Source organism: Rhizophagus irregularis, chromosome 11, assembly GCF_026210795.1.
Source record: "Rhizophagus irregularis chromosome 11, complete sequence".
NCBI classification, from domain to species: domain Eukaryota; kingdom Fungi; phylum Glomeromycota; class Glomeromycetes; order Glomerales; family Glomeraceae; genus Rhizophagus; species Rhizophagus irregularis.
Genome location: NC_089439.1, coordinates 4,277,074 through 4,399,118, shown reverse-complemented (window position 1 = coordinate 4,399,118; position 122,045 = coordinate 4,277,074). Strand labels below are relative to the sequence as shown.

Sequence of the window (122,045 nt, the reverse complement as noted above, 5' to 3'; positions counted from 1 at the left end):
GCTCTAGAATGGTGTTTGCACTATCTTAAAAACACGTCACAACAACATAAATACTTCAAAAATTTGCTAGAAAAAGGTATTACATTACCTGGGTGTGTTTTCCAAAACCGGTAGGATCAAGGTGTGCCAAAAAAAAACTAAAAAAGAAAAATAAAAAAATATATTTTTTTTTTGTTATTTTGTTAATTTGGTAAAAAAATAATATATATTTTTCAATAGTGTAAAAAAAAACCTCGTAAAATTTGCAAAATTCGTGTATAAAAAATCTTATCTTAGCTAAAATATAAGGTGGAATGGTGACTTCCTCCAAGGTAAACTTGTTAAATTCTATATCGAACGATAAAAAAATTTTTTTTGTGGCTTATTCACGTTTAATGTTATTGATTGGTGAGTCATCGTTACATTTAAACGTGACCTTGTGGGACAAAATCGACATCAAAATATGCCAATTAACGTAATTCATATAAAATCTGCGCCGGATCTACAAATTAATTTTGTACCGTTGAGTGACGGACCGGCAATTAAATGAATAACTTACGAACTATTTATATTAAATAATTTTTTAAATAAAGAAATAAAGAAATTTAGTTAATTTAAATTATTTATAAATGTTATATAAATATTTAATAATAGAATTAAATAAATAACTTACGAGCTATATTATTAATTAAAGAATTTAGTTAGTTTAAATTATATATGAATATGATATGTAATAATAGAATCAATTAAATAGCTTATAACTTACCAGCTACAAAATAATTTTTTAATAAATAGATAGGTTATAAGCAAATATTATATAAATATGTAATAGAATTAATTAAAGGAAATAATAATTTTACGCAAGCCGTTGCACCAATAATTAAAGATCACGTGATATCATAAATTCCGTTTTTTTTGAATAAATGCAGCGCAAACCTTATGTACTTATTATAAAACTTTTAAAGTACACATCCCCATATGTATTTTTGCCTGCTCTACAATTTTACTTATAAGACTAAAAAGGGTTAGAATACAAATTTTGACTTTTACATATAATATAAGGAGGTGCGTTGCTACGCACCTGCGTATAAATTTCAAACCCTTAATTAAATAACTTACACTCTATATTGTTTAATTAAAGAATTTAGTTAGTATAAATTACATGTAAATATTATATAAGATGTAATAATAATAGAATTAAATAAATAACTTACTATCTATATTATTAACCAATTTTTTAAATAAAGAATTTAGTTAGTTTAAATTATACTTAAATATTATTATATAAATATGTTATACTTGTAATAGAATGAAATAGCTTACTCCCTATATTATTAAATAATTTTAATAAAAGTTAGTTTAAATTATAAGTAAATATTACATAAATAAGCAATAATAGAATTAAATAAATAATTTACATGCTATATTATTAAAAAATAAAAAATTTAGTTAGTTTAATTATATGTAAATATTATATAAATATGTAATAATAGAATGAATTAAATAACTTACTCTCTATTATTATATCATTTTTTTAATAAAGAATTAGTTAGTTCAAATTATATGTAAATATTATATAACCATATAATAATAGAATTAAATAAATAACTTACTCCCTATTTTAATAAGAATAAAGAATTAGTTAGCTTAAATATTATATAAATATGTAATAATAGAATTAAATAAATAACTTACGAACTATATTATTTAATTATTTTTAAATAAAGGATTTAGTTAGTTTAAATTATAAGTAAATATTATATAAATAATAATAGAATTAAATAAATAACTTACTATCTATAATATTATATATTTTGTTAAATAAAGAATTTAATTAGTTTAAATTATTATAAATATTAAATAAATAAGTAATAATAGGATTAAATACTTACTCTCTATATTATTAAATAATTTTAAATGAAGAATTTAATTAGTTTAAATCATATGTAAATAATATCAGAACTAAATGAATAACTTACGAACTATATTTTTTAAATAAAGAATTTAATTAGTTTATATTATATGTAAAGATTATACAAATACATAATAATAGAATTAAATAAAAAACTTACACTCTATATATTAAAATAAAGAATTTAGTTAGTTTAAATTATAAGTAAATGTTATATAAAATATGTAATAGAATTAAATAAACAACTTACTCTCTATTATTAAGTAATTTTTTTAAGAGAATTTAGTTAGCTTAATTATATGTGAATATTATATAAATATGTAACAATAGAATAAATAATGACGTACTCTCTATATTATTATTAAATAAAGAATTTAGTTAGTTTAAATTACAAGTAAGTATTATATAAACGTGGATCAAATAACTCATAACTTACCAGCTAAAAGAAATTACATAATAATTTTTTAAATAAAGAAGTTAGTTAGTTTAAGTTATATGTAAATATTATATAAATATGTATAATAGAATAATAAATAACTCACTTCCTATATTATAAATAATTTTTTAATTAATAATTTAGTTAGTTTAAATTATATGTAGAGTTAAATAATTAACTTACGCTCTACATTATTAAATACATAGAATTAGTTAGTTTAAATTATGCAAATATCATATAAATAAGTATAGAAGAATCAATAAATAACTTATAACTTACTAACTAAAAGAGATTACCAATAATTTTGTAAATATAGTTTAGTTAGCTTATATAAATAATAGAAATATAAATTCATGCATATAACTTACACCCTGTATTAATTATTAATTGGTTAGATATAAATATAATACAAAAGTATTTACTGTTAATTAAATAAAACACTTACAATCTAATTATTTAAATTAAGAATATAATTAGCTGAGTTATTATAAATTATTAAACAAATAAATATAATTTTTAAATATTGAAACTTACTGTCTGTAATATAATTAATTATTAAATAGTTATTTAAACAAAGAATTTAGTCAGTTATTTGAATATTAAGTAAAATAATTAAGTAAAGAACTATTTAACTTACAAACTATAGTATTAATAACGAATTATTTAGTTATATGGGTATAACAAAAATAAGTAACTCCATTGTTATTCAATTATATATCTATTAATAAACTTACGAGCTAAATTATTTACACAATATAGTTAGTTTAAATTGTATATGTATATTACTATTTAAATTATTTACAAATAATTTTTATTTAATAATTAAATAAAAATTTTTGATGTCTCAGCTCGTTTAATATATTATATTTACCTTCAGATTCCTTGGTGCTACTTGAAACTTATTGCAAGTTGTTTATAAGTTTAAGAATACTAATTATATTAAATGTTCATGCTATATATGATTTTTACCTTTATAGGACATTATTATCCAATTAGGTCAAAATTCTCTCTAACTGAAAAGATAATGCAAATATCTTTTTTTTTCTTTTTTTTTCATTAACGGATATATATGTCATGCATTGCATGAATATATGCCGATCTGCACATAATTTTGGCTGCATGTCCGGAATTTATGTCGATCATCAAGCCTCATTGTTGCACAGCAAAATTACAAATCAGAATATATAATAGGTATATGAACTTCTAAAAATCATTAGGCGGAAAATGAATATTCAATAATTTTTTCTTTAAATTAGTAATAAAGATGACTACTGTCTAGTATTCAATTTAGATCAAAGAAAAAAATTTTTTTTTTTTAAGCAAGAGAATAAATTTGATATAAAAAAGAAGAATTAAAATTCATTAAAAAATTTAGAAAGGGAGCCATTAAAACAACTTTTTATTTCTGCAAAGTAGACAAATCTTGATAAATTTATTAATATATCATAATTTTATTAGTTTATAATTTCTGACTTATGAATATACTTTAAACACTATATTATTTTTAGTTATTTAGTCTATGCTTGATTATTTAATGAATTTCAATAAAATATTCAATATAAAATATTCCGAATGAGATATCCACCAATATTAAAATCAGTATTAGTAGCATTAATCCTATTGGATATTGCAGTACTCCTAATGATCTTACTTATTAGTTGGGGATATCCATCGGTCTTTGACTGATATCTCTATTTCCCATCAAATAAATTATAAATATATTATATCCTTAAATATAAGAAATCAATTTCTTGGTTTAATTTCAACTAATAAATCGACACATAGAACCATAGTACCACTGTTTGTAGTTTTGATAGGAGTATTCATATCTACTAAATCGATTTCATATTTTCTAAACAATAAAGCTATCAAACAAACTAATTCAATTGTTGCCAACTTTCTTCCTGGACATAATCTTAATCCTCCACCAAACATAAGAAAAGAACCCTTCTTTGGCTCAAAATTTTTAACTATCCATCTATCAGGGTTAAATTTATTAGGCTCTTCCCAATAATCATCATTATTATGAACAGATTTAACATTAATTAGAAACAATGAATCAGCTGGCCAATGATATTCTGCTACTTTGTTAGGTTTATCAATATATCTTGTAAGTAAGTGTATTACTGGATGAATGCGAGCTACTTCCTTTACAATTGCTTCACAGTAACTTAAACTATAAAAATCATCTTTAGTAATTGGTCGCATTTTATCGTCTTGAAATATACTATCAATTTCTTTTAGCATTTTCTTTTTTACATCTGGATTATGTGCAATATAATAGACAATGAATGAAAGCATATTCCCAATCTATATTTGAAATTAATTTCAAGTTAAGGCACATTGCATTTAATGATTAAAATTAAACCTAAACATAAAATTTCTCTAAAGGTTTACTTACTTTATAAGTTCCAGTAAAAATTCCATCAAGTATATTAACACGAATTTCGGTATCAGTCATAGGTCTCGTCGCTTCACCAGTTTCAATATAATTATCATCACGAAGTGTATTTTTGATAATCATTGATGTCAACATATCATGCGGTAAGTGTTCATCCAATGGTTTCTCTTCAATTTCTTGTCTACGACTCTTAATAATTGCATTCAGTTTTTGATTAATAAATTCCATGCCTTGAAGTACATCATTTGCTTTCTTTTTAACAAATGGAACATAATGTTGTATGATAGGAGAAGTTACGAAAAATATTGAATATTACATAAGAAAGCTTACGAAGTGCTTGAAATAATTTCACAGAATTTATGACTCTTGCAGATTGATGATCAGATTTTTCATTACTGAGAGTATCAAAATAAGCTGCCATTGAATAAGATCTTTTGCCTGTTAACAAGTTAATAACAATATCATTTGTGTAATGATAAAACCATTCAGAAAAATTTAACTTATTTCTATTTTCTTTAATAATTTCTTCTTTAAGAAATAACTTACTCCAATAAATTTCTAATTCATTGAAAAGTTTGTTTGTATGATCAATAGCTTCATCAGTAAATTTCGGTGACAAAATAGCTTGATTAAAAAGATGATGGTTAAACGTCCATGATTTATAATCACTATTTAACATTAATCCTTTTCCTGCAAATCCCAATTCTTCTGCTCCTTTGCAATTGCGAAATCTTATCTCATGTGTATTTTTTGATAAAAAATCATTAAGATATTCCCCTCGACATAAAACTATAGGTCGCATACTACCATAAATCTCATATAAGTCACCATATTTCTTGTTACAATAACTGTAAAACTTATTGTAATCTCTATTAAACCAATAAATGTAAGGAAAATATCCAATGAATGGGAATGGAAATGGATCAGGTAAAGGATTGACACGGGTAAAGTATTTGTAATAATAATGTGCCACACACGTTATTAATATCGTAATTAACAATAAACCAAAATCAAAATTTTCAAGTAGTTTAAAAATCATCATATTGTTTCTAATTATACAAAGTTATATTTAGCTTAGGCTTAGATTAGTGTTTGTTTTTTGTAGACGCTGCCGCGTTACGGTATGTATACTTTTTTTTATTGTTCAGCTCCATTTTTTTTTTCGGGTATATTTATATTTTTTAGTAACCTGCAAATCTTTATGATCAGAACTAATTTGATTCAAGATGTGCGATCGTCAATTGCATGTGGTAATTAATTTTTTTATTACCTTTGCTGATCTTTATACAATCATGGTATCCTCATGATTTGATTGATCATCAATTAGATAATAATAGCAATGAATGGCATTTTCCCGAATATACCTTTTCCCGAGGTTAATTAATTCGTGATCCGTCTCCGAACCACTAATAAATTTCGGGGAATTGGTTTTACAAATTAATTATCCCTTAAACGGCTTTTGATTTTTAAGTGTTATATAATAATGATCCGTGATAAATTTGCATCGTCAAATATCAATATCACAAGTTTGATCAACATATACTTGCCAATTAAGGTTACGTTGTTATACAAATAGGCCTAAAAAGTAACCAGCCAAATTTGTATTACAACCCGGCTGAAATTCTCAATCCAATTTAACAATAAATGTACAATAAAATTTATTAAAATAATACAATAAAAAATATTAATATACACTGTGTACATAAAAAAAATAAAATAAAATAAGAAATTAAGCAACAATAACCAAATCTATAAAAAATCGATGAAAAATCACGTCGCCGGTTATTACTGTATTTTGCGGTATATAAGCACACCTTTTTTGCACTTGATTCCGGCCAAGATCCTCATAATTTTGGCCAGGGGTGCTTGCTTACCGCAAAATACAGTAACAATCAACTATGATATTTGACAATTGGTTCTGTATTTTGAAACCCATAAATAACTACTATAATGTTAATACAGTAATTACAAAAATAGAATCATGTTCCTTGTCAATACAAAATTCTCTTTCAATAAAAATAAAATTCATTTGTTAAAGTATATTCTAACTAATGTCAAATTTATATATTACTTTCAATTATTATTTTATAATTTTCATGTACTACTACATTTTATTGAATTCTTGGACTTTTTATATTATATTTTACTTTCGTTTCTTAAAGAATTCAATTATTTAATTATTTAAAAAGGATTTACTACGAAATCCTGAATATCAGAATTTTAATCATTATTAACTTTTAAATAAAACAACGGATCTTGCTCATTTCACCGACAATCATTTCACCGACAATTATCTCACCGACAGACGTTTCACCGACAACCATTTCACCGACAGTAATTTCACCGACAGTTTTGAAATCCTCTAACCTTATCCTAACCCACTCTAAATCCGAAATTCCTTGTCGGTGAGATAATTTGTCGGTGAAATGATTGTCGGTAACATTAGTTCTCCATTGCATATCAATAAAAATATTACAGTAATAATTACAAAGTATTACAAATTATTACATCTAAAAAATAAGTGTCGGAAACTCGGAATTATAATTGTGAACATCGGGTTTGTAGTATAACGGGATTAAAAATATTTTTTTTATTTTTGCTTGAAAGTTTTTAATTTACAGTAATACAATAAAGTATCCCATCACTTTAAAAATTTGGGTATATCTTCATTCTAAAAAAGAAAAATTTTAATTTTCGCGGCATCATTTTTTTATAAATTACAGTTAATATTTTTTTAAATTTCAACGTAAAAGTATCAGCACAAATGCAAATATCACATGCTTTAAATCATGTGATTTTAAATGTAACTTACGGGCTCTATTAAAAAGACTTTATCTTAAGTACATACGTCACGAAAATTATTACTTTTTTACAAAGTGCTAATCCTTTTTTTGTAATTATTATCAAGCTCCACCTTCTTTTGTTTAAATAATTTTGAGTAAATGTAATTCAACTTGAGGATCAAATTTAATATAAAGGCAAAGTATGTTTGCGTAACATATCATTGGTTTACGGGTGATCGGATACTTTTTACCGGGAGTATAAGCTAACAAATCATTTAATAATGATGATTATTGAGAAGAATCTGATAAATTTAATCCTGTTATATGAAGGATTATCGAATAATTATCAAAAACGCTGACAAACAAAGGATCCCAAATAAATTATTTTATGGTTAAATTTATTTTTGACTTTATTTATAATTTGTTATACTGAAGTTTCGCAATACAGCTAACGTTATTTATAAGATCAGAGTTATAATAGAATATTAAAAAACATGTGCTGCTTAACTACATTTACTTCAACCTCTATTATTAAATGATTTATTTTTACCGGTAATAAATAAATCAATTATTTCATTTTTATTAATTTTTTCACATTACTTAATTTGAAATCCTTTAATATTGAGTAATAAAAATTACATGCAGTTATTATTATCTAACCGACGATCTCACATCTTGAATCATCCTGTTTTTTTAGCCCTTTTTTTTGGCTTTGTTTTTAAAACAAAAAAAATTATTTTCTTTTTTTTCATACATTCCTTTTTCAGTTTGGTTTTTTAAAACCAAACCCCTTTATAATTGGTTTGAGTTTTTTTTCACTCATCTTTTATCAGTTTGGCTTTTTTTTTAAACCGAAATTTTTTTTCAAAATTTTTTCTAACCCAGTTCCGGTAATCCGGTTAAATAATTTTTTTTTGCTAATTGATGAAAAAGTTTAATATGTCTTATTAATCATATTTTATTTTCAGCCATTGCCAAAGTCTATCTGGCTAAATTTTTTAATTTATTTTTGGTTCTTATAGATTGAAACTTTTTCATCAATCTCGTAGCAAAAGAGTTATATTCTTATAATCCAAAATGATGAAACTTTGATCAACATTCTAGCAATCATTGTAGAGACCCCGTATCACTAAAAATATGGTTTGGATACGGAATTTGCACGGGATTCATATGGAATTTACATGATTTGATCACTGATTTTATCACGAAATTTATACGATTTGGTCACTGAATTTACAACTTGTACTACAGTTTACTATAATTGTATTTACATAAATCTAATTTTACTTTATTAAATTAAATAAAAAATAAACAAAATACAAATACATTATGAAAAATCCCTCCTTATTAAAACCACCTATTGCAACCAAAATTATCTATAAGTTCAGGTTCATTTGGAGTCAAACAACCTAAAAAAACAAAAAAAAAGAAACATAAGAACGTCTAACTTAATTGGAAACAAAACCCCCCTTCATATAATATCTGCAATCGTCCAAGTCACCAAAGGTCAGCATTCCTACAAAAAAAGAAAGAGAACTCCAGAATGTCTGACCTACATAAATGAAAAGAATTATGAAGCGTCTGATGAAAAAGAAACCAGAACAACAAAATAAATCCAAAACTGACCTACAAAAAAAGAAGACTCTGAAGCAACAAAACTGAAACAACCTACAAAAAGAAAAGAATCTAAACCCAACTTACAAAAAAAAAGAAACAAAAAGGAAAGACTCCCAAACTGATCTACAAAAAAGAAAAAAGAAACTGAATCTTCTCATAAAAAAAATCGGCTGGCCTATGAAATAAAAAAAGGGATAAATACAAATAAAAAAGAAAGGGGAATAAAGAATAAATCAAAAAAAAAATTTTTTTAAAAAGAGGGGAACGAAGTTAGGAAAGTTAAAAAAATTTTTTTTTTTAAAGGGAGGACGTCAAAGTTAGAAAAATAAAAAATTTTTTATGAAAAGGAAATAGAAATAGAAAGAAGAAAATTTTTTTTAAAAAAAAGAAGAGTGGGAATAAAAGAATAAATCAAAAAAATTTTTTTTTTAAAGGAGTGACGAAAAAAAAATTTTTTTAAAGTGAGGTACAAGAAAAAATTTTTTTTTAAAAGGGGGGTGACGAAGAAAGAAGATTAGAAAAAATAACAAAAATAAGACAAGAGAAAAGAGAAAGGAAAGAAAAGACAGAAAGGAAGATCGGAAGATCAAACTCATCAAAGTAAGGGTTTGTATAAAAAACGTATCATAAGTTCATAACAAAACAATAACAATCACGTAATCTCGTGTTATGATACGGGATTTTTGTAAAATTATCTTCTAAAATATTAAGTTTCAAAAATGAATTGTATACGGAATCTATAGAAACGTACACAAAATGTATCCTTTCCGTATACATATTTCTTATAGGGTGGAATTATTAAAACATTTCTTTATTGTACTTTTTGTAAATTAATTGATTTAATATTAAATAAATCGATGCATTTGATTGTACTTTGTCGCTTTTGTTTATCGTTTCGTTAAAAATTTTTTATTTAATTATAAACGATCGTGGAATATATAAAAATTATTTATATTATCACATGACTTACAAATTACGATGATAACGTTGATGAACAATTCGACAATTATGAACAAGAAACAATATCTTGTATTAATAGGCTGTTTAAAAATTACTTGAATTTAAATAATTTATTAAACAACTCGTTTCCAACCTTCTTTGTTTTATCTTGGCAAATCTTTCATATCATTTTTTTTCACGCTTGATTCCTTCATAATTTTTATCATTAATCGTTTTCATACGTTATCTTTTATTTTCTTTTTAATTTCCTCACCAAATTCCCTTTTAACTTTAATTTCTTTTTCTTCAGTCTTAATATCTTCAAATTCATTCTCTACAAATTCCCTTTTAACTTTAATTTCTTTCTCCTCAGTCTTAATAACTTAAAAATTCCCCTTCTTTTCCTATCCTTAATGGAGTATCATGCATAAGAAGAATATTTCTTGTACGTAGCCAACATGCTTGAATAATGTTAGGACACATTTATACTAAAAAAAAATAAATATAAAAAATGAATGATATACTGTATGTCAAGTTTATTATAAATTTCATAAAGTTATAAAATTTAATTATGCGATGATTTAAAAATGACATTTATATAAGACGTCACACTTTTGTATATCCATGAATAAATTGAAAAATTAAGGACAAGCCGACAAGGGTATACTGTCCAGTCACCAAGGTGACCATGAGAGTGTCAACAGATATCCTGAGTATTATCAAATGATCCGCGTCATTTATCTTAAAAAACGAGGTAAAAAGTAAGGTAAAAAGTTGTTATATTTTTATCATCAGGTAAATTCAAAGAGAAGCCCCGATGAGCACTTGTTCCATTCCAATCAAAATAACCTTCGTCGCATTCACTCCAGTTAAATTGCTATGGCTCGTATAATTGAGTCCATTCCAATTGTACCTCTGTCCAATTTGTTTTGCATCCATACTGTTTTACCTATATATACAATATATTACATCTAATCAATACATAATAATATTGAGAGAATTATAAGCGATATAAGAGCTATTAGGCTAAAGATGATTGAAATGATTAATATGAAAAGAGGATTAGATTTCATGATAACAGATAACCATATAAAAATGATATAGTATATTTTATTATCCGATAACAATTTTTTACTTCTCCTAGTAAATGATTATATTTCTAATTATTTTTCGATTCTATTCAAGATTTATTCTTGAAGGTACTTATTAAAAACTTGCAGATGTTATCCTACACCGTATCTTAATGAAAGTTTTAACCAATTAAAAAAAAAAAAATCCTTTGAACTCTATTAGGCCATTCTTTTTATTACTCTCGTAAAATTTAATTAAAATACACTTCTTACTCTCAATAAGTCAATCAAAGGAGCCTTTCATTTAATTGCTTTGAAAGGATTAATTATTTATCTATAACCAGGAATTCAGGAAATTCTAGTTCAATGAGCATTTTCAAAATGTTTGCATTACAGCAAAAGCGCATAAAATTTTATTTTAATACAACTCCTATTTGATCATAAAGTGATACGTTTCTGGGGATTATCCATTTATTTCAAGAAGGGCTTTTTCTAAAGTGGAAATCCTAGATTTGTATTGCCTCTCCAAGTCAGCAGAGCGAGAATTATGCTGGTCTTCTAGTTGATGCTTAAATGAATATGTCGTTTGTTTCATATCTACAAAGCATTTAATATATTCACTCTCTAGGCGAACCTTAAGAGCATCCTATTCATCTTTTAGACGTTTGCATTCCTCACCAACCTGGGCCTCAATAGTATTCTTAATATTATTTTCCTTCTGTTTAAGTAAAGCTTCACGTTCCTCTAACTGCTTCTCAAATCCATCTAGCCGAGACAAGGTATTAGTTCCTTCGGAGATGGTATTTGCTTCGATCTTTTTTCTTATAGTATCTATTGCCTCTACATGATCTTCATAGCTGGCATCAATAGCGGAGAGTGGATTGCGCTTTCGGTTGTTAAACATTTCCATGTCTCATTTATTATTGATTGGGCAGTTGTTTAAGAAGACCTGAATATTTCTCATGAGAAGGGATTTCCACATATAAATTAATGATCTCTTCAATGTCTGCCATTTAGTACACTTAATCTCAATATAATGTTCAATTTGTTCAATTGCAACATCCCTGAAATGCAATCAGTTATCGATCTGTGGGTTAGTATACATTAATGTTTGTAAGTGCAAAGAAATGTATGCAGATTACGGTTTATAAAGTTTATTTTCATAAATATATTTTTAAAATAAAGTCCTTATATCAGGCAGAACTTTATTAAATGAATATACAGCTATAAATTTTATTATTAGAGAATGTGCGTCACAATGTCATGTGAGTGGCGCAGTAAAATATTTACAGTATACATCTTGGCTTAATTTTGATATCATCGCGGAAAAGGATTTAATCCTCTGAATCATACGGTAATCATTTCAGCACGAATAATGAACCGAACATTAATTTCAGATCAGTTGCACTGCATACAGTAAAAAATCACAATAAACTATAAGCGTCTATTTAGCGTCTAGAAAACTTTATTTAATACAACAGCAATACATATCTTCATAATTTTACTTCATATGAGCGCATCAAATGCAACATAACCAATAGCCGAAATTTATTAATTACATTGTTTGCTATACCTTCATAGATGCTAATATAAATAAAAACTTTCAATAGATTGATTTTTTTTCCTAATTATAAATTTAGATCATGCTTTAACACCTGAAGCCAATTACCATCATGCACTTGCATGAGTAAAGCACCAGGATTTGCACCTTGGGGCCAAGATATTTCAGTACTCATTGTAACAGGGTAACGATCAATATCATATCTTTCGCACAATTCAAAATCTACAAGAATCGCTCCTTTTGGGGTGACTATAATATTCGGGCGATGAAGATCACCAAACACAATATTTTGTTCATGCAAGGCCGTGTTGTCCCACATTCTTCATGATGGTTTTGCGAGCGTTATATGACATACTGGTGATTTTTTGTTTTGCTAACGGGTCTTCATCAATATAATCCATAACAATCATAGTGAATCCGTTTAGAAGGTCAACATCATATGACATCTATTATTACTCGATATAGATACCTCCGAAAAGGCAAATCCAAATATCCAAGGCCCTGCAACGACCAACATATATGAGGGACAACAGCACTGGTCTCCGATCTTTTTGGACTGTTTATTAGCAAGCATTAAAGAAAATGCCACAAAAAAAAAAGATGTAAGTTTAACGGAATAATAAGATAATAAGTAATAACAAACCATTGAAAAATCACATACATCGATCTGGGACCAATAACCGTGATAATATAAGCTAGTCTGCTCAGTATTAGTCGCACACAGTTCCTTTTTTCCCTTCAAATATTAACCGACAGCAAATTTGAACCCCGTCATAAGTTACCAAGACGCCATCACTAGATTTTTTATTTTTATCTATGCCATATGTCAGACACTAAGGGTTCTCCAAAGAGACTTCCCAGCTCCGTTTTCATAGTTTGATTACGAGCATTTTCATCGTTGAAAAATTGTGATGCAGTGGCCATTAGTTTCTGAGCGATTGAAAACACATTATGTTGGATTATTAAATTGCAAAATCGTTAATAAATTGGCCAAAGTCATCATGGAAGAGAACAATAGGAGGACCGGTTTGATCAATGGGTCTGCCCATAAATATTGTGGAGTTTATTCTTTGATTTTCCGCAAAGACAGAAGGAACGCCTCCAGTCGATGGACCACATGCCTTTTCACATATATTAACCATCTTAGCATAACCTTATTTAAAAGAAATAAGTAAATAAAAGATCAAAAATAATAACCTTGTAGATAGTTGAAATGACAACCTTCTTGAATCTTTCGCGAATCTGGTCAAAAATTCCGGGTGACTCAACTATGACGTGAATATGCCTCTTAGACGGTTTCTCAATCCAGTAGTCTCCTATTTCTCTTGTTGCAAGGAGTTTTGTAGTGAGAGATTACTTAAAAGATCGTCCTGATCGTCACGAATTTCCTTTTTCCATAGCTTGAGCTTGTCTGCGTCACAAGCAAAGTCATTTTGTTTTCTGCCTTAATAATATATCAACAGGAAAGGCGTTCGCGAGTGTATTTCCTTTGACGAGACAGAGTAAAGTGATAGACATATTTCTTATATAGTACTTTTGCGAAATTTTATTGGTGCAAACTGGTGAAACTGGTGTAAGTGAGGACAAGAGCAAAAACCAAAGCCTTATTTGGGAAAAAAATACCAAAGCCTAGTATACCTAGTACATGTGAGAAAATCCCCATCACATCACACAGACCTGCCGTGTGATCAGCTATTACATAATTGTATGATCGATTTGATCAGTGGCATATAATGACGATATAGGTACTTCGAAAAAATAGAATTATTAGTAAAAAATTTATGCAAAAGAAATGATTAATATGATGAGTATTCATCATATCGTGAATTACTGTTAAACAATTTTTCGGTCGTACAGGTTGACCATATTTGACTAAGTGTGGGAAGGGAGAATTTAGGTCTAAAACAATTTTGGCATTTAAACACGGTTTAAACCATTATGTGATAAAAGGACCTGAAGACTGCGGTCCTACACTGATATCCAGTGAGACCGGAGTCTTTACAGCTGATTTCATAATGTACAGAGCGCAGCATAATTCGTTCCAAGTTCTTTAACAGCTGCGTAATAAATTTTATCGCTGTACCAATTACCAAAGTTTCAAAAGTAATTATTATTATGCCGAAAGTATATGAAATATTTTATTTGTATCCTTTTAAATCGCAAAATACTGTACTGTATATACCTGTTTTATATCGAGTATATACGAATGTTCTGTAGTCACCTATAATCATTATTTAAATAAATTTTAAAACTAAGCGATAAAAAGTTCATATATATGTAACATACGATTCTTTTTAAAATGTTAAATCTTCAATTAAAGAAAGCAACTATTCATAAGAATTTCATATAATGTCAAAATACAGACGGTTTAAGTACGGCAATTTTTTCTTCTATAGTTACTTTCTAACTTTTTTAAATTCTTTTATACCCAAATCTTTCTTTCGTTAATGTATCAAAAATTTTGAATTGATCATATCATGCGAAACTCGTATATTTATTTGTTTGATAGATGACAGAAATTATTGACCACATATCTCATGGATCAGCAGTTATATACAGTATATTATATAATTTCAAAATACAAAATAAATAAAATAAATACAAATTTCGTTATAACTGCATAAGCTATAATTATAATAGAGTTTATTTAAATCATATTTTTTAAAATTGTCATAAACTCCGGCTTGATTTCGTGACCATGATCATATTACTTAACTATCTACTCGAGCTATTTTTACAGTATTTAAATTTTTTTAAGGAAATAAAAAGAAATAATTTATCTAAATTTGTTCATATTGACCATTTTTAATATTTTCTTTTAATAAAAATATTTTAAAAATATTTATTTTTATTTTAAAACGCCAACATGCATTAAAATGGAATATTTTTTAATAAATCACATCTACTCATTTAATTAAATAACATATTTTTTAACAATAACAACAATAACGAAAGAAAAAAAAAAGAATATTTGTTTTTTTAACGTTCTTTTTACAGAATTTCATATCTTAAAAAAGTCTCATTAAATAAGCCCCCAATAGTCATATTGTTTCACTGCATTTTTTTGTTGCGTAATTGTTTAGATGTTTGGAACAAACTTATGGAACCTTTTTTTCCATCAAGTTTGTTAAAAACGCGAAAAAGGAAATGTCAAGTGATTGGTCTCAACCAAAGATCATGTTACGCAGGATCTGCAGAGCTTATCAATTGTTTTTGAAATTTGAATGTATATCAACAATTAGGAAAGGTATCTCATAAATCTCTAATATTATAGGGTGATTTTATGAAAGGATTCAATATTCACAAATGAGGTGAGGACATTTTATGAATGCATCATGCAATAACAACAGCTACGTTAAATAAATCTAGAATTGTAACTTTTAAAAAAGTATTTTCTATATTTCTTTAGGATCGGCAACAAAAGAATTTTTTGTTTTTGGAATGAATAACCATTTTTGGTTACTGTTTAAAGTTTATAATCATGCAATTTTTCATCTAATCAAAATCAGCCAAATCATAATACACGTAGACGGAGTTATAAATCCTACAAATCATTTAATGTAAAAAAAAACATATATAAGCGCTTAAATTTATTTCATGTTTTGCAAAAAAAAAGAAATATTACCTCTTTTTTTTTTATCCAAAAAAGAAAAAAAATTAAAATTTCAAAAACATTTTCTCTAATTTTAATAAACATGTCAAAAGGTGTAATTCCGGTGGAAAATTTGGCCGTTACATTAATGAACAAATTGAACAGAAGAAACATTTTCCCGCCATTATTTAATAATCCAGAGTCATTCGTTCCTCCAATTGATTCCAAAAAAAAGCCTTTTAATTCATTTCTGATATGCAGAAGGAATGTATACAAAGAATCAAATTGTAAAGGAAACCATAATATGCGTGTAATTTGCAAAGCAGCAAGTATATTATGGAACAATGCAACACTTGAGGAAAAGAATGTATATAAAGAGATAGCTGATCGCGTTTATGAAATTTATTTATTGAGAAGTGGTACATTTAACTTTAAATTGAACATCCCCTTTCCAAAAGAACCGCCTCCACGTCCTCCATCTGCAACAAATCATAAAAAGGATTTAAATAGGAGCAAAATTTACTTTTTATTAAATTAATATAATGATTTATTTTTTTTTTATAATTGATTTTTTATTTTATTTTATTTTTATTAAAATATGTTGGTTAAATTCTTTTTTTTATAAATAAGAGAGCAGAATAAATGTACATTTTATTTAAAACAGTTAATAAATGAAATACAATTTTTTTATATACCTATTATATACAAATCTAACAATGAAAATCAACCAATAAAAAGTAAGCCTTCAAAAATTAATTAGTTTATTTTCTAAGGTTTTACCGTTCGAATATTATGGATAGTATTTATGCATTAATTTAATTAATTTATTAATTTGCAATATATTAAATATATTGAATTTTTTTTTAAAAAAAATAGTATGCGCTCGATTAATGATTTTTTAACATTATATAAACATCTACTGCATAAGATAACAAAAAAATTTTGAAAATAAAATTTTGTTCTAGTAATTAGGCGATATATACAGTAAGTAAATAATAAATCAATTTATTCACTAATCTTCATATTCTACGATACACAACCAATGAATCAAATGGAAATTTAACTAAGTACATCTTATATCTATTCATCCTTAATATTCAAACTTTGACTCTTAAATCTTTTATAGATTGGACAATAAACATTTAATTTCTCCCACATCCATCTGTACTTCTAAAGATTTGTGTGTGTTAGTTCTATTATTGCTTTATGATCCCCAATATATCTCGTTTGAGAACGTGTATATCGTGATCTTAAGATTTTGCTTTATCCTTTTCTTTTTTTCCATTACAATTATTTTTTTTGCAATTCATGTAGTGTTGGGAGTAATTTTGATAACGAAGGACTACTCTCCAAAATACTTTTTAAAAGTAGTAATTAGAATATTCTATAATAATATCAAATAAAAATATTTAAATGCAATTCGTACCGACTTTACTTTGATTTCAAAGGATTGGTAATTTGTTTCTAACAGCCTTCTACATAAAATTCTCAAATGTCCACTCGACACATCTCCCAAACTCACAAGTTTTTCAACCTCAGTCCTAAGAATTATAATATATCCTCAAAGTACAAAAATTGTTTTAAGTGATATTAATGTACACAAGTCTATGTCGAAAATTACATCACGTATCAAAATTTTTTTTTCTAGTAAGCCGAAATAGAAACTAGGAAAATGGGAAACCATCAAAGTCCATCGATATGCATGTTCGTTATAAAAAAAAAAGGAAATAACATGATTTGAGGATTTAAAAAAAAGGAAATAGTGATGATTTTTGTGAAAGGACGCATTGCAGGGGATAAACAAACTTGTCTCCAGAGATAGCCCTTCTCTTCGCTCCAGAAAATAAGGATTTACACATCGGCAATTAAAAAAACCAAACTGGATCTTATTCCATTGTAAGATAAATGAAACTTTCAAATTGCACACACTACACCGAAATTTGATGGTTGACAATTCACCAGTAGATATCAAATATCAACAATCTTTCCTAAATGGCCTATTGAAATGTGCCCAATGATCCGAAATTTAACTAAAATATAACAGCAGTTGTCGCTGTAGCAGACATCAGTCATGTCAAGATAGTCTGTAATAAAATTTAAAAGATTATATTAATAAATAATTTTTTATAATAATATTTTCAGTATACATGATTTGAATGCTATTGAGTATTGACAACATACGGTATTTGAAAAAACATGAGCCATCAGCTCCAAACTTATATCCGAATAAAAAATTTTCGTTTAACAAAACTCTCCGTGGAGGCATATTGATCAAGAAAGCGCCATACAATATTGCAAATGATATTTGGATACATAAATTGTGTATAAATATAAGGAAATATAAAGGAATGTAAAAAGGAATGAAATGGCTAATTCCAAAATCCATCATCGAGAACCAAAAATCCAAGTGGTAATAATACAAGTTGAATATAATCATTTTAAATGCTTGCTTGACAATTAATATCATATAAATTGTAATAATAAAAAAATTCAAATAATGTACAACCAAATATTTTTCAATAAGGTAAGAACGCACCACATATTTGACTAAAATTTTACGATAATTTTGAATTACCATAATTTGTATAAGGTTATAGTATAGATTAATTAATTCCAATTGAATATCATTTGAAATAAATTTTTGCGTAATTTGAAACACGTTAAATTATCGATACACATTGTTATTACCAGATGAAGTCGTAAACCCCTCTATATTTATGTCTTTCTCCTCATCACTATTTATCCCAGATCTTCAAAATTAGTCTAAACTCGACTTCAATTTCTTCCTTCTCATTTAGTATTTCAGAACTTGGTACTTTTTCAGGTGTCTCACTTTCATCTGATATTTGATTTTTTTCCGATGTGTTTTTAATACTTGATCCTCTTCTTAAAATTTCTACTTTATTTTCTTCAATTTCTACTTGTTTTAGAAATTGTTAGAGGCGTCAAATATTAAAAAGGAGTGAAAAAGTTTTATAGGAATATAAAAATATATGTAATAAAATTTAAAAAAGTATAAAAGGATTACAAGAAATGTGTGTGATATGAGTTGTAGTTGGTATGACGATAAAGAAGTTAGTATTGAGGTAGAAGATTAAGGATTAATAGAAGGTGGAATGAGAAAGGAGGATCCACCAATTCGTTTCTGACTATAATCGTAGTTACCTAATAATATAAATATAATAATATTAATAAATCAAATTCTATTTAGTTCTAATAAAAATAAATTGCTCACTAAAAAGATAAATCAAGAGTTCGTTTCGATACCTGATTGAATTTCTTTATTATTATTTAAACATTGTTTTCAGTGTGATGGGAATACAGACAGAGGGTACATTCTATCTTTTAGCTAATAGTTTAAAATAGAGGGAGCTAGGGAAGGATGGTGAGACATCTTTGATAACACTTATTATTGTGCTCTAGTTTGGGAGGGCTGGTGATTAACTTGCTACAAATCTTTATTGATTCTCTCTTGAAGAAAAGTTCTATATGCTGCAATATCATCCATCATTCTTAAACGGTGATTAATTAGTTAAAGAAAACTAATATCGAACTGATGTTGCGCTAAATAAGGATCAGTCTTAACAGCAATTTCCTAGCATGATTAGGATCCTGAACACGTATTACTGAATCAATTGTCCAAAGGTTTAGCATAAAATAAATATTTAAATTATCTTCATGAAGATACATGGTAAAATGCTTGATCAAGATCTGTAGAAGTGAGTTTTAGACCATCATATCTTAGAGCTTATGAAATCATATGGTCATTACGTCTTATTATTGATTTCACTAAGTTCATGCTTTCCATTTTGAAATGGCTGTAAGACACGTAGCGGTTGAGTTTTCACAAATTGGTAACCGGTCATTGAAAGTTGTTCTACTTAAACGTATTTGTTGCTGTAATTGATATTCAACAATGTTACTATCCGATCCAAATGAATAAAGTGTGATTTGTCAATGAGAGAAATTACTACTAACGCAGAGGAATTTTGTACAATAATCCAGCAAGTATCAATTAAAAATTTGACTTACTTGTAAATACTCAACGAGGCCTCAAATTATAAATATTCATCATTGATCTACTTTATGTCATCACCATTATTTGTTTCATCATATTTTCGTCCAATTTAATAATAAGGCTTAATAAGGAATATGTGACAACGTAAAGAAAAACTCTATTTTTATACAACTAGTAATAAGTCAGGTAAAAAAAAAATCTTCATAGCAAGGAGGCCGACTTAGAGGCGTTTAAGTAATGGTATCTTCACGTCATTATCCTTTCGTGATAGCAATAAAAGGCTAAAAAGTAACTTTTCTCGCAGATATATTCTTTATTTCCTGGTCTAAATATGGATAGAACATAATTCTATATAAAAAATAGCATGCTGTCTTTGCGAATGTTCCATCAGATTTTCGCTCACAGCCTAGTAGCTCGTTACCAAATACCAAATACCTTTCCCTCAAAATTATATATTGTTTTGGATTGAAATCACACTATCGGTAAGTTGACTATTTCATTCTCTTGTCATGATATGAGCGAACATATTAATGGTTGAGAAAAAAGTTTCAATTGAATTTCTTTACATTTTGATCAATAAAAAATATGTGATTACATATTAATTACATTAATTATGTCATTGTTAAAAGGGACTAAGTTTTTCTATTATGAATAGAGATAATGTCAAATAGTCGGTCAAAAGTTATATTATTGGAACTTGTGAATGCAGATATTGCTGGTATCATTATAGCAAAGAGAAATCAGAGAACTATTTTTGCTAAATCAAAGCTTAAAAGAATTTCACTAAAAAAAATCACTAAAGGTTAGAAAATGCTAAATACATATAAAAATTTCTTTTAAAATAGACCTAAAAAAAACTTACTCCATGTTAATTGTGTGAATTTTTTAAGAGTTGCAGTTAAAAAAGTGTGAAAGCTATGATTTTTGCATACATCGTATTATGTAAGTTCTTGTGTTAATTTGGCTAGCACCTGATTGTAGGCACGGTTTATATGATCACGTGAAATTTATCTATACAGTTTAGGCATCGTGCATGAATAGAAATTCACGTAGTCGCGTACTTAATTTGATAACTTTCTTCACGTTGTTTTCACCTTCTAATGAACAAAAAAAATTTCTATAATTTCGTAGTTGACGCTCTTATTCTAACTAGGTTGATTGTTCAGCAGTGTGAAAACTTAAGTGATTAATAACAGAATCCCAATTATTCCCAATTATTAAAATTAAGTGCTTATAAGGAGGCGTTCTTATATAGAGTGATTATGTGGAGGTTTGACTGTATTCATGCTTTTGGATTTAATAAATCTAACACAATAAATTGTATTGAACGATGCACGCTCTGTGTGGTCTTTGATATATGGAGGTCTGACTGTACTATTACTGAAATACTTTCAGATTTAATAAATTTGACTTGACGAAATATGTCGAACAACATATTTTCGTATTTGATGATGTCTATTTTTTCCAAATCTTTCAAGAGATTTTAATTACACGAAATCTCTGAGATCTTTGTGATATGTTCTGTCAATTATTGTGCGGTCTTTGATGAGGCAGGGGATTGCATTAGAAAGTTTCTTAATAGAAGTTTTAGATTTAGAGGCTTTTGATTATTGAGTCTTGGGAGTTTAACCAGTTCTAACTGGTTCTAACTAGTTCTAACGAACTTTCAGTTCGGAATATCTCAAATGAACAAGCCAGATCAAGAATTATGACAATTGCAAGAAGGGAGAATTTATAAATTCAATTAACAAGCGTGAATGAACTCATTGGAGAAGCCAATTGTGAAACTCATCGTCTTGAACTCGCTAGTCGTTACCAAAAAGTTATTTTAAGGAAATTTGCAACTGTAGGTTCTTTTATAAAAGCTGCTGATGCAATATCTTCCGTGCCTTCATTGTTATAGTAATGAAGGTTTAATACCTTATTGTGATCAAGAGTGTTTTGTGTGTAATGAGAAATATAATCTGATGTATTTTTTCTTTCTTATATTGCGTAGTTAGGGTAGTTGATAGTAGCGTATAATTGAATGTGTAGTATTTATGTCTTAGCTTGGAAGGAATGTTAAATTTTCTATGAAATTGTTATCAAGTGTTTAGTGTAGGACGAGGATCACCATTTGATGTATTTGTAGTTAAAAGTGATGGGAAAGTGTACGAGTTGATGAGTAACATATAATAGAGTATGTTCTATTTATTCCTTGGTTATATGATGTGGAGAAACGAGATCAGGAGTGTTTGATGTGTAACATGGATTATTATTCGATGTATTTTTCTTTTTTATCTTGTATAGTTAGGGAAAATGAGGAAAAATATGAGTTGATGGATAAATGTATAATTGAATGTGTTCTATTATTTCTCTGCCTTGTGGTGTAGAAGGAACGTTAAATTCCTTATTGATGAAGTTGAGTTTGATGTGCAACGAGATTTATTATTTGATGTATTTGTGGTTAAAGATGGGGAAGGTTATAGTTGACGGATAGCGTTATAATTAGTATTAGTGTCTTGGCTTGGAAGGAACGTTAAATTCTTATGAAGTTGAGATCAAAGGTGTTTGGTGTGCAACGAGGATTTTTATTTGGTGTATTTGCAGTTAAAGGAGATGGGAAGGTGTATGAGTTGGTAGATAGCGTATAATTGAGAAGTGTGTAGTCTTATGTCTCAGCTTGAAAGGAACGCTACTTCTTATGAAGTCGAGATCAAGTTTTTACCATTCTTATAAGTTCTTGTAATTTGTTTGTGTGTCTTTCTGTTTTTGTAATGAAAGTTTTCGTAACTTCTGGTGTTTGAGGATTATTTGATCGGTTGATCACGTGATCAATTTGATATTTGAGTAGTATCGCATTTTCTGAAGATAACGGGTGCGAAGGAAGAATATGTTCCGTAAGCTCTGTAGTGTCTTCTGTTTTACGTTGCTTAATTTGAGGGTGATCTGAATTTTCATCAGAGGCGTAAGTGTCTTTAGCTATTTGTTCGTTTGTGTATTGTTGAAGTGTCCGAAGCTGTGGACGCGATTTTGACTGGGGTTTCTTTTTGTGTTTCCTCTTCTTGTAGTCATGACGAAAGTGCTATGTAAGTATATAGTAGAATATGTACTTGAATGCCGGGGAGTCTATTTTTTTTAATAAAATTTATGATATAGTTAAGCAAAATGTTGAGAAAAAAGTATATTTTGTTCTGTTGAATTTATGGACAAGTGATCGGCATTAAAAAGTACGCTGTTTTAATTTAATTTTATTTTACTGTATTATTTATCCCAAATAAGGGTCCAGCAAAATTTTTCGAATGTAGCGATCAATAACATATTCTTGTGCTCAAACTTGTTGCTGAACCATACGTGAGAAGTGAAGAAATTTCCATCGTAAATCATAGGCCTCTTTTGGTATGCAAGAAGTAATATGATTGTTAAAAGAATGATTCTTTCTATTACGATCTTAGCAAAGATTATCCTAAAAAAGAGGTAGCCAAGAGAGCAGCGATACGATAAATGGTGGGAAACCAATCTTGTAACTTCAGATTTCATTTGGGAAGGATCAATTAAAGATTTCTGACTGCATCAGACAAAGTACAATGAAGTTGTCTTATCTTTAAACCAAATCAAGTTCGGTGCAAGGGTCAGTTATTACTACTGATTCTTAAACTTCAGCTACTTCATGGCTTGCTTTGGAATTGTAAATTCATCCATCATTCATGTCAGTGAAATGAAAATGAAATTTTAAAAGCTAAGATACGATGAAATGTTGAATTGGAGATGTGTTTCATTTATGGCGTTATGGATTTATGGGCTGGAATGAGAAAAGAATAATTTAAACACGCTTCATGCTGGAAAATGGGTTCTTGGTGCTGAATAATTTGGACACTAAAAACGTACCACCGGTTATTATGACTGATGAACTCGTTCAGGTTTGACGAATTTTATTTTTTTTTTATGTAATTATATTACTTTATTTGTTGAATTCGTCCAGAGTAAAACATCAATTGTGGCAATTAATATTTTCAACTTGTATAGGTTCACCTGCCTCTTTCTGTTAGAATTTTAGGCATTAATGATTTTACTAGAAGATTATAAATATGTTTACGAGTTTCTTCAGGAATGTGAGCAAACCTGTAATCTAGCGTATTTATCAGGATTTTATTCTACAAACATTTTGCAAACCCATCTTGTACGATTATCAGTGGTGATAATTTAGATAAACTTTCTTTAGTTGTCTTAAAGTAAGAAAGTATTCAGAAATCACGATCATCACAAATTTAATCGCGACATGGTGAATCAATAAGTGAGGGAAATTGCTGTGGGTATGGAAATTTATTAGGGCAGTGACATATATTAGCTAATATTTTTTTATTATAGACACTTACCCTATTTTGATCACGTGCAACCAATTATATTCTTTAAAATATGTGTAACCTAAGATTTTTACATACCCCCACATAACCGAATATACTGCGTATAATGTTTTATTATTAAATAATTAATAAAAAAATAAGGAGTTTTATTGTTAAATTGAACAAATTACGAGATTTTATTAATGGCTTAATGAATAAATTCATATGTTTAAAAATTTAAGGAATGTTTACTGTAATAATGTCTTATTTCGAAAATTCTCGTAGTTAGAAATAGTGATAGGAGCAAGTTAGCTATAAATATTTTAGTGAGCAAAGAAACTCTCTTTATGACTGAGAAGTAAAAATGCCATCTTTATACTGCAAAATATGTATTTTTGACAAACTGAGATTTCTGATTTTTTATTACGATTATTTTAGCAAAAGAGAGAGATACATAAATTTTATAAGAATGAAACTACGATCCTATTTCATTATCATTATTATTTTATTTAAATTTTCTTTATGTTGCTGGTACAAAATATTTCTTATTTTTAATCACATTTGTTTTTTATTAAAACATGCGGAAATGGGAGTAGGTGGTGTTCTTTTTTTATTTTTCTTTATCACCTTTATCGCTGATCTTGTTATAATCGGTTTTGAGGAACCCTTTAATGTAGTTAACTTCGTTTTTGACTTTGTTAACCTCGTTTTTGACTTCGTTAACCTCCTTGCTGAGACCATCGATTTTCTAGATTTAAATGAAAATATTTAAATTTAGTGACTTTGCATTTATGAGATTTATTGAGATAATAATCGCTAAAACTTTTTCACCTTCTCAATAGGAGCAACTGAGTGGTTTATCATCGCACTATTAACGAAAATAACACCAGCAGTAAACGTTGCAACTCCAGTAACGCGGGTAAAAGCCTTAAAATCTTCAGATTTGATAAAATCTCGAATAGGTTTAACCTCTTCAATTTTTATATATCATAGTAAAAAATAAGTTATATACCCTTAATAAACTTACTAACTAAAACATCATTATCCCTTACCAGCTACATTAGTCGTGGAGTTACTGGAGAATTTTCTGATACATTCGGTCTTGGGTATCTTAGATGCAAGTTGAGCAATTCTGTACATGTTGTAGAGGTTGTAAAATTATTTCCTTAAAAAGTTGTAAAAATATTTCCGTAAACTGAAAAATGTAAATTTTGAAAAATTTTGTAAAATATTTCCGTAAAAAATGTAAAATATTTCCGTAAAAAAAAGGTTATATATATACCTTTTTAAATAGACTCTTGATCATAGACTCTTAACTGGATGACGGAATACAATATATACTTCGATAAAATTAATATGATCAGTACAGGGGAATTACTCATTACTCGCACTTATTATTTACAATTATTAAATTCTATAATAATAACACCATCATTATTAATAATATCCGCCGAATGTGATACCTTATAAAAAAATTTCATTAATATGCATTACATCATTTTAACTGATTTAGCAATATTTCCGAAAAAAAAACAATTGTATTATTTGAATTATTTCATTTATTTGATTTGATCAAATAAAAAACATTAGTTATTATTTTAAGAATATTTAAAATTACTTTCTTATAAGAAAATATTTTTTAGTTTCTATTCCTTATACAGCATTTCTGGGCCAACGAAAAAATTTTTTATTGAAACCAATTCTCACGAACGAATAATTTTAATACAATCAAAAAATATGATTTCGGAAAAGGTCGTTACGTCAATTTTTTCTTTATTTTGATGATGTAAATAATATATCTATAAAAAAAATTTGCTTTTTTTTTATTGTATATGCAGCAATTACAGCATGGCGTAAAAAAAATTCAATTCATAGATAATTTGGATAAAATCTATATTATTATGTTACAGATATGGTTGATTTATTTGATTTGATAAAGCTCTCGTAATTATGTATTATTTTCAAAGGCGTCAAGTTTGATCAACTTAAACATATTCACAGTTTTACTTCTCAGGAAATGTATCTGTGAAATGAGAGGTTTTAATAATTTCAATACTCTCTAATTCGTCTACAGTGAGGAACAAGCGGACTAGGCGTATAACGAGATAAAAGAAACCAAAGATTCTCAATATAATAGGCATTTGACCCTTTTTCGATATTTTTTAGTAATTATATCTTAACTATCATACTATTAGAGTATGTGGTCTGGGGTGGTCGAGAAGTCCCTATGATAATGAGATTGTAACAAAAAATAAATTCGGGTGAGAATACATCACTTATTGAGATCATTGAATGTTTCTAAAAAACGAACCTGAAATTTTTAGGATTATTGGATGCACTAACATAAAGCGCAGGTGAACTCTGTTAATATTTCGTCATTTCACTATAAACTAACTATTTGGTCACGTTAATTAACACCACCTGTTAATTTCTTTTAGTAGATTTCGATAGCAAAAAGTGAATAACGGATCGCCTCTTGATTGTCGACCCTGTTATGCCTCTGATTAACTGCTCCGGTTATCTCCAACTGCTTACGATTACTAATTTTTTATATATGGATAGAAGTAGTATAGAAACAATAAGATGAGTAAAAGCCTCCTCTGGGTATGTCGGCTCATCTCAACATTCGTTAATCGTTATTTTCACTCAGAATAGGATTTTAAAAATAACCTCATCATCGTTGACGATATTGCTATCCAAAGGTGCAAACGAAGAAAGGATAGCATTATTTTTTGTTTTGATCTCTCCTCTTAAGTCAATGGACCGTACCATCACTGGTTAAGATATGAGTAACAATAAAGTGTATATTAGATTCTTAAACACCGTAATAAAATTTCATCAATCAATTTTTGGGTCCGTTTCGTTTTCATTGGACTCAGTTTATTATTAATATAATGATAAGGAGGAACAGCTTGTCTATATAAATTAATTTCGGTTACGATTATTTTTTCGAATATAATTAGTAGACAGTTATTTTATTCCAAAGGAAGGCTAAAGCCAAAAAAATAGGATGCCTAATGATGACCGATGAACTCCCAACGACGTTAAGGAGTGGTCTCCTGATCATGTTAAACAATATCTTGAGAAGTATATAAGCTGTTCAATATACGAGGAGATTAGAAAAATTTATGATCAAGAAATTGATGGTGTCTTTTCTTTTGTTAACTAGAATGGAGCGTATTAGCGATCCGATTAAAATAAAAATGGGACATGCGACGAGTATCATGAAATTAGTGGGAAAACTCAAAGAAAAACAAGGCCAGCAATTATAATAATGAGACGACATCATTATACAAAGCCTTCACGATTCAGCTACAGTTCGGATTATATCCGCAGAGAATGTGAGAAAAATTTTAAAGGCATGGGATTTCGATGAAACGGTAATCAACTCATGGTATAATGATGTAGAAGTTCCGGTGGAAGAAAATGATACGTTTTATGTCGCTAGAATAGCGATTCTTTGTGGAATGAAACACTTTCATGCAAGTGATTGTCCTATCATTAACGCACCTCACGCCAAGATTCATCTTCGACTCACAGATAAGAATCATGCATGGATGGTAAATGCACTATCCTACCGTATTTTAACGAAACAATTTTGTCAGCAAAAGGCGGTTTTTCCTTCTTATCTCTATTCTCTTAACATTCAAACGGCCGCTCTTTTTACTTCATATGGTATTGCCAGCTTAAAGTTGCTCATTAGTGCGTGCCACAGCTTAAGGGTATTGGCTATAAGCGATATAGTGGACGATGAACTGGTCAAAATTATAACAATCTCGTGTCCCTCCCTTCGTTGCATAAGATTATCCTCGTGTGATGGCGTAACTGATGATTCACTAGAATTGATTGCGAAAACATATCCTCATCTTCTGTCATTAGACTTGGGTGGTGATAGCTGTCCCATTTCAGATGCAGGCATCAAATCATTAACACAATCGTGTACCGAGCACAAGCCATTGATCTCGATAACTGCGAGTATATAACAAACAAGTCCATAGAATACATAGCAAACTCTTGTCCAAACCTAAAAAAGTTAGGATTGATTTGCTGCAACACCATCACCGAAAATGCGATTGTTGCTCTACTTCGGTGTTGTACACAAATTGAGACCCTCCTGATACCAGAATGCAATGTTAGTGACAAGACTATGTCTGTTATCACTGAATCTTGTCCACAATTGAGAGCTCTAGATGTTTGTAGTAAAATTCTAACCGATGAGCCTGTTATCGCTCTTATCGAGTCATGCAGAAAGGTAGAAGACTTAGTACTTCATTATCGCAATATGACTACTTCTGTCATAAATACCATTGCGCAAAATTGTCCTGTTTTGCGTTTACTTGACGTGGAATGTGACCAGGAATTAAGTGTAGACTCGATAGGAACATTACTTAGAGGTTGTACGATTCGAGGTCGTTTGGCTTTACCGGAAAACGTTGCACTAAATTCAGATATAGACAAGTTAGTATCCAAACTTGCTCCTCATTTGATGAAACGTTCCCAGGAATATGGATCTCTAAATCATGGGACATATACTCTATACGAGATGAGTTAGAGTTGTGTCAAAATATTTGAAGGGCATTATTTCGCAATGTAGAAGTGGACACTTTAGTAAACATCATGGTAGTATTGCAGTAATCTGTATTTGGGAAAGAAAGGTTTCTGCTGTTTGTTCTCATTTGAAGTAATTTTTCTCGTCAATAAGACTACTCACATTGTACCTTGTACTTTCACGGGTTCTTAGAAATAGTGACTTTAGTCCAAGCTTCTTAGTATATTGCTACAGTTGTACAAAAACTGAATTATTTTTAAATTTTGGATCATTTAATAATTCAATTTATTTTGTAGCTTCTTTTAACGTAAATCACATTAAAGATTATACGAATTTGGGTGGTCAACTAGTAAAACATAAATAATATGATTATGCGACTTTTAATTTTCTTTGCTCTTAAAAGTTATAATTAAAATTAAACCACATGGACATCCAATATGTTGAACAGAAAACAAAGAAATTTTGTAAATTCAAATATATTATTTTTTTTTTTGATTATCCTGATAATTATTACTTTCTTTTATTATTTTCTATTATTCAAACTAGTATTTTTTTCGGTTTATTGAACTGTCATGTTTAAATATTTATTCCCTTTCGATTTTTTGAACCTAAAAAAATTTATTTTTTTAGTTCGGATTAAATTTAGCGTGATGTTGCGGCACTATCAGCTGGTAAGTAATAAAGTTATGATGACCACCTAGAATATGGTTTCGTTTATCCATTACCATTTTGATGCTGTTGTAACTGGCAACACAGTCCGCATATCAGAATCCTTAAAAATATCGGTCAATGAAAATCCATATGATCTTATTAGGCTAAACGATAATTATTTATGATTTCCTGTTTTAATTGTTTTAATTCTTGGTTCAGTAATCAATGCAATATCCTTTAATGGTCTTGAAATCTGCGAAACCTCTAAAATGGGATTTTATTGAAAGCAGATCAGCAATCAGCAATCACCTGTCTTCTTCCTCGACTATTACGCTCAGTTTTTCTATTATTCCTATTATTTCCATTGAATCTTCAGCGGAATTAAATCAATATGAATATTGTTTTTTATTCGGAATTAGATTATTAATATGAATATTGTTTTCTTCGCGGAGATTTACATACCGCTACTTTACGTATAACCACTCTTGAAAAAAAACACCATTATATAAAAAGTATAACTCAGCCATTTACACTTCTGCAATGATCACTATATATATAGTGAAAATTATTTTTCTTTTTTCAAAAATTATTTTTTCATAACTTTCTCCTTAATTATCTTAATTAAAACGAAAGATAGTACGAGATATATTTGTTGTTCTGTTGTTGATTTATTTTCCTACAAGGTTTTAACAAACATATTGTATATACCATAAACATAAAATTGTTCCCCTAATTATTTCTTCACATGAAAACATTTCCTCCGCTCCTTCTCAAAAACCTTATGTAATAATTTACCACCTTATGATTTACACACTTTAACGTACGTATTAGACAATTTCATTATTTGGTCAAATTCAACAACTTCTTATATTACACGGGATATTTGGCATAATTCGAGGTTGAATCTTGATGAACATATGAAGTTAGATCCACCCGAAGGAATGGATGAAATTTCTTTTATTAAATTAGCCTTGATTGAAAAAAAGATGTCAAATTTGTAAAAAGTGATCAGGAGATACCAAAATTTTATCGGTTTTCGGGTTAGGCTTTGTACTAAATGTTTTACAAGGTAGAGTTAAGATGTAAGTGGATTCATATTATTTATATTATATATAATTAAAACACTAAAAGATTTGTTGGTTGCCGATCGTACTAAAATAGAAAAGCTTGATTTGAAATGTATTTATATAATCAGCAAATCAATACCAAAGATGGGGGATCAGCATCTTAAAATGGAAATCACTCAAAAACTAATCTTATGTTAACGTTAAGTTAACGTTAACCTATCATGACATGTCAATCATTTCAAGTCATAACAATAACGTGACGCGCCACCCACCCACCCATAGGGTGATATTGCACTTATATAGAATGATCTTTCTTGCTTAAAAATTATGGGATAAAATTTTTAGCAAATCATGTGAAAACTGAATAATTTTTTTGTTAGCCAAAAATGATCAACAACCGGATGACAAATTTTAATATTATGTAAATAAACAATTTGTTTGTATTACTTATTTAAATATAGATACATTTTTTTTTTATTTTGAACCAAAAAATAAACAATAATCAAATGGTAAATTTTCATTATCGTCGTCATTACATTATCATTATAATTAAAGTTCCCTGCCGAAATTAGGGAGTTTCGGCATGTCAAAATTGTCAAAACTATTTTGACATGTCAAAATTGTCGAAACCTAAAAATATTACATTTCACGTAATAACTCCGCGTCCAATGATCATAGAAAGATGCACTATAGCTCGTTGGAATCGTCTCATAACGACGAGTCGAATGGTGGCTAAATCGTCTTTCTACGATCACTGGATGCCGAGATATTAAGCGAAACGTCAAAAATCGGCATTTTGTATTTTGCGATACTGCGCCATTTGACGTTTCACTTAATAACTCGGCATCCAATGATCGTAGAAAGATGCACCATAGCTCGTTGGAATCGTCTCATAACGACGAGTCGAATGGTGGCTAAATCGTCTTTCTACGATCACTGGATGCCGAGATATTAAGCGAAACGTCAAAAATCGGCATTTTGTATTTTGCGATACTGCGCCATTTGACGTTTCACTTAATAACTCGGCATCCAATGATCGTAGAAAGATGCACCATAGCTCGTTGGAATCGTCTCATAACGACGAGTCGAATGGTGGCTAAATCGTCTTTCTACGATCACTGGATGCCGAGATATTAAGCGAAACGTCAAAAATCGGCATTTTGTATTTTGCGATACTGCGCCATTTGACGTTTCACTTAATAACTCGGCATCCAGTGATCGTAGAAAGATGCACCATAGCTCGTTGGAATCGTCTCATAACGACGAGTCGAATGGTTGCTAATCGTCTTTCTACGATCACTGGATGCCGAGATATTGAGCGAAACGTCAAAAATCGGCATTTTGTATTTTGCGCTACTGCGCCGTTTGACGTTTCGTCTATTATCTCGGCATCCAATGATCGTAGAAAGATGATTTAACCACCATTCGACTCGTCGATATGAGACGATTCCAACGAGCTATGGTGCATCTTTCTACGATCATTGGATGCCGAGTTATTAAGTGAAACGTCAAATGGCGCAGTATCGCAAAATACAAAATGCTGATTTTTGACGTTTCGCTCAATATCTCGGCATCCAGTGATCGTAGAAAGACGATCTACCCACCATTCGACTCGTCGTTATGAGACGATTCCAACGAGCTATGGTGCATCTTTCTACGATCATTGGACGCCGAGTTATTACGTGAAACGTAATATTTTTAGGTTTTGACAATTTTGACATGTCGAAACTATTTCGGCATTTCGGCATTTCTACAGGTTTTAGTTTCGACATTTCGACAATAGCCTGTAGAGTTTTGGCAGGCAACTTTAGTTATAATGCTATCATGAAAATTTTTTCAGGGTAGTAATTCTAAAAATGATTAACAATCAGATAATAAGATTGTTGTTTTATTATAATGTTATCATAAAATTTTTTTTCTCAACAATTGGATGATAAAATTAAATAAATGTTATATCAAGTAATTTTTTATTTTGAAACAAAACAATAAACAACAACTAAATGGTAAAATTTCATTATCATTGTCTTATTATTATGATATTCAGTTATCATAATTTTCCAGAACTAAAAATGATCAACAATCGGATAGTAGAATTGTTTTATTACAATATAATCATGAAAAATTTTTTTCCAGAGCCGTAATTCCAAAAATGATGATAGTAAATATTAAATAAATGCTTTATCAAGTAATAAACAATCTTTCTGTATTGTTATTTAAAGTTAATCACATATTCTGATATATATATTTTTTTATTTTTAAACCAAAAAATAAACAACAATCAAGATAATTAACCTTAAAATGATTAACAAGTGAAATAACTAAGCCAAAAATGATTAACAAGCAAAATAAACCGAAAATGATCATCCTTTACCAAATGAGAAAAAAATTATGTTAATAGCTAGTTAAGAGTAATTTCTCATTTTTTTTTATAGATATGTTAAATATAATCAAAAATTTTGCAAATAAAGTGAAAGTTATGGTTTGGCTAGAAAAGCCCGGCGAGCGAAGCGAGCCAAATGAAATTGCATCATCATAATAAATCACATGAATATTTAATACACAATCACATGATCTACCAGTAATTTTTCCACCAGTTAAAATTTAGAAATTCTCTTTAAATCTTAAAAACTATTTATCATAATAATTATGATACTGTATGGTAGTATAAACCAACTTAATTAAAAAAAAAGTCAGAATTATTACAGTTCTAATTATACTATGACTATAGCTCCCTGCCATGTTTAATGTTAACTTGTTAACAAACAAAAAAACCGTCCAATCAAATTCTATTTACTTAGAGCATTACTATTCCCGTGTGGCCAAGGGATGCGGTTGATTTATCGCTGATTTTACCTTATGAATATTTAGTTACATCACGTAACATTAAAAAGCGTGTATATTGGAGTTTTGAATTAATTTCAACTCTTTATGAATGCCTTTAAATTCCAGACGAAGAACTTGGGAATTGGATTTTTCATAAACAAACCATCGCAAATAATAAGATTGAAGATGCTATAAAACATAGGAAAAATGATGAGAATAGATTAAATTGGTTGTTTAAAAAGAAAAAGATGATTTAGACCAAATAGCTAAACACTTGAAAGTATTAGAGATGATACTGGTAAAAAAATTTATATTAATAAGCATATTTTAGCCCAACCTACATATAAAAAAGCTCAATCTACATTAAATACTCCTTTTATGGATACTGATCCTTGGCCAAATTTATTGAAAAAATTGAAAAATGAACATTATGAAAATATATTAATAAGACAACATCGAAGATATTTTAGAAATAGACTTGCAGCTTGTACTTTAAATTTCTTTGGAGAAATAATCATATATTGATAACTTACCTCATTTATTTTAATTTGGAATTATTAAAACATTTCTTTATTGTACTTTTTGTAAATTAATTGATTTAATATTAAATAAATCGATACATTTGATTGTACTTTGTCGCTTTCGTTTATCGTTTCGTTAAAAATTTTTTATTTAATTATAAACGATCGTGGAATATATAAAAATTATTTATATTATCATATGACTTACAAATTACGATGATAACGTTGAACAATTCGACAATTATGATCAAGAAACAATAACTTGTATTAATAGGCTGTTTAAAAATTAATTGAATTTAAATAATTTATTAAACAACTCGTTTCCAACCTTCTTTGTTTTATCTTGGCAAATCTTTCATATCATTTTTTTTCACGCTTGATTCCTTTATAATTTTTATCATTAATCGTTTTCATACGTTATCTTTTATTTTCTTTTTAATTTCCTCACTAAATTCCCTCTCAACTTTAATTTCTTTTCTTCAGTCTTAATATCTTCAAATTCATTCTCTACAAATTCCCTTTTAACTTTAATTTCTTTCTCCTCAGTCTTAATAACTTAAAATTCCCCTTCTCTTCCTATCCTTAATGAGTATCATGCATCAAGAAGAATATTTCTTGTACGTAGCCAACATGCTTGAATAATGTTAAACAGCTACTGATAATTAAAGTTAGTTACACCACATAACCTGATGCGAACATTGATGTCAGGACACATTTATACTAAAAAAAAATATTGATCCTCTTCTTAAAATTTCTACTTTATTTTCTTCAATTTCTACTTGTTTTAAAAATTTTTAGAGGCGTCAAATATTAAAAAGGAGTGAAAAAGTTTTATAGGAATATAAGAATATATGTAATAAAATTTAATAAAGTATAAAAGGATTACAAGAAATGTGTGTGATATGAGTTGTAGTTGGTATGACGATAAAGAAGTTAGTATTGAGGTAGAAGATTAAGGATTAATAGAAGGTGGAATGAGAAAGGAGGATCCACCAATTCGTTTCTGACTATAATCGTAGTTACCTAATAATATAAATATAATAATATTAATAAATCAAATTATATTTAGTTCTAATAAAAATAAATTGCTCACTAAAAAGATAAATCAAGAGTTCGTTTCGATACCTGATTGAATTTCTTTATTATTATTTAAACATTGTTTTCAGTGTGATGGGAATACAGACAGAGGGCACATTCTATCTTTTAGCTAGTAGTTTAAAATAGAGGAGCTAGGGAAGGATGGTGAGACATCTTTGATAACACTTATTATTGTGCTCTAGTTTGGGGGCTGGTGATTAACTTGCTACAATTCTTTATTGATTCTCTCTTGAAGAAAAGTTCTATATGCTGCAATATCATCCATCATTCTTAAGCGGTGATTAATTAGTTAAAGAAAACTAAATATCGAACTGATGTTGCGCTAAATAAGGATCAGTCTTAACAGAAATTTCCTAGCATGATTAGGATCCTGAACACGTATTACTAAACCAATTGTTCAAAGGTTTAGCATAAAATATTTAAATTATTTTCATGAAGATACATGGTAAAATGCTTGATCAAGATCTATAGAAGTGAGTTTTAGACCGTCATATCTTAGAGCTTATGAAATCATATGGCCATCACGTCTTATTATTGATTTCACTAAGTTCATGCTTTCCATTTTGAAATTGCTGTAAGACACGTAGCGGTTGAGTTTCCACAAATTGGTAACCGGTCATTGAAAGTTGTTCTACTTAAACGTATTTGTTGCTGTAATTGATATTCAACAATAGTACTATCCGATCCAAATGAATAAAGTGTAATTTGTCAATGAGAGAAATTACTACTAACGCAGAGGAATTTTGTACAATAATCCAGCAAGTATCAATTAAAAATTTGACTTACTTGTAAATACCAACGAGGCCTCAAATTATAAATATTCATCATTGATCTACTTTATGTCATCAACATTATTTGTTTCATCATATTTTCGTCCAATTTAATAATAAGGCTTAATAAGGAATATGTGACAACGTAAAGAAAAACTCTATTTTTATACAACTAGTAATAAGTCAGGTAAAAAAAAAATCTTCATAGCAAGGAGGCCGACTTAGAGGCGTTTAGGTAATGGTATCTTCACGTCATTATCCTTTCGTGATAGCAATAAAAGGCTAAAAAGTAACTTTTCTCGCAGATATGTTCTTTATTTCCTGGTCTAAAGATGGATAGAACATAATTCTATATAAAAAATAGCATGCTGTCTTTGCGAATGTTCCATCAGATTTTCGCTCACAGCCTTGTAGCTCGTTACCGAATACCAAATACCTTTCCCTCAAAATTATTTTATTGTTTTGGATTGAAATCACACTATCGGTAAGTGACTATTTCCTTCTCTTGTCATGATATGAACGAACATATTAATGGTTGAGAAAAAAATTTTGATCAATAAAAAATATGTGATTACATTAATTACATTAATTATGTCATTGTTAAAAGGGACTAATAGTTTTTCTATTATGAATAGAGATAATGTCAAATAGTCGGTCAAAAGTTATATTATTGGAACTTGTGAATGCAGATATTGCTGGTATCATTATAGCAAAGAGAAATCAGAGAACTATTTTGCTAAATCAAAGCTTAAAAGAATTTCACTAAAAAAAATCACTAAAGGTTAGAAAATGCTAAATACATATAAAAATTTCTTTTAAAATAGACCTAAAAAAAACTTACTCCATGTTAATTGTGTGAATTTTTTAAGAGTTGCAGTTAAAAAAGTGTGAAAGCTATGATTTTTGCATACATCGTATTATGTAAGTTCTTGTGTTAATTTGGCTAGCACCTGATTGTAGGCACGGTTTATATGATCACGTGAAATTTATCTATACAGTTTAGGCATCGTGCATGAATAGAAATTCACGTAGTCGCGTACTAATTTGATAACTTTCTTCACGTTGTTTTCACCTTCTAATGAACAAAAAAAATTTCTATAATTTCGTAGTTGACGCTCTTGTTCAAACTAGATTGATTGTTCAGCAGTGTGAAAACTTAAGCGATTAATAACAGAATTCCAATTATTCCCAATTATGTCTAAACTTAAGAGTTTATCTGTTTGTGATTGTCCAGAGTTAACAGAATTAACTGAATTAAAAGTCGATAGTCTTATCGAGCTCAAGTGTTCGAATACTTCAATTAAGAAATTAAGTTTTAAATTTTGTCCGAATATCATGAAACTCGATTGTCTTATAAGGAGGCGTTCTTATATATATAGAGTGATTATGTGGAGGTTTGACTGTATTCATGCTTTTGGATTTAATAAATCTAACACAATAAATTGTATTGAACGATGCACGTTCGTGTGTGGTCTTTGATTATATGGAGGTCTGACTGTACTATGACTGAAATACTTTCAGATTTAATAAATTTGACTTGACGAAAAATGTCGAACAACATATTTTCGTATTTGATAATGTCTATTTTTTTCAAATCTTTCAAGAGATTTTAATTACACGAAATCTCTGAGATCTTTGTGATATGTTCTGTCAATTATTGTGCGGTCTTGATGAGGCAGGGGATTGCATTAGAAAGTTTCTTAATAGAAGCTTTAGATTTAGAGGCTTTTGATCATTGAGTCTTGGGAGTTTAACCAGTTCTAACTGGTTCTAACTAGTTCTAACGAACTTTCGGTTCAGAATACCTCAAATGAACAAGCCAGATCAAGAATTATGACAATTGCAAGAAGGGAGAATTTACAAATTCAATTAACAAACTCATTGGAGAAGCCAACTATGAAATCCATTGTCTTTAACTCGTTAGTCGTTACCAAAAAGTTATTTTAGGAAAATTTGCAACTGTAGGATCTTTTGTAAAAGCTGCTGATGCAATATCTTCCGTGCCTGCATGGTTATAGTAATGGAGGTTTAATACCTTATTGATGAAGTTGTGATCAAGAGTATTTTGCGTGTAATGAGAAATATAATTTGATGTATTTTTTCTTTCTTATATTGTGTAGTTAGGGAAGTTGATAGTAGCGTATAATTGAATGTGTAGTATTTATGTCTTAGCTTGTGAGGAATGTTAAATTTTATATGAAATTGTTATCAAGTGTTTAGTGTAGGACGAGGATTACCATTTTGATGTATTTGTAGTTAAAGAGATGGGAGAGTGTACGAGTTGATGGGTAACATATAATAGAGTGTGTTCTATTTATCCCTTTATATGATGTGGGAGAAACGAGATCAGGAGTGTTTGATGTGCAACATGGATTATTATTCGATGTATTTTTCTTTTTTATCTTGTATAGTTAGAGAAGATGAAGAAAAATATGAGATGATGGATAATGTATAATTGGAAGTGTTCTATTATTTTCTTTGTCTTGTGGTGTAGAAGGAACGTTAAATTCCTTATTGATGAAGTTGAGTTTGATGCGCAACGAGATTTATTATTTGATGTATTTGCGGTTAAAAGATGGGAAGGTTATAGTTGACGGATAGTGTTGTAATTAGTAATTTAGTATTAGTGTCTTGGCTTGGAAGGAACGTTAAATTCTTATGAAGTTGAGATCAAAGGTGTTTGGTGTGCAACGAGGATTTTTATTTGGTATATTTGCAGTTAAAGGAGATGGGAAGGTGTATGAGTTGGTAGATAGCGTATTAATTGAGAAGTGCGTAGTCTTTATGTCTCAGCTTGGAAGGAACGCTACTTCTTATGAAGTCGAGATCAAGTGTTTGTGGAATGAGGAATTTGGTTTATATTTTTCTTTTTTACCATATTCTTATAAGTTTAAGATTGACGTAATATAAAATAATATAAAATATATAATTAATTAATAAAAATATTTGTAGTATTTTCATAATATCAGAGTTTTTTCGAAAATACTTCTAAAAAATAATCAATTTTTATTGACAATTATTATTTCACAATTCCTTAATTAATCCGAATTTTATTCTACATTCAAACTAGTGCTTCGATCCGGATGAAAACTTGAATATTTTCATGTGACGATTATGGCTGAGAAAGATTATGAATTTCAGATTTAAACAGACTATAATTTAAACCAACATTAAAGTATTATTATCCCAAAAATTTATACTAATTCTGGCCAAACTCATAGTGCTAGCGAAATTTAATGAAATTCAATCCGGATGAAAATCCGGATAAAACCGCTACGGATCGAAGCACTAATTCAAACGTCAAATCATTAATATAAATATCTAGATTTAACATCGGAACATCGGGTCATAATAGATATTCCATAGAAGAGGGGAGACCACTTCTCCTTGGTCAATTCCCTGGAGAATCTTATATGGTTGGGATAAGCCATTTGGCAACATAATATAATTTTTGTCGCCTATCTAACATTCTATAAAACTTAACAGTTAATTGCATGTTTAGCTTGGGGAGCATATATAACAGTTCTCTCTTTCTACGATATAATAAGTAACTAACAGACATAATAATTATTATAGTTGCAATACCACCAGTTGTTCCACCTATTATTGCTGATTTAGTTGGATAAGCTGTTTTTGTAATATTTGGAGTAGTTGCAAGTGTTGGAGTAAAACTTTTAACCCACTTGTAATTATTTTTTTCGTTCACATCAATCATTATGAATTTGATCACTAAAAACATCATCATGAGTAGTACTACTGTAATATGATCCTAAATAATATAATAATTTGAAGAAAAATTAAATAAACTTAATTCAAGTAAAAGCAAGATTTCATCAATATAACCTTTCATACCAAATGCAATAATCATATAATTTTCAACAAGAGTAGCCGTATGTCCACGGAATGGTGCAGAGCTAGGTGCAGGATTGATATTAGGAGTGGACCAATTAAAATGGTCTACTTTGGTATCTAAAACTAAGATTTGATCAGGAACAGGAGTCATAAAGTTTGCTCCTCCATAAATAATAATAAGACCATCCTGTGCTAGAAAATTATTTAACCCATTTTATTAAAAATATTTTATTTAATCTAATATATGTATTTTTTAAAATTGATACACACTTAAGACCGCTGTGTATGATATTCTAGGTGATGGTTCAATTCCACTTGTACTCTATGAATAATTGTGTTGTAATAAATTTTGTGCATTAAGTAGCAGAGAATAAAGAATTTGCATAAATACCCTTCTCCTTTACAAAATTATTTACCATATTTTCCCATGTTCCATAATTGGTATCATATATATAAGTATTCCGAAACTGTGTTAATATAATAAACATGCAGTCAATTAAAATCATTACGTATATAATAATGATAAAAATAAATCAAATAATCGTACATTAAAATCCACAAAATCATCTATTCTTTCGCCGCTATAACCGATATAAGCAATTCTTTCATCTGGTAATAAGATCGACAGACCAAGATTATTCGTTATATCCAAATCAGACAATCCTGAATTCCAGCTGGTAGTATCTGTAATAGACATCGTATACATCGCATGTTTTTTAACATCATAATGATAACTACCATATGTATATATATATGATCCATTTTTATTACAGACGGTTGATGACCATTCAGGAATGAATATTGTACCCGGAACCCACTCTTTATTATTAATAAATCTATAAGAATAACTCATAGAAGCTCTACAAATTAGATAGATCGTATCTTTGTTAGGACCACAAATAGCTGACGCCCCATTTTTATGAGGATAAATTTGACGAGCATCGTTACTTAAATCAACTACTATTGGTAAAGTAGAATCCAAATTAAAAGGTTTTGAAACGTCTAAACAAAAAAAATCATTGGTACCATCACGATAAATTTTTGTTCTTCCGCCAAGAAAATAAATTTTATTGTCCATATAACTTGCGGTATGACCACTACGTCCAACAAGTGTATAAGGACTAGTAATAATTAATTGTAAAAAAAAAACAAAAAAGAATATAGAATATCGAGACATTTGATTAAAATGTCACAAATACTGACATTTAATATGTTTAAAATAACAAATCAAACGCATTCATTTAGTAATATGCCACAAGTCCACAACAGTGAAAAAAAATTTTTATTTATTATGAGCGACAAAGAGTATAGATTAATGACGCAAACAATACTAAAAGGTTTCGCGAAACCTTAAAATAAGTCACCGCACTACTAGATATAAAGGAAAAATCAAAATACAATATACGATATGACGAAAATAGGGAAATAGGTGAGATGTGAAATGGACAAAATGGCGAAACTGAATGTAAATAAAAACCTTATATGTTTCCTAATTAAATGGAGAATTATTTAGCCTGGTTTTGTTACACATTTAGCTTTTAAAAGATAATAAGAAGATAGCATAGTAAATATGTAGTGTATGGTTCATGGTTGGCTATGTATGTAGCATACATAGAGGTGATTATAAAACATGTAGTGTATGCTTGACGTTGTATGTATTGTATGCTTATGTATGCTTTTATTGTATCCATACATGTATGGATATTAAAAATGAACGTATGCTATGTATGGCATACTTATTTTCGCCATACATAAGATTAGGATTTGCAAAAAAAAAAATTTTGAAGTATTATAAATAAAATTAATATTTTTTAATGTAATTCTAGTGATAACACAAACATTTAAAAAGATATGACAATATTCACTCATAAGGAATTAAATTTATTTATATAGATTATATAGATATGATAAAAAAGCCTAGTAATATTCAATATTAGATTAGTCAAGATTAAGTTCTTTGCGCAATTTAAGATTTTCCAATTCTAGTTTTTCGATCTCTGCTTGGGCTTTACGATCTGCTGTACGTCTTTCTGCCAATTTCATCTTACGTTCTTCTATTTCTAATTTTGAAATTTCTCGTTCACTATCACTTTCATTAATATCAATTCTACTTCTTTTGGCTTTTGAGGTGTTTTCACTTGTGGACGCCTTTCTTTTTCCGTTTTTTTCCAGCTTCTCTCTATTAGTTACATCCTGTAATGGTACTTTTTCTAATATAATTAAAAGAAATTAAATGATTAATTAATAAATAAACAAGAATATTATATTGATAAGCTTACTTTTTAATTCCTTATTAGAAGTCTCCTTTTGACTTCTTTTATTAGTATCTATTGAATTAATATTAATTTTTAGAATAAATGGTTAAATTATATTTATTATTATTATTTACCTTTTCGTGTCATAGCTTTTGCCTTCCGTTTAATCTCACTTTTATCCCTTCTAGTATATGGAATCCCAAATTTGTCATTAATTTCAGCTGTCTTAAAGACTCTTTCATCAAGCCGTCTGCCTCTAAAAAGAATTTAAAAATTAAAAAAATATGCTAGTTGAAATATATAATAATAATTAACACTAACCTCATAATTGCTGTAATAAGTTTCAATTGCTTTCCCTCACGGTTGGCTTGAGCATGCGCTGCTTCAGCTACATTAGTATTATTTCCATGGTGATCCCAAATTTCATTTTCCATATTTGAGATGTGCTTATTTAAAGATGCCAAAACATAGGGTTGACGATAATATTGAGTCCAATCTATTATATGAGTATTTAATATTATTAAATTATGAAACTAAAAAAATTAAATTTTTATGAATTATATTAATATTATTTACCCATTATACGTTGATTATTATATGATTCTAATTTTTCAAAACATCCATAAACTTCTTCAGCACTAGATTTAGTTGAAATGGATTTTGCTAATAGATATACTTCATTATCAAATTTTTTAGCTATCAAATTACTAAAAATAAAATGTATTAATATGTTAAATTTTTATATATCAAAGTTTATAATTTAAAAATTTTTTACCGATTAAAATGGACCAAGCATGATTTAAAAATGTATGTTAGATGTTCTTCCCAGTTTTTGCTAGGATCTCTTTTTGCTAAAGCCAATCCTAATCCTTTTGCTTGACCTGCGTCAAGGTCTCTAAGAATGCATTCCCAACCTGTACCATCAATGTGATAAAATTTTACTGGTATTTCACTTAAATTTTCAACCACCTCAAAAAGTTGAGTGAATAGGCGTTGGTATGCATCAGCTGTAAATATATTGGTATAAATACGACAATAGGATAAAACTAAAAAAGTATAAAGTTAATTTTTTGTAATAGAAAGATAAGTAACGAATTTATAATTAAAATATTTACTTAATTTATGAGTTTCATCATATGAATTGATTTCAAATTCGTTAATATCCCCATGCACTCTCTTGAATGTTAAATCAATTTGAAAACACTTTAAATTTTGCAATGCTTTTGCTTGGAAATCAAGCATGCATAAAATTAAAGTTTGGCCATCTTCAAATTGCTCTATAAAAAATAATTAATAATAAATTATAATTATACAGTATGTAAAAAATTCCAGTAAAGTACAACATATACTAATACTTACCTATACGACGCACATAGTTATGCATATCAAATTTTTTACACTGAACACTATACATAACTCCTAAGTTTCCCTGCCCATAGGGATGCATATTTTTATAGCATTTAGCAACAAGAGATCTAAGTTTATCCACATTGTTTAGTGATGCATGTACAGTACTTCTGATAAAGTATCTTTATCAAAAGTTGCTTTAATGCTACTATTTCCTATTTAAAATGAAATGAAATATATGTTATAAATTATTATTAATATAAATAAAAAATATTAAAGAAAATCACCTGCTATTATTGAGCGTGAAGTTACACTATCATCCGAAGCAATAATGTTTTGGATCATTGCTTGCAGCTCATCCTTAATACCCACTGGTGTGCGTTCTGGTGGTGGTGGTGGATGATTGTGCGTACCTATACATACTAATGCAATATAGGGACATGCAGCCAAATCATATGGAATAAATTTAATGAACTGCACATTGCATTTTCGCTCAATTATAGTTCCTCGCATAACTTGACCATCTTGAATATGTGGAAATTCTTGATAAAATAAATTAGTTAAATTCATTATATAATTATATATATTTTTTTATATATTAATTAATTAAAATTAATTTTACCACATAAACTTATGCTTGAAGCACGTGAAACTATGGTGCAGCATTGATTTTCATTATTATTCTCGTCAATCTAAATTTATTATTACAATTAATAGTATCACATAAATTAATAATAAAACATATAAAATACTTACAACTCGTCCTTGAAAAATATCTCGTAATAATTCCAAGTCAATCTCCCCTGGAACTTTAATATAGCGATGCCATTTTTCCCCTCTAACCCATTTGTCACATCCAATAATATACTCTTCACCTCCATTTTTAATAATTCTTCTTAATTTTGCTTGGCCATCGCAAAGTTGATTGTTAGATTTATATTTACAAGCTGTTGATTTTGCAGCAAGAAAAAATCTAATAATATGCAATAAAAATGTTAAATTTTTTTTAAAAAACAAATAATTATATAAACTTACGTGTAGGTTTTAGTCTTTTTATTGTGCTGATGTTGGTTTAATTTGATAAACATTTCTGATTCCATATCAACTTCGTTATGCTGCTCATTAATAAAATCTGGATCTGCAAAGGAACAATGTTTGATACCTTGACATTTTCGCACATCTTTCTTTACTGGTACTCCAAAATAAGGACAATTTTGGATTGAAATTGATCCTCCCGCTCCATTATTAGAATATTGGATCTAATAAATAACAAAAATACAAGCAGCAAAGTTATTAATTAATGGCGAAAATTTTTAATAGTGAAAAATACTTACATCATTGAAACAAGCCATTGGGTTTGCCCAGCCAGTAACATTAAATACTGTGGCTATTCCTTGTGGTGAAGTTTTAGGATATTCAATAGGAAAGGCTGAATGTATAACCTCTGAAACTGAAAGGTATTTTGTGAAGAATGCTATCTGTTCTGCATCTTCATTAGCATCCTAAACAGATATTAAAATTTCAGAAACCAGAAATCATATTCAAATAGTCATACTAAACTTGACTTTATTTAATATAAAATAAAAACATAATAAAAGAGCAAACCTGTTCATCCATTAATTCAGAATATTCATTTTCAGATATAGTTTCGTCATCAGATATAGTCTCAATATCTGAAAGAATAACAGGATTTACTTTAGACATAGTTATAAATGTAATAGAAATATTTTTAAATGAAAGTAAAGGTAATAAAAACGCGATAGCAATATTTATTTTTAAATGAAAAAGTAGTAATAGACGTAAAAATATTTATTTTTTAATAAAAAGAAAAGAAAGATTATAGTAATACGCGTTGAATTGTATTAGCCAGTACACAATCATTATGAAAAATGTGTAAATAGTTAAATTTGGAAATAAAATGTGTGGCATTAAATCAAAATTACCATATTTATCATACAATACATACATAATTAGAAAAAACCATACATTACATACATTAAAAAGTTTTAATAATACAATACATACAAAGCTAACCATACAATACATGTTTGCTATATACCCCATACATAGGTATCCATGTTATCGTAACACCCTACAATTTATAATATATAAAAAAAAAATACATAGTATTACTAACTCCATATCAATTATGGATGTATTAATAAAATTAATACTAAATAAAACTATACTATCTATAAACTATATACTATGTAAATTAATTATAAACTATATAAATCTGGTCTATGTGTAAAACCCCATATACTTTGATAAGGGCGATTAACTAATAAACTATTACTAACTATATTATCCGTTTTAATTTCTTTTTTTATTCTTTTTGTACTGTTTTTATATTTTTTTTTAATTTTTCTTCATTGTTTTCAGCTACCTCCGCTTCTAAATCAGTTGTATTAATTGTACGTTTACGTTTTTTATCAGCCTTTGTTACCTGATCTTTTCTCTAATTCATTAATTTTACTGCATCGTTCTAACCAAATCCCCGTCCTCATATTTAAATAACACTGTTCCCAAATTTTTTCTAATATTTGACGTTCTACTTTGGACATACAGTACATATTTTATAAAGCTCATTATTAAATAAACCTCTAGTTACTTCACGTAATCGTAACCGATGGGAAATTTTCATTATTTTCATTGGTTTCATCGGTATCTATATATATTTCTGATTATGTTAATATAACATACTCAATTTTTTTAGGGCTTACCACAAATTTTTGTAGTGTCACGGTCGTTTTAATTGACGTATATTTAATAAAATTTTTTGCTAAACAGTTATTTTTATTATTGTATGAAAATAAAAATTTTTTGTACTAAATACTGAAAATTTCAGTCCAAAACTAATAAACAAATATAGAAAATATTGTCTTCAGGCTAAGAACAAATTTTAGATCTTGTCATGATCTTCGTGTAGTAAGTAAAAGTGATATCGCGTATTTTTTTTTTGATTATAGGATATAACTGACATCCCTTTCTCGCTTTCTCTCTAACGACAGCTTCTTCCGGATTTTTGGGTTCCTGAAGTGATAAGTAAAAAGAGGGTGTTATGTGTTTATCAGTTTTAGGAACGAAACTAACATGTTTTCTTTAAATTTGTAATATAACTAATGTTCCTTTTTCTTTTTTTCAGATATAATTAGATGAATGAAAGTACCAGTTTTAAATTTCATAATTTAAGAACCCACAAAAATAAAGAAAACTAAGGTTAACATGGTATTGTAAAATGAAAGAGGAAAGGTGAATGTAAAATTTGTTTAATAGAAGTCTTAAAGACATTAATAAAGGCAAAATATATTTAAGAAATTATATCGGAAAGTAGCGTAAACTTTTAGCAATTTCAAAGTTCTTACTTGTCAAATAGACTTGGCCAAAGGTTAGAACGATTGGTTAGGTGCTGGAACGATTGGTTTGACGTTGAAACGATTGTTGAGGCGTTAGAACTATTGATAAAAAAACTACTTTTTTTTTCTTCGCGTGTATTAAGACTATATTAAGTTTGTTGGCCTTGCATCAGCTGATAGGTTGATAGCAAATCACAGTTGCAGAAATTAACAATTAATGACCATAAAAAAGGCCCAAAATAAATATCCGCGCATATGTATTGTTGTTATTTGTATTCAAATTTTAGTTTAAGGCTAAGTTCTTTTATCATGGTTTAAATCATAATGATATGGAGGTAATCCAGTTATTACTTTACTTATACAGTAATTATACCAAAACTATAATTTTAGTATAATTTTGCTCTTTTAAAATTTTGGTAGAAATATAAGGTAAAACATCTAATACAAAAGCGAAACTTTCCACTTCTTTATCTTCCCTATAGGGATGGAAATGACTCTGTTGTTCCTGTTTTAGTTCTGCGATGCAAACCAAGTCTAAGTGAGCCTAACCGATAGGACCGGTTCCAAACTCCAATTTGAAGCAGACATTCAAGCGACATTTGAGAGGGTTCGTTAATTCTGTTATGTCACATGAAGTTACACAAATTTTCAAAAAGTAAATTGAATTGACGATCACTAAATCTCGATGAGCTAACTGTTGCCTACTTCCCTATCCTTAATTGTTATTATATTCCAGTATTTAACATATTTTAACCTTTACCTCACATATTTTTAGAGGCCAAAAGTGAAGAATGAATAAGTCTTTAATTAGTAATATTTGGATGTATAGATTTTTAGTTATAATAGTGTAATCATGTATAATTATAGCCTAAGAAAATTTGTCATGCACCACGAATTACTATACATAAACTTGATTCTTTGATTATACTAACTATTTATAAACTTTTATTTAATGATCAAACAAATTTTAGGATTGGCTTTTCACATAAAATGATTCACTATTATAGATTAAGTATTTAATCTTTATTAGGTACAGTATATAAATATAAAAATCAAATATATTACCAATGGCCGTCTGAAGTCTCTCAATCTAAATGATTTAAAAGCCTTCTCAATAAACTGATCTACATTATTCCTCCAAGCATTATTAACTATTTTATCATTTTTATTAATATTGCCCATGCGATTATAGATACAAAATAAAAAATTAAGATAAAAAATATATGAAAATTTAATTAGATAAATTGAATGTTAACAATGTTAACAAATTAAAATTTACAATAAAAACTTTCTTTTTTCATTTAAAAATCGTCATATTATTGCAGAACCCCGAAAAATGGTCATAAATGATCGGCAAGATTTTGGCCTAAAATAAGCAACTTTTCAGGGCCGGAATTATGATAATGCTGGCCAGTATCAAAACGGACAATAAAATTTAGGCCGGCACTATCTAAAAAAGGCAAGATTTTCATGAAAATTTTGGTTCTTTTTAAGCAAACTCAAATGTGACCTTTTTATGTATTTTTCGGAGTCCTATTATTGCCTCTACGTAGCTGAAATAAAGTAAAAAGATATAATTTATAATTTTTTTTTTTTTCGAAAAAATACTTATTTTAAAATATTGAATTAAGATTTCATATTTCCTCCATTTATTTATTTATTTTATGTGAAGTTGGCAAGGTAAACAAAAAGACATGAACAATCAAAGAAAGTTACTAATCTACATAGAACCTGTCATCCGTCAAGGTTACCACCAGGACGAACCTTTACTTCTAAAGAGATTTAGGGTGACCCAACTAGGGCCACCCTAAACCCACCCCGGACCACCTACATCGGTAGGTATTTTTTGGTATTTGGGGCCAACTGCAGCGTATCAGGGGGAGGCGAACACAACCAAACACACTCCCCATTGACCACCTTAGCAACACCTCAGCACTATGCCCACCCCTACCTGTGTAAGGATTAAATTGGTTGACCACGCGCCATACGTCATATTTCCTCCATAGTCCATATAGCCAATATAAAGTAGCAATATAAACTATCATATAGTCATGTGATAGCCACATGGTAGTGTCGTTAAGGTGGCTAATTCAGAGGCTTCAGCAAAGAATATATATGCAGAAAAAAAAATGAAACAGTTAACGAGCTTCTTTTGTTAAAAATATAAAATTCTAATAATTTTAAAATTTTGATAAAAATATGCCTTGTGGAAATAATTTACTTTCTTAAAATGTATAGCTGTGTATAATAATCTCACATCTATTATACAAAATATTAATTAATTGGTAATACTCTTATTCTCCTACAATCTCTGCGTACATTCGATCTTTTTATATATCGGTAAAACCGTAAACAAATGACATACTATATTAGGAGAATACAAATTATGATAATGTATGGAATATACAGTATATGTACAAATTATGTTATTTATAATTTCAGAACGTTTAGATTGTCTTTTTAAAAATATTTGTTAATATTTTTATTATAGAAATGGATTTGTTAATACAAGAGCCATTTACTAATTGAATATAATTTTTACACTTTATTCGTTCTTAATTTTTTATGCCTCATCAAAGATTAGTAAGATTAATACTATTTTTATTTTTTGAAAATACAGAAAAAAGATGTACATTACTAAAAAAAAATTAAGTTCAGATAAAAAATAATTTTAATTCGCATACTATTAAGTATTTACAAAATGTAGATCCCTTATGTATGTACCTTATGTAACCATCATTTCCAGATTAGTTCTCTTTCTTTTTATGATGATCAGCAGCTGCTTACGAATTTTCTCTGTCACAAAAATAGTAAATTTTTGTATACAATAGTAGTACAAACAGTAATACAAATAAGTAAACGCAATTTATTGAACTTCGTTCAATTAATAATTTTTTTGCTTATAATAATTCTGGAATTTATTTTGAGTAACGTAGTTATTTGTTTATATAACTAAAATTATAATCCACAACTCAAATTAATTAATATGGATGAAAAGCCAAAAAATTTATGGGAGAATACTGATTATAATAAATATAAGGTAATAGCAATTTAATATTTTTGATAATTATAATTATTTTATTGAATTTTTGTAATTAAAAATATTAATAATTTTTTGTCTATTAAAAGAGACATGTTACAATTTCTTCAACTATTAAATCAGAAAATGTAGATGAAAGAGTAGTTTATATAGAAGATTTAGAAAAAAGAAAACAAGCATATGGAATATGTGGAGAATGTAAAGAACCTGGTACAGGATCTAGATGGTGTCAACCTTGTAATGCTAAAAGATTTAAGGATAACTTTAAAAGTTGGACTAGTGGAAATAAAAATATTGATGAATTTATACAACAATCACATCTTAATGCTGTACATAATCATAGATATCTTGAATGGATACCTTTTGAAAAATTTCAAAATATCACTTATATTGCAGAAGGTGGTTTTGGTAAGATTCATTCAGCAGAATGGCCTGAAGGATTTATTGTATATTGGGATATTGAAAATCAAAAATGGTTTAGATACAATAAAAAAGATATTAAATATGCATTAAAAAGTTTGAATAATTCTTCTGATATATGTTCAGATTTTTTAAAAGAGGTAATTTAAACTCTTATATATAAGTTATTTACATTTATTTATTAATAAAATTTTTCTTTTTTGATGATAATTAGGTTAAATCTCATCTTCAGATTTTTAATAGAGATATTGTTCGATGTTTTGGAATTACTCAAGATCCAAATAATAAAGAGTATATGATGGTTTTATTATATTGTGAAAATGGAAATTTGAGAAATTATTTAAATAAATCAAATAATTATATTAATTATAAATCAAAAATTGATCAATTACAACAAATTGCAAGAGGACTTTTAAATATTCATAATGCTGAAAAAGTTCACAAAGATTTTCATTCAGGTAATATATTGCATGGGTTAGATTCTCTTACATATATAAGTGATTTAGGAATGTGTCAACCAGCAAGTAAGCAAAAAGTTAAAGAAGAAGGAATTTATGGAGTATTACCATATATAGCACCAGAAGTTTTACGTGGATACCAATATACAAAAGCAGCAGATATTTACTCATTTGGAATAATAATGAACGAATTTCTTTCTGAAAAAATTCCTTTTAATGATATTCCTCATGAGGATTTTTTAGCTTTTAAAATTTGTAAAGGACTTAGACCAACAATTTCTAAAGATATACCAAAATTACTTGCAGATTTGATAATAAAATGTTGGGATGCTGAAATAAAAAATAGACCAACCACTAAAGAATTGCATCAACTATTGAAGAAATGGTATGATGAGATTGAATATAGTAAAGATAATGAAGATGGTGAAGATGGTGAAGATGGTGAAGATGGTAAAGATGTTAAAGATGGTAAAGATGTTAAAGATAGTGAAAATGTTAAAGATAGTGAAAATGTTGACAATAGTCAAAATAGTGAAATATATTTTCAAATAAAAGAATGTGATAAAATTAGTAAAGAAAAATTCAAAAAGAGATCAAATGATGATAAATCCAAAAACTTCAAAACACATCCACAAGCAATTTATACTAGTAGACTTTTAAATTTCAAAAATCTTCCAAAACCAGTAAATTCTTCAGATTTATCATCTTTTCAATTCAGTTCAGGTAATTAAATTTAATTTTGCTTTATCATATAGTCTATTTTACATTATTAATGTTATTTTATTCTTTTAATAGATACTAATTATACTGCTCAATCAACGTCAACAAATCCAAGTAAGTATTCTCTTTATTATTATTATTATATAATTTTTTTATTTTTACATTTGTTAACATTTGAATACTTTGAATACATAATATACAGTTTCAGAATGCTTAGATTGTTCAATTTAGTGAATTGGGTAAGTTATTATTTATTTGTAATTTTACTAATATTTCCTTTCTAATTTATATAATCTATTTTTTTTTTTATAGAACTAAATGAAATTTGTCAAGATAGTGAACATAATATTGAATGAAGTTTTCTTTTATGTGAAAATTAGAGTCAAATAGTTTAAATTACTAGTTTGAGTGTTAAAGTTTAGTTCCACTTCTATTTTTCTTTCATTTATACTTTATAAATTTTTTATCTTAGTTTTTTATTTACATAGTATATTATATAATACATATAAATTTATTGGATTTTATATTTATGAATATTCTATATAAATAAAGAATTTAAATTTTTTATTATACTTATTTGATGATTATTATCTTTATCATTTGAATGTAAAACTGTGATATATTTGCAACTGCCAATATTCCGCTTGATGCATTTATAAAATCATATTAAATTATTATGCGCAATAAATGTTTGGTTGATTTGTCCTAAAGTATTTAAATAATCAATGAATTTATTTTAATACCTTTTTATTTATTATTTATATTTAAAATTTTTAATATCACTTGTTGGTTAATTTAAACAGTGAGTTTAACTCTAATAGTTAAATTTAAAGGAAGAAAAGGCCATTTATATTAAATTTGATTGTTAATATAACCAATAGCCCTTCTGAAGTGAAATTAATAAATAATAAGACGAGGAGACTTTGATGCAATATTGCATATATTATAGTTTGGAATGTTATAATGGATTCAAATTCAATAATTTCATAGTTAATTATTAGCCATACAATTATTAAGTCTTCATTTTAATATTGAACATACAATGTGTACTTGGACAAAGCTATAATCTAAAAACAGTGCTAATTGTAACAGATTGTAAAAATAATAATGAGAAACTATTTATAACACAACCTATTAATGAGGAATTTAAGGTAGTTAGATCAAGTTAACTAAATTCATTTTTTTTTTGAGATGAAAAGGACTGTAATTAATCACATGATGCTCCATTAAATTATATAAGCAATAATATCATGTTATTTTTTCTTCACTTTATTTTACGCAATTAGCCTAATTGATTTTTATCTCGTAATATATATAAATCTTAATCTTCATGATAGTTTAATGAATTTACGGTTAATTCACCTTATTCTATCTGCCTCCATTCAAATCATTCCATCACGTTAAACATAATAAAGGTACTGTAGATATCCAACTTTATTTTATTCATTATCCTAAAAAGAATTTTTTTTGAATAGAGATAGGCATTTAGAAAACGGATATTCTTTAATCTGTAATTACAGCAATATTACTATTTATACTTTTATACATTAATACAATAATCATCATCATTTATAATAAATAATTCTTTATCAGAGGAAAAGTGTGATATATATATATATGTATAACAAGATCATAGGGTTTACTAAATTCAGTTGATGTGAAAATTAAGAACATTACATTGGATACAAGTATCATAGTATATATTATGTATTAGTCACCGTACATGATATATTTTAACAATATATTTCAATGAAATTATTTGAGTAGACAATTTGAATGATGAATCTCTAAATTATAGTAGGTTTTTTTGGTAATATCCAGAATGTTATTAATAAATTTAAAGTTAGCGCTTTAAAAATTTTTATTAACTTAGTTTATTTTTTATTTACTTTATATTATATCTTAGTGGAAATTATTATGGTTGGTCAAATATGCAAAAATATATTAAAAATACATTATTTATTGAGAGGGTTTTGTGTTAAAAAGAGGCGTTTAACTTTGATTATAAAACGTTAGAAAGCAAAATACTTAACAAATCTATTAAGCATTTCAAACAAGCAAATAATTTTTAAATCGGTTATTATTAAAAGCGATTTTATTACTGTATTACATTTATTCTTAGCTTTTTTTTTATCTTGAATAAATTTAAAATAATTTTTTTTCTTTTAAGAAGTTACCTAAGAATTTAATTGGCCCGTCCTAATTATTTCAGAGGTGAGGTAAAAAAAAAATCGAGTTATTTCTTTCGTGGAGCAGCAACTGCAATTGTTTCTGTAGTAGTACTCACCCAGAAATTATTGGCTCATTTATCATATAATTTTTTTTTGTTTCATTCTAATACAATAAGTTTAATAAAATATATATTCACAATCTTAAAGGACTAAAATAACAAATTAACCGAAATTCAGTTTCAAATTCTCTGGCGCCAAACTTAATTGATTATTAATTAACCAGTTTACTGACGGAAGTAAAGTAATTACGTTATTCACGAAATACCAGACTAAAACTAACTACAAACAGGATAAGAATGTTTGTTGATTGTTAATTTAATACAAACTGAACGTTACTATTTAATTTTATAAAAAAAAAAATTATTTTCAATCGATTGAAATGGAAAAAAAAGCTGTTTATTATAGACACATAATGAACACAAAATAAAAAATATTTTTAAATATAAATTCAATATTACAACTTGAAATAAAGTGTAATACAGTATTTAAAAAATTCTTTACAGAAACTTCAAGATCGTAGCGATGGCTTAATGCGCAGTAACTGCGTTATTTATGTAATCGTAAAGAAATTACATACATGCAGTTACTGCGCATTAAGCCATCGCTACGATCTTGAAGTTTCTGTAAAGTTGTTGTATAATAATTAGAAATATTTTAATAACAATTTAATCATTTTATATGATGTCAAGGTTCGTTACTATTGCATTTGTCGAAATCAATATACGGAAACATGGTAAATTATTTCATGATATTATAATTTTAAAATGGGTTTTAATATCGCATTTTTATTATTAAAAGAAATGAATCTATTATACCAACCCTATAAAAAAAATTGGATACGTTTTTTATAAAGTTTTTATACGATTTTTTTCCTTAGAAATAACATATCATAATAGTCCGTTGAAAGGATACGGAAAATGCACAATTCCGTATCACTAAAAATATGATTTGGATATGGAATTTGCATCTAACATTCTATAAAACTTAACAGTTAATTGCATGTTTAGCTTGGGAAGTATATATAACAGTTTCTTTCTACGATACAATAAGTAACTAAAAGATATAATAATTATTATAGTTGCAATACCACCAGTTGTTCCACCTATTATTACTAGTGGTGCTCCTAAAAATTTTACTTACAAGTTAACCCACTTTGGCGTAAAAGTGGTATTTAATACAAGAAAACACACTGTGGAGTTAATAGATGAGTAGAAAATTTTATGAAAGATATTGGAAAATCAGTAAAAGTAGATCTTCTGCCTGGCATTCTAACGAATCACTCTGGTCGCAAAACTGTTGCACAGATTCTTCAGGATGCTGATGTGCTGGAAGATGCTATAATGGGAGTAACATGTCACGAAAGTGTTCAAGACTTCAAGGTATTCATGCAGAAGTAAATGTAATTTACGCTATAGAACCATCAAGATCTTCAATTCTTGGTGATTCAACAAATACTACTAATACACCTGTTGAATTTTCCTTTGATGATGATAAAAAATTTCTTATTTTTAATAATTGTCATTTTAATAATGTAACTTTTAAACTTTAAAATAAAATACAAAATCATCCTTTTTATTTGTAACATAAACAAATGATTAATTCTGCGGTAATAATAAAATATTAAAATGAGCTGCGTTTAATGTTAATATTTTCATTATAAAAATATCACTATGAAAAATCATGGGCGACCATTAGTAAATATGGGATAAAATCTGTTACATTCTATTTTTTCTGTGCAATAAAACCTATGTACTGTCTATATCAAGTAATTTTTCTATCACCTCGTTGACCGAAATTTCCTATATCACAAAATTTTTATGTTAGTCTAAATTAGACCAAATGCTTTTTGGAATTTTTTTGTATTTGATCTATTTGTGCTCCAATATCACCATGGAACGATTTTTTTTCTTATTGTTGAAGTTCCAGACAAGAAAATACACAATTCAGTATAAAATATATATTTTTTGAAATATTTGCAAGAAAATGACTTCAAGGCTTACAAACTAATGACCTATTGTAGTTCAAATAAATTATTATTGAACGTAATAATTATTATATATATTATGTAATATAATTTGTATTATTTATAAAACTCTTGAACTTTACTAAAAAAATCACAGAATGTTTAAAGTCTCTAAAGTTAAAAAATGATAATTTTTATTATAAAAATCAACTCATATTAATCAAACATCTGTTAATATTATATGTGAATTTAATATTGGTATTATTAGCTCTTGAAATGAATATATGATTTACTTAATTTTACACAATTAAATAATTTTATATGACTTATATTATATTTAATAACTGGAAAAGGTATAAAAAAAAAAGATTTATTTAAATTACAAACTAAGAAATTTGTAAAATATTTACTACTCTAGTCCTAGTGTTTAAATAATTCTAAAAAGAGAATACATATATTTAATATTTAAATAAAATATAAAAAAAAAATAAAGTGAATTATTCAAATTACAAACTAAGAATCCTTGTAAAATATTTTACTACTCTAACTTTAGTGTTTAAATAAACCTAAAAAGAATAAAAATAAAAAACAATTTCTGTTTCTTGTTGAATGCATAGTATTCAAATATCATTTGAAAGAAAACTATAAATCTTTTTTAATTTTCATCTGTTTTAATATTTAAAATTGATTAAATAAATAAAATAAATTTCACATAAACAATTTGCAAGATTAATTTTTTTATATCCTATATTACATACCTAATGACTTCTAATCTTCAAATTATACAATCATCCAAATCTTCAGTCACACTAGCAGCAGGATAATTTGAATGATAAGCTTGTAAATCATTACTTTCAAGAATTTCATTCAATTTTTTACTATTAAAATCAAGTAATCGACTTGTACAACGTGCTTGTGGGTGAGATTCAATAGTAAGATTGTTACGCCCAATTGGTGCATTTATAAATTCCATAATATTGCATTTTAATTCTTCATTAATATCATCTTCAAAATTCTTAACAGATTCATTATCATTAGGAATAAAAATCCATTCTCCAATAATATTTAACACTTCTTTAGAAGATGGTCTTTTCAATGGATCTCCATCCCAGCATTTTTTCATCAATTCTACATAACATTGTGGAGTATTTTCAATAATTTCTGGACGTTCACCTTCACAAATACTTAAACTAAGTTGAAGATCATGTGCTCTGTCATTAAATGGTGGTACTCCAGATGTAAATTCCCACATAATCATAGAAAAACTGTATACATCACTAGCTGGAGTATAAGATTTGCCTCTAAAAACTTCAGGTGGCATAAATGATATAACTCCAAAAATATCATCCTTTTTCAAAAATGATTTTACAGGTCGACACAATCCTAAATCACAAACATAAAGTTTGTCCTCACTTTTATCTTCATGATTTAAAATATTTCCATCATGAAAATCACAATGAATAAGATTTTGTTCATGTATATCCTTAAGTCCAGTAATAATTTCATACAACATATATAATTTTTGTTTCCAAGTAAATTTGATTATTCTTGCTAAATTTTCTCTTAAATTACCTTTGTTTGCAAAATCCATTACTACCATATATTTTGAAGTAGCTGGATCTTTTGTAAATCCATAAAAATTAATAATATCATATGAGTTTAAAAAACTTACATGATACTTCCACTATAAATAATAATATATTAATATATTAGTATAGATAAAATTATAATTTAAATTGAAAAAATAAATAATAACTATCTACCTCATTTAAAAATTCATCTAAATTTTCATTTAAATCACTGTGACATTTAAGTATTACTTCTTTATTTCCACTATCATTTAACCAAATAGATTTATATATAATACCAAATCCTCCTTCATTAAAATATTTAACATTTTTAAATTTATTATAAGGAATCCATCTTAAATTTTTTTCATAAATAAATTCATCTATAACTGTATTTCCACTTTTTCCAAATCTATAAATTTAAAAAATTAAAATTATATTTAAAAGTTATGTATTAAAATTTACACTAAAATTTAAAATTAAAATTAAAATCACTTACTCTAAAATTTAAATAGAAATTCAATATAAGCCTTAGTTTTTGTATAAATGTACAAATGTATATAAAAAAAACCTATAATTCACAACTTACCAACTAAAGTAACAGATATTTTTTTTAAATGAAAGAATTTGGTTAACAAATAAATATTATAAATAATATAATAATCATAATAATAGAAACAATAAAACTTACAATCTATATAATAAATAATTTTTTAAATAAAGAATTTAGTTAGATTAAATTATATGCAAATATTATATAAATATGTAATAATAGAATTAAGTAAATAACTTACTATCTATATTATTAAATAATTTTAAATAAAGAATTTAGTTAGTTTAAATTATATGCAAATATTATATAAATATGTAAGTAATAGAATTAATAAATAATAACTTACTCTCTATATTATTAAATAAGTTTTAAATAAAGAATTTAGTTAGTTTAAATTATATGTAATTATTATGTAAATAAGTAAATAATGGAATTAAATAAATAACTTACTCTCTATATTATTAAATAATTTTTTAAATAAAGAAATTAGTTAGTTTAAATTATATAAAATATAATAGAATTAAATAAATAACTTATAGCTTACGCCCTAAAAAAATTACAAAATAATTTTTTAAAAAAGTATTTAGTTAATTAAATTATATGCAAATATTATATAAATATGTAATAATAGAATTAATTAAATAACTTACACTCTATATTATTAAGAAATAATTTTTAAATAAATAATTAGTTAGTTTAAATTATATGTAAATAATAATAGAATTAAATAAATAACTTACGAACTATATTATTTAGAAAATAAAGAATTTAGTTAGTTAAATTATATGTAAATACTAATAGAATTAAAATAAATAACTTACACTCTATATTATTAAATAATTTTTGAATATAAAGAATTCAATTAGTCTAAGTTATATGTAAGCAATAATAAGACTAAATAAATAACTTACGAACTATATTTATATTAAATAATTTTTTAAATAAAGAAATTTAGTTAATTTAAATCATTTATAAATGTTATACAAATATTTAATAATAGAATTAAATAAATAACTTACGAGCTATATTATTAATTAATTAAAGAATTTAGTTAGTTTAAATTATATGCAAATAATTTATAAATATGATATGTAATAGAAGTGAATAACTTATAACTTACCAGCTGCAAAATAATTTTTTAAATAAATAAAATTAGTTAGTTTAAATTATAATATAAAGAAAATAACTACGTTTAACCGGGGAAATATCCCCTAATATTTATTAGAGTTAGGGTTTAGGATTAAGGTTAGGTTAGTGTTAGGTTAGGTTTAATTATCACAACGTATCACGCCCCACGGGTTTTCATTTTATTTAATTAATTTGGGGATGAAATATTTTGTTATTAAAATTCCTATTTGACACACTTATTCGTCACGGGAGGAATTTCCCCTCCGGTTAAAATTAGAAATTTTCTTATATAAATATGTGATAGAATTAATTAAATAACTTACTCTCTATATTATTTAAACAAAGAATTTTGTTAGTATAATTATATGTAAATATTATATAAATATATAATAATAGAATTGAATTAATAACTTACTTTCTATATTATTAAACAATTTTTTTAAATAAAGAAATTAGTTAGTATAAATTAATTGTAAAAACATTAAATAAATATGTTATATTTATAATAGAATTATATAGCTTACTCCCTATATATTATTGAATAATGTTTAATAAAGGTTAGTTTAAATTATAAGTAAATATTAAATAAATAAGCAATAATAGAATTAAATAAATAATTTACAAGCTATTATTATTAAAAAATAAAAAATTTAGTTAGTTTAAATTATGTATAAATATTAGTATATAAACATATAATAATAGAATTAAATGAATAACTTACTATCTATATTAATAAATAGTTTTAGAATAAAAAATTAGTTAGTTTAAATATTATATAAATATGTAATAATAAATTAAATAAATAACTTACGAACTATATTATTAAATAATTTTTTAAATAAAGAATTAAATTAGTTTAATTATAAATATTATATAAATAAGTAATAATAGAATTAAATAACTTACGCCCTATATTATCAAATAATTTTTAAATGAAGAATTTAGTTAAGTAAAGGATTATAAAAAATAATGATGCAGTTAGCCGAAAAATAATTAGCCGCAACGTGATCCAGACCCGGCTCAGGTGTAGATCGTCGTGGATTTTCTGCGATTAAAACCGGGTTCGGATGATCGGCAATCAGGAATTCGGCTAACAACACCATTATAAGTAAAATTTAATAGAATTAAATAAATAACTTACGATCTATATTATTAAATAATTTTTTAAATACAGAATTTAGTTAGTTTAAATTATATGTAAATAATATAATAATAAGGAATAATAGAATTAAATAAATAACTTACAAACTAAAAGAAATCACAAAATAATTTTTTAAATAAAGAATTTAGTTAGTTTAAATTATAAGTAAATATTATAAATATTATAGCAATAAGTAATAATAGAATTAAATAAATAACTTACCATCTAAAAGAAATTACAAAATAATTTTTTAAATAAAGAAATTATGTTAGTTTAAATTTTTGTAAATATTATAACAATGAGTAATTGTCCGGAGCAAAGCGAAGGACTATATACGTCTACGCATTATGAAAAATAATCAATCACGTGGTCACGTGAATTTTCACGTGACGTCATCCGAGGTTTATCTTTTTTTCGCTCCAGTTTCCGTTTACTAGTAATAGAGTAACTTACACTCTATATTATTAAATAATATTAAATAAAGAATTAGTTAGTTTTAAATTATATGTAAATAATATCAGAATTAATGAATAACTTACGAACTATATTAATGAACAATTTTTTGAATAAAGAATTTAGTTAGTTTATATTATATGTAAATATTATATAAATACATAATAATAGAATTAAATAAAAAACTTACACTCTATATTATTAAAATAAAGAATTTAGTTAGTTTAAATTATAAGTAAATGTTAAACAGATATGTAATAGAATCAAATAAAAACCTACTCTCTATATTATTAAATAATTTTTTAAGAGAATTTAGTTAGCTTAATTATATGTAAATATAATACAGATATGTAATAATAGAATCAAATAAATAATTACTCTCTATATCATTATTAAATAAAGAATTTAGTTAGTTTAAAATTATAAGTAAATATTATATAAATGTGAATCGAATAAATAACTCATAACTTGCCAGCTAAAAGAAATCATATAATAATTTTTAAATAAAGAATTTAGTTAGTTTAAAATAAACGTAAATACTATATAAATATGTATATAGAAATAGATAAATAACTTACTCCCTATATTATAAATTAGTAATTTAGTTAGTTTAAATTATATGTAAATATTATTTAAATATTTAATAATGTTAGAATTAAATAAATTAACTTACGCTCTATATTATTAAATAATTTTTAAACATAGAATTTAGTTAGTTTAAATTACGTGTAAATATTATATAAATATGTAATAGAAGAATCAATATAACTTACTAACTAAAAAGAGATTACCAAATAATTTTGTAATAGAGTTTAGTTACTTAAATTATATAAATAATAGAAATAGAAATATCACGTATACAACTTACACCCTGTATTAATTATTAATTAGTTGATATAAATATAATACAAAAGTATTTGCTGTAAATTAAATAAAACACTTACAATCTAATTATTTAAATTAAGAATATAATTAGCTGAGTTATATAAAATATTAAACAAATAAACATAAGTTTTAAATATTGAAACTTACTGTCTATAATATAATCAATTATTAAATAGTCATTTAAACAAAGAATTTAGTTATTTTAATATTAAGTAAAATAATTAAGTAAAAGAACTAAAGATTTAACTTACAAACTATAATATTATTAATGAATTATTTAGTTATATGGATATAACAAAAATAAGTAACTCCATTATTATTCAATTATATATAAGATAACCTATTAACTTACGAGCTATATAATTTTTATATAATATAGTTAGTTTAAATCGTACATGTATATTACATAAGATATAATAATAGATAGTATTTAAATTATTTGCAAATAATTTTTATTTCATAATTAAAGACGTCTCAGCTCGTTTAATATATTATATATATTATATTTACCTTCAGATTCCTTAGTGCCACTTGAAACTTATCGTAAGTTGTTTAAAAATTTTAGATTTTTAGTTATATTAAATGTTCATGCTGTATATGATTTTTATGATTTTTACCTTTATCAGCCATTATTATACAATTATATCAAAATTCTCTCTAACTGGAAAGACAATATAAATATCTTTTTTTTTTCTTTTTTTTCATTAATGGATATATATGGCGTGTAATTTTTCTGTGCAACAATGAGACTTGATGATCGACATATATTACGATATGCCATATTTGCTTGTCATAATGAATTATGTGCAGATCGGCGGCTATACTAACTTTCGCCCCAGCCCCCAGGTTCCCATTGGATCCATGTAATGATGGCAGGAGACATGGATCCGGGATGATTACAAATGATTACAAATCAGATGTTGATTAATTGACCAGCCAGAATCAGAGGCGAAAATTAGTATAACCCAGATGGGAAACAGAATATATAATTTATAAACTTCTAAAAGTCATTCAGCAGATGTAACTTGGCTACTTTGCAAGTTAGAAATTAGGATATTCATTAAAATCAACTTGGAAATGATCGACAAAGACAATAAAGTATATTATACAAGTCAGACCTCCATATAATCACCATATTAGTGTTTAAAATAAATGCGTGACAAATCACATTATGTTACACAAAATTCTTTCACGAAATTTATTTTGTATCAACTTAAAGAGATTAACCTGTCCTTCATCACAAGATGAAGAAACGGTTATATCCATTATAAAATTATTTGTCAAAATTTAATTACGTACGGGTTTATTTAATGACTTCATTTAAAATTGATAAAATTTCAGAAAATTATTTTCGATTTTAAAAAATAGAATTTCTTATAACATTATGAAATATCTCGAACTTTGAGATTGGAAATTTGATTATAATTATCCTTATAAACAAAAAAATAATTTATTCTTTAATATTAAATTAGATTACATATTGATTTTTGATTCCACTGTTGAGTGGTTTATCGTACCAATAAAACTTGAACATTAATACTGTAATAGTAACATTAAAATTTAAGTGATATAAATTGTTAGTAGTAATAATTTTTAGAGAAAATGGGGAGATCGACCTGCACTTTCCATAAAAAAAATTGATTAATAAATAAAAACAAAACAATAAAAGATTTGAACTTAAATAAATATTATGTAGATTTTAAAATATAAATACTATGCACGTCTTTGATAATGTCAATTTTAAATTAATATTCATTACTACAATCAAGCGTTTAATAATAAGCATCACATGGTATTGTAAGAACCCTGTTTGATCATCATTATGGTCGCATGGTACTACGGTCGTACAGCACAATTTAATTTGTCCGGAATTTGGTTCCGGTATTTATTTCGTTTCATATTTTGTATTTATTTATTTTTTTTTTAAAAAAAATAATAATTTTAATATTTTCTAACATTTGTAAAATCATATTTAAAATTGTCTTTTGAAAAATTTCAATTATAAAAGATTTATTCTAAACCATTTTCATTATTTTTGGATAAAAGGATGGAAAAACTCAATAAAGATATTCTTTTCTTAATATTTGAAGAATTACAAGTTGATTCAAAATCTCTCTTTTCTTGTCTAATGGTCAATAGAATTTGGTGTGAAACGGTTATTCCAATTTTATGGAGAAATCCCTGGCGCTATAAGATGAATTATAGTAATAAAAATTATTTATTTATAATCATAGCTTCATATTTATCTGATGATATTAAAGAATTCCTAACAAGGCAAGGAATACAATTACCATCAGTTTCATTTCAACCACTTTTGTTTGATTATTTATCATTCTGTAGAAGTATTAATATAAATACTTTGAATACTATAATTTCTATTGGATCCTCTTTAACTTATAATCAATTTCTTTTACAACAAGAATTTTATTGTATCTTTATGAAGAAATTTCGAGAGTTGAAGTATTTAAATATGAATTTAATTAAACATCAAATATTTTATTTTCCAGAAGCTAAAACTTGTCTTGAATCGCTATGTGAACTAAAATTTAATACATCTATTGATCCTTCATACTTTTATGGATTTGCGAGTATTTGTCAATATATACAGAGACTCATTATAGATAATGTAGTACTAAAGTCCAACTCTGGAATTGTTAAATTAATTGAAGTTCAGAGGAATTTAAAATATTTTGAATGGATTGATAATTTTAATGTTGGTTATTTTACAGATGATCCTTATAAAGAAATCTTTCTTGAATTAGAAAAAAAGGCAGGCTTTCTTAATCATCTTAAACTATCTTTCCTATATATTGATAGTTTTGATTATACAATAATGCAAAGGTTACTTTTAAAACTTCATAATATAAAAACTTTAAAATTTAATGAATTTAATTTTATTAATAAAAGTATATTGAAGATGTTAGTATATAATAACCTTGAAATCCTTAATATAGATTATTTTACAATAAGTAAAACTTCAATCATAATTGAAAATAGTGGAGGAAATCTTAAAGAAGTTTCATTAAAACCTCATGATTTTTTATATGATGAAAATAATTTTAGGAATGAATCTCTCATTTTTATCCGTAAAATTTATGAATATTGTCCTTTGATTGAATATCTATCACTTCCATTTATGCCATCAAAAAATCATTTCATTGAATTTGAAAGATTATTACAAGTTTGTCAAAATCTGAAGTCATTATTATTAATTACATCAAATCGTTATATATATGAAACTGAAAAAGAAATTTTAGAAAATAGAGAAGAAATATTAAAATTATTAATTAAATCAGCACCAACTAATCTAAGAGAAATTAGATTTCTTGATGAATTTAATGTTTCTTTAGAAGTCTTGGAAGAATTTTTAGAAAAATGGAGAGGTCGACCTGCACTTTCTATACTTACATCCAATTCTATTTATGAAGGAGAAGATTATAAAAATTTGATTAATAAATATAAAAATAATGGAGTAATTAAAAATTTTAAATGTAAATCTTACACGTATGTAGAAGATATGAACTTCAAAATATGAATTATTGGCACGCTTTAAATTAGTATGTAGAGTATATAATGTATTAGCTTAATATTTAATAAATTGAGACTATGATAATATTGTCAAAGTTAATGGATTAAGTGGTTTTATTCACTAGTAATTTTTTTAGCAGTTCTTTTTTTTTTTAATAACAGTCAATTTTTTAGCATTGAATTTTGTATATTACATTGTGAGTAATAAAAATTATGAATCATAAAAAAATAATCAAATATAATCACGCCATAGTTCTGCGACAGTATTACATACATGTACTTGAATGTAATACGTAACTTGTTATTAAAAATAAATTTTGTTACTATAAAAATGCTGTTTAGTACAGTTCACTTTTTAAGCTTTATCACATGCTTTCTCATGATTATGTACTACGTCCCTACCACAAATAAGAAGTGCACTATATATGTTCCGACTTCCGATCATGAAAATTACCACAAGCTTACAAAAAGTAGACACTCATGTCCCTTACATAGTACTATAACACTCCAAACAATTTCCACACCACCAAAATCAAATGAAGATTAGTGGTTAAGGAAAGGGAAAAGTGATTAGGGAGTAACAAAGGGAGAGAATTAAGGTAACGAAATTTTGTAGAATGTAAAGAAATGTAAATGAACAAAAAAAGTAGTATTATCCCTGATCAGCACCATTTACACGATTATGCAAATGTAGTTATACCTACTGGGTAGCAAATTTCATAAGAAAAAATTAACATCATACATACTATAATAGACGGCTCTGAAAATATGAGTAATTCAGAAAGATTTGCATTTTCCAAATGAGAAAAACTTTCTTTAATTTACAGTATTTGTAATCTCAATATTATTTTTACCTTTCAGGGTTACGGTACATTTTGCCAAAAGCCATTTCGCCGAAAGGACGTTTCGCCGAACAATAGGACCAACATTATGCAGAATTATAAATAACTCAGGCCAGAGATTATTTTTCGGCGAAATGGCTTTCGGCGAAATGTCCCGATACCATTTTTCAGTGTAATAGTAATAGTTCCGAAGCTTTTTAAATTTTTAATCATTTTTTTTGAAAATCTTTAAAAAAAGAAAAAATTTTGATCTACGAGAATAAAAAAAAGGGATAGCTTCAGTAATACGGTCTGCTGCGGCCAATCGCATTATCTTGAATGGCCGAAAATTGAAATATGATTACTAAAACAAATTAAACTTTTTTCATTAATTAGGTTTATTAGCAAAAAAAAAAGAATACCGTATATTAGCGTAATAATAAAATTATTGGATAACAACGGGAGTTTATTATAAAAATTGCATGAACGACTTGTTGAAGCATTTAATATAGTTGCCCATATCGGGCTAGTGTTTTTTAACGTGCACCCAAAAATAAATATTTTTCTTTTTCTTTTGGTATAACGAGATACTTTATTATTTATATGATAAAGAACATACAAATTTTATAAAATATATCTTGAGCTTGGTAACATACCTTTACCTACTACCGTAAATTAGCTATATATTGTGCGTTTCATTTTTGTATACTAACATCTAGTTCATTAACCTGAGTACTCATTACACCATTTCTAATGTTTTCTAATTAATATGTTTACTATTTTCTATATTTTTTTATGTTTATTATTATTATTTATACCTGACTTCTCCGTTTCTTCATCACCTCGTTCTTCCTTTTCTGATCTGGAACCCTTTTTCTTTTATACATTAAAGTGCAGGTAAACCTCTACATAATTACTACAACTTATTAAAACTATATAATGTGATTTCATAGAGGTTAAAATTAAATTTATCCATAGACCTAGATAGGTATTTATGTATTTTATCATTCATAGTATAAAACTGATAAAAATTAAAAATTAAAAAAAAAAATGGTAAAGAAAAAGCTTAAGATGAGTCACTTGAACCCTAGAAAAAATTTTATAATTACACGCAGTTTTTGTGTTTTTCAAATGATTCGATCATGATATAATACTGCTGATCAAGTAAATTATAACACTACAAACTTAAAAATTAACAATTCCTTTCCCTAATAAATTTTATTATTTCGAAGTATAGATTAGTTTTGCTTTGGGTGCCATGATTAGTTTTTGACTGTTAGTTTTCTTTCAGTATGTTTCCATTTCTATTAAAGGTATGTAGCGATTAAACTTAATTCATATAAAATAAGTTCATAATTCATCAATATTAATATTTGAAAGAAATTTCAAGCATTTTAAATTTTAAATATTTCTTTAAAATTTTTTATAAGAAAAATTTACAAATTCTGGATTTGGTATATAACTTCTTGAGTTACACAAATTTACATATAAGAAAATTTTGTAATATACACAAATTCTGGCCGGAATTATAAAAATTTATGGTTATCACTGGCACATCATATTTATTATCACGTCCGTTGCCAACAACGGGTCGCAACTAGTGTATAATTTGTACTATTTGTTTTGCAATCAAATTTGTGATTCAGTTTTATCGGTGATTTGTTGAAAACTGTGATTTTATATGACATCATTATAATGTAACAAATCTAAATTTGGAATTCAATTTGCATCAGGCAAATCTGCGGTCAGAAATTATAGAATTGCCTTATTTGACCAGCTTAATATCAATCAAATATTAACCCATGGTCAGGTCTGCTCATACATGGGCAGCTTCTTGGCTAAGGTCTTGTGCACAAAGTTTCAGCTATAGACTATGTCGACTCCGATCAACCATTAGTTTCAATTTCTAATTCAAGATGTCCCGCTGCCAAAGAAAGATAAATACTACAGGCTAAGCTAATTAGTATTATTGAACAATAGCGGCAAAAAGACACATTTTTTAATTTTAATTAAATAATATAATATACAGTACATACTGGACCAAAAATAATTTACCTTTTTACTGTATTGTACAATAAGGTCTGAAATTGTTGTTGATTTGATTAGCAATTCGCTTAACGTCATTTCCCATATATTGAGATGTCTAAACTGAATTCGGCTGGCATTACAGTATTAGAAATAAATAATAGGTGACAAAATGACAAATAGGATTTCTATCGAAAAGAAAACGGGTGTGTCATGGTGACAAACTATATAGTATGCCACATGATCATACCCGGTCCCATTTATTTTGCCCTTAAATCTTTTATTATCACTTAATTCAAAGTCTTCATGTGAGATTTATGACAAGTATGTTCGTTATAATTCTTATATAATTTGTACTAATTAATTTCATTATTTAAAAATAATTCAATAATTCAGAAGGTAAGTTATTTACTTAATTCTTTTATTATATATTTATATGGTTTTTTGTATTTAATAAATTCTTTATTTAATAATATAGCTCGTAAGTTACTAATCTATTCAACTCTTCCATTATATAATATTTATATATATATATTTATTTTCCTTTAAAAAATAATAATATAGAAAGTATGTTATTATTCATTTATTTTATATAATATTATTGTATATAATTTAAAACTAATTAAAAAATTAATACTATAGGGAGTAAGTTATTTATTTATTATATATTCGCATAATTATATAATATTTAAATATGGTTTTAAATTCTTTACTTAAAAAATTAATTAATAATATAGGAAGTAAGTTATTTATTTAATTTAATATTATGTATTAATACAATATTTATATTTAATTTAAATTAACTAAATTATTTATTCTGGTATTTTGTTTAGATTGTAAGTTATAAATTATTTCTTGATTTATTATTATACATTCATAGCATTTATATATAATATAATTCTTTATTTAATAAATTATTTTGGCAGTTTATAGTAAGTATAACTTATTTATAAATATTTACATAATAATTATATAATTATATAATTTAAACTAATTAAATTTTCATTTAAAAATTATTTAACAATATAGCGAGTAAGTTATCTATTTATTCATTTGATATTTACATTTAAACTTACTAATTTATTAATAATATAGATAGTAAGCTATTTATATAATTTTGTGATTATATATTTATGTAATATTTAATATATGTATAATTAAATTAACTATATTCTTTATCAATAATTATTTCAGATTGTAAGTTATAAGCTATTTATTTGATCTTATTATTATATATATTTACACAATATATTTTAACTAATTAATAAATTCTTTAATTTTAGATTTTTTATATTGTAAGCTATTTAATTTTATTATATTTTTATAATATATTTATCATATTTATATACAATTTATACTAACCAAATTCTTTATTATTATCATACAATTAAACTAACTTAATAAATTATTTAATATATAACTCATAATTTTAAATTCTATTAAAATTCTATTATATTTATATATAATTTAAATAGGGAGTAAGTTATTTTTTTTAATTCTATTATTATATATTTACATATATTGATATAGAATTAGCTAACTAGTGAATTCATTTAAAAAATTAATTAATGGTGTAGTGAGTAAGTTATTTAATTTTTATTTTAGTAATATTTTAAATGCAATTTAAACTAATTAAATTATTTATTTAATAAATGATTTAATAATATAGAAAGTAAGTATTTATTTAATTCTATTATCATATTATTAAATAATTTAAATTAATTAAATTCTTTATTAATAAATCATTTGATAATATAGGAAGTAAGTTATTTATTTATTTCATATGTTTATATAATTTTAAACAAATTAAATTCTTTATTCGATAAATCATTTGATAATATAGACAGTAAGTTATTTATTTAATTCTATTATCATATGATTATATAATTTAAACTAATTAAATTCTTTATTTAATAAATCATTTGATAATATAGAAAGTAAGTTATTTATTTAATTCTATTATCATATTATTATATAGTAATTTAAATAATTAAATTCTTTATTTAATAAATCATTTGATAATATAGGAAGTAAGGATCTGGTTTCTGTATATAATATTTACATGTAATTTAAATTAATTAAATTCTTTATTTAAAAAAATTAATGATATAGGGAGTAAGTTATTTATTTACTATATCCTCCAAACTAAGCATCTCCTTTTGTACATAATTTCAGTAAAAACATTTATAACATATAACTTAAGGTGGGGGTACTTATTTCTATAGTGCTTAATTTTGGAAAAACCCAGAAAAGTCTCATATAAGTAAGGTGATGCCAAAAAAAAAAAATACCATTAGGCATCTCTTTCAGGGCTGGAATTATAATAATACCAGCCAGCATCTAAAAGAAAATAATTTCCAAACTAGAATTATTAAAAGTTATCTATAAAAGAAAGATCCACACGATTATTTTGACCCATTTAACACCTTTGCCTACATGAGACCTTTCCGGGTTCCATCCTACCTGGAAGTATACAATAATTCTGTGCATTATTAAATAGGAATATTGGATGTATATTAGAATACCATTTTAATATTCCTATCTAATAACTGCTGTATCATCATACAGATGTCCAAGATTATGCTTCAACTTTTTTAGCATACTTATAAATTTTAATATTTTATATTTTAATAATATAATGTGGTAAAAATAACATGATTACATTTAATGCGTAATAATATCATTTATTTATATAATACTTATATACTCATTTAAAAAATTAAATAAATAATTTTTTATTAAAAAATTATTTTATAATTAATTTTAGATTGTAAGTTATATATATTATTTACTATTATTATATATGATGTTTGCACATAATTTACTGACTAAATTCTTTATTTAAAAATTTCTTTACAATTTATTTTAGATTGTAAGTTATAAATTATTTATTTATTACATATTTATATATAATTTAGACTAATTAAAATTTTTATTTAAAAAATCATTTTTTAGGTTGTAAGTTAAAAATATTTATTAACTCTATTAATTATATATTTACATATTTATTTATAATCTATTTTAATTGAATTCAATTTTTTGTTTTAGTTGGTAAGTTATAAATTTTAGATTATTATTAAATATTATTTATATAAAAAATTAATATTTATTAATATTTATTTTGTTTTAGAGTAAGTATTAATCTTATTTTTTTTTTAATTTAATATTTTAACGTATTATCAATATAACATAAATTACCATAATTACTATTATAGATTTGGAGAAAGTGGAAATGCAATTATGGATAAATTTATTTTTGAAAAAGGTTTAAAATGGATTCCTTATTGTAAATTTGTAAATGTTAAATATTTTGATAAAGGAGGATTTGGTACTGTATATAAAGCTAAATTTGTAGATAATGCTAATCAAATGGTTCTTAAATGTTCTAATAATTTGAATGAAAATTTAAATGAATTTTTAAATGAGGTATAATAATATAATATTTCTTTTAATTTTTGCTGATTTATTTATACTAACATATAATTTTATATTCTATAGTGGGATTATCATGAAAGTTGTTTAGATTCAGGCGAAATTATTTATTTATATGGATTCACAAAAAATCCAGATACTTTGAATTATATGGTTGTAATGGATTATGCAAATAGAGGAAATTTAAGAGAAAATTTAACAAATATAGTTAGATATGATTGGAAAAAGAAATTACACATGTTGTATAAAATTATTTCCGGGCTTAGTAAAATACATGGAAAAAAACTTATTCATTGTGATTTTCATGATGGTAATATCTTAAATCATGAGGATGATAAAATTTATATTAGTGATTTAGGATTATGTAAGCCTGTAAAATTTACTTTAAAAAAAGATAGTATTTATGGTGTCATACCATTTATGGCACCTGAAGTTTTAAGAGGCAAACCTTATACTCAAGCTAGTGATATATATAGTTTTTCTATGATTATGTGGGAATTTACATCTGGGGTTCCACCATTTCATGATAAAGCACATGATTTTCAACTTAGTTTAAGTATTTGTAAAGGCGAACGTCCTGAAATTATTGAAAATACTCCACAATGTTATATAAATTTGATTAAAAAATGTTGGAATGAAGATCCATTAAAAAGACCATCAGCATTAGAAGTTAAAAATATTATTGAGAATTGGATTTTTCTTCCTAATAGAGCGAGTATTGAAGATATTAATGAAGAATTAAAAAGCAATATTATGGAATTTAGAAGAGCTCTATTTAGGAATAGAAATCCTTTTATTACTAGAACTCATCCACAAGCACATTATACGAGTCGTTTACTTGATTTTACTAGTGAAAAATTGAATGAAAGTTTAAAAAGTAATTGTTCGTATTATAGAGTTAATGAAATTAGTAGTGAAATTGAAAGTCAAGATTCACAAGCATATTATGCAAGTGATTTTACTAGTGGAAAAGTGTATGAAATGTCAAGAAGTGAAGATTTGAATGATTGTGTAGTTGAAGATATGAATCATTAGGTATGTAATATATAGAAAAAAAGGTAATTTTTCAAATTATTTATGTGAAATTAATTTATTTATTAAATATTAAAACAGATTGAATATTAATCAATTATTTATGAATTTTTTAAAAATTGCAGTAACTTAAGTAATATTTGATATTATATTCGGCAGAAATTATTCTTTTTTTTTCTTTTTTATTTTACTTAGGATTATTTAAACACTAAGGCTAGAGTAGTAGCATATCGTACAAGCTTCTTAGTTTGTAATTTAAATAATTCTTTTCTTTTTTTTATATAGCCTATATATTCCCTTTCTTATTTTACTTAGAATTATTTAAACACTAAGACTAGAGTAGTAAAATACTTTACAAGTTTCCTAGTTTGTAATTTAAGTAATTCCTTTTTTTATAACTTATTTACTTAGGATTATTTAAACACTAAGACTAGAGTAGTAAAATATTTTACAAGTTTCTTAGTTTGTAATTTAAATAATTCATTTATCAAAATATTAAATAAATGTTATCATTTATTTACAATATAAAAAGCCCTAAATATGATTGAATTTAAAGGTTTATTCGATTAAATAAAGGCTATAGGATTAAATTAGTATAGTATTAGCAGTCACCCGTATAATCCGGCTATTTAAATATTATATATATTTTATTAACATTAAATGGGACAAAATAATATACAATATCCACTTCCAATATTCATAAACTATAAAATATCTGATGTTATATTTAGTATGCAAGCAGAGCCATGTACTAGCACAAATAGCAGAGAACTTCTAATTTACATGATTTTTAGTATAATTGATTGAACTTTATAAAATTTTAACATTAAATTATTGACTAAAAATGATTTAATTTTAATAAAGACGGTCTGGTTCAGCTATGAAGGAACAAATAGTTAATTATTTATGCATCTATTAGAAACTTTGAAAATATTTTTTTGTAAGATACTTGTGTTACATACTAGGAACACAAATTATAGTTCAGGATAATTCAAAAAGGAAATGGTTGAAAGTGATGCTTAACAACAGGGGATAAACAAAATTTTAACGCCATTCTACGAAAGAAAAAATTTATTATTATTATTATTATTATTATTATTATCTTTTACTAAAAAGGTCTGAAAATTCGGTTTATTTACTGCTACACTAGTGACTGTATGCAACATTATTATTCTATAAAGAATTCAGTCCAGAATTTTTCCATACAGAAATTCTTGGCATGAAATGAATAAAATATAAATAATTAAAAGAAAAACCTTTTATTTACAAAACTTTTGTAATTTTTTTTTCAAAAAAAAGCATCTCTTGTCAATTTTATTGTTGAAATTTGACCTCATGAATAATACAAGTAATGTTTTTAATCGTCCTCATTAACCTGTTGCCACTTTATATTTCAGCGTGGAAAATTCCAAATAAAACAAATAATCTTAGCGATTTGAACCCAAATAAAGCAAATAATCGTAGCAGTTCAAACGATCAAATTCCAAATAAAGCAAATAATAGTAGCAGTTTGAACGATCCAAATAAAGCAAATGATTATATAACAAGTTTGAACAATCAAATCAAAATTTACGGAGTAGCGATAAAGTCGTTATACCGCAAACGATTTGACTTAGAATTGTTTTAGTGGACGATATCATAATTGTTATACCTTACATTCATTAATTTATCGTTAAATGATTGCATTAAAATTTCGATATACTCGATTAAATATATATTTAATTTTTCGAAGTGAAATACAGCATTTTTTTTATATAATTTATGACTTTGTAATTACTAAAATTTGTTACTCGAGGAGTATTTTATTTTATTCTATTTATTTTATTCTATTTATTTATTATGTAATTTTTTTTTACATGTATTATATGTAATAATTAATAAATTACACTACCTTATTTTTTAATAATAAATTGCATAAAAAATTTTCCGAAGTATGTTTTGTTACGTCACAGTTTTATGCAACTTTAACGGGAAAAGGACCAAAAAAAAAATTTGAGCTATGCTGCACTGTCTGCGCACATACATGGGTATAAAAATTAAAATTTTGAATCAAAAGTATAAAGAACGTTCAAATTAACAAAGTATTGTCAACCATTTTTAGTTTGTCAATCATGGGAACAAGCTATAAATACACTTTAAAAGTTAATAAATTATTAAATAGAAAAAAGTTAAATTTTACTTTCTGTAAGTAACGAAGATTTTTCTGTACAAAAAATTCTTGGTCAATAATTACTTTATCGTTCCCATTTGTTAAGCAATAATAATTTAATACTAGCTGTTACAAAAGTCCCTCATTAATATATTCTATAATAAAATTTAAATAATTGTTCGGAGCGAAGCGAAGGACAATATATGTCTACGCACTATGAAAAAAAATTTGATCACTTAAGTTTCTCTGTCCGCCACGTGATCGTCGCCCAATGAAATTGCAAATTTTAGTTTTTCGCTCCGGACTTACAACTAGTATAATCTATGTTTAAAGTTTAAAAATTAACTTTTGCATATATTGTAATACTTATTTGACGATAATAGATTTCATTATAGAATAATACAGAATTTTGAATAAAAATTTCTTCATATAATGGAGTTAAATTAAAAAAAAAAAGTGGTAGCTACTAGTGATTTAACAATTAAAACCATTTCAGCGTTTCAATAACGTTGGCTTTTTGCTTTAACTATAATTTTGGCAAAACTCATTATTATCTATGTGGATTTGCATGTTAACAATTATCTTTGGTCCCGTGTTTATTGTGTAACTGATTATCACTTTGGAATCGGATAATTTTTTTACCGAAATACACTGATTTATACGGAGTGTTACAGACCTGTACGACAGAATAATCTTTCTCCCTTTTTTTCTTTAATACCAAATATTTTTCGTATAAAATATTTGTTAATATGTCTACCTCAAATATGATAACAGAAGAAATGGTTCGAAAATACAATAAAAGTGAACTCTTAGATTTTTTGAGAAAAGAAAAGAACTCATTGGAACTTGATGAGGACGATTTGGAAATTATTCGCAGGGAAAAAATTAATGGTCGCAATTTTTTAAAAGTGAACGTAGACAGGCTTATATATCATGGAATGAAATTGGGACCTGCAATGACTCTTATTGAATTTGCTAATGATATAAAAGAATGTAAAGTGCAAAGAAAAATTCTATCAAATAAAATTCCATCAAATATATAATTTGAAGCTCAAGCATTAAATGAGAGAATTAGGAAATTAGAATCAGAAAAAGTACAGTTAAATCAACAATTAAATGATTTAATTCTTTATAAAAAATTTGTTATTCCTTCTTATAATAATTTGTGGCTGAATTTTGGATCCGAATGGAATCAAGAAGAAGCACAAAAAATAATCGATGAAGTTTCTACAGAGTATTTAGGTGTAATATTTCATTTTAATGCATTTAAACATCAGGAAGTAGTATTCGAATTCCAATCATCCATACGATTAACAATTATTCTAAAGGACCGAAAAAAATAATTGTTAATAGTAATTGCTTCAACAGTTTGAAAAAGCATAACAAAGTGGAATCATATAGTAAATTTAATGATGGCTGTTTTAATTTTTCTGATGAGGCTTACTCAAATATTGAAATTATCAAGAAATATACATTTTTTAAAATTTAGGCTTTATTATTTATTTTTTTTTTTCGGTTATTAAATTTTGTATCAGAAATTCTTAAAAATAACAACAAAAATTTGTAATATTTTTTAAATACCAAATAAAAGAATTTATCATTCTTAATTCCCTATAAAGTATTTAATAGGTCAGATTACGCGCATTGGAGCATTTAAATTTATTATTATAGGACGAATTTCTTCAGATTAAAATAACAATAAACACAAAGAACGCAACAGGACTCTATTTATTACGAACGCCATTAAATTATTATTCAAAAGGAAGAAAAATTCCCACGAATTTTTCTTGATAATCGGTGATTTTTCCGGCTGATCCAAATTTTTCAGTTACCAGAATATGCATCTTGCAGGGGACTTCAACAATATTTTGTATTCATGATTATCGAATTTAAAGGCAAGGGTCATAGGAATGTTAAGTAGTTTAAGTAGTTCGGAAGTGGTTTATTGAAAATTGCTTGTGTTGATTGACATTTACTCTTATAAGCTCGTTTATAATAATCTTTTAACCAAATTTAATTTATAATCGGGTTTTTAGAAACTGTTTCGGTTATAAAGTGGTTCGAAACAATTTGCTCTTTTTGGAGATTATTTTTTTATTGGCATCAATTTTTCAAATAAAGTTACTTATTAGAGTAAAGTAATTCGGCTCATCTGTATTATTCTGTATTTAACAATTCAAAAATTGGTCATTTACAGTATTTATCAAATAAAGAATAAAGTGTTTTTTAAAAAGAAAATATAAAATATTTAAATATTTCAAAATTTTTTTTTTTAGTAGAAAATAAAATTTTTTTTTCACTTTTTATTTAAGAAATAATTTTTTCATAAAAATATTTTTCTCTTTTTTTTAAAAAAAAATTAGAAAAAAAATTTTTTTTTTTGCATTATTTATTTATTTTATTTATTTTAAATAATCAAAAAACACAATTAATTTATTAACATTATCGTAATGTAAAAAAAATTAATGGGTGCAGTATCATTTAAATATTCTTTTTTTAAAAATAATGTTTTTATTACTAGATAAATGTTTTATTAAATTTATAAAAAAAAAAAGTATTTTTACATTTTTTGTAAAAAAAAATTATTCTATTGTAATTCCACCAACGAGTCCAAATACTGCAAATACTGTGACCTGATAGTTTAATAAGAACCGTTTCACGTGAAAAAGTATCAAACGATTGGATTCCTACAATGGAATATAGGATACATATTAAATCTTGATATTTCGGCAATATTCTAGATCAAGGAATTTTGGAATTTTTTGCAGTTGACTCACGTATCATGAATTAAAATATTAAATCTCAATTTGAAATGGAAAAGCAAATTTATAATGTATCTCATTTATTGGCATTTTTTTTTTCGTCAGCGAAAAAGTCAAGAATTGTAATTCATTCAGTTTTATTTGAATGTTTGATTTAATGTAAAAAAAATAGACAATAAAGTCATATGACAAAAATTAATTAGACTAAATATTAATAACCATTTACCATCGCCTCCGGCGATTCGTAGCAATTTTATTTATTTTCAACAGGAGGTACTTTACGTCCATTTCTAGGTTGAGTGGGGCGTGAATTGAAACCAATATGCTTACGAAGTTTAACTAACTGAGATGTGCTGATTAAAAGAGGTTTATTAACGACCCACCAGGTAACATCTTCGGTGCAATTAGGTGTAGTAAGACTTCCAAAATATTTATAAACCTATGTGTGATTGAAAAATAACAATTAACGATAATTATTTGACTTTGTAATAAAATTTGAATAATTACTCACCTCCTTAATATGTGAAAATACTTCTGAATTGATGTCTACAGGAACATTGTCTTTAGCATTAGGATCCTAGATTTGAATAATTAAACATTAATAAAATACTAAATCCGTACACAAAAATAATAACCACTTACCTGGTTATAAAGTTTAATAATTGAATCAAAAAAGCTACTACTCCCTACGGCGCAATCGACTTCATAAAGGACACCAATAACTGAATATTTTTTAGTAACTGAATCTTCAAAAACAAAATGAGCCTCAAGATCCGTATGTATTCCGTCAAAGCGATGTTCAGAGGGAGTATGAAAATGAACTTGGTTAAAGATATAACGTACAGAATCAAAAGAACTACCTATCAATTGTTGTGGTAAGAACTTGGTAGCGTGACCTTCCTTTTTCATTGAAATAGTTGGAAATTTAACATTTGGTGTATTTTGTTTAATAAAATTTACATTAGGTAGTTTTATTGCAAGGTCAATACTAGTAATAAAATTAATCGGGGATTGCCTTTCCCCATCTTTACACAGTTTGTATTTCGCATCGAGTTGACTCCAATGCTCTGGACCACGTTCATTGTAATCAAAATCTGCACCATCTTGTTCAGCAGCAAAATTTGACGATACTAGAATAAGCGAAAGGACAATAGTGGGAATTAAAAATGATCTCATTAACATGGTAACTGGTAAGATTAAGCTTTTTTTTTTGTGTTAGGAAATTAATTAATTCCTCAATGATTTGTTTAGACGAAAATGTCCTGTATTTATATTTCTAACCACTTATTTTTGACGTGTAATTTCCATTTGGAAATCCATTCGTTTTTAAATTTCAATTCGCTGGTCAATATCTTCTAGAGGCTTATTATAATGGCTTCTGCATCTTCAATTGAATCGTGTTCAATTTATTCTTCAGAAGCATAAACAGTGAGAATATTTACTTGTTTTGGAAATTTGGTGACATTAAATAAACAGCCACGATGTGGCTAATATATTAAAACGTTTTTTTTTCTAAAGAACACGAATAGAAGATCATTATTAAATTGATGATAAATAGAAAATTTCCAAGTGTTTTGTGTTATATTTACATCTCACTTTATTTTTACTTTTCATCTTTACAAGATTTGAAAACTTTTGCTTTAAAACTCGGTTTCGTAAATATATCATATTTTATTACTTAACCATTATTCAATGAAGACAGACTTAATATTTTTTCGATTAAATATTATTGCAAAAACTTCGTAGAAATAAAATTGTCCATGTATATAATTTATTGGACACGCATTATTACAAGTATATTTAAATTATTTTTTTACTTCGCCAACTAAAAGTATATACCTACAATGATTATGTATACTCTCCTGTATGTATTTATTACATTTATTTCTCTTCGCTCAAATCCGTTTAAATTTGAATCATGTTTTTCTAGTATGTATAGATCTTGATTAAAATCTTTTTAAATTATAAACTTGTTATAAACAAGCACAGTAAATTTGATTAAAATACATCAAGATCATCAATTTCTAATTTGTCCTAGTGGTAGTATACAGGTTAGAATTGATCATCGACAAAAAAAGAATAACGTTTACCTAAGCCTGTCCCAGTTATGATACGGGATAGAGTCCAGTACAATGGGGACTTCGGGTTAGAATCGTTCTTCGAGATTTATTATCACAGAAAAAAATTTAGCATGTACCATCGATTCTGCTTATTTGCAGGATTCGATGAAGTTTGACAGATCACATGATTACTAATCTGCCTTCGTTGCAAAGAAAAATGCAAAAAAATATGCAATACTTCTGTAATGTGAGCGTTTTTAATTGGTTGTCGATCATTTGACCACCTGACGATAACGCGTCTCCTCCAAAATATGACAGAACTTGGTTCTTGTGCTATAGCAGAATGCAATAAACCCACAATTCGCTTTGTACTTTGCAGTAAGTAGTAAAAATAAGACAATACAAAAAAACTTTTATTAATTGCAATATAGAAGTTGGACTTTAACTTTGTCATAGTCATTATTTAGAGATTCAATACAAACATTGATAATAAAGAAAATTACAGAATTTTCAATAGAAATTTTTAAACCATAATTTACTTGGTTAATTAAAATAATTAAAGATAGCAAATATTTGATATTATGATTATATTAACTAATATGATATTTTTTTTTAGACTTCAAGATATGTATACCATTACTTACAGAAGTTTTACGTAAAAACCAGCGAAAAGAACATGTCAGGTTTATTATTAAATCCAGTAGCATTTAAGGTTATGATTGAGGAAGCGGATCCACGTTTAATAGGATTTTTTGACATTGCAATAATACCTAATACACGTTCAGCATACAATAGAGAAGTAGCAAAAAAAAAATTGTAGCAATTTGCTATATTATGGTGGCACAACGAAATTTGCGTTAAATATTGGTTTATTTTTAGATTCAACTGGATCAAATAATGAATCTACAGACGCAATGCATAAAAATTGGAGTAGCAGTATGTGCGGAAACAGTTGATTTACATGAAAATTGCACGAGATCATAAAACTATAAATATAAAAGAATATTTTCAAAAAAATGTAAATATACACATATAATTTTAATAGTAATTGTAATACTAATGCTTTGCTTAGGCAGCTTAGCATTCTTTATTAGAGTTATACATACTGTATTTAATAAAGATGATTTTCATTCAATTAAAGAAAAAAGAAGATCCAATGCTACTTGGCTTTCAACAGGTCATCATATGACAACATGTATATGTAAACAAATAACTAGCTGCCCACAAATTCCCATTACTTATAATGGTGCTTCAATTTATAATCCTACGAATATAGATGTATATAATATTAATAATCGTTTAATTCATAAATATTATGGAACTTTTGATAAATCACATAGCACGCAAATTTAAATGGATGCAGCAAAAAAATGGAACTTACTAGTTTTGATCGTATTGAATTATTTACAGTACATAGTTATGATAGTGCTATTTAGAAAACAAAAGATTAACGATCAATGAAAAATGTACATCTAGTTGGAGATTACGTAAAAGAAAGTGGCAACAATACACACCTTTAAAATGGTTATATAGCCTCAAATTGTTACAGTTTGGCCGCCAATTATTTATTCGAAAAGCCTTGGTTCAATTACAAGAAATCCAATTCCATTTAATATATGATCTTTTATTCCAACCCTTGCGTGTATCACTTAACAGTAGAGAACAGGTAACGCTGGTGCATTACTTATCAATCAATACTTCAGTATTATGAAAACTCATCTCATTTCTTAAACTTTTGCTTCATTTTCTCTTTGGAGAACGTGTAAAATTAGCAAAGAAGCTCAAATCCTGGAGAATAAATCTTTCATTAGAATTAGCATACAGTGAATGGATAAAAAATTAGAACAAATACAAAAAATAAATTCAGATCTATATGTATAGGATATTGAATACCAAATGGCGCTTGATCTTTTAGACAATTTAGTTCCGGCAACTCTTGATGTATATGTAATACTTTTTTCGTTCTGGTTCATTAAATCAATATGTTGAAACTATTTTTCGTATATGAACATTTGCATCACGTCGGAAGCATAAAAATTATAATAAAAGCGCCATTAGTATTCTTGTCAAATTTTTTTTGATATTAATCACCCTTTCTTGATACAATAAAAATAATTTTACCTATTTTAATGATTATCCGGTAGAGAATATGCATAGCAAAATTTGAACAAGTATATCTATAAATGCGTAGCGATGATTATTAAACAGGCATGTATAATTGGTAGATGTTTTAAATTTTTAATTTTTTTTTAATTCAAAAACATTAAATAAAAACTAAAATTTCGTAAAAATTCTCACGTTTTAGATGAATTCAAAGATATCAAAAACATCATATCCATCAAATATTGGTTTCCTGACAAATAAAACAAGTTTATTCTTGTTATAATATTTTCATATGCTTTATCAAAATCTCAATTGCAGTCATGCACTTGATAAGAAAGGAAAAGGAAAGAAAATCCTACAACCTATTACCTTGCTACGTTAGATCAGCAAGTAGATATTAAAAATCTATCAACCGGTATCATACAGAAAACCAAATGTTTGTGGCGCATCGCGCATGTGATGCTAATTAAATAACGATAGTAAATATTGATCTGTTAACATGATTATCATAATCATTGTGAACAATATTATAAGCGAAGCATACTCGATAATGGTAAATCTTTTTTAGACATATCACAAAATGGTAGTAATGAACTTACCGAAGAAGAACAAGACAATGAAGAACAAGACAATGAAGAACAAGAGGAGGGAATAGAAGAAATGAATGATTCTGATTTAACTACAATATCATTTAATTAACAACTGCTTTGCTTCATGTATATAGAACAAATGATTAAAAATATTATACAAGTTTATCAATTTCTTTTTCATTATTTATAAATGTGAAGGTTATTAACTCCAGCCTATCGGGTACTGGCATCATATATTCTATAGCAGAAATCTTCAAACACTAGTCAAGGCAAAAACGAAAGTTAAACACGGTTCGGAAAAAAAAAAGACACTTATTTTTAATGCACGTGATAGTGGATTTTTATGTTGAGATGTTCACTATATATCACATGACCATATGGCACAGTAATCACGCTTTTGTAAAAATATCTAGATGATTGAAAATGAGATTCACATAAAATATAATCAATCACACATGATTTGGGACTAGCCCATGATACATATTATTTCTATCGAATAAATTATTTGTTTTGAACCTTGTTAACACACTCCCTATCCTTTAAACATTTCTTAAAAAAAACATAATATAAAACATGAATGAAAAAAAAAATAGAATTTTTTTATATCTTTGATTGCATAATCGGAAATTTCTCCATCACGCATTGCTTCGAGAGTTCGTTAGTCTTCACCATTTAACATTCTATCCGAGAAGCTTTCGCAACATATGTTATCATTGATAAATACCATGCCAATGGATGATCTCCGGGATTGCAACAACCATTCCATAACAGTATGTTGTAACATTCGAAGAGGAAATATAAAGGGACTTAGTTTACAACGGGATATGGCAAACTATCAAATGTAATAGCCCATTTCACAACGGTATGCCTCATGCAACATTCGTTGAGAAAATCTAAAGGGACTTGGTCTGTAACAGCGAACGTGAACAAAGTTGTGCTTTAATAGTGGATCTCGTAGGAGTCATAAGAACAAAAAAAAAAAGAAACCTTAATCGTCAGTAGCCACTTCATTGAGATTGTAAGCAGGAAAAACATGACATACCATGATGTAAGAGAATTCTGTCATGCCCGAAATCTTTTTGCCTTGATTGGCGTAGAATCGCATCAAAACTTCTTGTCGAAGATCTAATTTGATGAAATGCCAATTTACTGGCTTGTAAATTGGCATAAATTTGTAAATCGGTAATTAATGCAAATATCGTTGATAAAGAACGTGCAACTCTTTGAAAATAATAAAACAAATGCTTACCTAGAATGCAACAGCTCTTGCAAGCCACTACCCTCTCTTCCCTCAAACGATGGTAAGTGAAATTCTCCTAACAAGTATGAGCACATAAGATCTGGAGGTCTGGAGACAGCCCCAAAATTGGAAATGATTTCCAATCCCTCTTATGCCAAAAAATTCTAATTCACAAATCCTTATTTTTTGCTTCCTCCGGCATTATTAGAGCCTGCATTGCAGACATTACCGAGAAACCACGTCTATGTCCTCACGATTGTTGCTGTTTTCGGATTCATGACGAGTACCAACACCACCCTTTAACTCAACCCAAACATTTTCAAATCCTTCAGACTTCAGCATTGTCAAGACCATCTACACGAGTCTTTGCTTTTATTTTTGAAGACGATAGTGGTTTCTTATTATTGGAAACAATCTTTTCTGCGTCAGATTCAGATTTTACTGAATTATGGGTACAAGAAGTCGTGATGTAAGCTGTGTTTTCACCCGCGGTTGCTTCATTTCCTTACCGTCTTGCCATTGTACGATCCTACAATAAACCATTATTAGACTATGATGAACACTTACACCCATTTTATAAGCTCAGCTGCCCACAAAATGTCTCGCAACTGTTTATCTAAATGTCGGAAGGGATAGATGTTGCTCATTTCATCCAGTGATTTTAGGATCTGAAAATCAGCAAATTCTTTAAGAAATAAAACCAATCGTATTCGCTTCCCAATTTCAAGGACTTTCGTGGTGTCCTCTTCGCTATCGCACAAGCTGATCATCAATTTTAAGTTTCCTTGCTCTAAGAGCTTCTTTTTATTTTCCTCCCGAACAATTTTCACCAGCTTATTCTCTGTGGAAAGCGCATTTTTCAACTTGTGCTGCATCAAAAAACGGGACCAAGACATTTCCCAGTGCTCATCGCTTATCTGCAATGTACATCCCGTATCCGAAAGTTGAAGTGACCTAACTATGCTAAAAAACAATGAATAATGTGTTAATCGAATTCCATCAAAGTACCACTTGCTGATGAAAACGTTTCGAGACTAGCCCAGTTCCCTTCAAATTATTGCTTAAGTTTACACCATCTGTTATCCAGTCCTCCGCCATAAGTGAGTATCCAGCATGAATAGGAAGTCCATCAAAATAGCACGGTTTGGGTGTTGCTACTCTCGATTTCGACAGGAATACTTGACGAGGATTTTCCTTACTGGGTTTATCCTCGTCCCCAGGTTCTTCATAGTCTCCTTCATCTGAGAGACTTTCTTTCTCTGCTATTTCCTTCAAACGATCAAGAGAATTTTGGTGGGCAATTTCGTTTGTGACACCAAGTCTTTCGTTCGCCATACTTAATGTCGTCTCTGTACATATCTTCACTTCATCCTTTCTCTTTTTACGCAGAAAATAAAGCTTCGCCTTATCATTCTCGAAGAATTCGTTCTGTCTCAAAAATCTTCTTGCAATACCGCCAAGTTCAGAATCGTCACTTAATGCCTTTAATATTTTATGAAGCACTTCTACGCCTTCCGTCAAGGAGGAGTAATTGAAATACACATAAAAATTCTTCGCTTTCAATGCATTACGAGAGAGATGTTAACATATTGAGTCTCAGATAGCCGACCTTGCCCAAGGTGGTGATGTTAGTAGTTGTCGTGGCTAGTTTAAATTTAAAATTGTATGATGGTTTTCCTATCAATTGTAATACACCTACCATTGCCTCTATTACGATGGTTCTCTTTGCTTTAACGGGACGTCGGCTGGCTGGGATGCGAAATGCTTGCTAATCTTCGAAGGCGAAGTCAGCTCTACACCTCCAAGCTCGTCCTTTATATTAACGTTAATGTTAGTGTTGGCGACAATCAATTTCCGTTTTCTTCAAGAGAATATCCACCTTCCATAATTTGAGCTTGTCTGTAGCGAAATTATCGAACTGGGTACCTTCTTTGTCTTAATTTCTTCCTTAAGTTCACTAACCGTCTTTGTCAAGTTCATCTTGATGTTGAAAGCAATTTCATAAGGGTTTTCACCTACGACCAAACAGTTAAGAGTAATAGTTGGCATAGCTTGCTGTTTGATTTGGATAAAAACGAAATTCCCAGTTCCAGTGTAAGAAGTGTAAGAAAAAAAAATCTGGGAAATTCCTTTTGTCGCGTCGCGTAATCATATTGTCCCACATACTAATTGCCGATCACTAATGTCAGTACCCCCCTGGACAGGGTCACATCCGCAGTACTAATTAATTTGATATCTATTTTTATCATATGACCTTTATATTGTACTAAAATATCCAATTGGCGTTATTTTATTTGGCCATGCATGCCTGAAAGCTGTTAGAGTCGGTGTGGTTTCTTTTAGATATCTAATAAGCCATTATCGTAAGTTGAATGATATTCGTTACTATTTTTAAAAAAAACAAAAAATGAGTCGAATGATATTATATTTTCGTACATTGTCACAAATTTCAAATAAAGACTCAACAAGAAAGAGGAACACTTCAAAACTTCAATCACCTTCCCGTTCCAGACAATACATAGGGTATTGAAAATTCTTTCTCAAGGTAACTTTATGAATCCGCATCTGAAGAGAAATGACATGATGATAGTAACAGAGAGAAATGGATTGGATACTGAGGTGCGATCCGGATGAACCTGATCAATCCGTGAGTCGGATGAAAAAAAAAACTCAATCCGGATCAAAAAAACCAATCAATCTGCGGCTAGCCACGAATGAGCCATCAGATGATAATCGGATTGATCGGATGAAATTTTTTTTTTTTTAGAAGGTGCTAAAATAGAACGGATCTCTTACAAGTTCCAGACCTGTATGTAATTCAGCGATTTTCTTTTTTTATCTGAGAATGTTACTAACGTTTTTTTCATTTTTTTTTTCTTTAGGGACGTCTTCCCAGGACTCGAACTTTGGTTTTTGGAGAAAGGATTTGAATTTGTAAGTTAAAGCGAGAAATTTTGTTTTTTCTTTGTTTGGAAACGTTATTAACGTTCCTTTTCATTTTTTTTCTTTAGAGATGCCGTTCCGAACTTTGTAATTTATCGCAGACTTTGAATTTGTAAGTCGAAGGAAGAGATTTTTCTTTATTTTTATTCGAGAACGTTATTAACGTTCTTTATTTTTTTTTTCTTTAGAGACGTTTTCCTGAGACTTGGACTTCTGCCTTGAATTTTGAATTTGTAAGTTAGAGTGGGAGATTTTGCTTTTTTTTTCGTTCGAAAACATTATCAACATTCATTTTGCTTTTTATTTAGGGAAATCTTCCTGGATTTGCACTTTGGCTTTGGAAATTAGACTTGAATTTACAAGTCGGGAAAGATTTTATTTTTTTTTTGTTTTGGGGTTAGTAAATTGGTTATTACTAATTGAAAAAATTTTGGTAAATTTACCAAACTGAACAGAATTCCTGACTCAAGAAGTGTGTTTTTTGGGGAAATGTGTTTACTTTATTAATTTAGTGTTTTAAAAGTTTCGGAACACTTGGTTTAGGGCGAAAGTTAATATTTTTAAAGTTCACTACTTTTAATACTTTTAAGGTGAATATTTTAAAAATATTTGTTTATCTTTTTACATTTTGGAATAATGAAAAATAGCTTAGTACATGTATTTATTTATTTTATATTTGAATAATAAAATAAAGTAATTAATCAGGTAAATGAATATTATTAACTTTGGATGCATTTTTTTTAAAAAAAACATATGCTTAAAAAGTTTCGCATTCATCCTGGAGTAATTAAATTCACGGCATTGGAAAACAACCTTTCTGATGAAGTTGATGTAGCGGGAACTGCTACATATATTCTAGCAATTTAGCTAATATGGGGTGTTTACTTTTTTTGCCAGTCCACCATTTAAAAGGATTCTGGTTAAAAGGAATTTTCCTTCTTTTAGATATTCTGAAATTTCATCATGCACTTGAGGTTGTTCTTGCTCAAAAATTGCAAAAATTGGCGGTAAAAAAAGGACGTGATTGCATAGGCGTTTGTGATTCAATGGGGCTTTGTAAATAATTTTGATAATAATTAACATACTTTTGATGTAGGATTCATTAACACGTTTAATTCTAGGATCAAGAAAAGTAGATATCATTAATTCTTTAGGTGAAGACTCCCAATCATAACACATAGCATCATATAAATTTTTTTTTACTTTATCCAACATACCTTTAGTATTTAATGGTTGATTTATTTGATTATTATTATTTTCTTCGTTAACATCTTGATTTCTAATTCTCGATTTCTTCTGCTATAGCAAAAACTTTCAAAATTTTTTATTTGTAGATTACTAGATAAAGTTGTAGATGAAGTAAATGGGGATGGTAATAAAGTTGTCTTTTAATTTCTTTGAGTGGAATTATAGTATACGTAACATATTTTTTACCACTAAGATGACGTGTAGCTTGTTCAAATGAAGCAAGAACTACAATTAAATCATGCAAAAGATCCCACTCGTCAGAACTAAGCATAATTAGTCTTAGTTGCCTACCATCCTTTTTTGATTCTGAATCATTTTCTAATTCAGGTAATAGTGCTTGTATATAACATTTGATTCGTACCTAAGCATAATAACTGGAGTTCTGGCGTTTAGGTCTTAAAAAAAGTCTATCAAATTTTTTGCACTTTACTAAACTTATGAGCAGTAAGAATAATCTCATGAATAATAAAATTTTTAAATTTTATCATATATCAGTGGTTAAACATATAGAGATTGCGTTATTATCTAGATAGCGACCGATTATTTATAAAATAAATCGTTGCCGGAAAAAACAATTAATACATGAAAATTGCGTTACATGTGAATAAATAATTTTTATGGCAAATGGTATTAAAAAAACCTTGATTCAATTAACAATGAATATTGTACTTTTTATATTTTATTCGACTAGCGTTACAGAAATAATGTACAATAAGATTAGACTAGTATCTTGATTGCTATTACATGGATACTATTCGTTTTGTTTGTAAATTTATTCTTTTTAAAAAGTAAAAACATTGTAAGTTTCATCGATTTGCAAAGTATTTGCTCTAGGAGAGGTTACCCAAAACACACGACCTAACGAAGGCGCTTCTGGAGCGTTATTTTGCAAGTAAGCTGCTTGCAATCTTCTAATAACATGCAAGTAGATTTGGTGAGAGCGGTTACCGGCGTCTATGCAGAATATTGAATCTGATACAACAGGTCCTTGTTGATTTCCAGGATTTCCAGGTGCGACAAAATCAGGATCAATATACTGGCGAATGGCTGGATTAGTGCCAGTAATGACTGTCCAAATGAAAATATGATTAGAATAGATTTTTAAAGAATAATTAATAATGATTATTTTTGAACATACCAGCAATCACGTTAGCCTTAATTATTCCTCGCTGGGTTAAACCAGCTTCGTTCCATTCAACAAGAATGACTGGATCTACATGGTAAATTTCATCATCATTCTCATCTTTCTCAATTTTGGGTTCGATTGAGTTAAACCAATGTTCTAGTTCTTCCTTCCATTTTTCCTTAAAGGCGGGGTTGGACGGCATTTTCTTCTTTTGTCTATGATAAAAAAATTTTATTAAAAAATCAATTGATTTTGCCAGTAAATAAAGACCACAGAGAAACGTCATATTTTAAAGTTAACCACATGACTAATTTGTACAGAATAAAGAGCGGAAAAATTATACTAATAATAACGGCGATAAGAGGCGAACAGATAATTGAAAAAATATATAAAAAAAAGTAGAAAAAAATGACAAAGATTTTGCTTGTTTCGTTTCTCATCTTTTTTTTTTACTTTTTGCCGGTTTTACCTTTTTTTTGTTTTGTTGATTTGTCAATATGTATTTATATGACTAATAATAATAATTCGTAAGTGTATAATTACAATTTCATAAGCTTTTTTGATTGATTTAAGACATTTTAAGTGATATGAATTATTTAAGGAAGTCTCTCAAATAAATATAGAGGTTGTGTGACACCGGTGACAATTCCCAGTAAAAAATATTCATCCCCGCGTGTATATTTATTTGAGAGACAGTTTTTGTCTCCCAAACTTATTTTTTTCACATCCCCTTAAATGTCATCGGTCACGTGAGCGGAATTTAATTATAAAATTGTTGGTGTTACAACAAGTATGTAGTAACACGTGATTTCACATGTAATACCACTCGTCACAATATGTATCAAATAAACTATTAACCATTGATATCAATATTGTATGATAATGAAAATATCGGTCAACATGATCTTATAGGGCTGTGCACTATATAAATTAAACAGATTGATTATAAATTTGGCTCACTGATTCGCTTTATAACTTTAAACTTTTTAATGGGGTCGGAGGGTCTTTTCTGCATCAACTATTAGGTTGAGCGTGGAGGAATTGATTATATAGTAGTTAAAGATCTTCCTTTTTCTAAAATTAGCCTCCGTAGTTTTATCCTGACCTGGAAAACACTCACGAATTTTATATCATCTCTATGTATTTTATAATGATCAAACCATAGTCTTTATCCTTTCCCAAAATAATAATAGCTATGGATCAGTTCTAGAACTGTTTTTTGATTATCACCTTCGGTTTTGATGATCCTGTCATTTAAGTCACGAAAACTAATCGAGTCAATATTCATTTTGGGAAATGTCTGCAAAGAAATAGTACCAAGATCCGGCTTTATATATACTTTCCTCCTAACTTGTATAATGGGCATAACGTCTTATCGGTATTGCCATAATAATCGAAATTTTCACTACTCAATTCTATATAAAGTAGGATATTGTTCCAGGGTCTTGTTGCAAAAATATATGGTTAATTTTGAAATCTCATTTGCACTGCACGTGACATACTTAATTTTATTAACTCATATACCGTTCTCTTCAAATAATTTGCGAATCTTTTTTTGCTCTAAGAATTTTAATTTTAATTCGTAAGGAAACTGGTGACACCAGTTAGGTGTATATCCTTATACATTTTCTTGCAGTTTTATCAATAACTCCCGTCTTACGACAACTTTATTTTCGAATATTGAACCCAGGACAAAATCTCTTCATGTCTAACCCATAAAAACAAATGGACTAAACTTAGTGTTGTGATTTGGTCGCAAGGTACTTTACTAGAAGATTCTATAGGTAAATATTTTTCATTAGGCGAAGCAATAATCGAATTAGGGAAGCTTTTAGGTAACTGGTAAGGGTATTTATATAGTTTTTTTTGAGATTATATTAATGTTTTTTCACATAGGTAATTATGATTAACTAATTGTACATGATGCGCCGACGAAATTGACTCGATGAGTCATGACTAATATTATATTGATCATGACCATGCGACTTATATGTTATTATTAGTCTCCAGTGTTATTTTGACAATCCCAATGTCTTTTTTTTAGTTCCATCATATTTCAATATTTTATAGAAAAAGTAAGTGCTGTGGTCTGTTGAAGTGGAAAAAAGGCAAAAAAAGATATTAATATGTATATTCTCATAGGTAATTCTTCGCTTGGCTCATCATAGAAAGTGAGGTGTAATTATCCTAACAATTTATAACAAATAATTTGACAACAAACCTACTTTGTGAGCTTTAAATAATAGTATAATTGTTTTACTATACTCAAAATTGAATGAAAATTTTTTCACTTATAAATTTTAAAAAATTTCATAATATAGTAACCGCTTTTTTTTTAAAAAAAATGGTATTTTGGAAGATCGTATTGGTTACAATAGCGTTTGTATGGTTTATTAATGAGATTAACAATCTCTACAATAATTTTGATGACGCCAATTATTTCAACAACAATTACCATGATGATTTTGATGCTTATGATCCTTACGACAATTTTATGATGATTTTTATGACGATTTTGATTCTGATAATGATTCAATTATTATGATGGCTTTGATGGTTAAGATTATTCAGAATATGACTCTAATTAAACTTGTTGCGATAGAAAATAGAGAGGTATTAGTTTAAAGTAATTTTGATATTTTATTACGAAAGATTTCACTTTCTCTTTAATTAGCCATAACAATATCTTTGTCTTAAATGGTTTTAATGTTTGTGAAATTATTTGTTGGATATTTTTTTTTTTAACCGATCAACAGAGATAAATTACATTTCTGAATGCTTTGTTCTTTCCTTTTCACTTCCATGTATGAACATTACTACTCGATGTATTAGTATTGTAATTAGTTTGTATGGCAATAATAAAAATAAGTAATTAAAAGATTTTCACTTGTAAAAAGATTGACAATCTCAGGATTAAAATTTCAATATGTCCAGATTTTAGATTTGAAGTAAAGCTGGATTAATAATAATTTTTATTTATTAAAAATAATGATCATCTATAATTTTTTTTCTAAAAAAGATGAGATGATAATATTGATCCTTTACACAAAAAAAAGGAATCAATTAATCATCTTAAAATGATAATTTTTTTTCCATCTTTTCTTTTGATCTCCTTTTGACTGAAACTTTTTTCTTTAGGCAACATCTTCTTTGTATGAATGATTTTAAAAGATGCCACAATTTTATGTTGCACACATTAAATCAATTACTGAACTTCTAAATTATATTATACATTGTTCTTGGGAGGAATAATAATAAAATTTTCATGCTATCAAAGCGAAACAAACCTTTAAAAGCAAATTTGATAAAGTAACATATCGTCCACTAGTTCTCATTATCTTAAAAACCTGTCCTCTTTTTAAACCGTAATATTTTATTTGCGATCGGATCTGTTGCTTGTGAGGAAGTTGGGTTTCCTTCAATCAATATTTAGCAAGTCTTTTTTTCTTTATCGGAAAGAACATAATGTTTGGGCACAAGTTGATGCGATGTGATATTAATCATCAAATCTGCTTCCGAGAAAGTATCAACTTCATAGTGTCTATTTTCTCTTGTGTTTATAACTTGTATCGCCTTATTAGCTGCTGCAGTTAGAGTACCGAGGAATACAATGATACTTTTGAGTCCACCATCCGTTAGCATAAAATTTTAAGGTACTTTACACCAACAGGCTTTTCATCAGGAAATGTCACAAGTAATTGCTCATTAGGGTTATCATTCTTTTGGACTTGAAACATCATCGATTCTTTAACAATTAAACCATCCTTCATGCAGCATTCATGAAATAGGTTCATATCAGTTTTACCAAGGGTGTCAAGACAGTAATTCTCACTAAGTGACCATGGGGAGTATTAGGAATTACCCATACTTTGTAAAATAAAAAACAAAATGCACTTTTTTCTTGTAATTCAGCAAAGTATTTGATCTAATAATTCATTTGCTTCATTCAAAAAATGATTGTTCCACATCAAAGCTTTGCCATTTAGTTATGTATTTTCAATCATGATTAATTAATTCACAAAAAAAAATGTTATTGTTTATAAAAAATTTGTAACATCAAAGCTTTGCCATTTAGTTATGTATTTTCAATCATGATTAATTAATTCACAAAAAAAAAAATGTTATTGTTTATAAAAAATTTGTAATAGTAAAGCAAAATTATTTTTTTTAAAGGTATTTGTTTAAAAGCAAAAGTATTTAGCAAAAGTATTTTTTAAAGGTGTTGTTTAAATAGAGAGAAATTAGTGATCTTAAATATTAAAAAATAACATGATTCAGACTGACATAACACGAAAAAAAAAACCATTACAAAATACTCAGCTTTTGTCATCCTGATTCATTATTACAGAAACAGAAGATTATAAACTAGTGTTTGGAATCATGTAACAGTTATTCGAATAACTCGAGTATATTCGAGTATTCAAATAAGCATAGTGGTTATTCGAGTATTCATTTAGCCAGATATAGTATAGTTAAAATTCTAATTGGGCATTAAATCCTTAAATTTAACTGAGTTAAAATCATAATTCAGGCTAAAAATTATCAGTTATGTAAATCATTACTATAAAAGGAAATTTAACTTATTCGAATATTATTCGAATACACTTTATAAATTTAAATGAATACTCAAGTATATTCGAATATATTCGATTCCAAACACTATTATAAACTAATATTATATATATATATATTATATGCAATATATGTAATCCATGTAATAATAAAATGAAATAAATTTTATTAGATATAAGTATGACTCATATTGAATAAATAGAATTATCACTTTTTTTCCATATTAATTTAGAACAAACTAATGATATAAAAAGAAAAATATGTATCATAATGTATCTAATAATAATCATACATACCAGATGATATATTGTTGATATTTTTTAACAGATTATTATTTAAAAAAAAATTTTATATTCCTTAATTACATGAAACTTTTATTTATTACATTTTAAATTTAAAAAACTTATAATTTTTTTTTATTGATATTATTAATTAAAATTTTCAATTTTGAATATTTGGAAAAAATTACAAAATTAGTTTGTATACATGTTTATTTAAAATTAACTTTATTTTTATTCTTTTTAATTTTTTATGAAATTCTTTAAATAAAAGTATGTCCAAAAAAAAATGGAAAAAGAAAATACAAATGATACAAAGTCAGATGAAGACAAAACTACGTCAAAGATGCCAATCTAAACAATTTAAATCAAATTTTTTTGATTGGGTTAGTGGATGTAGATTAGAGTACTAATTAAATTATGATTGAATTCTCAAATGATCGATTGTTCGTAAATTTCTAATTATTATAAAATTTATTTATCAGAAGAAATAATTTGGTGGATAATTTATAGTGAATTTCAAATATATTAAACATATTTTCAATGGAAATCATCAAAATTGTATAGTGTGATGATAAATTTAATTGGAGTCAAAAAACTAAAAAACTCGAAAGTAACATTAAATTCTGAAGTTTCACAAGGTTTATTTAACTATTTTGAAATATATGTAGTTTTTTTCTAAATAAGGATTTTAAAAAAAAGTTTTTATCAAATTGTACATTCTAAATAAATTATGGTAAATGTCTGATTCGTATAGTTTTAGTATATAATTATTATTTCAACAATTTTTATTTCTCTTTATTGGTCAAGATAGAAAAACAAATACATCTATACAATAAAGTATCGTATTTACACGAACCTAACTACAAAAATCCTAATACATCAGTGGTAATAAGTATTAGTTATTTAACGCTAAATTGCTAATTATAAAAACTAAAGAAATGTTTGTATAGGAATTAAATTATATGCGTTATTTTCTTTCTAATCGCACAATTTTGATAAAATTCATTGTAATATTTTTGTTATACCATATTATTATGAATATTGTAATTTTTCAAGAAAGACATCGGAAATTAATACTAATCACTTGCTTCACAATAGTTTATAATATTTACATAATAAGGAAACATTTTTATACATTAGTATCTAAGTTATCATGAATAAGGTTCTTCAAAATAATTTGTATCTATTACTATGTTTTTGGGATTTATTCTTAAAATTTAGAGCTTATTTAGAATCATACATCTTGACATTATTTAATTGGTGACCTAATTCTTATATAGTTCCTCCAGTATCGAAAAATTCAAATGAAAAAGAAAATTCCTTAATTATTAAATCATCCACAACTTTACAAATTAAAAAAAAATTAATCAATCGTTCACTACAATCATTGCAGAATACTTGATTTTGTAACTTGGTATTTTTACACTTTTAATTTCAACCAATTACAATTTCAAAATACTAATTCAAGAAAAAGCTTATCAAATTTGTTTAATAGAATTTTTTACTAATGGAATGCCTCTTTACAATTTTCTTAATGAGATTATATTTGAATTTACTTGGGATAATATATTTATGGTTTTCATTAAATTATGATATTATTACTATTATTGCTGCGATTATCTTTCATTTCATCTTTCATTCCATTACTCCTTCTGTTTATGTTTCTATTAAAGAATCCTATTTAACACTAAATATTTATTTAGTGTACCATTTATTTTATTGAATCTCATGATTTTTGGTCTACTCATTGGCAATTATTAACAAGTTTAAATATAGAATTAGGTTATTTTATTTATTTGTTCAAATATTTTGCAAACATTATGGATGTATTAGGTGCTTTTGGTGTTAGTGCTTTATTACGTGAATATCTTATAATTGCAAATTTTAATATTTGGACAGGTGAACAATTCTTTTTTTTCAGATGATCTGTTTGTTGTCACATAGCCATATAGATGACACATCAAAATTTCAGCAGATTATGCACCAAAACTTCTTTTAAGGAAATTAATATGACAACAGAAGATCAAGTATTTAAAATAGCAATATTACTTGAAAACATGAACTTGATAATGATTATGATTATTATTAGTTAGAGAAATAGAAAGGAGGATAAATGAAAAGAGAGCTGGTAGTAATAAATTAGGTGTAGTAGAAATAGGTTTACCATCTCATCATGTGGAATTACTTGAAGCTGTATACAATTCTTTTAATGCCAAAAGGGTTGGTGATAAGTTATTTCAAAATAAGTACTATCCTATGATAAACTCCATCTACAAACAAACTATTCCCATTTAAAAAACATTTTAAAAAACTTCATATAATATCCACTTTTAAACTTGCAAACCTTAGATTTTCAAGCAACTTTATGGGCTTAAAACACAATTTTCTACACTTATTTATTTATACATGGTTCAGTATGACAGTATGACAAAGGAAGATATTCATGATGAATTAAAGAGTTCACTAATTAATACCTTCAAATTTATGATGCAAGTCAGAATTATAAATTTATATTATCATATGATATAATTTTATTCTCAAAATATAGTGTTTTTAGCCAGAACTACAATTTAATTTTTAAAATGACTAGGTCATTTGTCATTTATATCACAAATGACATATAATTGGTCATTTGAGTCATTTGACATTTGGGCCACTAAAATAATAAAAATATTCAGAAATATAGTTGTTGTTCAGATGCTAAAAGCTGAATAAGCAAATGGGAGGTAGACTATTATTGGTGTTAATTATATAAGCTATGTAATTGATTTTCATATGACAAATCTTTTACATATCAATACAAGATTCTATAACATAATCAACCTACATTCAAAAAAAGCTTTCACCCATACTTTTCTTTGTTTTTCTTTCTGTTTCTTTTCTAATAGCATTTTCATTTCATATCTGAATTTGAATTAAAAAACTTTGTTTTATATCCTAAACTTTATATCATCATCTATCATGTATGAGTTCTATTGTTGAAAATGCATCATCACCCAGATTCAGAAAATATGGAATAAATAAAAGAGTCATATTCTAAAAGAGATCATATAGCCATATTAATCAGGCTACCTTAATTTGGTATAAATAGTAAAACTTTGAAATTATCATACTTCATCTTTATCTAAAAGCAGGCTGCTTTCAAAATCTAAGATTGTTTCTTTCCACTTGAACCAAGTAAGTAAATGAATTAATTATAGATACAACAAAGACTGAGATAACACAATTTATGTGCATGATGTCTTCTGTAGTTCATTGATTTACTAAAGCTCTTTAGATAACCCTCAAGGTCATTTATCAAAAATTTTGAATACTTAGCTTCATGATGCTAATATCTTTTTTGTGAAATAAAATTAAATATTTGCTTGTATAAAATCATTCTAGTTCCCATATTTAGCAATTATTAGATGAAACCATTCATTCAAATAAGATGGTAACTTAAGGAGAGTATCTTGATAAAGTGTCAGAAATTCATAGGACCATATTGTAATGTCATTATCTTTCAATAATAGACAAGTTTTATAATTTTTAGAATAAGAAAAGTTAAGAAATGTTTTTTTCTATCTACTAAAACTTATGTACAAACTCTTAAAGGTGAGCTGTAAATTTAAAGGTAAGTTTAGATTCTAACTAAATAGTTATCATATAATGGTACTAAATTATTTAAATGGAATGAAAATAATATATATTATTTTTAGGAATGAATGTACCATCCATTATCCAAAATAGTTTCTTTTAGAATATATTTTCTCTGTTAACTTTAGATTTTAGTTGCCATAAGTAGAAAAGCCATATACAATCACTATCCTTGATGTAATTTTTTTCCATGTATTACATAGTAATTCCATAATATATACAAATTATCAAATTATCATAAGCACAAATGAAATAATGATGTTAGAAAAATGATGTATAATATCTATCATCAAGCTACAATTTCTCAAAAGTGAGCTATAAATTTAGAGGTGAGTTCAAACTTTGCATTAGATTCTGATTGAATAGTCATCATGTAATGGTACTAAATTATTTAAATGGAATGAAAATAATATATGTCATTTTCAGGAATGAATGTATCATCCATTATCCAAAATAGTTTCTTTTAGAATATAATTTCTCTGTCAACTTTAGATTTCAGTTGCCATAAGTAGTAGAAAAGCAACATACAGTTATTAGTATCCTTGATGTAATTTTTTCCCATGTATTACATAGTAATTCCATAATATATACAAATTATCAAATTATCATTATTGTGTTTAAACAGGGTGAGTACAAATGAAGTAATTATATTAGAAAAATGATGTATAATATTCATCATTAAGCTACAAACTCTCAAAAGTAAACTATAAATTTAGAGATGGGTTAAAACTTTGCAATAACCATTAGATTCTAATTGAATAGTCATCATGTGTACCAAATTATTAAAAATATTTGTCTTCTGAAATTCATTTCAAAGGTATATGACCAATTAATAATATCATATAGGAATGTAAATTAGCTTTAATAGACATGTTTTTACTTATTATGTGGATTTTTGTTCACTGTTTTCTTGACTTAATCATTTAATAAATAAGTTTTGATTTTCAGATGTTGAGCAAATTTGATGAGGTGGAGTATGTGGCTTATCATACTTAGGACTATTAATTTCATTCAAGTTGTCATCCTTTTTATATAGGATAAAGTTTTGTTCAATTTATATTTTCCAAAGTGGGGCAGAAAAAATTCAGTGAGTAAATTAATTTTCCATAGCCCGCTAGTTTTGCATACTATTTTTGGCTATTCTGTGGCCTTTGGGTCTTATTTTTGTTAGCTATGAGTGTGCATGGCTCTTTATATTCAATGAAACATTTATTAACACTTCATTTTTTTTCTTTTTTAGGTTCTTTATCATTGGGCTCCTTGGACAGACAAAATTCATTTTTAGGAATGAATGTACCATCCATTATCCAAAATAGTTTCTTTTAAAATATTTTTTCTCTGTTAGAACTTTGAATTTCAGAGTCTTGATTGTCATAAGTAGACTAAAAATAGGCTCACTTTTGAAATATTAATATTATAAAGTAATATAACATCAACTCATTTTACTACAGATTTATCATTACATTTGATTCCAGGACTTTTGGGGTTAATAAGTATATCACAGATGGCAATAATATAGGCACAGTGTGCTGTGGGCAAATCTTTATCTTTGTATTGTTTAAATACCACATGTTCTATTGTATCTAGTAATTTACCTTCTGAAAAAAGCGCTTTATAAAGAAAGATTGTGCACCATTCCATGCAGAAAATCCATTAATGGATGGCTTTGCCGATCATTAAAAATTGTCATAATTTTATTTTCCCTGTCAATTAAATTTTGCTTTTGTTTTGGGCATTGAGAAAAGCAACATACAATCAGTAATTTTTTCCCATGTGTATTATATAGTAGTTCCATAATACATACTCATTGTGAAACAGAGTGAGCACAAATGAAATAATGGTGTTAGAAAAATGATGTATAATATCCATCATCAAGCTACAATCTCTCAAAAGTGATTGCCATAAATAGAAAAGCAACATACAATCAACATATAATCAATATTCTAAACTATCCTTGATGTAATTTTTTTCCATGTATTACATAATTTCATGATATATAAAATATTTTCTTCATTTATGCTTCTATTGTTATATATACTTTTACCTAGAAATTCCAAGTAAATATATGATCCTCCTGCCTGTAATATATTCTCCTTATTTGCTCTTGGCTGACTCTGCTATGTGGCATTAATAATATTTTCAATTGATGAAATTTTGGCCTACTGTTTATTGCTGTTTTTTATTAGAATATGTGAGGGTGTATATCTCTAGTTTATCTGGATTAGTAAGTTTCCTGCATCTTCTATTCAAATTCTTAAGTTCATGTCATTTTATATGTCAGTTAAAGTACAGTATATTAGATTAGTTGTACATACAGTATATCTTCTTTTACTGTTTGTATTGTTGTTAGTAAAGTGTTGTTTAGAGGTGTTTAATTATTTTTGTTAGGTTCTGCTTGCTAAAATGGTAATATGGATAACTGTCTTTATCCTGGGTAGTTTACAGCATTACAGGTGCACTTGGAGAATACTTGGATTTTTTGCTTTCAGGTAGCCATATTGGTTTCAATTTTTTCAGGTATTTATAATTAGTCTATTTATAAACTAAATAGAGTAACAATGGAAATACGAATTTTTTTTGATTGCTTCAATTATACCTGCATAGATTTATGTCCAATTATCTATGTGAATAACATTTCATGACCTGCCTAATCCAACTATTGTAATACTGGATAAAGTCTTCTTTTTAATAATAGAAGAACAAGAAGGTAAAATAAAAATTTTCATTTTCAAATTTATTTGAAGTGTTTAAAACCTTTAATATAATAAAGCTAACTTGATTTAATATCTTAAGTCCGATCTTTGCATTCTGAATCACTAATTTGGTCCCGTGTTTATTGTGTACTACTTTGGAATCAATCGGATAATTTTTTTACCGAAATACATATATCATACAGGCCTGTACGACAGAATAATCTTTCTCCCTTTTTTTTCTTACCAAATATTTTTCGTATAAAATATTTGTTATGTCTACCTTAAATATGATAACAAAAGAAATGGTTCGAAAATACAATAAAAATTAACTCTTTAGATTTTTTTTTTGAGAAAAGAAATGGACTCATTGGAACTTGTACGAGGATGACTTTGAAATTATTCGTAGGGTCGCAACTTTTTAAAAAGTGACCAAAGACGACCTGCAATGACTCTTATTGAATTTGTTAATGATATAAAGAAATGTAAAGTACAAAGAAATATTCTATCAAGTAAGTTTTTTTTTATATTAGTATGTACAATATGTAATTAATTAATTATTATTTTTTTTTTTCAGTATAAAAAATTTATATTTGTTTTTTATTTACTTTAATTGAAGCTCAAATTGAAGGTATTTCCAATGAATTGGCTAGTTCAAAAATTCAAGATCAAATGAATGATATAGAAGCATTAAATGAGAAGGAATCTGATAAAGTACGGTTAAATCAAGAATTAAATGATTTAATTCCTTATAAAAAATTTGCTATTCCCTACAGTAATAATTTGTGGCCGAGTTTTGGATCCGCATGGAATCAAATAAGTATTTTCATTTAAAAACCAAGAAGTAGTATTATTAGATTTTACTAAAACTTCAAAACTACACTATCAATTATTCTAAAGAACCAAAAAAAAAAAATAATTGTTAAACGTTGGCAAAGTATAACATAGGGGAATCATCAAGCAAATTTAATGATGGCCGGATAATTTATCTGACGAAGCTTACTCAATCATTGCTGCTCAATCATTGAAAGTATTAGGGGTACAGACATTTGAAACTTTATGGTTACGCTACTTATTTTTAGCGTCAACGTCAGTGGAGAAATGTCAGCTATCATAGCCACTAATCTTTATAAATATTAAACTAGTGCTAGAGGAGGATGACAATAAAATGAATCTCGATCCAATTAATTTAGTTAATAATGTTTTAAATAGATTAGAAGAGTAAGGGTGGTTTGTTGGCTTTTTACCATTATGTTCCTAGATTGATACAGTATATCTTTATGTAATGATTTGATAATATTTAAATTCTTTGAGTTTTGCTAACTTGCCTCCTGGGTTAAATAACCTGGGTTTAAATCACCCCCCTAAAATTTATATTTTACATCAATCTTTTTTTTTAAAAAAAAAAAATATTTGTGTTATTATTCATTTCACTTTATATAGATTTTATTTATTTGGATATTATAGAGCACGTATAAGACCAATTTTAACCCAGGGTGATTTAACCTACTAGTAAATTTATATAATTTTGCTCAAATTTTCAAAAAAAAAATGTAAATTTTGATTACAATAAAAAATGAGAGACATTGTCAAAAATATAAGAAAAATTGGTCATTATACTCTATATCGAATAATAACAATAACACAAATTCTTTTTATTAATCAAAAGTAGTCAGGAACCTTTACGTGCTCGAATGTGTGGAGAAAAAGATCGTCGACTGATCGACCTGCGGGTTTGTGTGGGTGACGTCATTTTCTAAGGGAAGGGTTCAGACCATGATGATGTTACATATTTTCAGGATATACATATTTTATTTTTGCATTTCCCAATGACATAGGGAGGAAGGACCTAAAATTTAAATTACGTAATTTCTGGCCACCAAAGGATACGCACAAGTCGCACAATAAAGGAAAAATGGAATTTGTTTTTTAATACATAATAATTTTCGAACCTGATAAAGAAATATTTTATATTTTGATACGCCAAGCCGTATGAATTTTTGTCTAGTCACGTCAACGACGTACAGTAACACGATGTTGCGCAACTTAATATGGAACAATTTGAGATAACCTCGTTCATCACACCATAGAATACTAGAGTAATATATTCACGTAGCGATCAAATATTTTATTTTTATACTGATAATTTGTACGTTCTTTAATTTAGCTTTATTATTTATTTATTTATTTATTTTCAATTATTTTATTTTGAATCAGTAATTATCGATACTTCTAATATCATGCTTATAGTATGCTAAAAAGTACTGGTACTATTATGTTGATCATAATATGGTGTTATCATGGTATTGTTACAAAAGTACAATTCGTTTAAATACTTAAAAACACTTTTTGTTAAGAACAATATAAAAACATTGTACACAAATTTCCCCGAAAAATTATCGGATATTACCTCACGGAATTCAACCAAGGATCGACGATCCTATTTCAGGATTTCCGGCTGATTTGCCAAGTAAATTTGCCAAGTGTCAAGTAATCATTTATAGTAAAAACATTACATTGACCCTAGAATGAAAAAAAAAAAAAAAATTATTTAACCATATTTGGAAAAAATCCGCTTTGGCGATTTTTGGCAATTGAATGTGTTGCAAATTGTCTTTTTAATCCTTTCACATGGTAACATGGAATTAAAATTCCGATTTCAAATATTATTTGAATCAAAATATTGTTTTTTTTTTTAATGAATACATTTTAGATATTATTTCATATTTTATTTAAATATTATTATCATATTTTTTATTTTGTGAACCAAATTTTGAAGAATGATAAACTTTATGAATAAAAATAAAATTTTGGTATGGATCATTTTATTATTTTATCCTCTTCTTTTTTTTTAGAATAAATGATTTACTTAATTTAGTTAACAAGTAATAATTCAAAATAATTCGGAATAAATGATGAAATTACCATAATTTAAATTGTAACCAGTCTCAAATAAAATGAGTAAAATTATATATATATATATATTATTTATATATATCTGCATAAATTAAAATAAATAATTCATTTTATAATGAAGAAGATATAAAAATATATATATAATAATGATGATGATGATGATGAATCAAAATGCCAAGAATAAACTACAAGAATTCTATCGAATTCTATCGAAGACTTCCCATATTCCTGATTATCATTTTTAATTCCCATATAAAGTATTTTGATAGATGAATGAAATTATATGGGTAAACTATATAATTATCTAGTATTTTCTGGAATGGCGCAATAAAAAAATTTTTAATCTTATTGAAAAAACAGAGAATTATTACCAAATTAGTTTACAATCACTTAAAAAAGCTAGCCAAATATTATGCTTGTATTATGTAATCAATGATATCAACAATAAACATAAATATTTAACTATATTTTTAATAAAACTATACTTCAGATTTATGATACGATTTTATCAATTATCTCTTTATCGAACGATAAACAAAATCTCTGTATTACATTATTATGTAGGCACTCGGGCATATCCGGATACGATCTATTCGCTAGGGCGTTTATAAAAAAATCACGCGTTTTTTTTTATCTTGATAAAATCATTATATTTTATTAAAAATCTTATTAATTATTAGTTAATCGTCGCGTTGAACTTTTTTAAATAGAACCTCTATTTATTTAGTACTAAAAGTATATCTATCATAAAAAGTGTTCAAATATTATTACACAATAATTATAAATTACACATATCTTCAACATATTATAATAAAGTGAAAAATAAAAAATTAGTAACCATTAAAATAATTATCCAAGAATTCCCTTGATAAAATTTCAATTTATCAGCACCACCATATTTATTATTAACATTAAATGGACGAACGGTAGGTACAACACCAGGGTCAACATAAGTAGTGGTTGGTACTGGAGTTTGAGGTTGTGGTTGTGGTTGAGGTTCTTGAGGTTGAGGTTGAGGCTGCGGTTGAGGTTGAGGTTGAGGTTGAGGTTGAGGTTGAGGTTGAGGTTGAGGTTGCGGTTGCGGTTGTGGTTGAGGCTGAGGTTGAGGTTGAGGTTGAGGTTGTGGTACTTTAGGTTCAGGCACTTTAGCTGGTCCTTTTGGCTCTTTCCCCGGACCGGCTGCCGGATTCTTTGGATTTGCAGCATTTGGGTTTGGATTTGCAGCTGGTGGGTTTGGTGGATTTGCACCCGGTGCTTTCGCTGGCTCTTTCGCTGGTTCTTTCCCTGGTCCTTTCGCTGGTTCTTTCGCTGGTTCTTTAACTTTTCCCGCATCTTTACCTGCACCTGGTGCACCTGGTGCACCTGGTACACCTGGTACAGCCTGTGGCATCGGTAAAGCATCTCTTTTTCTTATATTTGACGAAACATTTGTCGTCTCCTTAACAAACTTATCTCCTTTTGATAATAAGAAGTCTCTAATGGTTATTGAAAGGGTTTGATCATTAACAATTTTACTATGTACAAAACATATCAAGAAGGAAAAAATTAATAAAGAAATAATATTAAAGCGCATTTTTTTAAACATTAAATTTTTTTTTTCTTATATAAACGTTATATTAATTTTACTTTATACATATATAATTTTTTTTTAAACTAATTTTTTTTTTTCGTAAATATTTTTTTTTTTTTAAAAAAAAAATAATAATAATAATTTTTTTTTTTATATTAACTTTCCTAAAAAAAAAAAAGTGTTAAAAGAAAAAGGATAAAAAAAAATGAATCGTTAATTTATATATAGGAATATTTTTTTTTTTTTTTCCGTGTTCATTATATATATATTTGTGCTATAATTATATAATGCATTTTCTGCTAAACGTATTAGGGAAAAGACCAATTAAATATAATGAAAAACTTACAATTCTGCAAAATTATACGGCAGGGGTTGATCTAAACCTTATATTGTGCTAACGTAACACAATGTTCATTTAACTACTCCTTATTCAGAAATACATATTAGATGATAATATTTGATTAAATAATATAAATAGAATAAGTTTCAAAGCAAAAGATTCGATGATAGTATTTTTTTTGATTGTTGCATTGCATATTTTAAAAAAATAAAAAAAAAATTCGAGAATAAAAATAACGTTATTTAAATATTACCAAAATTGTTTTTTTTTTATGTTGTGAGACGAAAAAAGATTAAACCCCCATTTTTAGTTACACGATTACAGAGAATCGTTTTAAGAATTTTTCTCGGTAATTCCATTGTTTATTATTATTAATATTATAATATTAACTTTCTTTATCTTACCTTTTTCCATAATTTATAGTAAAACGCCAAGATTTTTTTTTTCTTTCTCTTTTTTAACAAATAATGATAAATAATGATAAAATAATGATAACTTTAAAAATTTTATTTTAAATTATTGCATAAGAAACATGAAATTTTTTTTTTAATATTATTCCTAAAGTTTTATATTAATGAAGTTGTTACACAAAGAAAAAAAAATTTTTTTTTTTTTCTTTTCAAAAATTTAAATATTGTTTTTCGGGAAAATAAACAGTATCAGGATATCAGGGAGAAACTGTAAGGAATTTCTATGTTGTATTTATATTCATATACGCATTTGTTAATTGATGTACATAAATCATTTAGTTTGATCTCCATATTTGGTTATTAAGTATGAACTGGAAATGGCAAACTATTGTTCGTCACGTGATAATGTATGACGAACTTCTTTATCCTTTTCAATCATTTTAATTAATAAATAAAGAACTTCACATGTTTGAAAAATTTCAAGATTTTTTCTTTTAAAAAAAAATAAATAAATATAATTATAAAAATAAAAAATTTGATAAGCACGTCATCTACGTCATTTAACATAAATTATTCGGATATTCATCATTTGGCTTAGACCATGAGTATTACTGTTTACGTTGATTTCATGATTTAACGATTTATGCGGCTTAGTAATAATAAAAGTGGCTTATACTTTTTTTTTATTATGAATAAAGAAATAGATTTTCAATTATTAAAATAATAACTAAATAATAACGAAGACTTGATAATAAAAATGATAATAATGAAATTCTCGAATTTTTCGAGAATTTTTTTTATTTTTAAGTTTTTTTTTTTAAAAAAAAAATTTAATTTTTTTTTTTTTTTTGGCTGAGTAGCTGAGTAATTGAGTAACTGAGTAACATAAGGGGAAAATGGGTTAATTTTTATTCCGAATTATCTTTTTTTGATTTGTTTTTTTTTTTCTTTGTTTCTTTTAAAGTTTCATATCAAATATAAAGTTTTTTATTATATAATAAAATTCTAAATTAAGATTAACGATTCTGTTTACTTTTGAAAAATAATAATAATAATAATAAAAATAATAATAATAATTAAAAATACAAAAAAAAAATAATAATAATAAAAATTTTTTTTTTTGTTTTGTAAATAATATATATTTTTTTTTTATAAAACAAACGTTTACATAATAATAGTCATACAATTTATAAAAAATACGAGATCAACAACATATTCGCGGATCAATACAAAATCAGTATAGTTCAAATGTACATTTTTTTCAAAAACTCGTTTATTAAAAAAGTTTTTCCACAAACGGTATGAATTAAACAAAATTGGTATATTATAAAATTTGATCCTAAACAAGAATTTAACTTGAAAATTAAATGACAATGGCTTAGTTTTTTTTTTTTTTTTTTTTTTTTGGCGATGATTAAAAAGATCATCTGCATAATATAAACTCCCCAATGTTAGGCTTATCTTTCTATCTAAGCCTGTTAAAAAAAAAATTTATTATTATTATTATTATTAAATGATTTTTTATTACTTCAGCCTCTTTCTTTCAACAGCCCAAAAACTAAGCCCATTTATTTATACATTTTAAGTTCATTATGATGAATTAAAAATTCTGTGATCTAAGCCATATTCTTGGTACGTAATTCTGAGCCACGTAATTTTCAAAGCCTCAAGATTTTTTTTTCCCACCTTTTTTTTTTTTTTTTGTTGAAAAAAAAAGAGAAAAAATTTATAAATAACGTTTAATACTTTTAAAAAATTTCTTTTCTCTTTGCGAAAGAAAAATAAATCTTTTTTTTTTTTTTTTTTTTCATCTAATTTTAAAAAATCATTTCAAATAGTTGATAAAAATAATTTAAATTTAAAATATTATCTTGATTGGCTCAATAATCACATTCCTCTAGAATCTTGTGGGGCAGGAAGGGCCCACACAATGGTCGCGAGGAATGTGAGGGCCACCAAGACGAAGCTTGAGAACTTTTACTGTTTTTAGGTGGCTGGTCTACCTCAGTCTTCCTCTTTAATGGGTTTTGACCTTTATAATAAAATAATTTTTTCGAGTGATGGTATATATTATAAATGGATTATATATGTAATATATGTATATTTTTTAACTTGATTTTTTAAAATAATCTTTTTTTTTTTTTTACAAGCATCGAGAAACGGTTGGAATGGTCACCATATTATGGCCATGTCTTTGTAGATCAATCAAGAAGTAGGCATAAAAAAAAAGTGTCCTTTTCTTTTCATGTTTTTTTTATAATAATAATATATTAAAATCACTCATTTTTTATGTAGTTTAAATTACTTTATTATCAATTCTTGTTATTATTTTCAATTCTTGATATTTGAATCATTCTTACCATTTTCACAAATATTTATCAATCGACTTTCTTTAATAATAAAACTGATAAATCATGCATCAATCGGAATTATCAAAAAAAAAAAAAAAAAAATTTTGTTTTCGAGTGTTTTATTATCTTTGAACGAATAACAAATACAAATACGAATTCGATTTCGAATGAATACAATTTCGAATATTAAATACAATTTCGAATGAATGCAATTTCGAATAAATAAATACAATTACAATTTTGAATGAATAAAATTAATTTTTTTTTTTACAAATAAAAATTAAAAATTAAAAAGATAATAATAATAAAATTATGCCATGATAAAAAAAAAAGAAATGTCATATTATTATATTTATTCACGATCATGAGCGTTATGTATATAAAAGGATTTATCTTGAATTTTAATATTACCCCTAGAAATTGCTTTTTGGCATGATTCATAATTTGAGAATAATGCAAATGCGTAATTACTCTATATTTATAAATTTACATATTAATATAAATATATAAATATTACATCAAAAAAAAAAAATTACACCGATCATATAATAAATACTTACATTCGGGATTAATTGATACACAGAATCAACGTGTCCGAATATTTCATTTAGATGATTTTTTATTTGAACTATTGGAATATTTGGAGGTAATTGTCCGATGAAAACTTTATAAAGGGGTCTAATACCTATAAAAGAAATATATATATATATATATATATTAAAATACATTATTGCAAATATACATTACAACTTTGACGCCATTTTCCGAAAGTTACCATTATTATTTTCGTTCATAATATTCGTAATATCATTTGATTTTATCAAATCATTACCATTTACTACATTATTAGTAGTATTATTTTCATTACCATTTTTCTTTTGTACAATGATTTCGATCAATTTTTGTTGAGAGGAAATCAAATTTGCTTGATCATTAATCATTTGTTGTTTATCTTCGAATGATACCCTAAATAATTGTAAAATTGATTTGATTTTTTCTTCATTATTAAATTCTCTACTACTAATAATATTTGTTATGTATAGTTCGTTAATCATTTGAGAAATCATCTTTAAAATATATTTAAGAAAAGGTAAAGTTTATAAAAAAAAAATATGAATTAAAATAAAACAAAAAAATGAAGAGAAAAATCTACCGAGACTTATATCATCTTTTTTTTCGGAGTATCGGGAAATTCCGTTTGTCCGATATAACTACTCTTTGTGTTATTTATTTGTTTATATAAATACCGTTATACGTTATACGAATATGTATACGAATGTATAAAATGAGTAATACATGTTTATAAATTTAATCATTTTTATTTGGCTGAAATCTTTTATTAGGGGTACTGTTAACATTTTTTTTTTTTCGGAATAGCTTATAATAATTTTGGGTTTAATAGTTTTAACTTAGTTTATTTAAAGTTATATTATTTTGGTATATCAATTTAAAATAATTTATTTAACCCTAAAAAAAAATTTTTTTTTATTTATTATTTGGGATTCTTTTTTCTTTCTCTTTTCTCTTTTTCTTTCTCTTTTTTTTTTTTTAAAAAAAAAAATATATAAATATAAATATAAATATAAATATAAATAAATAAAAAAATTTTTTTTTTTTTTTTTTCGTCAGTAATCTATGAATAAATAATAATATTCCGATAATCTAACGAATAATATTCTTAAAATATTCCAAATATTAATTTTATTATTAATTTTATTATTAATTTTATTATTAATTTTTTATTATATATAAAACCTGTTTATAATAATATAATTATATAATATAATAAAATTTTTTTTTTTTTTTTTTGGTATTAAGGCGCCTAAACATCATTCAATAAATTCCAAATTTAGAAATCAGAATAAATATAATAATGATAAAATAATTTATATAAATTAATATATATTTTCATTTATTTCGATATATATATATTTATAATGAATTTTTTATATATATACAGTATTTATAATGAATTCTTATATATATATAGTATTTATAATGAATTTTTATATATATATATAGTATTTATAATGAATTTTTATATATTTAATTTTTTTTCATCATCATTATTTCATTTCATTTACCGTATAAAAATTTGTTTTCTTATTTGAGAGATTATAAAAGGAAAAAAAAAATGTTTAATATTGCGTAATATGTATGAAATGCATTATGACGCTTACTTATGACGTTTATGATAATCCCGTTCAACTTTTTCATATAACTGGATCCTTACCAAGAATGTGAATCAGAATCAACATGAAAGTAAATCAGAATCGGAATATATATATATAGGTGATTAAACAAATTACTAATTGTTTATAAAAAAGGACTTTTTTTTTATAAAAAAAAATATGTAATCAAAAATCATTATGCATGAACATGATCACGATGTACCTCAGACAGAGTATCACGATTTTATCAGAATCAATATTTGTTTATTTATTTGCTATTCTTTATTTATCGAATTTAACGCCAAGAAAGGGGAGAACACATTCTCTATCTAGACTAATATTTGGAACAAAAATTCGGGCTGTGTAGCCGTTATCAGGATAATACCAGATATGACGATGACTGAAGTATCATTTAAGGAATAAACGGTTCATAAATTCCTAAACTTGACGTTTTCCATCGTAACTTGACTTTGTTAAAAATATAAATTACCAAAATATATTTATATCCTGCATATTTAAAATATTTGTAGCCTGACAAAAAAAGTATCTATATTGTTTTAGCCGATTTATTAATAAATAACTACCACTACTTATTTTCGTGTATTAAATATTTAAATATTTAAAAAAATTATACACATATGGTACATATGGTACATATGGTATAAATGTTTCACTTTTCCTAACATATTCAACATTTTGCAAGCCAATCGCATTCAGATGATTGATCATGTGATATTATTGGAAAAATCTCGCGGTTTCCTGTTCTTTCCCAAAATATTATGTAATATACCAACAAGGAGGTAATCACGGCTATACTTTTTTGGTATAAAATAGGAAAACTTAATTGATACTAAACTATTTTAGAAACATTTTCAGGAGAAAAACAATGATAGATAAAATAAATTAATCTGATTATGAATTTAGAATATTTTTTTTTTGTCATACGGAAAATTAAAGAAATCTTGTAAAAAAATTGTTATTGTAACATACCACAATTCTTGCAGGTTGAGTGGCTTGTCAAAATTCGCAGATTATTTCGAGAAATGAATTGTGCGACGTAACCACTAATGTTAACAAGTTACAGTAACAATAATTTTTCTCTGTCCCACTCGGATAAGGGTAATCAGAGAATCATAGAATGATACAATGGAAATAAATAAAAATACTATAATTCTGTCGTACATTATATTTATTACTAATTTATTATACTTTACGAGAGGATTAATTTATTTATTGAATAATGTATATGATAAAATATCATCAAATGACTGGATGATTATATGATAAAAAATTAAAAATCATTGACAATATTAAAACTATGAAAGGTATACTTTTGTATAAATTAGTATTTTTTTTTAGAAAAAGGCGAACTTATATTAAAAGAAATTACTTCATATCGAATGGTTATTTTGATAATAACATTATATTTTATAAATTTGTTAGTTAATATTTCACAACCAATTAAAGTTTTACATTTATGAATTGGTCGTTTAATAGGTAACGAATTTAGAAACAAAAACGACGAAATATGTCGGTTTCTTTAAAATACACGCCAATGTGTAATAAAATAACTCACTCGCAAACTTTCCTTTATAAATATTAAACATTTCGTTGCACATTAATATTCTTTATGCACAAAAAGTTAATACTCAATACAGATAATAGAACCATATAAAAGTTGTTGAAATTTTTCGGTAACGTGAATTGAAATTTACTGGTCAGGCTTATTTTATATACCATATATTTTATAAAATATATTTGTAGTTTCTAGTATAAACAAAAGAAGCATTTACCGCATTGACCTAATTATTTTTCTTTTTTATTTTTATAGAATTTTATGAAATTATTGGTGTTTTCAAAATTTTGAAATTGATAAAATTTTCATTTTTTTTCCCCATTGAACAGTCATTGAACATTTCCAGTATATTTTCCGTATAATTTCCGTGTATTAAACAATTATGTAAGCAAAATATAAAAAAATATAAGCTTATATTTGTAAATAAAGTTTTCGGTTGTAACGCATATAAATTAACTATCTCTAATAATAGTAGAATACAAATAAAGGACGAATTAATAAAAACTATATAACCTAAGTCCATCTTATTCTGAGCAAAAAAAAGCATCTCAAAAATTATTTTTCATGTTTAAACAATATACTTTGATTACGATATTCTTTGCTCACCAAGATCTCTCTTTAAGAGACAGTTCATTACATAATAATCGCCAATTCGTCTTATGATACGTTTCATCATACATAAATACTTAATAACAATACCGACTACATAAATATCAATAAAAAGTGGAATTGATAAAAATATTAATGACTTAACCCAACCATAAATGAATTATTATTATTATTTCTAATTTCTATAATTAAATCATAATTTATAAAATTTTGAGCCGCAACAATTTTGATGGCTAGTCCAGAAAATTTTCCGCAATCCCGTGACATACTTTTAAATCATTACAGGTGTCACAAGTATCACACCCATCGAGTTTCCACTTTTATATTTGTGAAAAGTTATTTGTCTCACATTATTTGTCAGTTTACGTTCACGTGCTCGTGCATAGTGCCGTAATGCGGGCCAATTGCGGAATTTTTCGGGTGTTACTAATACTGCGGACTACGGGTTTAGTGTAATTTTTGCGGATTTTCGGAATCACATGATGATCACGATATTTTTAATATTTGAAGTGATTGGGTACCAAAAGGGCGGAACAGAATCACGTGATCATAGTTGATTTTTTCTACACCTAGGACAAATGTCTACGCACTATGAAAAAAAAATCGATCACGTGAATTTATCTTTCCGCTCATCCAATGAAATTGCAAATTTCAGTTTTTCGCCAATGGTTCCCGTTCCTAGTTTTAAAATTTTACGATATATTTTACATTTATAAAGAGTGAGTTTTTTTTATTAAACATGATTTAGTAAATTTATTAAACATAGGTATGAATAATTTGTCATTAACTTTAAAATTATCTTGTAAAATATTCAAATTTAATAACAAAATAAACACAGCTTTATAACAATATTTATTATACACCTAAATATCTGTCAAACCGTTATTTAGTAACTACTACAATATCTGCGAGATTGTCAGGTTACTCTAACTTCCAAGTTAGATCATTGCGGAGGATTTATGAAATTTGGCAAAAACTCTGCTGCGTCCAATTGCGTCCTCGTGAATTAAAATTGACTTACAGAAATATCAAGCTTTTTTCCTAAAAAAATGTCAAATGATGACGCGCCTTTAACACTGGAAAAATTGGTTAGACGCAAGATTTTTGGGGCACAAAAAAATTTTTTAGAGCTTATTTTTGACTGTTCACTGATAAATGGACTTAAATAGAAATTTGGTGACTAAATACTGTCAAATATTTATTTAATTTGACATGACGGACAAATTTTGGGGTACTTCCATGATGTGGGTTTTAAGTGCTACAAAATAATTCCACATAAATAAATATAGATTATATTTCATTTTATATAAAATGATTTGTTATTGTATAATGCGTCCAAAAAAAAAATTATCGAATTTGATCCATTTTATGTCGATTCCACAAAATGATGATTGGCATGCAACATTGTCTGTTGTGTTATGCGTCCAAAAAAAAATTATCAAATTATATCGATTCTACAGCACGCAATCGCAACATGCCTGTTTTCTACAAAATAAGGGTTGTCACGCGACATGTCTGTCTGTCTTCTACAGAATAATGATTGTCACGCGACATGTCTGTCTACAGAATAATGATAGTCACGCGACATGTCTGCTATACAACTATGCAACTGAAGTTTTTAAGTTTTTTAGTTATTTTTCATTTTTCATTTATTGATTTTCTTAAAGAGAGTTGATAAAACTTTTACCTTAGGATTTACCTGGTTTATTTTTAAACATATTATATAAACCATTTCGTCTAATCTCATATTTCCTTCTATTGAACCCAGTGAATTCCAGGAACTTTACCCACACACATTTTACAATCGTAATATAATCGGAGTATCGGACATTAAATAAACAATCAAATTAGAAAAGCGGAATAAAACGAAACGTTAACAATAACCTGTACTACATTCTATCGCATATTAAATTTACTTCTCTGACAATAAAATGCGAACATCAATTTATCACGATAATATCGATAATGTATCTGAAATCTTAGCAAATTTTTTTAACAAATATACACATCCTCGCATTATAGACTGGTGTTTAACTAAAAATATTATTGTCGATAATAATACAAACGAAGTTTTAAGGCCGAAAGATTACAACTTCCAAAGATTTGTTGACGCAATAACAAGCCGGGATCTTGATCCTACTCAAATTACATTAATTTCTGACGTCCAAACATACGAACAAATTTTTCCTAATGACAGTATGATACTCGTAACTTTTATGAAATTCGTTCTTGGATTAACTTATCTTATATTAGACCAACCCAGAAATTTTAAACTTGAAGATGTTTATCCATTTATTGGAATTACGTATTTTGTGTACGACAAAATAAACAATTCCTCATTATTAAATTCAAATCTTAAGAATAAGGCTCTTATTCTACGGGACATTCGTAATTTATGGAGTATTTTCCTTCTTAGAAAGACCAATAGTCATACTAATTTGTAAGTCCAGTATCTCACTTTATTTTGTGATTTAATTTTAAACTAACGTACTTTATTCATTATAACAAATCATATAGAAATGGTGAATGGGATAATCTAATTTATTAACTAATTATAACTTTTTGTTCGATAAAATAGGGATTTATCACCTGCATTTAATATTATTGATGGTGGTACTTCTCGAACTTCAATCCCTTTATCACTTTACATTCAAAATCCATTAATTGAAGTACTTGGTTATGTAGACAATAGTATTTAATTATTTTTAATTATTTTTATTTATTTTTGATCACTTGGACATTTTATTTTTTTTTGAACTTCAGCAAAAAATCATTAGGTATTTCTTACTATTTTGCGTAAAGCAACCTAAACAAACCTACGCGTGAAACTTTGTATGAACTCGGTAAATTGTATATTTTTTTTCTGGCGACTTTTTACAAGGCTTGTATAATAAAGCACATATATACCACTTTAATTGTATTGTATTGTATTTGGCGCAAATTTCCAAATTTTTAAAAATAAAAAATAAAATAAATAATAAAATGAAAATATCTATTATAGGGGAGAGAATCACGTTCAATTTCTATATAAATGAAACCTACTAATAAATTGACAAATCATTGATTATTTTTAAAAATAAGGAATCATATATAACGTATATACAGTATAACGATTTACTTTAACAATTAAAGCATCGTATAATATTATAGAATTAACGCCAACATTTTACTTAATTAATTCTTAATCTATTTAAGTAATTCTTTATCTATTCATTATTTATTGTTTCGTATCAAAAAAAAGTGGAAAAAAAGATAAGTGAGGCGGCACCTTCCATTGTTAGTATGAATAGAGTCGGTTTATCATACTATGTATATACATATATATATCATTATATGAGTATTTTTTCTCTATATTTGCAACATGACAAATTAATAAAAATAGTTCAGCTTAAATTATTTTAATTAGTTATAGTAAATGACTTTGGATTTAACTATGTTTCTAAAGTACAATGTACAGTAAACCAATTTCAAGATTGTAGCATATTTAACAATTATACGCATATAGTATTACATGTATCATTTTGTGGTGTTAAAGAGTTAATTAGACAATTTGCTTTATTTAGACGTGTTGATGTTGAGATTAATAGTGTGGCATTATAGGGCAAGTCTTGCGAATGCAAATAAAATTGCGTAAAATATGCGCTTGTAAAAGATAGTAAACATAAAATAATAATTTTGACAATGCGGTTATGCATGCGTTTGTTATAAATAAAGCAAACTCAAATAAGGATAAACTTAAATTCTCCTTGTTTCAAATATAAAGAAATTATTGAAACTTGTAACACATGACAATTCTTACAGTTTGGGTGGCTCGAAAAAAAATTAATGCAGATTATTTCTAAAATGGAAATTGTGGCTTAATTACCAATGTGGCAGAAGTGTGGCAGATTGTCAACGTGATTTTAGACAGGCGCAGATTATAATAGTAACTAATAAAATCTATTTATATTTCTCATATGAGAATTTCTTATATATAGTTTTATAAAGTTTTAGAATTGCAGCCCTTTGTCTATATAAGTTTTGTTATGTAATCACTATAAATTGTCACATGAACCTTAACCATTCGACTTTAACAAAAAATATCACGGTCGGCATTTCATGAGAATTTTTTTTTCTTTGCATCAATATAAAATGTGAGTAAAAGCTTTTTTTGAATTACTTCTTAATTTCATCAAAGCGCTAAATTTTTTTTTATTAACTATTTAGTATTTTTTTTCTTTGTTACTTCGTTAAATTTATAAATACAAATTATAATAATCTTTTTCAATAATAATATCGGTTAAGTCTATTCAGAGATGTTATATATGAAAATCACGTTCAATTTTCTATAGCTGAACCTACTAAGAATTTTAATCAGAATCGGAATACATAAAATTAAACCCTATAAAAAAATTGGATACGTTTTTTATAAAGTTTTTATATGATTTTTTTCCTTAGAAATAACGTATCATAATAGGATACGGAAAAATGCACAATTCCGTATCACTAAAAATATGGTTTTGATACGGAATTTGCACGGGATTCATATGGAATTTACATGATTTGAACACTGATTTTATCACGAAATTTATACGATTTGATCACTGAATTTACTATTTGTACTACAGTTTACTATAATTGTATTTTCATAAATCTGATTTTACTTTATTAAATTAAATAAAAAATAAAAAAATAAACAAAATACAAAATACAAATACATTATGAAAAATCCCTCCATATTAAAACCACCTATTGCAACCAAAATCATCTATAAGTTCAGGTTCATTTTCATTTGGAGCCAAACAACCTAAAAAAACAAAAAAAAAAAAAGAAACATAAGAACGTCTAACTTAATTGGAAACAAAACCCCCCTCATATAGTATCTGCAATCGTCCAAGTCACCAAAGGTTAGTATTCCTACAATCCTACAAAAAAAGAAAGAGAACTCCAGAATGTCTGACCTACATAAAAGAAAAGAATTATAAAGCGTCTGATGAAAAAGAAACTAAAACAACAAAATAAATCCAAAACTGACCTACAAAAAAAGAAGACTCTGAAGCAACAAAACTGAAACAGCCTACAAAAAGAAAAGAATCTGAACCCAACTTACAAAAAAAAAAAAGAAAATTTGAACTGGCCTAAAAAAAGAAAAATCCTGAACCATCCTACAAAAAGGAAAGGACTCCCAAACTGATCTACAAAAAAGAAAAAAGAAAACTGAATCTTCTCACAAAAAAAAATCTGCTGGCCTATGAAATAAAAAAAAGGGATAAATATAAATAAAAAAGAAAGGGAAATAAAGAATAAATCAAAAAAAATATTTTTTTAAAAAGAGGGGTAACGAAGTTAGGAAAGTTAAAAAAATTTTTTTTTAAAGGGAGGACGTCAAAGTTAGAAAAATAAAAAATTTTTTATAAAGAGGAAATAGAAATAGAAAGAAGAAATTTTTTTTAAAAAAAAAGAATGGGAATAAAAGAATAAAATCAAAAAAATTTTTTTTTTAAGGGAGTGACGAAAAAAAATTTCTTTTAAAGGAGAGTGACGAAAAAAAAACTTTTTTAAAGTGAGGTACGAAAAAAAAAATTTTTTATTTAAAAGAGGGGTGACAAGGAAAGAAGAAAATTTTAGAAAAATAACAAAAATAAGACAAGAGAAAAGAGAAAGACAGAAAGGAAGATCGGAAGATCAAACTCAAGGGTTTATATAAAAAACAAAAAACGTATCATAACAAATCAATAAACAATCACGTGATCTCGTGTTATGATGGGATTTTTGAAGTTTAAAAATTCCGTATACATTCCGCATGATTAATTTTTTCCGTATACATTAGTTTTTTTAAAAAATGTTCAAAAATGAATTGCTAATTAAATATACGGAATTTGTATACGGAATCTATAGAAACGTACATAAAATGTATACAAAACGTATCCTTTCCGTATACATATTTCATATCCCTTAAACTGTTTTGCAGCCAAATTTGCCTGCAATTTTGTTTTTTAATTAAAGACACTTTTAAATATCTTAAAATATTTTATTACATAAACCAATATTTTTGTAATAAATTCTATAGTATTTTCTAAGTAAAAATCGAAAAAAAGTTCAATTTGATTAATGATTTTTTAAAAGTAAATGATCGACAAATTATAACAAATAGTGGTTTTTTTTTTTTTTTTAAAAAAAAATAGTAACGCATTTTATTAATTATTTCAAAAATTATAATTTTTACATAATTAATTTAAAATACTTAGAGCTAGTCTTAAATATAACCAACCCTATAACTAAGTTTGATCTAAATAAACTAATCCTAATCTAAATCTATTTAATTTTAAACTAATTATAAATGCTATGCTAATGAAATAATTAAAAAGTTTTTGTTGTTAGATCCCACGTATATTCTATATTAATACCGTCCGTTACCGAGCCTATCAGCCTATCTCTTGTTACTAACAAATAGTAGTTAAATTTTTCAAATTGAAATATCTTTTTATCCAATAACCCTAGAAATATAAAATTACCACCATTGATGCGTCATGCGTCTTAATGAGAAGAATCTGATAGAAATAAAATTATCCTACTAAAAATATTATGTGACAGGATAATTTATAAAATCTAAAAATTTATAAATTAATATAACTTTTTATCTATCAATTTTAGAGTTATGATTTTATTACCATTAAATGCGCCTTAATAAGAGGAATCTAACAAATATAATTTCATCTTTCTATGATCACTAGATCTTAAGATATTTTAAAAATTCAAAAATTTTTAAAATTAATTTTAACCCCTACAGTTTAAGGGATAGGGAAACGAATTATTAATAAACAAAAATGCCCCCGCAAGATTAAATTAAATACATGAGATAATATGCGTAAATTTTTTAAAGGGCCTCCGTTATTAAAAGAATCGGAATACGTGAAATTTAACGAATTATAAAGATTACATTACCTGATCAACAATAACGTTTTTTATTTGTTTATTATTTGTTTATTATTTGTTATTCTGTGTTTATTTATATTCAACGCCGAAAAGAGAAAAGTGAGGTCACCCTTCATCGGTAAAGTCGATCAAAAAAAAAAGTAAAGAAAAGATAATCTTGATCTCGTTAAAAATATAAATTTATTTATTTATTTATTTAAAATCGATAACCTTATTAATACAAATATACGTTTTATGTATTTATACTACATATTTAAAATGTTTGAAATCTGATAGTTTAACGAAAAAATACTCACATCTTTATATTCACCAACAATTTTTAATGAAATTAATATTAGATTATTTGTGGAATATTATTATTAAGATAATTTTTGAACATTTTAATTAGCATATTTGAAACTATTATTTTACAATAATCTATTAAAAAGATTTTTTTTAAAATAATCGACAAGCTTAAATATCATCTTTATTACTAAAATAGTAATTTTTTTTTCGGTTAGCGCGAAATGAAAACAATTCTTGCAGGTCAAGTGGTTTGCCTCGAATCGGAGCTATTTTGGGAAATGGATTGTGTGGCGTAACCACTAATAACCTTAGTAATCTAAAAAGCTGATGAACATCAGATCATGTTTAGGACCAAATTCAACAATATTAATACTATGATTTCTATTCCTTTAAAGTAAGGCGAACTTCTTATTTATATCAAAAGAAATTACTAAATTAGATTTTCAGTATATTTTCCTATATTTTCCGTATTTCACCTGGACATTTTCCGGAGTTTATTGTGTTTATTGTCCGAAAATGTCTAATGGGAAAAACATTTTACAATCTTACTAAGATAAATGTTGTATAGAAAAGTCTGAAATTCTTCATGTTACCGAAACTTTTCAACTTTTATATAGTTCTATTTACCTGTTATTGAATGGGAATATTATTTCTGTACATAATTAAATATTTAATATAAGTATAGGAGTAAGTTATTTTATTACACACTGGCGTATATTTTCAAGTAAGTTTAAAGAATTCATATTTCGTCTAACCTGATTTATTTTTGTTTTTAAATTCTTGTTACCCATTAAACAACCGATTTATTAAATGTAAAACTCTATATTTTAAAAATTTGTCCGATCAGTAAATGGCCATTCAATATGCACCAATAATTTCCGTTGTGCTACAACTTGACTAAAAAATCTATCAAATCATTAAAAAAATGGGTTGATCACTATTGAATAATTTTTGATAAGAATTTTTTTTTTTTGTGGTTAATTAAAACATCGATATAAAAATGTTAAAGTAATTCTGTTTACAAGCAAAATAAATATTAAACATCAAAATTTCACAATTTGCATAGTGTTGTACATAAGTCCAAATATAGTACAAATTAATAGATGTATGGTAATTATTATTTTGGACAATATTTAACATCTTTCTGATTATATTTATTAGTGACAATCTGAACACATTAATAAAATAGATGCTATAAAAACGCGGTAATTTTGGCTTCGAAAAAAATTTCTCAAGATAAATGCAAAATTTTGAAAATAAATCAAAAAAAACGTTAGCACCATTTTTTTTTATCAACTTATATTTAGTTATTTTTTTCATTTATTGATTTTCTTATAAGAGCATAAAGCTGATAAAATTTTATCTAAAAATTTACCTGCTTTACTTTTAAACATATTATATAAGTCATTTAGTCTAATCTAATATATAATATTTCTTTATTGACCCAGTAAATTCAGTAAATCTACACACACATTTTACTCAAACGTTAAATAAACAATCAAGAATAAGAGAGATAAACGAAACGTTAACATAACGTTAAGAATAACGCATATTTATGATAAATACGTGGTTTCCAGATAAAATGCGAACATCGATTTATCATGATAATATCGATAATGTATCCGAAATATTAGCAAAATTTTTTAACAAATATACACATTCTCGCATTAAAGATTGGTGTTTAACCAAAAATATTATTGTTGACAATAATACGAACGAAGTTTTGAGGTCAAAAGATTACAACTTCCAAAGATTCGTTGACGCAATAACAAGCCGGGATCTTGATCCTACTCAAATTACATTAATTTCTGACGTCCACACGTACGAACAATTTTTTCCTAATGATCGTACATCACTCGTAGCTTTTATGAAATTCGTTCTTGGGTTAACCTACCTTTTGTTAGACCAATCCAGAAATTTACATCTTGAAGGTTTTTACCCATTTATTGGAATAACTTATTTTATGTACGACAAAATAAATCACTCTTCATTATTAAATTCTAACCTCAACAATAAGTCTCTAATTTTACGAGACATTCGTAATTTATGGAGTATTTTTCTTTCCAGAAAGACTAATAGTCACACTAACTTGTAAGTACAATGACCTATTATATTTTATACTTAAATTTTTAATCTGACTTATTATATGACAATTATCCAATAAGGAATGGTGAATGGAATATTCTAATTCAGGAAACCCAACATCCAGTTTCAACTGATTCATCTGGAGTGTGAGTAAACTTATCATAAAATATATTACAAATACTGCATCATAACTAATTAAAACTATTATTCGATAAAAAGAGATTTATCACCTGCATTTAATATTATTGATGGTGGCACTTCTCGAACTTCAGTCCCCTTATCAGTTTACATTCAAAATTCATTAATTGAAGCACTTAATGATGTAATCAATATTTAATTACTTTTAAAGTTAATTTCATTCTGCTGTTTTTTGGTTAGTAATTTCCGTTTGTTTATCTATTTTTGAGCCTCATTTGAAATTTTATTTTTGAATAACTGAAATTCCAACAAAAAAATTTCGTAGGTACACCACTTCGTACTTTTCAAGTAAAACAGATCTACATGTGTGAAATTTTTATGATCTCAGTAAATTATAAACCTCTTAACTATTTTTTTTTTCCGATGACTCGTTACAAAATTTAACGTATAATAAAGCACATACTGTATATACACAGTGAAATTCGATATAACGGAACCATCCGTTCCAGTAAAAATATCCGGTATATCGAGACTTCCGATATATCAAAAAATTTCGATATACCGGATTTTATATATAAATCATATGAAATCAAGTTTTTATTTGTGCGACATGTGCGACGAACACTGAAAATTTAGATTATTTTTTATTTAAAACATTATTTGAGAAATTTTATAAACTAAAACTTAAAAAAAATCATCTATCCTACCCTGTTTTTGCTTTTCTTACTTCACTATTAGACATATTTTCAATAAAAAAGTTCGTGATTAAAGTGTAAAAAAAAGATTTCGTGTATGATCTGATTTATTTTTAGGGGTTTCCCATATGTTAATTATCCAAATAAACAATCTTATTTAGGAAATTCTATTTATATTACATCCTTATAAAGTGATGAAGATTCTTCAATATTTTCAACATTCCTAGTCAATATATTCAGAAAAATTTCATCTGAGTCTTCAAAGCT

General features: G+C 26.6%; 29 protein-coding genes across 30 annotated transcripts; 13 read left to right on the top strand and 16 right to left on the bottom strand.

The window, feature by feature from the left end:
* Positions 1-11,783: 11,783 nt before the first annotated feature.
* Positions 11,784-12,047, bottom strand: OCT59_003439 (uncharacterized protein; the record flags this gene model as incomplete). The annotated part of the gene is made up of 1 exon (XM_066145613.1): positions 11,784-12,047. One exon carries the CDS (start codon positions 12,045-12,047, stop codon positions 11,784-11,786), a length of 264 nt encoding a protein of 87 aa, XP_065996317.1.
* A 718-nt stretch (positions 12,048-12,765) lies between these two features.
* Positions 12,766-13,017, bottom strand: OCT59_003438 (uncharacterized protein; the record flags this gene model as incomplete). The annotated part of the gene is made up of 1 exon (XM_025309256.1): positions 12,766-13,017. The coding sequence occupies one exon, from the start codon at positions 13,015-13,017 to the stop codon at positions 12,766-12,768; it is 252 nt and encodes an 83-aa protein (XP_025179583.1).
* Positions 13,018-16,393: 3,376 nt separating this feature from the next.
* Positions 16,394-16,828, top strand: OCT59_003437 (uncharacterized protein; the record flags this gene model as incomplete). The annotated part of the gene is made up of 1 exon (XM_025331960.2): positions 16,394-16,828. One exon carries the CDS (start codon positions 16,394-16,396, stop codon positions 16,826-16,828), a length of 435 nt encoding a protein of 144 aa, XP_025179584.1.
* Positions 16,829-18,258: 1,430 nt separating this feature from the next.
* On the bottom strand, positions 18,259-18,556 carry OCT59_003436 (uncharacterized protein; the record flags this gene model as incomplete). Its single annotated transcript, XM_066145612.1, has 2 exons — positions 18,259-18,374; positions 18,472-18,556. The coding sequence occupies 2 exons, from the start codon at positions 18,554-18,556 to the stop codon at positions 18,259-18,261; spliced, it is 201 nt and encodes a 66-aa protein (XP_065996316.1).
* Positions 18,557-25,240: 6,684 nt separating this feature from the next.
* On the bottom strand, positions 25,241-25,770 carry OCT59_003435 (uncharacterized protein; the record flags this gene model as incomplete). The annotated part of the gene is made up of 3 exons (XM_025330325.2): positions 25,241-25,378; positions 25,462-25,601; positions 25,683-25,770. The coding sequence occupies 3 exons, from the start codon at positions 25,768-25,770 to the stop codon at positions 25,241-25,243; spliced, it is 366 nt and encodes a 121-aa protein (XP_025179586.1).
* Positions 25,771-27,650: 1,880 nt separating this feature from the next.
* Positions 27,651-29,182, top strand: OCT59_003434 (uncharacterized protein; the record flags this gene model as incomplete). The annotated part of the gene is made up of 3 exons (XM_066145611.1): positions 27,651-27,673; positions 27,929-28,605; positions 28,668-29,182. The coding sequence occupies 3 exons, from the start codon at positions 27,651-27,653 to the stop codon at positions 29,180-29,182; spliced, it is 1,215 nt and encodes a 404-aa protein (XP_065996315.1).
* An 8,054-nt stretch (positions 29,183-37,236) lies between these two features.
* On the bottom strand, positions 37,237-37,446 carry OCT59_003433 (uncharacterized protein; the record flags this gene model as incomplete). The annotated part of the gene is made up of 1 exon (XM_066145609.1): positions 37,237-37,446. One exon carries the CDS (start codon positions 37,444-37,446, stop codon positions 37,237-37,239), a length of 210 nt encoding a protein of 69 aa, XP_065996314.1.
* Positions 37,447-39,518: 2,072 nt separating this feature from the next.
* On the bottom strand, positions 39,519-41,138 carry OCT59_003432 (uncharacterized protein; the record flags this gene model as incomplete). Its single annotated transcript, XM_066145608.1, has 5 exons — positions 39,519-39,878; positions 40,071-40,153; positions 40,232-40,283; positions 40,378-40,428; positions 40,509-41,138. The coding sequence occupies 5 exons, from the start codon at positions 41,136-41,138 to the stop codon at positions 39,519-39,521; spliced, it is 1,176 nt and encodes a 391-aa protein (XP_065996313.1).
* Positions 41,139-41,899: 761 nt separating this feature from the next.
* Positions 41,900-43,663, bottom strand: OCT59_003431 (uncharacterized protein; the record flags this gene model as incomplete). Its single annotated transcript, XM_025331961.2, has 8 exons — positions 41,900-42,171; positions 42,241-42,288; positions 42,351-42,472; positions 42,538-42,712; positions 42,793-42,923; positions 42,992-43,262; positions 43,332-43,493; positions 43,576-43,663. 8 exons carry the CDS (start codon positions 43,661-43,663, stop codon positions 41,900-41,902), a joined length of 1,269 nt encoding a protein of 422 aa, XP_025179590.2.
* Positions 43,664-43,710: 47 nt separating this feature from the next.
* Positions 43,711-45,267, bottom strand: OCT59_003430 (uncharacterized protein; the record flags this gene model as incomplete). The annotated part of the gene is made up of 7 exons (XM_066145607.1): positions 43,711-43,778; positions 43,851-44,105; positions 44,186-44,255; positions 44,320-44,536; positions 44,599-44,822; positions 44,898-45,065; positions 45,169-45,267. 7 exons carry the CDS (start codon positions 45,265-45,267, stop codon positions 43,711-43,713), a joined length of 1,101 nt encoding a protein of 366 aa, XP_065996312.1.
* A 4,638-nt stretch (positions 45,268-49,905) lies between these two features.
* OCT59_003429 (uncharacterized protein) lies at positions 49,906-51,788 on the top strand (the record flags this gene model as incomplete). Its single annotated transcript, XM_066145606.1, has 6 exons — positions 49,906-49,959; positions 50,049-50,367; positions 50,506-50,519; positions 50,594-51,560; positions 51,633-51,671; positions 51,760-51,788. 6 exons carry the CDS (start codon positions 49,906-49,908, stop codon positions 51,786-51,788), a joined length of 1,422 nt encoding a protein of 473 aa, XP_065996311.1.
* A 4,625-nt stretch (positions 51,789-56,413) lies between these two features.
* On the bottom strand, positions 56,414-57,519 carry OCT59_003428 (uncharacterized protein; the record flags this gene model as incomplete). Its single annotated transcript, XM_066145605.1, has 5 exons — positions 56,414-56,417; positions 56,510-56,519; positions 56,604-56,941; positions 57,424-57,435; positions 57,515-57,519. 5 exons carry the CDS (start codon positions 57,517-57,519, stop codon positions 56,414-56,416), a joined length of 369 nt encoding a protein of 122 aa, XP_065996310.1.
* Positions 57,520-63,526: 6,007 nt separating this feature from the next.
* On the top strand, positions 63,527-65,014 carry OCT59_003427 (uncharacterized protein; the record flags this gene model as incomplete). The annotated part of the gene is made up of 1 exon (XM_066145604.1): positions 63,527-65,014. The coding sequence occupies one exon, from the start codon at positions 63,527-63,529 to the stop codon at positions 65,012-65,014; it is 1,488 nt and encodes a 495-aa protein (XP_065996309.1).
* A 6,079-nt stretch (positions 65,015-71,093) lies between these two features.
* OCT59_003426 (uncharacterized protein) lies at positions 71,094-72,320 on the top strand (the record flags this gene model as incomplete). The annotated part of the gene is made up of 3 exons (XM_066145603.1): positions 71,094-71,279; positions 71,352-71,367; positions 71,926-72,320. The coding sequence occupies 3 exons, from the start codon at positions 71,094-71,096 to the stop codon at positions 72,318-72,320; spliced, it is 597 nt and encodes a 198-aa protein (XP_065996308.1).
* Positions 72,321-73,668: 1,348 nt separating this feature from the next.
* On the top strand, positions 73,669-73,944 carry OCT59_003425 (uncharacterized protein; the record flags this gene model as incomplete). The annotated part of the gene is made up of 1 exon (XM_066145602.1): positions 73,669-73,944. The coding sequence occupies one exon, from the start codon at positions 73,669-73,671 to the stop codon at positions 73,942-73,944; it is 276 nt and encodes a 91-aa protein (XP_065996307.1).
* Positions 73,945-77,275: 3,331 nt separating this feature from the next.
* OCT59_003424 (uncharacterized protein) lies at positions 77,276-78,468 on the bottom strand. The gene is made up of 3 exons (XM_025310715.2): positions 77,871-78,468; positions 77,740-77,805; positions 77,276-77,667 (listed from the first exon to the last, which is right to left on the bottom strand). Exons 1-3 carry the CDS (start codon positions 78,408-78,410, stop codon positions 77,482-77,484), a joined length of 792 nt encoding a protein of 263 aa, XP_025179596.1. The 5' UTR covers positions 78,411-78,468; the 3' UTR covers positions 77,276-77,481.
* Positions 78,469-79,599: 1,131 nt separating this feature from the next.
* On the top strand, positions 79,600-80,641 carry OCT59_003423 (uncharacterized protein; the record flags this gene model as incomplete). The annotated part of the gene is made up of 3 exons (XM_066145600.1): positions 79,600-79,666; positions 79,905-79,971; positions 80,365-80,641. 3 exons carry the CDS (start codon positions 79,600-79,602, stop codon positions 80,639-80,641), a joined length of 411 nt encoding a protein of 136 aa, XP_065996306.1.
* Positions 80,642-83,127: 2,486 nt separating this feature from the next.
* OCT59_003422 (uncharacterized protein) lies at positions 83,128-83,575 on the bottom strand (the record flags this gene model as incomplete). The annotated part of the gene is made up of 3 exons (XM_066145599.1): positions 83,128-83,134; positions 83,231-83,329; positions 83,451-83,575. 3 exons carry the CDS (start codon positions 83,573-83,575, stop codon positions 83,128-83,130), a joined length of 231 nt encoding a protein of 76 aa, XP_065996305.1.
* A 209-nt stretch (positions 83,576-83,784) lies between these two features.
* OCT59_003421 (uncharacterized protein) lies at positions 83,785-84,923 on the bottom strand (the record flags this gene model as incomplete). The annotated part of the gene is made up of 3 exons (XM_066145598.1): positions 83,785-84,179; positions 84,247-84,703; positions 84,831-84,923. 3 exons carry the CDS (start codon positions 84,921-84,923, stop codon positions 83,785-83,787), a joined length of 945 nt encoding a protein of 314 aa, XP_065996304.1.
* Positions 84,924-84,982: 59 nt separating this feature from the next.
* OCT59_003420 (uncharacterized protein) lies at positions 84,983-86,871 on the top strand (the record flags this gene model as incomplete). The annotated part of the gene is made up of 10 exons (XM_066145597.1): positions 84,983-85,051; positions 85,175-85,324; positions 85,565-85,584; positions 85,681-85,766; positions 85,989-86,030; positions 86,104-86,155; positions 86,233-86,251; positions 86,353-86,397; positions 86,473-86,560; positions 86,677-86,871. 10 exons carry the CDS (start codon positions 84,983-84,985, stop codon positions 86,682-86,684), a joined length of 579 nt encoding a protein of 192 aa, XP_065996303.1. The 3' UTR covers positions 86,685-86,871.
* Positions 86,872-88,193: 1,322 nt separating this feature from the next.
* On the bottom strand, positions 88,194-88,740 carry OCT59_003419 (uncharacterized protein; the record flags this gene model as incomplete). Its single annotated transcript, XM_025316860.2, has 2 exons — positions 88,194-88,480; positions 88,551-88,740. 2 exons carry the CDS (start codon positions 88,738-88,740, stop codon positions 88,194-88,196), a joined length of 477 nt encoding a protein of 158 aa, XP_025179599.1.
* A 3,227-nt stretch (positions 88,741-91,967) lies between these two features.
* Positions 91,968-92,180, bottom strand: OCT59_003418 (uncharacterized protein; the record flags this gene model as incomplete). The annotated part of the gene is made up of 1 exon (XM_025329814.2): positions 91,968-92,180. The coding sequence occupies one exon, from the start codon at positions 92,178-92,180 to the stop codon at positions 91,968-91,970; it is 213 nt and encodes a 70-aa protein (XP_025179600.1).
* A 3,031-nt stretch (positions 92,181-95,211) lies between these two features.
* On the top strand, positions 95,212-95,686 carry OCT59_003417 (uncharacterized protein; the record flags this gene model as incomplete). Its single annotated transcript, XM_066145596.1, has 2 exons — positions 95,212-95,290; positions 95,481-95,686. The coding sequence occupies 2 exons, from the start codon at positions 95,212-95,214 to the stop codon at positions 95,684-95,686; spliced, it is 285 nt and encodes a 94-aa protein (XP_065996302.1).
* A 4,479-nt stretch (positions 95,687-100,165) lies between these two features.
* OCT59_003416 (uncharacterized protein) lies at positions 100,166-100,551 on the top strand (the record flags this gene model as incomplete). Its single annotated transcript, XM_025310716.2, has 2 exons — positions 100,166-100,229; positions 100,337-100,551. The coding sequence occupies 2 exons, from the start codon at positions 100,166-100,168 to the stop codon at positions 100,549-100,551; spliced, it is 279 nt and encodes a 92-aa protein (XP_025179601.2).
* A 2,712-nt stretch (positions 100,552-103,263) lies between these two features.
* On the bottom strand, positions 103,264-105,212 carry OCT59_003415 (uncharacterized protein). 2 transcript variants are annotated; one of them, XM_066145595.1, is made up of 4 exons: positions 104,948-105,212; positions 104,550-104,628; positions 103,472-104,367; positions 103,264-103,374 (listed from the first exon to the last, which is right to left on the bottom strand). In XM_066145595.1, the coding sequence occupies exons 3-4, from the start codon at positions 104,216-104,218 to the stop codon at positions 103,363-103,365; spliced, it is 759 nt and encodes a 252-aa protein (XP_065996301.1). In that variant the 5' UTR covers positions 104,219-104,367; positions 104,550-104,628; positions 104,948-105,212; the 3' UTR covers positions 103,264-103,362. The 2 variants fall into 2 exon arrangements, with proteins under 2 accessions (XP_065996301.1, XP_025179603.1); XM_025308495.2 differs by lacking the exon at positions 104,948-105,212 and having other exon boundaries at positions 103,264-104,748.
* A 1,511-nt stretch (positions 105,213-106,723) lies between these two features.
* On the top strand, positions 106,724-107,652 carry OCT59_003414 (uncharacterized protein). Its single transcript, XM_066145594.1, has 3 exons — positions 106,724-107,016; positions 107,104-107,165; positions 107,249-107,652. The coding sequence occupies exons 1-3, from the start codon at positions 107,014-107,016 to the stop codon at positions 107,442-107,444; spliced, it is 261 nt and encodes an 86-aa protein (XP_065996300.1). The 5' UTR covers positions 106,724-107,013; the 3' UTR covers positions 107,445-107,652.
* OCT59_003413 (uncharacterized protein) lies at positions 107,390-108,433 on the bottom strand. Its single transcript, XM_025316862.2, has 3 exons — positions 108,080-108,433; positions 107,865-107,989; positions 107,390-107,776 (listed from the first exon to the last, which is right to left on the bottom strand). Exons 1-3 carry the CDS (start codon positions 108,369-108,371, stop codon positions 107,657-107,659), a joined length of 537 nt encoding a protein of 178 aa, XP_025179604.2. The 5' UTR covers positions 108,372-108,433; the 3' UTR covers positions 107,390-107,656.
* A 5,158-nt stretch (positions 108,434-113,591) lies between these two features.
* On the top strand, positions 113,592-114,359 carry OCT59_003412 (uncharacterized protein; the record flags this gene model as incomplete). The annotated part of the gene is made up of 2 exons (XM_025325779.1): positions 113,592-114,100; positions 114,239-114,359. The coding sequence occupies 2 exons, from the start codon at positions 113,592-113,594 to the stop codon at positions 114,357-114,359; spliced, it is 630 nt and encodes a 209-aa protein (XP_025179605.1).
* Positions 114,360-120,442: 6,083 nt separating this feature from the next.
* OCT59_003411 (uncharacterized protein) lies at positions 120,443-121,282 on the top strand (the record flags this gene model as incomplete). Its single annotated transcript, XM_025325780.1, has 3 exons — positions 120,443-120,951; positions 121,026-121,091; positions 121,165-121,282. 3 exons carry the CDS (start codon positions 120,443-120,445, stop codon positions 121,280-121,282), a joined length of 693 nt encoding a protein of 230 aa, XP_025179606.1.
* Positions 121,283-122,045: the final 763 nt, after the last annotated feature.

Excerpts from the sequence above, each read along its gene's own strand:
- OCT59_003413 (XM_025316862.2), bottom strand. The coding sequence starts at position 108,371 with ATGATTTCTCAAATGATTAACGAACTATACATAACAAATATTATTAGT. Across the intron at positions 107,990-108,079 it reads TATGAACGAAAATAATAATG|GTATTAGACCCCTTTATAAA; the intron begins GTAACTTTCGGA and ends TTTCTTTTATAG. Across the intron at positions 107,777-107,864 it reads TGTATCAATTAATCCCGAAT|AGTAATTACGCATTTGCATT; the intron begins GTAAGTATTTAT and ends TTATAAATATAG.
- OCT59_003415 (XM_025308495.2), bottom strand. The coding sequence starts at position 104,218 with ATGTTTAAAAAAATGCGCTTTAATATTATTTCTTTATTAATTTTTTCC.
- OCT59_003424 (XM_025310715.2), bottom strand. The coding sequence starts at position 78,410 with ATGTTAATGAGATCATTTTTAATTCCCACTATTGTCCTTTCGCTTATT. Across the intron at positions 77,806-77,870 it reads TTATTAAACTTTATAACCAG|GATCCTAATGCTAAAGACAA; the intron begins GTAAGTGGTTAT and ends ATTCAAATCTAG. Across the intron at positions 77,668-77,739 it reads TATTTTCACATATTAAGGAG|GTTTATAAATATTTTGGAAG; the intron begins GTGAGTAATTAT and ends AATCACACATAG.
- OCT59_003414 (XM_066145594.1), top strand. Across the intron at positions 107,166-107,248 it reads CTTTGTAGATCAATCAAGAA|TTTAAATTACTTTATTATCA; the intron begins GTAGGCATAAAA and ends TTTTTTATGTAG.